At 33.3% G+C, this 144,179-nt stretch overlaps 4 protein-coding genes across 17 annotated transcripts; 2 read left to right on the top strand and 2 right to left on the bottom strand.

The window, feature by feature from the left end:
* Nucleotides 1-9,662: 9,662 nt before the first annotated feature.
* Nucleotides 9,663-19,549, top strand: LOC143246424 (endochitinase-like). 2 transcript variants are annotated; one of them, XM_076493108.1, is made up of 9 exons: nt 9,663-9,821; nt 12,743-12,840; nt 13,244-13,456; nt 13,751-14,013; nt 15,241-15,344; nt 15,573-15,696; nt 15,966-16,160; nt 18,001-18,123; nt 18,838-19,549. In XM_076493108.1, exons 2-9 carry the CDS (start codon nt 12,765-12,767, stop codon nt 19,423-19,425), a joined length of 1,686 nt encoding a protein of 561 aa, XP_076349223.1. In that variant the 5' UTR covers nt 9,663-9,821; nt 12,743-12,764; the 3' UTR covers nt 19,426-19,549. The 2 variants fall into 2 exon arrangements, with proteins under 2 accessions (XP_076349223.1, XP_076349224.1); XM_076493109.1 differs by having other exon boundaries at nt 9,708-9,821; nt 12,714-12,840.
* Nucleotides 19,550-23,131: 3,582 nt separating this feature from the next.
* Nucleotides 23,132-42,784, bottom strand: LOC143246425 (actin-binding Rho-activating protein-like). Of its 8 annotated transcripts, none has more exons than XM_076493115.1 (5): nt 42,700-42,771; nt 40,276-40,421; nt 38,232-38,465; nt 30,750-31,090; nt 23,132-24,780 (listed from the first exon to the last, which is right to left on the bottom strand). In XM_076493115.1, the coding sequence occupies exons 3-5, from the start codon at nt 38,455-38,457 to the stop codon at nt 24,610-24,612; spliced, it is 738 nt and encodes a 245-aa protein (XP_076349230.1). In that variant the 5' UTR covers nt 38,458-38,465; nt 40,276-40,421; nt 42,700-42,771; the 3' UTR covers nt 23,132-24,609. The 8 variants fall into 8 exon arrangements, with proteins under 8 accessions (XP_076349230.1, XP_076349231.1, XP_076349229.1 ...); XM_076493116.1 differs by lacking the exon at nt 42,700-42,771 and adding an exon at nt 42,405-42,498; XM_076493114.1 differs by lacking the exon at nt 42,700-42,771 and adding an exon at nt 42,345-42,492.
* A 4,001-nt stretch (nt 42,785-46,785) lies between these two features.
* LOC143246426 (tRNA endonuclease ANKZF1-like) lies at nt 46,786-95,249 on the bottom strand. 6 transcript variants are annotated; one of them, XM_076493121.1, is made up of 16 exons: nt 95,222-95,249; nt 93,245-93,620; nt 91,963-92,051; nt 85,985-86,081; nt 84,335-84,654; nt 83,924-84,054; nt 81,259-81,409; nt 79,118-79,340; nt 75,522-75,749; nt 71,570-71,770; nt 70,274-70,841; nt 69,071-69,182; nt 64,871-64,969; nt 54,961-55,041; nt 50,869-50,939; nt 48,866-49,124 (listed from the first exon to the last, which is right to left on the bottom strand). In XM_076493121.1, the coding sequence occupies exons 2-16, from the start codon at nt 93,606-93,608 to the stop codon at nt 49,010-49,012; spliced, it is 2,850 nt and encodes a 949-aa protein (XP_076349236.1). In that variant the 5' UTR covers nt 93,609-93,620; nt 95,222-95,249; the 3' UTR covers nt 48,866-49,009. The 6 variants fall into 6 exon arrangements, with proteins under 6 accessions (XP_076349239.1, XP_076349236.1, XP_076349235.1 ...); XM_076493120.1 differs by having other exon boundaries at nt 95,182-95,231; XM_076493124.1 differs by lacking the exon at nt 95,222-95,249 and having other exon boundaries at nt 46,786-49,124; nt 71,570-71,740; nt 83,924-84,039; nt 93,245-94,867.
* Nucleotides 95,250-101,114: 5,865 nt separating this feature from the next.
* Nucleotides 101,115-106,884, top strand: LOC143246428 (lysozyme-like). The gene is made up of 4 exons (XM_076493125.1): nt 101,115-101,236; nt 103,924-103,967; nt 104,603-104,738; nt 106,442-106,884. Exons 1-4 carry the CDS (start codon nt 101,182-101,184, stop codon nt 106,648-106,650), a joined length of 444 nt encoding a protein of 147 aa, XP_076349240.1. The 5' UTR covers nt 101,115-101,181; the 3' UTR covers nt 106,651-106,884.
* The last annotated feature ends 37,295 nt before the right edge of the window (nt 106,885-144,179 follow it).

Raw genomic sequence — 144,179 nt, forward strand, 5'->3', positions numbered from 1 at the left:
AGAATATTCCCTGAATAAATTAACATCACTTTTGAACAGTTTGTTCTTCTTACCCGAACTACTTCTGTTATCAACAGTATTAGTTTCGTGTAACCTCTTTTAAAATGTTTTCACGTGTTTTTTTTTACTAAAACAAAAACTTTGCCTCAATCTGTAGCATGTAACTGCCTTCTTCAGCCAAAACTTTTATTTTTACACGATTTTCATGTAGCATGTCTGTCCTGGGAGCCATGATTGCATTCAGTATAATATCACTGGGAAATAGTACGGGTGTCTTCTCTTCACTCTTATAAGTGTTATGCTGGAACGTCACTGTTTGATTAGCTGTATGATAACCATACGATGAAAGGTAGAAGCTAGCTTGAAATAGTAGTTATTCCTGCAGGCACAAAAACAGCAACAGAATATTTATGTGTTATCTTACTGACTTCCAAGTTGTATGTTTAAACACATATATACGGTATCGATGTGAACATGCAACTTATGTTGTTAGAAGTACAGTTTAAATACAATTATATTATTTAGTTACTTACTAACTTTATAACAGATGTGTAATGTTTATGATGTTAGCCTGGAATCAGTGGCATAAGTACGCTTTTAGAATCCCCCGCAATTGAGGGGGGGGGGCAGAGCAAAAGAGGAGGGGTCCAAACTGCTTGAAAAGTTAAAAATTGCCAACAAGGGAATAAATATAAGTGGTCCAATTACTTTTTCTTGCATGAGAGGGTGTCATAATTTTCAAGACAAAATCGATTAACATTGATTTAACATTTCAGGGTGAATAAATAAGATCAATAAAATTAGACCCGACATGGCCAGGTGGTTAGGGGGCGCTCGACTCGTAATCTGAGGATCGCGGGTTTGAATCCTTATCATATCAAACATACTTTTCGCCCTTTCAGCAGTGGGGGGCGTTATAATTTGACAGTCAATTCATTGATTCGTTGGTAAAAGAGTAGGCCAAGAGTTGGCGGTGAGTGGTGATGACTAGCTGCCTTTCCTCTAGTCTTACATTACCTAAATTAGGGACGACTAGCGCAAATAGTCCTGGTGTAGTTTTGAGTGAAATTCAAAATAAACAAACAAACAAACGTAATTTAGTTAATTAGTTGGTTTGTTTTGAATTTCAGTCACGAATGCCAAATCGATTACATAAATCTTTAACTCTGTGGACACTTCAACATAAATTACCTTAATGATTAGTTTATAGACAGAAATAAATCACTTGGAACATGAACGACTTTGATGATGAAGTTATAAATAAAAATTAATTTAGTTTGAATAATTAAACAGTGCACTTATTATGTTACAACACGTCAACAAATTGCACTATTCTTGGTTCAATTAAACTAGTTTTAGAACATGACATAATGTTTAAGCGTAGCGCAAATACTTTGTCTAGTGAATTAAATATGGTATTTAGACAAGAAATATATCTATGTTTATCTTTATATATCCACAGATATAAATCAAAAACCTTGATGATAAAAAAAATCAGATGGCTGTTTGGCACCAAGGTGAACCAGAAGGTTCTTGATTAGCACGTGAAGGGCACGAATACACGAAAACGACGCCAAACCACCTCGATCAACAAACATTATATAAAAAAACAACAACACAAAACCATGCTCCCAAATATTGCCACAGGTCAGTGTAAATAGAGTTTACAGTTGAATAAAAGGGCAATAATGTGGGGAAACAGTAGAAATCAAAGGAAGCAAAATATAAGACGAGTTTTTATTTTTAATTTTTCCGTTGTCAAATTAATTTTTAGCGTGGATTATGTTTCTTTGTTTTTGAGTTTCGCGTAAAGCTACAGGAGAGACATCTGTGTTAGCCGTCCATAATATAATAGCGTAAGACTAGAGGGAAGGCAACTAGTCATCACCACCCACCGCCAACTCTTGGCCTACTCTTTTTACCAGCAAATAGTAGGATTGGTCGTAACATTATAACGTCCCCACGACTGAAAGAGCGAGCATGTTCGGTGTGACGAGGATTCGAACCTGCGACCCTCGGTCGGGTTACGAGTCGAGTGCCTTAACCACCTAGCCTGCCTAATTTAACAGTGTAAGACTAGAGATGAAAGCAGCTAGTCATCACCACCCACAGCCAACTCTAGGACTACTCTTTTACCAACGAATGATGGGATTCACCCTCACTTATAACGACCTACGATTGAAAGGGCGATCATTTTTTGAGGGACATGATTCGAACTCCCGTTGCTCAGATTGCGAGTCGCGTGCCCTAATCATCTGACTATGCAGGTCCTTTAAAAAAGGTCGAAGATGAATAAATGAAAATTAAAGGATTTTAGACAAACTTTGATACGTTCTTCTGAATAATCTAAATATAATTTGGTCATGACGGTATTTAACAGGGACCATGTATAAAATTTTGTATTTTAATTTTAAAACAACAAATATTCTTAAAATGGCATTTACACGACTTTTAATATTGACTTTGCAATTTTTTATTATGATATACATGTACTTCAAGACTATAAAGAAAAATTGGGTACATATCATTTTTTAATTTGTTTGAATGAGAGATAAAACCTACCTTAATATGTTGTTCAACAGCAGAGATATACATGAATACACATATTAAATTAAAACTAAGAAGAATCTTTAACAGCTGAGCCATACATAGAAATATTAAGATCGTCTTATGACCTAAAAGTAATCATTTTCTAGTTTTTAGAACGTTCCTCAGGGTTCATTAGTTAAGAAAGTATTAAAAAAGTTCTAAACGTTCATTAGTTAAGAAAGTATTAACAATGTTTCTAACGGTTCATTAGTTAAGAAAATATTAACAATGTTTCTAATGGTTCATTAGTTAAGAAAGTATTAACAATGTTTCTAAAGGTTCATTAGTTAAGAAAGTATTAACAATGTTTTTAACGGTTCATTAGTTAAGAAAGTATTAACAATGTTTCTAACAGTTCATTAGTTAAGAAAGTATTAACAACGTTTCTAACGGTTCATTAGTTAATAAAATATTAAAGAGTTCCAAATGCTCATTAGTTAAGAAAGCATTAACAATGTTTCTAACGGTTCATTAGTTAAGAAAGTATTAACAATGTTTTTTAACGGTTCATTAGTTAAGAAAGTATTAACAACGTTTCTAACGATTCATTAGTTAAGAAAGTATTAACAATGTTTCTAATGGTTCATTAGTTAAGAAAGTATTAACAATATTTCTAACGGTTCATTAGTTAAGAAAGTATTAACAATGTTTCTAACGGTTCATTAGTTAAGAAAGTATTAACAACGTTTCTAACGGTTCATTAGTTAAGAAAGTATTAACAACGTTTCTAACGGTTCATTAGTTAAGAAAGTATTTAAAAAGTTCTTAACGTTCATTAGTTAAGAAAGTATTTAAAAAGTTCTAAACGCTTATTAGTTAAGAAAGTATTTAAAAAGTTCTAAACGTTTATTAGTTAAGAAAGTATTAATAACGTTTTTAAAGATTCATTAGTTAAGGAAGTGTTAACACCGTATCTTGAATCAAAGTAAGTTAACATGTAAATACATTATTCTAAGATAAAAAATTGTTTCTGACAAGTAACCTCTTGCAGTTGACACGGTGACACAATTCATGACACGGTGACACAATTCATGACACGGTGACACAATTCATATCCTTATTTTAGAATAGTTCACTCTCCTGCTATGTATGGAAAAGTGCACATTTATTAACCAGAATGGAAAGTTATGTAAATTGTATGGGAACAAAAGAATCAATTAAATTTAGATCATTTTATAATTAACGTAGCATGTTATGAACGTAATTTTTTGAAACAAAACCAATGGTTCTTCATAATGTTTACATTTACAATTAAGTCTACTTGTATAAGATGTATTTTTCATTAAAGTATCGATATTTGATATTTCATAATTCTGTCGTGGGGGTGAAACAGTTTTCTTAATGAAGGGCGGTCTCACGCTGCTAGAAACCTGATTTCGATACCAGTGGTGGGCAAATCACAGATGGCCCATTCTGTGACTTTGTGCTTAGTTCCAAACAAACAAACCAAACCTAATGAAGGGTGCATGTGAATTCGCACCTTTTGCTATCTCTCCTTTTTATAGCGGCCCCACATGGCCAGGTGGTTAAGGCACTCGACTCGTAATCCGAGGGTCACGGGTTCGAATTCCCGTAACACCAAACATGCTCGCCCTTTCAGCCGTGGAAGCATTATAATGTGACGGTCAATCCCACTATTCATTGGGAAAAGCGTAGCCCAAGAGATGGCGGGGGGTGGTGATGACTAGTTGCCTTCTCTCTTGTCTTACACTGCTAAATTAGGGACGGCTAGCGCAGATAGTCCTCGTGTAGCTTTGCGCAAAATTCAAAACGAACGAATGTATACAACTTAGCCAACATTGATTTTTTGGAATATTATAACGCTTCTCAGAATTGTAGAAACGCAAAATAATAGAAAATAGTTTAATGATTTCAGAATATAATACTCGTAACAATCTTGTACATAGGGCCCAAGCGCCATTTAAAACAATTATAAAATTTGCTTAAGCGGAGATTAATTAGGTTAATCCTCTGTAGAGTCAGATTTAGATTAGATCTGTTATATGTTGCATCTGGTATCATGTGGCATTAGCATGTCTGATACGGAGACAAATGTGGTGACGTCATGCATCACATGGCACTTTCATTTTAGATCTACCATTTTATGGTACCATCATGCAAAAAACAAAGTTGAGTTTTTTAGTCGTGGATTTAATCTATTTCGTGAACCAGTTACATTACAGTCTGTTGTGTGTTTTTACTATAAACATTAACAGGGGATAAAAGTAACGAAAGTGTTGCTTTTTTTTATATAGGAATTATAAAACTGAGTTAGTACATACTTATTTAAATAAATATTATTAACATATTTTATAATTCATTAACAATGTTTGTACTTCTACAGTTCTCGCAAATAGACGTGAATTTATTAACAGGGATGTTGATATAATATAAATAACATTTGAAGTTCTAAGCCAAGAAATAAATCATTCGTCACTCAGGGATTCTCATATTTTTTATGAGCCCCTCCAGGCCCATCATTAAGGCTGTCTTACGAACTATCGACTAAGATGATGGCTTTGTACGAATTGCCCTTGGAAATGCCTGTTGTCGGATTTTAGTTTTTTGTTGTTTTTTATGAATTTTGCGCAAAATTATTCAAGGGCAATCTGCGCTAGCCGTTCGTAACTTCGATTTGATAAAGGGAAAGTAGTTAGTCAAGACTCCTGCACTGTTAACTTGTGGGCTACTTATAAATTAGCAGGATTTGACCCTCACTCTTACAACGACCCTACTGGACTTTCGTTTTCTGACCAACTAAGAGCATGTATTTCTGTAAAAATGGTCGTTCTGACATTTAACTTTACTTTTGTTTTTTACTGAAGGTATTAATTTTTATATACTTTGAATGAATGATGTATGTTCTCACTTTTGTAATTAAGAAAAACAAAATAAATAGAGATTTATTTTACTGAACAGTAAAATTTGTCTTTTCACTCATGGCATAGCGACTCATAGAACGGCTTTGAGTTTTTCAACTACATACTCATAGATCGGTCATCTCTTGACTGATTTGAAATCCAATTACAATTTTGGACTCAGGATCTCATGCCCAAAGTTTCATAGATTAATTTACTCTAATCCTGTCTAAAACTAATTCAAGTGCCGCGGCTATTGAGCATTTCCTCTTGCTTCATATGATTTCACTTCAGAGAAGACATAATCATAGTTTCTGAGAAAGATTATCAGTGAAACGTTCCGACGTCATTACTCGTTTCTTCCGAATTTCAAGTTCGTTTTGCTTTCGGGTACGACCTGGTCATGTGGTAAAGTTGTGGATTTCAGAGCTTGTGAACCAGGTACGAATTATAGTTTCCCGAACTATAAACTGTGGGTGTGCTATAAGAATGACAGTCAGTCTATTAGCATGGATAGTGTGGTGCAGCTGGCTGTGTACTTTTTTTCTGGTCAGTAGTTCAGATTTAAGGACAGCAACAGATGTTCTCAGAAACTCTGATGGCTGGTCAGTGTTAAGCTTACACACTTACAACACTTAAAATCCAGAATTTAATTTCTCGCAGTGGACCTATCAAATGCAGCCCTTTATATAGCTTTGCATCAAAACATCAACATAAATACAAAATACTAGCATATTCATTCTTTTTCAAACTGAATAAGCCAGAAAGTTAACAACGAATTTCTAATGTAATGCACCACCAGTAATATATCATAAAAACTGTTATTATGACTTTAGATAAATAAAGTAGCGAAAAATTACTAAATGGTTTTCGTGAGGCAGTATGCAACAATTAAATATACAACTGTAGTTCACTGAGTTTGGCTTGAATTTCGCGCAAAACTACACGAGGGCTATCTGCGCTAGCCGTTCTTATCTTAGCAGCGTAATACCAGAGAGAAGGCATTTAGTCACCACCGCCGACCGCCAACTCTTGGACTACACTTTTCACCAACGAATAGTGGAACTTACCGTCACATTATAACTTTTTCACAGCTGAAAGGGGAAGCGTGTTCGGTGGAGCAAGGATTCAAACCCATGACCCTCAGATTTTGAGTAGATTTCCCTAACCACCTGACCATGCCAGGCCATAATATAATGCATGCTTATATGTACGATCTTGGTCAGTCTTAACTAACATTACAAATAATAGTGAATCGATATCTGCCAGTTTCAAGGGATGTCGATTGGAACTAAAAATCTGAAAGTTTATAATATATATATCAGCATTAAGTAAGATTTATTTCTTTTTCTTTGTAATATTTTATATTTTATTGTCATTTATTGTTTTGTTTTTTGAATTTCGTACAAAGCTACTCGAGGGCTTCTCTGCTAGCCGTTCCTAATTTTGCAGTGTAAGACTAGAGGGAAGGCAGCTAGTCATCACCACCAACCGCCAAAACTTGGGCTACTTTTTTACCAACGAATAGTGGGATTGACCGTACATTATAACGCCTCCACGGCTGAAAGGGCGAGCATGTTTGGCGCGACGGGGATTTGAACCCGCGACCCTCAGATTACGAGTCGCACGCCTTAACCCACCTGGCCATGCCGGGCCTAATAAAAAGGAAGCGATCATACATCGCCAGTTTGCATCCAATTATAATGCATATTGTTGGACACCATTGGCCCGGCATGGCCAAGCGCGTTAAGGCGTTCGACTTGTAATTCGAGAGTCGCAGGTTCGCATCCCCGTCGCGCCAAACATGCTCGTCCTTTCAGCCGTGGGAGCGTTATGAAGTTACGATCAATCCCACTATTCGTTGGTAAAAGAGTAGCCCAAATGTTGGCGGTGGGTGGTGATGACTAGTTGCCTTCCCTCTAGTCTTACACTGCTAAATTAGGAACGGCTAGCACAGATAGCCCTCTAGTAGCTTTGTGCTAAATTTCAAAACAAACAAACAAAATGGACACCATTTTAAATTAATTTGACAGAAGAGAAAAGGGATTTTAATTTTTAAATACATCACAACAGCGAATAACTTTATACCTGCAAAATATTTAGTGAAGAATGATACATTAACATCAAGCATTTTTATCGTTATGAAACGTATGTAACGTTTCTTATTAAGTACAATAAAACGAAAATGATCGATCATATAGTCAGAACACTTTAACTCAGTGCTAAAGCATAGGTGATCTTTTTCTTTACATATCTTATGGACACTAGAGCACAGAGTCAAGCAAACTATTCTAAATTTTCAACTTTAATAATTAATTTTAACAAAGAAGCCTAAATATACAACAAAAACCATGCAAATGAAGAGAACAAACAGCCAAGAAAATGAGTTATTTTAAATACACTGAAATCAATTAATATTCTGTGAACAGTAGTTGTCCTTGAGTGGGCATTCACTTCATTCTTGCTTTCAAGGGCAACAGAACACGCCTTGCGATCCAGTTGAGATCGAGATGATAAGTGTTCGAAAGGATTAGTGAGAATGAAAATTGCAGAATGTCGCAGCAAATATTGCTGTGTATATATATGTTCACAGATTTACAACGGTTCGAGGAATTTTCGTTTCCCTCCCATTGGTACCTTCTCTATCATTATTTTCACCATTTATTTTATATCACTCTCTAGGTTTGTTGGACTTTTAATCTACACTACTCACAAGTCGTTGAATGGGGTAAAAAAAATCTGTTCCTATTAAATTTTCAGCATTTGTTCCTCCCCGTTACGACAATGGTAAGTTTATGGAGTTAAAGCTCTAGAATCCGGGGTTAGATTCCCTGCAGTGGACATAACAGATAGCCTAATGTGGCTTTGCTTTAAAATAAACAAACAGACAACCGTCGTTAGCATTACATAATTGTAACTTGTTACCCAATGGCACAGCTGTGTGTCTGCGAACTTATAACCTTAGAAACCTGGTTTCGATAGCTGAGATGGGCAGAACACGAATAGCCCGCTTTGTGGTTAATTAAAAACAAACAAAAACACTGCAGTCAAGATATCAATAGAATTCTAGACATGATCCCAAATAATAAAACAAAAATAATAAAATTTTAGATTAAACATGGCGATACATCTTATTTTTAAACGTTTTGTGAAAAATTATTGATTCATTTGGTTTTAATTTTTAACTAATATAAATGTTTATACATGTTTATATGTTTTACTTGTTTTGTAAGGACTCGGTTCCCCAGTGGCATAATAATATGTTTGCCGACTTACACTGCTAGAAACCGGGTTTCGATACCCGTGGTGGGCAGAGCACAGGTAGCCTTTTGTGAAGCTTTGTACATAAAGACAAACAAACAAACAAGCAAATTGTTAGAGTTCTCAGCATATCGAAAGAGTGTAGAGATAAATACAACGCGCCATCTAATGGATATCAAGAGAAATATAACTATGCATATAATAATATAAAATAATACATATTCCCTGCCCATTCTAAAATGTATTTATGCTCATTGCAATTATTATGGCAGATATTTAGTATTTCATAAATGTTACTAAGTTTGATAATCACATTTGATATATTTCTCCGCAATTTAACGTTTTTAAATGTTTAAACCATAGTTTCTTTTTATAACAACTGCGTGTAAAACATGACGAAGTACAATAATTAAGTTCTTTACATCGATTGGAAGTACCTTGAAGGTTCTCTAGATTTTCAGTAAACAAGACTATAATTTTCAAAATATAAAATTTTGTCAAAATTTTGTGATTTTTGTCAAGTTTTAAAAATTTGTGGAACATTTCTGACATACAGATTCAGCACTCGTGAAGAAAGAATGAAATGAACAGTTTGTTTTCGAACTGTAACGTTCTCCATAAGAAGATAACCTTCAATCAGTTAGAGATAATAACCAGTTCATGAAAAGTAAATGATATGATAACTCTTAAAAACATTATGATAATACTCTAGTAAAATGTTAAAATACTTTCTGTGACTAAAGCATCGTAGAAGTTTTCAATGGCACATTGCTTGGATTGGTGTTTCGTTATCAAGATTATATGACCGGTCTCTGTCTCCAAGAATGAGTTCAAGGAAATCTCAAAGAACAATGACCCAAGAGTTAAGGATGGTACTAAAGGGCACCAAACCTGCTGCTTGCATAAAAAAGTGTATCTTCGGGGGATTTAATGATGTTCAAGGTCTCCAAATCCATCAAACAATGTTGCGTCAAGTAAAAGTAGCTTGAACTATAAATCGTGGTTCAAGGCACTAATTGAAGAATCAGCTCGTAATAGAAGAGGTAGAGTAAACCAGAAAACCAGTAGGTCAGAAGGTAAAGGAGAGATCGCAAGTGTTTTGTTGTTGGAGAGGTAAGTTGATTTTTCTGAACAACAATCATTGAACTCACTGTAGTGGTGTATCAAAGTTACTAATATCACCAATTCGTTAGAAAAGTAACCGAAATCAGATTTGCCAAAGTTGTCTTCTGACTCCCCACTGATGTAAGTCAGATATTTACTGATTTAATATTTTATCCAACTGCTTTAGATAGACAAAATGCTTATTTCGGTGAATTCTAGAGATGCTTGTTACCTGGCTAGTATTTAATGATTTTTTTTTATGAGTGATAGGATTTCATTTGTAGATTTATTTTACTTAACTTATTCTGAGTTCACTTTAGAAACTGTTAATATACGTTGATAAAAAATTGTAAAGGACATTTTATCCTTCTTAGGTGTCATCATCCTTTGTCAGAGTTGAACAAAATATAAATTTAATCGCTATCAAATATAGTGCTTGTAAGATTACTGGGTGCCATTTTCATAACTTCAGCGGCTATGAGATGTATATTTTGAACCGGACATTTCACAGGTGATATCCTCTGATAACGTAAATTAAATGTTTTGATAACTAATATTTACATATATTTACCAGAGCTGCAAGATTTGCAAAACCACTTCATACTTAAAAAAATATCCATTTCAAAGTGATTTTACTTGTATTCTTCTTTGATGCCTTTTGAAATTTTTGCACACTGATTATTCTTACGGCTAGATAAAGCTATAGAACAATAGTATTATTTGAATGAGGATAAGTTGGAGTGTCTGAGTAATACGATTGTGCGTTTGTTCAATTTCGCGCAAAGTGCTATCTTGTGTGTTTTCTTACAGCAAAGCCACATCGGGCTATCTGCTGAGCCCACCGAGGGGAATCGAACCCCTGATTTTAGCGTTGTAAATCCGAAGACATACCGCTGTACTAGCGGGGGCGAAGTGCTATCTACACTAGCCATCCTTAATTTTGGTGTAGTAAGTCCGCAGACATGGCGCTGTGCCACTGGTGGGGCGTTTCAAAAGATGTAGGTACAATATAATTTGCGAATGTAAGCAAAACATGTGCAAACTAAAAGAGACAAACCTAAATTATGTTGCTTACAAATTCACCGAGCCATTTGAAAAAAAAAAGTTCACTCGGTTTTGCAGTAAAAGAACCATTTGTAAGTTACAGAAGAAAGGTTACTTAATATTTAACGTGTAAAGTCCTATGATTTTGCACGATTGGTGCATAAGATATTAAACTCTTACGTATTTTCACCATTCTAACCGAAAACAACGTAGCCGTACCAACTGTAAATGTTTACCACATGTGACAAATGTTTGAAATTAAGAAAAAAACTTATAAATTAGTTGTACAAGGATTGTCGTCTTTAATTTAATAATTTAGGACATTTTTTGTGCATCCTTCAAATGCTAACATTTGTATGAAATGCCGAAGAATTTGGATTCTTGTTTGTTTTTCCACTACACACTTAACTCTATTTTTCAAAATGTTTGAAATTAGCTTTATAAGTTAAATAGTTTATTTGTTTCAGTAAAACTGTATTAAAATGTAAGTATTATTAATATGGTTAGAACCTTAAGGAATAAATAGTTTTCGAATAATATTGCAGAAGGTTGTCATGTATTAGTAGGATATATTCAAATTTCAGTGCACCAGTTTATTACAAATAATATTTTAACAAGTTTAATCAGTACAATTTGTGTCGCTGTTAGAAAAATAATTTCACTTTTGTCAAATAATCTATGATCTTATCAATTTAGTTCCACACTGTGATTGGCAAGCTTATCATATAAATAATTATAATTTGTATGTTAAAGAAAGTTTATTAGGTAAAACTGAGTTTTGTACTATACGAGTCGTAAGCATAAATAGATTTAAAATAGGTAAATTTTTGAACATGTAAAAAGACAAAACTAGATTTGTTAATTCATTCTATTTCTGCTTAGTATATACAGACATAAATAAATTTTGAATAAGTATTTATTTTAGAATATATTTAGTTATTGTTAACTACGGGGCCCGGCATGGCCAAGCGCGCGACTCGTAATCCGAGGGTCGCGGGTTCGCGCCCGCGTCGCGCTAAACATGTTCGCCCTCCCAGCCGTGGGGGCGTTATAATGTGACGGTCAATCCAACTTTTCGTTGGTAAAAGAGTAGCCCAAGAGTTGGCGGTGGGTGGTAATGACTAGCTGCCTTCCCTCTAGTCTTACACTGCTAAATTAGGGACGGCTAGCACAGACAGCCCTCGAGTAGCTTTGTGCGAAATTCCAAAACAAACAATCGTTAACTACGGCCTAAAGATCTAATTGAACTTGAAATGCAAAGCTGAAATAAAAGATGCCCGCAGTAACAAATTAAAAATTGTGTATTTTGTATTATACTTGTACGTTTCCAAATAAACATACTTCACTGTTTCATTAAGTTGAATAGTATTTTAAGGATTGTTAATGTATTTCGCTAACCCTTGCATAATTACCAACCAATTTTGCTAAGTAGTTCTGTATAGGTTTACTCATAATACTTTGGTTTCTTTGGAATTTAGCACAAAGCTACTCGAGGGCTATCTGTGCTAGCCGTCCCTAATTTAGCAGTGTAAGACTAGAGGGAAGGCAGCTAGTCATCACCACCCATCCCCAACTCTTAGGCTATTCTATTACGAACGAATAGTGGGATTGATCGTCACATTTTAACGCTCTCACGGCTGAAAGGACAAGCACTTTTGGTGGGACGGGGATTCGAACCCGCTACCTTCGGATTACGAGTCGCACGCCTTACGCGCTTGACCATGCCAGGTCCCACTAATAATACAATTTTAAGACTTTTTTTAATTTCTTTACTGAATACTACTTTGTACCTCTGTAATGAAACGGGTAACCTATATAATACTTATGAATGTGTTTTACTTTTTTTCTTCTTAAAAGGAATACAAATAAACACTTGTTTAATTTAGCTAGTGGTCTGGCCTTATCAAAATGTGGAAAATAACTTTATTTTTGTGGCTCTTCCCACTTGCCTGGGGAGCGGAACCAATAAACATTCGTCCACACGGTAAGAGTGCATTATAATCTCTATTTTTTATGAATTTTACTTAATTGTCGTATCTAGGAACTAAACTAACTTATAAAGAGGATAATTTATATAAGTTAAAATAAAGATATATATATTTTAATGTATTATACAAGACTGATGATAGAGAGCTGTTTATCGTTTTCAGTGAAATGATTAAACGCACATAAATTTTTATTTGTTCACTAAATATACGCTTAGCAACATTTACTGAATTAGATTGCTATTTAATTTTCATTGGTTTACTTTTTTTTTTACTCAATAACTCCAAATACGAGCAACGTCCGTATTATCGCATTACCATAACAAGGCATTTCGAAATGTTGACATGAAGGAAATATATAAAGTAGTAAAATAGGATTACTTTTACACATTGTTTTCATAGATGTAGCGCTTTACAGTGACAGACTCGGAAATGAGCCAGGAAAGATTGTGTGCTACTTCAGCGCATGGGCAAATTACAGACCGGAACCGATGTCTTACGACATCGAAGACATTCCTGGACACTTGTGTACGGACATCATTTACTCTTTTGTTGGTTTGAGCAACACTACTTGGGAGCTGATGAGTATCGATCCAGAATACGACATAGAAAAAGGTAAAAGTTACATCGACATCAGATGTTTTGTCTGCTTTTATTTTATTCTTCGTTTAAATTACCACTTTAATTTACTAGAAATTCTCAGTTCAATAACACTTCTTTAAACGTTTAAATTTCGATCACGTAAAACATTGTATATAGTGACCAATCCTGAACAGTTTAATAAGTTAAAACTAAGAAGTAATGCTGGTATTAACTATTGGATAAATTTGTGGTTAAAACTGGTAGATTTACAACTGCATTCTACTTTATCGGAAAATTAAGAAGGATTGCTGTTTTATTTTTCTAAAGGTGGTTACAGTCGATTCACTGGGTTACGAGTGAAATACCCAAACCTCCGACTCTTGTTAGCCGTGGGAGGCTGGGCAGAAGGGGGAAAGAAGTACTCCGAAATGGTGACCAATAAAGAAAGACGAGACGCATTCGTCAAAAGCGTAGTAGACTGGGTATTGAAGTTTGGATTCGATGGATTTGACTTGGATTGGGAGTATCCTGGAGCTTTTGATCGGGGAGGGAAATTTACAGACAAAGAAAATTTTTTAGACCTTGTAAAAGTAAGTATTTGTTTCTAAGTAAAAAAAGAAATATTTTCGGGTATTTTCTAACAGTAATAGAAAACGTTTACATGAGATGTACCAAACAGTTGGCCCAAAGTTTCACATGATTTACACGACGTGTTGTCCCCGGTATCTCATTATTCTATAGGACCAGACTTTTGGGACACTTTGTACAGTCAGTAGTTAAATAAAATTTGCCAAAAAATGGGAAAGTATGAACAGAAAACTGCTTAGAAAGTATTAAACATGAGAACTGTTCAAAACGTTTTAAGGAGATTAGAGCAACGGTTCTCACATTCCATCATGTCATGGATCCTTTCACGAACCACAGATAGTCTCACAGATCTCCATGCTCCAATAAGTTTATTCGCAGAAGCTAACCTTTTAATGTATAAATGCAGCAGGCATAACTAAGTATGTAAGTTAGAGAATATTTCAAATAAAACATTACTTTCATTTAATCCAGTGTGTTGTGTTTTTCCCTTTTTGTCGAACTATAATGAGGAAACTCAATCTTCTCCATAACAAGTCCCATCAGAATGGTCACTGACTCCTAGGTCAAGAACGATGGATTTAGACACATTCATGAAAAACTATACGGTATTTATTACACTGTTGAGGTCGTTTTCTTTATATTGATCTATTTTACAGAGTTCTCAAGTTAAATCTCAGCGTAAATGTCCGCATATTCATGTTAGTAAGTGGTCTAGTTTGTCCTTGATGAGGAAATGTTCACTATTCGAAAGTGATCGGGTTGTTTTGAAACTGGTATTTTAAGCCTATATATTTTCTTTACATGATGGATTAACAACCAATCCGTTAAGAGTTACTTATATGCTTGTATTTATCATAAAAACTAAAGAAACTCCTTACTTTCTACCACTGTATGAGGTCTACTTCATTTATTTTCTTCGCTCTTCTAAGCAGCACTCATGAGCTGTAAATTCAGCGAAGTTAGTCTCCTATGATTAGAGAATAAATTAGGTCTTAACGTCATTTTTTCTTTCACTGAAATTCACATTTTGGCGAAGAAAATAAATGAAAACTAAACCATCACTTCTACGGTTTCAAGTGCCATCTATTTGTCACTTCTAAAAGTAACTTAACTTATTTTTTTCTTCTTTCTCACAGTACAGTTATTATTACGATGTTAACCTATTATTCCTCGTTACTGGTCAAAGCGTCATACAAATTAGTAGTCTTCGTTCTGATTTCTCTGTACAGGAACTACGTCATGCTTTCGAGCCTCACAAACTTCTGCTGACGGCAGCGGTGCCAGTAGCTAAATTTCGTCTTCAAGAAGGCTATGAAGTTGCAGAATTAGGAAAGTATGTTAAAGCAGGTTTTTGGCAAGCTTCATTTTTTTTATACATAAATAACTGTTTTATTATTTTTTAACGAAATACATTTATAACAACTTACAAAAGCTAGACAATAATACGTAACGGGCCTACAAAATAAAGTTACATGAGCTGTTGTAGCTGTAGCACAAATCTTTCATATTTTTTTAAAGAAATGAGCTAACTTAATAAAAAATTGATCTTTTATCTTCGAAGATTGTTAGACTGGATCAATGTCATGACATATGACCTGAGAGGTAATTGGGCAGGTTTTGCTGATGTCCACAGTCCCCTTTTCAAAAGACATTTTGATCAATGGGCGTACGAAAAATTGAATGTGGTAAGCCTATAAAAAGTGTTTTTTTTTTCTTTTTGGAAAGAAAATATTAGACAAAATATGATTATTTGTCTATCTATTCGTATTGTTCCATTATTTGACATTACTAATCTATAAAATTCGACACTAGAGTATCTGTTTTACATTTCTCACGAAAACTACAAACTCATTAAACTACAAAATGTTCAGAAATTTATAATTCTAACAGTTTAGTTAAAGCACTAAAACAAGTATATCCCTGCAGTAACAAAGAGATTATGTTATCTTCATAGAATGACGGCTTGAATTTGTGGGTGGAACTAGGAGCCCCTAAACATAAACTAATAGTTGGTGTTCCCTTCTACGGCCGAACCTATACACTAGGCAGCAAGGATAACACAAAACTTCGAGCCCCTGTTAAGAAATGGGAAGGAGGCGGTTTACCTGGACCATACACAAATGCCAGCGGATTTCTAGCTTATTATGAGGTATAGTTTTGGATCTTTGTTATATAATTACAATGCAAGTAGGAAACTAAAACTGTTGAAAACTATTTTACATTAAAATAAAAACAAAAACTTAGTTTTATTTACATAAAAAAATATCATGATATATATTTAATTTTTATTTTTTTGAAAATGTATTTTCATCTTTAGGCCTTTCTTTATCTTAAACAAATAATACATTTTTTGGATTATGTTAATTTGTGTATGTTTTAACTTATAAATTTGATTACCTGAAACTTATGAAATCTTAGTTTATGATAATCTATTAAAATAAGTATATATATTAAACAATATAGTTATTAAATTTGTTTGTTTTTTGCAATTAAGCACAAATTTACACGATGGACTATTTGTTCTCTGTCCACCACGGGTATCAAAACCCAGATTTTAGTGTTGTAAATCCGCAGACACAACGCTGACTGCGGATTGAACAAGTTATTATTAAAATGGTTGCGTGATAGAATAGTAGAATTGAGAAGAAACAGAGAAACCATAATTTAAGTCAATTTTATTTTATTTGCTATCTGCAGGGTAGTGATGGCTAATTGACTTCCCTCTAGTCTTACACTGCAAAATTAGGGACGAGTAGCGCATATAGTCCTTGTGTAACTTTGCGTGAAATTCAAAAACAAACAAACCAAGTGGTTAGGATGCTCGATTCGTAATCTGAGGATCTCAATTTTGAATTCCAGTCACAACAAACATGCTCTCCCTTTCAACCATGGGGACATTATAAAGTGACAGTCATTCCCACTGTTCGTTGTTTAAAAAAGTACATCAAGACCGTCGGATTACGAGTCGAGTGCCTGAACCACCTGACCATGCCGGGCTTATTTTGATCGACTGAAATTAGTCTTATGTGTATGCATTTAGTAATTAACTCAAACTTATTGAGTTTGAGTACTTCAACTCTACCAAATAGTCACTGAAGATCGTGTACTTATGACTTTAAAGGTGACTCTCTACCATAACAAAACTCTCTAACGAATTATGACATTTTTCTCCAAATCATCACTTTGTTTACAAATGAAGAAAACTGTGCAAATAGCAAATTAATTACACGTTGCAAGAACAGTTTACACGTGCCAATAAAGTGACGATCTGTGACGCCACAAGCAACTGTTCCATACCTAGATATTTGGTTCAGAGTATAATGGCAAAGTAAATTATGATTATTATTGGCTGAATAAATATAGAAAGCTTTTCCAAAACGACACATTCATAAAGCGAGATTGTTAAACTGAGTAGAATCAAAGGACACGGCGTTTTCGTGAAGAAAGTCTTTAGAAATCGTACAAATGAAAGCTGAGGGCAGCGATGGGCCCTGAAACCACAAGATAATAAACAATAATTTAACACTCACATTCAAATGGCAGTGGAAAGTCTGTGTTATGATGGTAGTCAAAGATTGACCTTCGCAAAATTTGTCACCAAGGTAAATGTTGTGTTAGGCAATGGTATATAATAGTGGCCATCAAACTGAATATGGAAATAGTAGTTCTAAGGGCAGTACATGACTAGAACGTGTTGTTACAAAGTGCAATTAACTTTCTATTAGCATGACCTCGTACACTAATTATATAAAAAAAAAGGTCAAGTGAATAAGATCAAAGGCCGCACAATACGAATTTGCAATGTTATAATGGGACTAAGTGTCCGAAGCAAATGGTTTTCGAACTTAAGTTTTTAAATGCATATACCTTTCTTTATATAATACACACAGCCATCTTTAATATATAGGCTCTACTTTATATTCGTTGTACGTTTTGCTAGTAGGAGGAGAATTTCTTATTTTTGTGTTGTTATTGCTTCATTCTTATAGATTTGTGAACATATTCAAGATAAAGAATGGACTAAAGAATTCGATGATATTGGAAAGTGTCCATATGCGTATTATGACGATCAGTGGATTGGTTATGAAGATGAAGAAAGTATTGGAATCAAAGTTAGTTTTTGCCTACTTTTCTGAACTCGTATTTCAATCATTGTAGAAATTATGTAGGAAATCTAAAACTTGTCCATGATGCGAATACATATAAATAACTGGATTTTAAGATTTTATCCACTAAAATGTATTCCTCAGTTGATAGAACTGTGTATTTTATGCATATTTCTAGGTCAGATTTTCACAAATTTAGTTTCTAGTAAAATAATAAATTATATTGTAAACTCTTAAAGAATTGTTTAAACTTGTTTCTGTCTGCATAAGAAAAATAATCCATAGTTAGGTTGTGTGTTAATTCGTTTACATAAAGGTAAAATATTATCATTTTTTGTTGTTGTGTGACGTGTTTCAATGATAAAATGACAAGTAATGTGTTATTAATTTTCCCCAATCTAAATCGAAGAGTGTATAGATTCAGTTTGTTCATCAACTGAGTAATTAGCACAGGGTCATCTGTTGCACTTTACAAAAGTAAGTTCTAGCCACATTGTACAAACTTATAGTCCTTTACCTGTAGTCTTGTTCACTTCAAATGAACTTATACCGATAGACAAATTACATGTCGCTCAGTTGTTTCCCTCTAATTTTATCAAAAGTAAAACAAGTACGTATCCAACCGGATCATTTTTACAAGTTAACTGTAAAATATTCATATCTCTTTGAGAAATAACAGAAGTGTATGTATCTATTAATACTTTCTACGTTATTTTGTAGATGGATTATATTAGACAACAAGGATATGGAGGGGCAATGATTTGGGCTATCGACATGGATGACTTTAATGGAGCATGTGGAGAGAAACATGGACTTCTAAAAGTAATGAACAATAAAATGAAAGATTACATGGTTTCAACACCAGATCCTACCATAACTACCACACCTAAGCCCAAGTCAACCTGGTGGCCACAGTGGTCGCCATCAAGCTCTACTACAACTACCTCCACCACCACCACCACAACAACAACAACAACAACACCTTCAACTAGTTCTTCAACACAATCTACTTCAACAACTGGTTCGACGCAGTCTAGCACCATGACTCCTACGTCATCAGAATCACACAGAATCACAGGAAGACCCCAAGCTACAGGCAGACCCACAGCAGCGCCCGGCACCGTCAACTGTGACGGTCAGACCAATTTTTTCAAGCACGAGTCCGACTGCACGAAGTATTACTGGTGTGTTGCCATGACACCTTACGAACTCCAGTGCGAGACAGGTACAATCTTCAGTCCTCGTCGTAACTTATGCCTCTCCCCCGATGAGATTTATGACCGACCCGAATGCAAACGCTTTTATTAATATTATTTTTGAAAAACATAATTGTTTTGCTCAGAATGATCGCTCAAAGTCCAATGTGTGACGCTTCATGGGTTGCGGCGCCCTTTTAAGAACTGTTCTGTAAATAAATGTTGAAAATACATAACGTTTTGGGTAGTATTGTCTGTATTTCATTTTCTCGTAAAAATTTAATAAACGATTAATATAACATTAAGAAACAGATATTCTTACCAGTCTTTCTATTTCTCACGATCTTCATGGTTTAACGTAGCACTGACATAAAATGTTTACACTTGAGTTTCGACCAGAATTTCAAGAAATGTTAAGTTAGTGATTTAGTTTATAAAATAAGCGTCAACATTATGATGCTTAAAGCACAAAATCACTGTATGCTTCCTAACACAACATTTTGGCCGCTAAGTCCAGTATAATATTAACAAACACAATTAATCGTTTTCTTTTTTTTTAAATAACGTGTTTTTTTTGCCGTATTTCCAAACGCTAGGCTATTTTTTATTGTTTCTGTCACTGACCGTTAATAAAACTTGCAAGTTAGTGTCTTTCACAGTGCTTTTGTTTTTGGAATCCCTAATTTAACTGGTATTTTCTGTTTTATTAGGCCCGGCATGGCGAGGTGGGTTAAGGCTTTCGACTCGTAATCCGTGGGTTCGAATTCCCGTCGCACCAAACATGCTCGCCCTTTCAGCGGTGGGGGCGTTATAATGTTACGCTCAATCCCACTGTTCGTTGGTAAAGAAGTAGCCCAAGAGTTGGCGGTGGGTGGTGATGACTAGCTGCCTTCCCTCTAGTCTTACATTGCTAAATTAGGGGCGGCTAGCGCAGATAGTTCTTGAGTTGCCTTCCACAAAATTCAAAACAAACAAACTGTTTATTAATGTGACCATTGCCATATCAACACAGAATGGAGGTGCACATATGGCATTTTCATGGGTCTTTTGGGATATTTGGAATCTTTGGATATTACTGCTCTCGGTAACAATACTTTTATATCTTGACAACTATCTGAATGCACACAAAAGGATAAATATCAAGAAGAGATAAGTAATAAGGTGTTCGTACACAAACTATTCCTTGTAATTTCTATATTAAATATCCCTATAGTGTTCAACATACTGCCTGCACTGCGTTAGTCATTCAGTCGGCTTCTGTGGATTATTATTATTATTTTACACATTTACTTTGAAAATGCATTACCAGACGACACGACTCACTGATACAAGATTTGTAAAGCTACTGAAGCGATTTATCTGCCGTCGTCCCCCGTTTTGAACTGCTGACAAGGGATAAGGCATCTATCTAGTCAGCAACACTTTGCTACTCATGCTAAGGGAACGAATATTACTCTTATAAATATTCCACAGCTTAAAGTTTGGTTTGAATTTCACGAGGACTATTTGCGCTAACCGTCCCTAATTTGGCAGTGAAAGGTGGCTAGTCTTCATCACCTACTGCCAACTCTTGAGCTGCTCTTTTAACAAATCACATCTTAAAGTGTAGAAAATATTATATGATATTGCACAGATTCTAACCAGGTTTGCCAGCTCTGAAATTCAAAACTTAGTCATAGGGCCATCCAACACCTTCATTTGATGTCGATATCTATTATGACGTCTATCACAAATTATGTTAAAACATACCAATTTTAATTTGTCATAAATTCAGAGAGTGTCTTGGTCTTTCATAAACTGTAGCAATAGTTATTAGGTTGATATCATTCATGTCAAGTTAACTGATCTATCACCAAGTGTAGTTTTACTTTGTAGTTTGATATCCATCAAGTGTGTTGGTCTACCATGAAGTGTAGCTTGAGATCCACCACATGAAGAACCTTGATCTACCATGAAATGTAGTTTAATATCCACCACACGAAGAGTCTTGACCTACCATGAAGTGTTGCTTGAGGTCCACCATGTGAAGAGCCTTGATCTACCACTGTCATAAAAAGCAATCTGCAGTTTTTTATTGCACTATAAGAATGGTGGTCAAATCCCAGTATTTAGTCATACAAGAGCAGCTTAAGAGCTAGTGATAGACAGTCAGAACTAAACAGAAATCATTAAACTTTTATGTAAAATAGAAATATCCTCGGAACCAAGCCAATGTACTATATCAATTTATAAAAAAAAAAGCACACTGATTATACAGAATGACTAGTGATGAAAGTAAAACAAACCTTAAAACTAACAAATATTTTGTGATCCTTACAAAAAGATCAATAATTGTGTAGTCTAAAAACTGGATAACTAATCTCGGAACATGGGCCACAGTGAAGTTTCTTGGAGGGATTATAACAAATACACAGAACAATTACTCAGTATGTGTTGAATCATTGAATAGTTTGAAAACTACTGTCAGAATGTAGAAGGTTTGAGGACCTGTGCTGAGAAAGTATGGTAGCCCATAATTTAACATAAAAACATTTGAATTGTTGTTAGAATTTATTTTTTTTTACTTAGATGCACGTATAAATGTCTATAGCATATGCAATTCTAAAAGCTATTAATGTTGTATCAGTACATTGCCAATATGTATATTCTGAGAAATTCACATAGCTCATATAAGCATTTAATTGCCAGTCAAGGTGTTTTTTTTTTATGACATATATGTAGTAATTTTAATTAGTAAAATCACATCATACAATAGCATAATCTAAATACAAACATCAAGAAAATTTCAAATAGCACTGACATTACTTTTGTCCCAGTGGTGTGTGTGTTTAAATGTTATATAACATTTAATATCAAATTCCATAAACAGTTGGTGACAGTTGAGGCTACTGCCATATGATGAGCAAATACAATAAATGTTACACAATGTTGGTTTTGTATTATAACTTTCGTGCAATGCTACACAAAGAGAATCTCTGCACAGCTATCACTAATCTCGATCTAATAAAAGTAGAAGGAAGACAGCTAGATAATTGTTACCAAAGCCAATATTTGGGTTACTCTGTAAAATAGTGAGGTTTGAATGTCAATTTATTTTCTTTTAATAGATCCATAGCCACAAAGTGCAGAGTGCCCATTTTTGTTTTGTTTTCATTAATGAAACACGAGATATAAACTCGCAAATCTATAGTCCATTAGGCTAACAATGCCCCATCTTGTAGTTCTTTCATCAATAAGTGTATGCCTTCTCAAAAGGATCACAAAATTAAATGATAAACACAGTGATGAAGCAAACTAAACTAGACTACATGAGTTTGGTATGTTTTGAATTTTGCGAAAAGCTACATGAGAGCTATCTGCACCAACTGTCCCTAATTTAGCAGTGTAAAACTAGAGGGAAGGCAGCTAGTCATCACCACCCACCGCCAACTCTTGGGCTGCTTTTTTACCAATGAATAGTAGGACTAATCGTATATTATACTGCTCCCACTGCTGAAAGGGAGTGCATGTGTGGTATAAGGAAGATTCAAACCCGTGACCCTCAGATTACAAGTTGAGTGCTTTAACCAGCAGGTCATGCTGAGCAGCATTTCAACACACTAACAAAATTTTTACAAGTTTAGTTAGGGTTATAATCCACATTTTTTTTATCTGAAAATTCTTACAAAATTACAAGGAAAATGGTATCATAAAAATTAAATTTTTTTTATGAAAAATAACCACAAAAATAAAACTGCATTAAAATATTTAAAACATTTTTTTATATTTTGAAATGATCAACATGATTTGTGTCACACAAAACAGAACTCAAAATCAAGTTTTGAATGATAGGATCTTTTATTTTATTATGATCAATAATTCATCTTAAAAGCATTACAAATATTGTTTGTTCAAAGCATTAAGAAAATAAAAATAACCTTAGTAGGTAATAAATCATGGTCATAAAAATAACATTCCATTTACAGAATAGGATAATATGTTTTTATTTTACTCAATATTATTATCTCATTAAAATTAGCAACACTTTCAAGTACATATTGAAACTTATTAATTGATGACAGCATCAGAATTATTTCTGTAAGTTGTTAAATTAAACAACACACTATAAAAATCATATTAGCCTGACAGTTATTTTGTGTACTTGCTCTTGGGGATAAAGACATTTCTTTGTACAGCTTTTACGCTTAATAAGCCTAAATGTTTATTTTAATATTTTTTATGCCAACACACTGAATGAATAATGTTAGTTTTCAATGTTTATATTCTTAATAACAGCAGTCAGTTTCATGTTGAATGATGCTGTGCAGATTAAAATATATTTTACTATATTTAATTTGTACTTCAGATATCCTAGCTGACCTAATGATAAAACCTATCTGTCAAATTTTATATATATATACTACTATTCAGTTAATATAATCCATCAGGTCAATATGAAAGCAACATGCCGAGATTAATTCCACATTTCTAAAGGTATACTTTAAAATTAAAAGTACAATTCTGATACCCAGATACGTTTTTACACTGTAATTTGTACTTCCTAACTGCAAATGTTATAACTGTCTATATACGAATAATGTGTTCATCACACAATGTTTTAATATTACATTTTGATAAGAGTAACAATAAAACCATTATTTTTATATACATTCACTGTATGCATAACCTTTTATAAATGCAGATTATTGTACAAAAAAATTTTACTAGTTCAAATATGCATCATACATGAATAGTTTTGATATTAATATTTTAAAAAATAACTTTTTTTCTACTCAAATTTTTTTGAGCAGGATTGTTATAAACTTACAATAAATAGACTATTGTTCTGATAAAACACTACTTTTACAAATATCAAAACCCCATTCCACTTAACAATACAAAATACAAGAAAATTACAGAGATCTTGTCTTGACACTGGTCAAATATTAATTAGTTCTTACCAAAAAAAAGTTTCAAAATAAGTTAAATATTTGGCCTGAATTATTTTTGCATCTATAGAAAGTCAAATCCTTGTCAACTGTTAAAGTATAAAATAAAAACTTCAGAAAATTGTATGTTAGTGCATTTCTATAAGATTTTGCTAAAACTTATTTCTCATTTATATGTTACTAAAGCCAAAAAACCCATTTTAAAAAAGTAACTTGTTAAAACACAGGGTAGTTAATTATCAAAAAATTAATAACAAAACATTGTTAGAACAATCTAAAATTAAAATCCTAATTGCATTAACAGAGATCAGGCACTATCATAACATTCTGACACAGATGGCTAGTCATGGAAGAGAAAGGTATCAGCTTTAGGCCTCATGACTAAACAATGCATTAATCTCATCAATGGGTTTTAGCAGGCTAATCAGGACACCATCATCTCTTCGCTGAAAAAGCATCTCACCCTCAAAGTAGACAAGGCCATGCTTTCTAGCTCGCATCAGTACACCAACCAATTTATTAGATATCACCGTATAGATCTGAGAATGAAAAATGTGCTCATAAATTTAACGGTTCTCCAATATTAATTGTTGTTTAACAGACAAGCTTTTCATCTATAAGCTATACTCCTGCTACAAAAACAGTTTAATTTTCCATATTATTTCACTCATGAATTACAAACTTTTTCTGCCAAATACATTTACTATTGACAAAACCACAGTAACCCTTACTGTTTTGTAGCTACAAAATGTATCACAGAAATTGGTAAAGTCAGAAATAACATTTACTTATTACTCTTACCCCTTTGTTTCCTTTATTTAGTATTTTGCAGAAGTAATTCTAGTCCATCACTTTTGAATATCTCAAAATTACTAAATTTTGCTTTAAAATTACAAAAACTTCCACACTCCTCAGGACACCTCTTTTATACCCCATTCTAAGATCTTGGGCAAATTCTAATTTTCAAATTTCTGCACAAACTTCAATGTGCCCTTTATCTAGGTACTATATATAAGCACCCCATCCTGATAATGTAATCACTTTTTTGAGTAACTATTTTTGGAAATACATTTTCAGTTGAGGAAAATGTTAACTTCCAAAACATAATTACCACCCACTGATACTATAGCTTGAATCATACACTAAGAAAAGGAAGATGCCAGTGCAGGCATGATCCACACACAAAGCATCTGCACAGAACAGGAGTGTAACATAAGAATATATTGTACAAAAGTAGGGAAACTATACTACATCCAGAACAGGTATATTCTTCACCTGGAATTTTGTTCCCATATTGAAGAGAGAATAGAATATAAGTAATTATTGGTATAAGCCAGCCCAAACCAAATAGTCACAAACTCAGGGTTGAAGTTAACTGGTGGTAGTGCCTATTTTCTGCATTGGTGCCTGAGGTTATTGGACCACCATCTTCTCAAAAAACTCTGGAGGAAAAGCCTCTGTCTGCCACCCCAGCAACTGAAAACTGGGGGTGATAAGGACTCCCTAGCTCCACTAGTGGAATGTGTAGAGGTAAAATGTATTGGGAAATTCTGAGGAGCAGTGCTCCAGAAACAGTGTTATGTTTCTAAGTTCCCTACATTTTTAAACTAAAATTGATCCCAATTTATTCAACCTGAAGGTCAGCAGGAACAGACAAGATCCCCTTTAGCTTTACTCATGATCATCCATGAATGGTGGTCCATAGTAAGGTAATAACATCTGGTAGGTGCCTAGACAGTCTTATGGAACATCTCATTTCAAAAGAGCCTGTTGCATCCTGTATTATTACAGTGAAAGAGATTAATAGTGTTGAATTGAGCAGAAAAAGCATATCTGCCTGGACAACATTCACCACAGAGTGGGATACAGTGAAAAATAAAGGGACCTTGGAAATAAAAGAGCATTATGATTGAGGAAAGTACTCATCATTGGTTGAAGTTCAACAGATGTGGTCAAAATAGCAATAGGGATAGTCGAAAACCCTGAGAAGAGGACACTGTTAGATTATGCAAGTAATAAGAAAAAAAAAGAATTAAGAATTGTTCACATACCAACCCTCACAATATCTTCCAGAAGGCAATTCAACTGACTGACTAACAACACAGAGATATGATGAGTCTGATAAGATATGACAAGCAAAAAGATTCATCTTCTATAAAGGTAATCTGTTATAGGCCATGCAAAAAAATTTATGAAGCCACCTTATGAGGGTACTGGGATATCAGTCATGGTAAATAGAAAGAGATTCCTATAATGAAAATCTGTTCCTATTCCCTCAACATACATTAGTATGAGCCACATAACACTTGAGGGTCCTGATAGGACATAAAAAACAATTGGAAATGGAGAAGTCATAAAGTGAGAAACGGCTGACAAATGGATTGGTGAGACAGATCTTAACCCTTTCTTAGCTGCTAATCTTGGGCAGAAAAGACATATCGGGGTAAAACAGGGCAAATGTGGAATGATCAAAAGACCTATGCTCATGGATTGCAAACACCTCTGAGCAATGACGTACACAAGCCAAAAAAAATACATTTTACAAAAAAGGTGAAATAAAGAACACAAATCTAAGGGTTCAAAAGGAGGATGAGCCAATGCATATAAAACAATTGTAAAATCCCAATTTGGTAACTGAAGAAGTCATTTGGGCTGAAGAATAAGAAATAATTTTAGTAGACCTGAGAGAACTGGGGATTTAAAAACTTTCTAAAATTTAGAATACCTACAATATACAGTAGATAAGGATGCCTTATTTAAAGCCACTGTACAAAAAGCAAGCCCCTTTTCACATACTCAAGATAGAAAATGGGACATTATAGATAATTTTGGATGAAGAAAGTTTAACTCCCTTTGAATACACCACAGACAATAAATACTGCATTTCCATTGATAAACAATTGTGGTTTGCCTATAGAGAAATTTAGTTAAGTACAGAGAAACCTTAGAAGTTAAACCCTTGTTTCAGGCAAAGCTCAGCATAACGTCCAAGCATGAATATTAAGTTTCTGAGCATCTGGGTGGAAAATGATCGATTGAGGTTGTCTCAACAGAGACTTCCAATGTGGAAGAAGTAGAGGTGGAGATTCCTGCAGATAACTTAGAAGTGGGAACCATGCTTGAGCTAACCAATAAGGTGCAGCCAATAGAACTTGAGAGGAAGTAGAACAAACCATAGTCATAATTTGGGAAAGAGCAATAGCCAATTTGGGGACAAGGCATACAGATGTAAACTTGTCCAATCCTGACTGGACACTTGAGAATGAGGTTTTGGAGCCCAAAATAACTGCATCTGAGAATTCCAATGTATTGCAAAGGCACTGATCATTGGAAAACTAAACTGAGAGCAAATCCATTTAAAAAACCGTGATGTAGCATCTTTTATGTCAGAGTAATATGTCTGGGTTAAGACAAGTGAATTGCAATTAAATTTATCACTCCTGGAACATGATATTGAGATGACGGGAATGAGCTCAGTGTATAAGATCCAAGGTACATAAACAAGAGCCTAGAGAATGTATGCTTCCCAGATGAAAAATATGAAATACAACCTGAAGCTAGAATATGGAGTACCCATGAATCCCCAAGTGAAAGCACTCCAAATGTCCAGGGTATTGGTGTAACTGTGCTTCTACGCCTCCAGAATAGTCACCAATGCTGTTCTCATTGGTCTACCCAAGCCAAAGATCATCTAGAATACAGATAAATCCTATATTATGGAAACCAACAGACCTGTAAACCAAAGGAGGGGGATTAAGAAACACTGTGGAATACTATTCCTAAATTAGAGCCAGAAAGATGAGAAGCTAAGGACAATAAAAACAAATGTAATTATAGAAGGTATCAATTTGGAATTCTTTCCCTGGAACTCCAGCAAATAATATGGGATGGAGAAAAAAGCTTCCTGAGGACAGAAAATGATAAATGAACTCTTTCTAATAAAGTATTTCTACCCAATTTATTAAAGTCAAAAAATTACAAAATAAAAAAAAATAAAAAAACAGAAGAAGACAATCTGACTGAGGTAGGCATTAACAAAATCTACAACTTATCCCAATATTACTGAGGGGAACAATAAAGAGCTTCAAACAAAAGTCAGGCTGAAAATAAATTTCCAGGTGGGATGCTTTGTAAGGAAATGAAGTTTCAAGTATATTGTAAAGATAGTGCAAACGGTGAAGGTGTAGAGAAGGTCCATGAGATTCAATGTATATATACTTAAACTGAGAGGAAAATGGAAAGCCCCAGTGCAGAGTCAAGTCCTTGGTGATGAACGGGTCCAGCATCTTTAGTGCCGAGGGTCTGGCAGAGCCATAGACCACTGATCCATAATCGAGTTTCGATCTAATAAGAGCACCGATATACCTTTAACATTGAACAGCGATCTGCCCCCCAACTGGTAGAAGAGAGAACACGGAGGATGTTCAGTGCTCTTGTGCATTTGACCCGAAGCTGCTTTTAAGTGTGGTATAAAGGTCAGTTACGATCAAAGATAAGCCCCAAGAACTTGGTCTCCGGGACCACTGGCAGCAAAACTTCACCGATATGAAGTTCAGGATCAGGGTGAATACCCCATTGACTGCAAAAGTGCAGGCATACAGTTTTGGAGAGATATCTCAGAACAACCATGAAAGTAAAATGAATACAAAACTAATCTGTTTAAAGTGATCACAGGTTCCAACTTAGACCACCTTAGATCCCAAAAAGGGTCCATCCTATGAGAATCTAAATAGACCTCATCCTGGTGGTTGTCAGCCAAAGTATTCTGATCTGACAAACACAGAGGATAAGCCAAGCTATCCTGTCATGTAACTGAATAGCAAATATCCTAGAATGTAGAGCAATATCCAAGGAAAATCCAAGTAGTCACTTGCCATCCTTTCTGCTAATAAGGAAGAAGTAGAGTCAAATGCAAGAGGAAAGACTCCTAAAACATCACAATGTCTAGTAACCAAATTAAGAGAAATGGCTGCTCAAACTGATCCTCTGTTGAGAATGACCTAGTAAAAGAAGAAGCCAGAAAAGATGAGGCTAAATTCTCCCCAGTTGTCCCCAGGTAATTTAAAAAAGCTGCCTCAGAAATCACACAGTCTACATATACATCTCCATCTCACAACAGATCATATCAAGGACAGTTTTGACTGAGAGCAACTCTTCCTCTGGCTGCTGACAAACAGGTGGAAAAAAGGAGGACTGGTTAATCTCTGTAGTAGAAATATTAACTTGGAAATTCATACCTGTTAATAAGTTTTTTTGTTATTCGTGTTGTTGTTAAATAATTTATAAATGCAAAGATAACTACAGAGACACAGACCTCACACAACTGCACAACATAAATAGTAAATAATCACAACACTCCTGTTGATAGAAACCCTTGCTGAATGCTTTGTAGAGAAAAAAGTGATTACATTACTGGAATGAAGTACTCATATACAAGTACTTGGGCAGAGGGTGCACTGAGGTTGATAAAGAAATCTGTAGATTAGAATTTGCCTAAGGCATTTGAGTGGGATATGAGAGACTAGAGCAAGTGTTCTCAATGCTCAGATTGGAAAAGAGTGGAAGCCCTGAAGATCAAGAAATAGTTATAGTGTCAGCAGATGAGAAGTATGTTTTGGAATTACTGTTTCTCAAAATGAAAACTCAATTCAAGACATCTCTTGTCAGAGCTTTGAGCAATGGTTATCAATATAAGACTGACTCATAAAAATAATGTTGACTGCACAGCCTACACAATAGAATTATAAACAAAGCATGATGCACTGAAAAATTAAAAGCTGATTCTCATAGAGCAACTAAGACAACAGAAGACTTACTCTAATTGGACAAAACAAGATACAGAAGACTTACTCTAATTGGACAAAACAAGATATAAGATGGTTGAACCAAAGGGCAAATGGTCAACAAAAAAACTTACTCAAGCTGTACAACAGGACAATGTACCACAGTTACTGAAATATTTTCTCCTATCTAGCAGCATGAAAATATAAAATATATACCATAGAAGATGAAAACTGTATAAACTACTAAGCAGTTGAAAAAATACTTTATAGTCTATTAATAATGATCTATTGGGTAGCCTGATAAAATGAAACAGTAAAACTGTTCTAAACTTACTACTGATGGGTATTCTGAAAAATATGAAATAACTAAAATAAAAATTGTTTTGTTTATATACTTCGAAAGTATATGTCTTATTCCACAGACACCAGAGATCTGGTAGACACAATGCCCAAGTGAACTGGTTAACAGAAGCATATGCTGATGGGAAATGAACAATATCTGAGATAATCAAAGGCTAACTCTAGTTAGACAGCACATTACAACAAAATATAAGCATCAATGGAGAAACGATTTTTATGAAAAACAGCTTTAGAGTTTTCTTACTGGCTGCAAAACTGATTGTACAATATTTGGACATAGTAATTCTACTCTTACAGTAACATACTCAGCTGCTTAACTTTATAAATAAAAATACCATAAAATCTGAAAAAAACTAAACTCTCACCTGAAACAATTCTCCAAAAGTTATGTCAGCTGTTCCATCAAAATTCTGTTCTCCATTTTTCCAAATCATTTCGCACAAGAATTTTATCTCATTAGTGATCATTTCATTAGCCTTTATGCCTCGACCTTCTGTCTTGGATCCTTCTACTGGCTTTCCATACCTTGGATCATCTTTATCCAGTCGAGCTCTGTGAGATGCTCCTTCCCAGCCTGAGAATGGATTAATCATCTGTTTCTTTTTATGCTCTTCAGCTTTCTTCTGAAACATTGTAACTCTGCTAGCTAATCCAGTGTTACCATAAATCTTTACTGGTTGCTTTCGTAGCTGAGTTATTCCATGATCTAACAAACATCAAGAACATGCATTTATATAGTAACATTTTTAAGTACATAAACAAAACTTAACTATTAGATTTATTAAGCTTCACAATAACAAAATATGCATTAGAAATATGTTAAAGTACTGATAACAGTAAACCATTAGGTTAGCTGTATGTTTCATTGTATAAATGAAACATACAGCCAACAAACATAAAGCCAATTATGGTTTTACAAAACCATTAGTTTACCATTGAGTAACTACTTGTGAACCTTAATATTTTGTTGGTTTTTTTTTGCCAAGTACTTTATCTTCAAACTCCATTTCTTCCTTTGAAAGTGTTTCTACAAACTGACTACTTACTCATTTAGGGGAAAAACATTAGGAAGTTAATAATACCATCATCAATTTGTACCATAAAATTATTTATTTAGGCAAATATCTTCTTTACTGCATGCACAATCCAAGTTCACGAGCAACATTCGTGTAATTAATTTATCCCATAATACTCTGTTCAATGTCACTCCAGTAAATCAGAAGTTAAACTGAGTTTATGAAACATGAATAAAATGAAACAGTGAGTTATACTAAACTGCTTATTTTGTGTGTATGTTTATAAAATTTGTCAACTGCTGTTGGAGTTAAAGCAAAATATTTTTTGCTTAATTTTTGCTGAAACATTTTTGGATGAATTTCACATATTTTTGTGTTTCTAATACAAAGCAGCTTTGGTAGTTAATTTCCAGATTTGTATTTATTTGAACTTTAATTTCCACAGATTACAAACCTTAATGATAAAAAAAAACTGTGTTATTCTTACTTAAAATATTGATTACATTCTTTCTTATACATAAAATATCAAGATTTCTTAACATAATCAAACTAAGGAAGAATTACTTTCACTAGAAACAAAGTGCAATATCTGGATTTAGATACTGGCACCATCATCAAAGAATATAATTCAAAGTTTTGAATAAAATGTACATTTTCAAGTTTGACTCCTGAACTCTCCATCTATGAATAAGTTATGATGTTTACTATCAACAACTTATTAGGCACATCAAAATTTACTCAACCCTTAAAGACTTCTCAGAAAGAGCTTGAAAGCATGCTTTCCTTTTTCACAATCACTGTTGCTCTTATCACATTTTAAATTCAAAATTCCTTGAACTCTGTTACAAATTCAATAAGAATCTTATAACAGTTATTGGTTTAGAAGGTTTAAAGAATACCACCTCCTATAGAGCTGGGTGACTTGTGATATTTGCTAAGCAGTTAATCAGTGGCCCCATAATACTGCAAAAAAACAGAAAAGGTAGCAACAAGTACTATCATAGAGTTGCCTTCCACAGTCAGCAGTTCAACAACAAAAATGAAACAAAATAAATGAAAAACATAACTTTACTTACTTGATTCTTTTGTGAAATCAATTAATCATATCTTAGATTAACTTATTGTTGAAACTCTGAAAACAGTAATAATCTGACAAACTAATTTTGGTTACTTGGCAATTTTTGTGCCAATCAACAAAACCAAAATTGTTGTAATATGCAAAAACAGTAAAATAAAAAAAAAAAATACAAATTTTGATTAATCAATTAGTTTGCCTTCCATTCCCCCAGTGGTAATTCTGTAAGCCTATAATAACAACAAGTGGATTTCAAAACCTTTGGTGGGCAAAGCACATACAGACCATTCATTGGAGAGCTTTGTGCTAACAGCTAACAAACAAATAATTCCAACAGTACTGGAAGCTAACAGCTGGCATTATTTTTTGTTTTGAAGGGAAGGTATACTCAACTGTTCCTTTGTTTTTTTTTATTGTCACTTTCAGTACTACTATTTATATGGAGTTTTATAAATTTTAATTTTTTAAATATACTTTTATTATGGGGATCGTTTTACACTGTTAGCTTAGTATATGGGTTTAGGACTAACCTAAATCTCTAAACTGACCAAACTTTAAAAGCTATCGAGATTTTACTCCAAAATATTGTTATCAGTAAAGGTATCAAACTAATGAAAGAATGCAATCCAAACTTTACAATTAAGGGAACAGGAAAAGCATATTTAATTAGCTATGCTCATTACCAGGTTGAGTTTAAGTTTGACTCTAACTTGGTAGCTTCTCTGATTGTGAGCTAACATTATTCTACCTAAAACACTTACAACTGAGTCCTCAGTTTTAACTGGATATTTAAAGAGAGATAGCTTCTACAGGAAATTAACATGCAGGCCAAAATACTACTAGTATTATACAGATTAAGAAGTTGATTGGATGTGATTAGAGAGCATGTTACATACAACAATTACAACGTATGAAAAAGTGCTGGAAGTAGCAACTACATAGGATAACATTATTTTCTGTATAAAATAAACTTCGAATGAATGAGCCGAGGATATTTTTATCTTCAGTATTCGATATTTTTTCTCATTCATTGCTGATTTAGCAAGCTTTCATGAATAAATATTTATTTATCTATAGCTAAAAAGAAGCAAGTAAACAGACTGAATTCACTGCTTTATGCCACTTGAAATAGAATTTATATAAAATTTGAGAGATAAACTAAGGGTAAGACTAACCTGCTGATTTGCCACTTCTGAATGAAGAAGAAAGTTACTTAAATACAAAATAAATAACAGTCAGTAACTGATGTTAAGATAAATATATGTTAGCGTGTTGTTAATCGTTACTGTATTCTGATACACAAATGAGTTAAATAAAATTTATAAACTTCACAGTTCAGCAATGATATTTTGCAGTCCTTTCCTATGTCTAGAACTACATTTTCAAGATAAAGTAAAACATTTGCCATTTTTTAACCCTCTGCTGCATGCATTATAAAAATAGAAGAAAAAAACATGTTTTCTTTTAATGTTTAAAATGTTTAAGCAACATTTCTTGCTTAAATAGGTCTATACTGCCCCCAAAAATATATTTTGGTTAATTGTAAGTGGATATGTTACTTAGAAGTGACAATGTTTAATGTTTTCATGATAGGTTTGGTATAAAATACACAAGGTTGTATACACATTTGCAGGTGTTAGGTACTTAACTTTTGATGCAGTACGTACACCTTCACAAAATATGGTAGACTTTTAGTAAAGATAGCAAGTCTTCTGTACACGAAATATCAGGGTTTTTAATAAAGTATTTTTACTATAGATATATTTGTGAAAATAGAGTCTGTTTCTTTACTAGTCTGAATGTGAAGTGATTTCTGTGTAATGATTAAAAACTATTCTTTATACAAAACATCTTGTATATTATTTATGTGATCTCTAGATGGGTTCATCTAAACACATTTCAAACATTTGTTCTCAGTAAGATTTTATGTTTCATGTTACTTTTTATACTAACTATATGGGATCTGTCACTTGAACAATGTCATAACCATTATAAAAAATTAGGAAATAAAAATATATAGTTTTTTTTCAATCTGGAATATCTACAAATTGTAACACAAAAACACAAATGTTTACTCTAGATAACTTAAATCTCATAACATTACACACACACACACATATATATATTAATTTATTATTTTCATTATATTTACCTTCTAGTCATGCCTAAAGTACCAGAAATTAGAACAATTTGGTGCACACGCACTCATGTTACCATATCCAAGAATATAAAACTCGCCTTTACAAAGTGATTTGTCTGGCTGTGTTTTAGAGATCTAGTAGTTTGTAAAATAGTCATGTTAAGTTATAATACATTATCACTATTTACAAACATGTTCTTAAACTTAATTTTCCTAAAACACAGAACAGTAAATAACAAAAGCAAACAATTATCTCTTCTAGTTACAACCTTTGTAATCACTTACTGCTTAAAGTAGGTTGCTAAGCCTTCTAAAGTTTCTCACATGGAGGATATGAAATGAAATAATTTTATATACATACAGTTAAATACCTCAAAAAATCATAAATTACTATATATACACATACAAGTACCACAGAATTCCATTATAGTCTATTAAGTTTAGTAACTAGGCTGTATTCAGGTCTAAAAAAATATGAAATTTTGAGCAGACTAAAGACACAACCTACCTCCTTAAAATGGCTGAGAAAGCCACTAAGGGGACATTCTGATCCTTCAACTGATTATTCACGTCATACACATAAGTATATGTACATAAGGGGATGTTTCCAAAAATCAAAAGTGGTGAGAAGGGTCGACGTGTTTGGTTCAGTACTTAATCGATATCTCAGAAAATAGAAAAGTCTATAGGAGGTTCTTATTTTATATTCTACCTTGTTATTATCAATAATTTGATTCCCACAAAACTACGTACTTTGTATTTTAACACCACAAACACCTAGTTTGAACCAGTGCTTCATAGATGTCATGTGACCCAAAAATTGATGTTCAAGGTGTTATTTTTTTATATTTATTTTTAACTCATGAAACTGAAGTTAACATTTTCTTAAAATGAAAAGTTAATTCCAATAATACTTACCCCACTGACACTATAGCTATTTCTCAATCTCCAAGTTTCCTCTCTTTGCCCATCTAAGTATTGAGGACTCTAGCTCCAGCCTTTTATATTGCATTTGAATGCCTTAGGCAAATTCTGATTTGCAAATTTTATTTACCAGCTTCATTGCACCCTCTATCTAGGTACTGTATTAAGCACCCCTGATAATGTAATCACTTTTTTTGAGACAAACTGACATTTAATAAGGAGGTAGGACAATAGTGTCAGTAGAGGTAATTATTTTTTGGAAATAACATTTTCAGTTGGGGAAAATGTTAACTTCCAAAACATAATTACCACCCACTGACACTATAGCTTGAATCATACACTGAGAAGAAGAAGGTGCCAGTCCAGGCATGATCCATACACAAAGCATCTGCACAGAAGAGGAGTGTACCATAAGAATATATTATACAAAAGTAGGGAAACTATACTACACACAGAACAGGTACATTCTTCACCTGGAATTTTGTTCCCATATTGAAGTAATTAGGGAATAAGTAATTGTCAGTAAAGATTAGCCACAACAAAGTAGATGAGATTCCACAACTTAGAGTCGGTAGCCATTGTATCTATATCCCATGTTAATGACTAAGGCTATTGTAAAAATATACACTTTTATTAGATCCCAACCTGCTGACATACAGTGATGCATTTCACACCACCAGAATCACAATAAAGTATGTAACAACGAAGTGAACAACATTTATCCTCCAGCTGAAGAAGTTCAAAAGGCAAAACCTCAGGCTTGGAAAGATGGGATCATGCATGTTGTACTCAACCAAGGGAACAGAACTTATCTGATCTGGAATTATGAACATTCATCTTCACTCCCCAACCAAGTAAACAAGGAGTATTCTGCTTGCTCCTAGAATTATGGAAAGGACATAGAAAGTATGCTCATTCAAGTACCCATGATGGGACCACTTCATATTTGGAATCATGAGGAAAGAGTGAATCACCTTCACTGACCAATACACTAAACCAATACTGATAAAAGAGAATTACCATGCCCTCCACAACTTAACAGCCTCGTACCATATCTGAACCAGTGTTATGAGTTGGTTTCCTCAGAGGCTGATGCCACTCCTACTAACATCTGGAAAACACATCCAGGTACACTAGGATCCAGAATACAAGAGTGAAAGAACACACTCAAAAACTCTGGATATAAAGAAAATCTTTGTCTGCCACCCTAGACGCTGGAAACTGAGTGGTAAGGACTCCCGAGCTCCACTAACAGAGTGCATAGAGGGAAAACATGTTGGGGAGTTCGGAGGAACAAGGCTCTGGAAATTCTGCAATAGGTGAAACAAGTTCCCTACATTTTTAAAATCTAACTGATCCCCATTTATTTAACACGAATATCAGTAGGAACAGGCAGGATCCCCTTTAACTTTACTCATGATTGTCCATGAGTGACAGTCCACAGTAAGGCAATACCACCTGGTAGGTGCCTAAATGGTCTTATGGAACACCTTATTTTGACGTAGCCTATTGCAACCTGTGTTACTTATAGTGAAAGAAGTTATTAGTACAGAAGTGAGAAGAAAAAGCATATTTGCCTGGGCAACATTTGCCACGGAACTGAATTTAGTGAAAAAATAAAGGGACCCTGGAAATAAAGAACATATGATTGAGGAAAGTACTCATCTTTGGTTAAAGTCCAACATATGTGGTCAAAATATCTATAGGGGTAGTCAAAAACCCTTGAAAGAGGATACTGCCAGATAATGCAAGTAATGAGATAAAAAAGCATTAAAAGTAGTTCACATAACAACCAGCACAATGCCATCCATAGGGCAATTCAACTGACGAGCTAATTACATACAGATATGACAAATCTGATGAGATGTGACATGCAAAAGATTTATCTTCCGCAAAGAAAATCTGTTATAGGACATGCCACCTTAAGAAGGTAATGGAATACAAGTCATGGAAAACAGAAAGAGATTCCTATGAATGAAAATTCAGTTCCTAGTATCTGAAAATGAACTACTACGAGCCACAGAAACCTGGAGATCAAGAAATAGCTTCGGTATCATAGGATGGTATGTTTAGAAATAACATATAATACTAAAATTTGAATTATAATATACAGTTTGATACCAAACTTATTGACATAAAATAGTAGTTCAATAATTTTCGAATGCAAGTCAATAAACACAATGATGTGGCCTTTGACAATGACTCATAACAACAGGGTTAATAGTAACTGAAGAAGTAACAATAATAATTCTAGGGTATATTTAGTGTTACCTGGATGTAAGAACATTCAACTACAGAACTGAAGGATTTGCATGTGCATTAAACATCAAAGATATATTTGTTACCTTTACCTTACAATGTGTAATAGAGGGTTAACTATGAAGAGTAACAACCATACACATTTTACACGTAATGAATAAAGTATGTAAACAGAAATGTTTACAGTGATTTTGTTTCTTCTTTTTCAGTTCTATACTGAATATAAAACTACTTTTATTTCATATATATATATATATATGTATGTATGTATGCCAGGAAGAACTCTTAAGGCAGATGGATGGTTACCACTTCTAACAGATCAATGTGAAATTCTTGTATTACCTCAATAGTAGTCTACAACAGTTTCTTCATTATGGTGTTCTTATGCTCCTAAATCACCTTATACCATACTCTTATTTTATCATCATCTCACCAGCCTTACTGTCCTGATTCTCTGTCTTAGATTCTTCTGCTTGAATCCTACAACTTGAATCATTTTTGTCCAACTTTGTTCTATGAGGTACTTCTTCCCACTCTGAAAATGGATTAACATATTGTGCCTCTTTATGCCCTTCAACTTTCTTCTGAAATGAGGCAATTCGGCCTGCCAGGCCAACATTGCCATAGATCTTCACTGGCTGTTTTCGCTGCTGATCCATCCACAAACCTAGAAAGTGTTTAAAAAATTTGTAATGAAACTGTGTAAATTCATATTAAAGGCAAATCATAGACCAAATGATATATTTTCTGAAATCAGTGTGTATGCACTTAGTGATTAAGTTTTTTGTCAGAAGGTGCAACCTAACAAAACTTCCTAAAAAATATTAATTAATAACAATGTAAATTGTTTGCAATTAACTTGTTCAAAAGAAATCAGAATTCACTAATAGGCTTGGAATTTTTAACAGGTCCATAAGTGATATGGGTTACAAGATAGCTTATCACATGAATTATTGCAGATGGATATAGAAGAAGTTGGCTTCTTAGCTGGGTGGAAATACTAGCAAAAAAAGCAACACTGTTCCAGTATTGTACACTTTATTGTTGCTCTTGTCTTCACTGATGAAGGTTCAGATATTCAGAAAATATGGAAACAATAATTACCAACCAGGTAGGAACAAAACATAAGATAATAGGTCCTGCAAAGAGATACAAGATGAAATAACTTCCAGTTTAAGCACAAATATCTTGATCAATGATGACATAGCACTTACTTAGTAAATGACCCTCTAATGAAATCAGCTGGTATTGGTCAGATCAGATCCTTTATGTAAGATGAAGTAATTCATCTCTTTTGCAATATTAGAGGTAACAGCAAATGTTAACATTCTAGCCTATAAGATTTTAATGTGTTGCAAAAGGATCCATAGGGTGAAATCCACATATAAACATGATAAGAAAATATACAGCTTTGTGGCTTATAATGGGAATAGACTGTCACTGCAGAAAGTGGCTAATTGTTAAAATTGCATCTTAAGAAAAGCAACTTTCTTTATACACAATTATCAGAATGATGTACAATAAATAGATGTAACAGTCTTCACTAAAGTCTAAGAAGTTCAAAACAACTCATAACAACAGAATATACATGATTATTGTATAATTAAAGTTCTTAAACATGAGAGGATGCCAGAAACAAAGATGTTAAAAATACTTCAAATGTTGAAGCAAATAATTTATTTTGGAAATAAAATACTAGTACTACAGGCAAAAGAAAATCCTGTTCAAAAAATAAATTAAAGTTGAAACAAAAACAACATCCATCCTGTTTACACATGAAGTGAAAATGTCACTAAATGACAAGTTAGTAATGCTAGAGGTCATTGTCATACAACATTATGAGCAGCTCTCCTTTCAACAAACTAGAAATTTCACAAGATTAAAAAACTAACTGGTTTCAGCTGACAGTGATGAGCAAGATAAAGAAGTCAACAGTCAAATTCTGATAATTACAACACTTTCAAATAAAGGATAAACACCTCAACACTGTAGACATAATATATCAGTTTTGTTGCTCAAGATAATCAAATAATATAGAACTTTCAAAAGGTGATCATATATTTTCACTTACTGTCATTAGGTGATAGGGAAAGTTGCATGATAACATACTGAATATACTGAAGAAAAACCCTATAATCCAAGAGCTTTCAGAAAGCAGACCTTTCTTCTTCAGAGGCAACTTGAATATATAAATAGCCATAAATCTTTGCGTATGATCTAATTTACCACTACACGAGGCCTACTCTTATTTCACTATTTAAAATTCTTCAAGATTAATGATGATAGGTAACTATTGGAAAAGCTAGCCTAACACATGGAAAATCCAAGAAGATGCTGGGCCTCATGTTCTTATTTTCTATTTAACTTCATCATTTTCTTGCAGAAAGAAAAAAAAAACATGTAAAACATACTCATTTGCTTAAAATTATTAATAAATAGTTATGTTTAGACTGTTATTAAATTCATCCAACACTCACCCACATTTCCAGGCAACTATAACTGAATTTATGAGATGTCTACATGCAGTAGTTCTCAGCACGCAAAATACCAACACAATAAGATTAGCAGACATTCCTGAGAGTATCTCAGATCTTGATCCACTAGAATTAGTCCAATGATCCACCTGATTAAAATGCATATAATAATATTACACATGCAAAATCCCATGCATAAAGTTAAATTTTTCCTCTACCATTTACGTACATTTTATAAAATACCTTAAATACAGACTGATTTTTCAATACAGTTTACAAGTTCAAAGAAATAAAGCATTAGTTGACTTATAAGATTTCATGGTAATGCCATAGTTTGAACATTAATTTTACATCAGTAAACTCTGGTTCACAAGTAATGTGTTAGGTTCAATTCTTGAAATTAAGTACATTTGTTTTTATATTAATATCAACATTCTGAGTTCAAGGGTTTAACACATTTCTACATAGTTATGTTTCCATTCAAAGTAAAGAGTGTTGATACAGTTTATGAATGCAGCATAATACTTGTGTGAAAAATTTATGACAATACATGAGACTTAAAAAAATCATGAGGTCTATAGAAAAGTGCAGCTGTGCTAACTTTTAGCTACAGATATTTTTATTTTAATATTTAAAATATTATTCAAAAAATACTGTGAAAAACTATTAGAACTTGGAGTACAATGATGTATTATGGTCTCATTGTGATAAAAATACCAGTCATCTGGAAGAGATGCACAGAATTATTACAAAACTGATAGCCAGTTTAAAGTGCAAGACTCACAGGAACAGTTGGATACAGCTGTAAATGATTTTACTTCAACACAGAAAAATTATACTTTATTGGCCCCCAAATATTAGAAGTTTTTTGCTATCATATAGGTATTCTTACTTTACCAATGTTCTGACAGTGTTACCTCTGCTCTTTACAAAGATAAACTGTGGATCTTTGACTTATATTTTTAAGAGAACATGAAAATTTACAGGAAATACTGAATAAACCTAAGACAAAAAAAATTAGAACTAAAGATGATATTTTTACTTGTGAGAAAATGAATTAGGTTATCTTAAAACTATGCAAACAATACATAAAAATATTTTATTTTTCATTAATAATATTTTATCTGGAATTCAAGAAATATATTTGCTGCAATGTGCAAACTATGGTGAATTTATGTTGTGAAAAAACTTTGAAATTAATTTTAAAATTACATAAATTCATGTTAGACTTCCAGTTACATATATGACATAGTCAAATGAAATACAATGCAAGACATGCAATTTAAGTCACAAAAAACAAAAGAAGAAATGGCAATATCTTATTACTGTAATAAGGACATCTGAAACAAAGTACCTACTTGAAAGTGCCATATATTTTTTTAAATTTTATAAATTATCAATATTATGCATATATTTGCTGACAACACAAGAGGTCTTGTCAATAAAAAAGTATTCTGAAATGTCTCAGCAATAAATTACAACTTATCCTTACTGAAGCCTAAGTCACTTACTGGTATAAAGTCTGAATTAGACAGGTCTACATGATATTGATACACAATGGTTTGTTAAAACTAAGTCAATGTAAACTATTGACATTACAAAAAGTAATAAAATCTACGATCATACAGTAAAAAAAGGGAGGGATTAACCTGTTAGTTTTACCAAGACACAATGTTAATAGTAACATTTAATCTAGAACTTAAACTTTTAAAATCACAGTTAGCACCAGAACTACTTGTATTTACAAGTTACAGTGCAATTAAAAGCAACATACCAACATGTACAATGTAAATATAAAAACAATAAATATGAATAGGAAACTAAAAGTGAAGTAGTACTAGTGGTGCTGATAACAGGTAAGTAGACTGTTAGACACATTAATATAAACTATTTATATTTTACAACGGTATAATTTACATATGCAATATAACATTCACTGATTTTAGTGATTAGCACATTTCTCATTGTCGATGTCAGTGGCATTTTCGTTGATCTGCCATGCGTTCTTAAAAAGTTTTTCAAAATTAATAAATTTCAAACTTTCCTATTACTATTATTATTTTACTGCCTACCCAAGCCACCAATAAATAGAAGATTATGTCAAAAGATTGAAGAGATAATTCAAACTTTACTCTAAGCTCTGAAAATTATTTATTGCGACGTTTTCCTTCCCTTCAGATTACTCAACTGTGGAGCTACTTGTGCTATCTTTGCTAACGTGCAAATAAACTTTTTTTTATTTTTTAATCAGACCGCATATAAATAGTATTAACTTTTCACAACGTGTCAACAAACGTTACGAAAAAAGTACACAAAAACTAAGAGAGCTTATATATTTTTGTTAATAAAATTATGATATATATATATATATACACATAAGGCGAAAATTGGTATAATGCCGAAAATATATGTAATTTTTAAGTTTACCTGTTGTCACTAAAGTCCGCTTATGCAAGTATACCACCACTATACTCCATCTTTTATCTAGTAGCAGTACTACTACTTTTCAGCCATTCACAGTAACAATAAAATCCAGCACCAAATGTCACAGCTAATTTGACGATCACGGTAACTTTATCTGTATTTGAAAAATCGCTTGGCATGTTCAGATATAATTTACACAGATTTTCTAGCTAATAAGTTTTACTTTTATTTTTATACCTAAAACTGTTGTTGTTGATTTATCAATGATCGAATGCCCTGGTGCTATTTTATTATTAACGCAACAATAATTTCATTTGCACTGTAATTATTGTACGAGAAAGATGCGGCCTACTAGCCAGTATGTTCCGACATTGAATCTAAACATTTCTGATTCGAGTCTCGTTGCCTCAAAAATGAGCTTCGCGCTCTAGATCATAGTGAACTATAAGAATGACAGTCATAATACGCCATTCACTAATACAATACTTGACTTAATGTATGGCAGAGAGACTGTTGACAATGTGCCTTTCTTATAGTCTATAAATTTGAATACACACAGCTTGTCCCCCTCTAGCACAGCGGTAAGTCTATGGATTAACAACGATAAAATCAGGTATGCGATTTCTCTCGGTGGACTCAGCAAGTAGCCCGATGTGGCTTTGCTATAAGAAAACACACAGACACAGCTGTACGCAAATAGTCCTTATTTAGCTTTGAAGAAAAATTCTGAAACGAACAAACTAATAAGGCGTGTTCTTACATGTATATCAATAGAGTGACTAGGGACAAATTTCAATTAAAAAGAAAGTTTCTTTAACATTCTTTCAATACAGAAACTAGCCCAATCTGTTGTAACACAGCACACTATTTTCAAGTTTCAAAAAGCGTAATGTTTATTGAGAAATCTACTAAACTGGACATTAAAATTATAACAACAGCAACGTTTAATCATTACAATGTTTAGACTCATAGCATCGAGCCATCAACAGATAAAAGTTGTATTCGAAAGGGCAATTGAATTTTAGGAAACATTACAATGACCCGGCGGTTGTGGCAATCGACTTATAATCTGAGGGTTGCGGGTTCGAATCTCCGTCGTGCTAAACATGCTCGCCCTTTCAGCCGTGGGGGCGCTATAATGTGACAGCCAATTCCATTATTCGTTGGTAAAAAGAGTAGTCCAAGAGTTGGCGTGATGACTAGTTGCCTTCCCTCTAGTCTTACACTGCTAAATTAGGGACGGCTAGCACAGATAGCCCTCGAGTAGCTTTGTGCGAAATTCCAAAACAAACAAAACAGGAAGCTAGCCCTGTATTCTTCTTTCCTCGCCTTTCTCACGTCGTATTTTTCGCCATTGAAGTTATGTAATGTTTTCATGAAAATACTAATGTCCCATGCAAATACGTTGAAATTAAATGGTTTGTATTGCTCGAAATTTATTAACGTTTCTGGTCAAATGCCTAAGGTTCCCGATAACTAAGCACTAATCATTATAGCTTCCGAGGTTTATAGCACACTAACTGTAGTAGGCCAGTAACATGCATTGTCTCTTGACCTATTATGTTGGTTACATTTGTAGGCGCGAAGACTTTCTAATTTCAGTCTGCACAACAATATAGATAATAACGTTAACACACTTGTTGCTGATTCTTACACCCGAGAATTTTCAACAACTTTAGTAAATACGCGGAAACGTCGCAGAATAAATTTAATAGTATAAGTTATGTATATTTCTAACTATAAATTTAACTTAAACAAACATTGATATTAAAGTAAGTGTATAACAGTAAATCCATCGCACCACAAATCCTTTTAGAAGAAAAGAGTAGTTTTATCGTTTCTAAAGGAGTATCGGGAAAAAGATTGCACCCTAAAATTCTTGAAACTAAAGAAACTTTTACTTACAGCTAAGACAACAGCCATACACCTAAATTTCGACGGATACTAAACAAAGCTAAAAACAAGTTACTTAAATGCACCATCCATTAAAAATATTGACCTCAGACAGCGTAAAATCATAAACGCGCTGATCTAACATTATTTTTTCCAACACTGAATTTATTTGTTTGTTTAGAATTAAACATAACGCCACACAATGGGTTATCTGTATTCTGCCTATCACGGGCATCGAAACCCGGTTTCTTGTGGTGCGAGACCGTAGACATACCGTTGTGCCACTGGAGGGCTTAAGCAACGATTTTAAACATTACTGACAAATCATTAACAACGACGTTTGCAGATAAAAATTAAAATGCATACAAAACCAAACAAGAAATTAAAAAATTTACATCACATCATAACGCCCCCACGGTTGAAAGAGCGAGCATGTTTGGTGCGACAGGGATTCGTACCTGCGATCCTTAGAGTACGAATCGACTGCCTTACCAAAGTTAAAATAACTGAAGACAAAGAATCTTGGTTGATGGGTATAAACTTAACAATAAGTTAAATGATGTCTTGTTGGTACAAGGTTTTATTCTTTCATGCAATTTAATTTTAGTTGTAATAATGTATCTTAACTATTGTTTTGGGTAACTTTTGGGCCGAATTATTATTTTTCTATGTTTCTTAATAAAAAATAAATCTCTGCGAGAACATAATGCTCTAAATAATCACAAGTGAGACGTTAAACCATTTATGTTACATTCAGCATGTATTCAAGTACACAAAGTCCTTGTAATTGAATGTTATTCATAGCCTATCAAATTAATTAAACGATAAACTTGTAGAAATACTACATTTGGGATTTTGATGTATTATTTCTAAATAAAATTAAATAAATATCCAAGCAGGTAATATGCATATCTTCATAGAATATGCAAGTGAATCTTATTGACCACTGATACATGGGCTTTAAAGAGATAGCAGCTGCCACAGACAGTCATTTGAAATTATACTTGCATTAAGAGAAGTTTAATGTTACTGCACAAAGCACTAGTTGTATGATTGTTCAAGATATTTCAGATAAATAGTTAATAACTGCAGCCATAAATGGAAGGTTTTGGCTCTCACAAGCCATGAGAATGAAACGTGGGTTGAAGAAGTAATGGAAAGTCCTAACATGGAGCAGTGAGTTGCACTATTCACAGTATGCTACAGGTGGACAAGTCCAAGTTAGATGGCAACCTGGAGAAAGCTTTGGATACGACTATGGTAATGTCAGCTGTGAAGTGGGACAGGGTAGTATTATGATGTGACCTATGTAACTGATTTGAACATGGTAGTCTTTTGAAAACACTTAAGAAGTCATGAATGCCTTATTGTATAGTGGCATTTTACATTGATTTCCCAGTTAAGGGACTGACTTAAGATTTTGCTGTTCTTTTTAACTGTTTTGCAAGCAGTGTGAATATGTCACAAGATATGATAAAATCTAGTAACAGTCCATACCATGACAATAGCCACTCCCTATTATAATAATGGGATAGCAGTAAAATATAACACCTATACAATTTTGAATACTTTGAAATGAAGTAATACATTACTGTTACAGTTTAAAAACGTTAAGATTTTAATTGGATAACTTAGTGTATCCCCCCAAAAAAACAGTGTATAACTAAACTACAAAAATCTTAATATGTTATTTTAGGTTTAATGTGTATTATACACAGTGTTCGGAAAGTCACTGTCCAGTTTTGTAATCATATTTTATTCAGTCTATTTCAAGCCAGCAACTGATAGCAGTATTTAGAAACAAAATAAGAAGGATCCAGGCCTGTATTGATGCCAACAGGGGTCACTTTCAACCTTGTTTATAATTGTCATTCATATTTACCTCCTGTATTCTATATTGAAACATGTCTGTTAATAAATATATAAGTGCACAGTGACTTTCCAAACACCCTGTAGCACTGGCAAAGTTAGTATACAAAAGATAATATATTGCTAATCATTCACTGTTAACTACTAAAAACAAAATATCTGAGGTTCAAGCAACTGATCTGATCAGATGAGCTCCTGGTTTGCCAAAAGGTGGTGTTGTAACAGTAATATTGAATTATCTTGGTTAAGATGGAGTATCATTCTCCTGGCTGTTCCACCAATATTGGTCTTGATTGATAATATCCATTACTTGAAAACACTCAAAAATCTAGCTCAAACTTATTTTATTGTATCATGATTTTTTACAATACAGTAAAAGCCATACTAATAATATATTTTCCACATTTTAACTTTATAACCTATATTCAATAACTTCCACAAGAAGAGAAAGTTTTAAGTAACCACTGCAGATAAAGACAGTGAAAATTATGCATGATTGTGAATGACAACAATACACTACTTTGCAAACACATGTAATAAACACATCTTGTCAAGCACAGAAACAGGTTTTAGTATTGGTAATGAAAAATTTACTTTGCTGTTTATGATGATGGCAAATTACTTTGTATAAAACACGGAAATGATTTTCAAAGCAAGTACAAGTTCAATGTTAGTGTACAACATTCTTGAGCAATCAATATTCACAAACAGCATATGAAACAAAAGCCCAGAATTTTTTTTAAAAGTACAAACCTATTGCTAACAAATTTAATAATTTAAAAGCCACAACCTGAATTATGTCTTTGTTAAACAACCTTTTCCTTTTTGACCTGTTGAGTGTCAAAGGTTATTAAAATTCATTACATACCAATATAAAGGTGTTACTGTCATCTTAGAATAAAAATAAAATATACAGCAACTCATATATTACTTTCTTTTATACAAATAATTTACACACTTAAATCATAAAAAGCATACACCAGCATTTGATTTCTATTCACAAAATGTTACAAAATTTCTATACCTAGTTACAGAATAACATATTTTTCTTTACATGTGAAAGTAACCTGAGAAACAGTTTCAACATGGCAATTTTGGATGTAAAATAGGATCCACATACATATGTGTATGTACATTTAGATTTATTTTTTCTTAATTTTCTTTAATAGGAGATTTTGGAAATCTACTTTTTCAAAAGTTTTTATTTAGCCTTTTTTCACTTACGTATTTAAAAAAAATTGGAGAAATTTATTCGATGTCACTGTTCAAGAATTACCAAAGCACAACAATTTGTTAGTATTTTGGTTCATAAAATAGAAAATGGCATTATTTAAAGTGTTAGGAAATACAGTGTAATCCAATGAAAAATAAATGAAGGTTCATTAATAAAGAAAAATATTACTAACTGTGTTACCCTAAAAAGATACAAGTTACATTTGTGTGTTACCCTATGCAAATACAAGTTACATTTGTAAGCAAAGCAGAAATGAAGGTGTAGCTCCAGAACATGGAAGTTAATGCTCATTAACAAATGCATATTAATGTGAACAATTAAAAAATATTAACAATCAACTTCATACATGCTACACAATGTAAAAACTGTACTTTTAGCTAGATAAGAAAAGGCATTGTAGATTTTGTTATAATGGCAGGACTTCTCAAAAGTAACAGAAGTAAACTGTATAAAAATATATAATCAGGCCTTAAAGAATCATGTATAGCTTTCCTTGGCAACTGATGAAGAAAGTATGCAATTTTAATTATATGAAAACAGATTAAAAAAAAATAAACATTATCACGAGTTTCTTAGATCTATACTATTTGAAGTTACTCGGAAAGTTAATGTGAGATTAAAATCAATAACCTGAGAAAACTAGATCATAAGTACTACATTATAAACCACGCAGAAAAATTGTATATGTATTCATGTATGCAATTCAAGTCTGCAAGTTTACATAAATGTTACTGTTTGTTTTTAAAAGCCATAATTAACAGTTGAATATCATTCAAGTATTCAAATAGAGATGGTTAATGGAAAACCTGATTAATAAAATGATACATATTAAATCCTGGTACAATTATTCATGAAATGTAATGGAAGTTTGCATCAGTGTATTGCATGCTTAATGTTTCCACAATTTTGGTGTCTGAACTGTTCAATAAAACATCTTAGTTTTGACACCATTGCAGTGTAACTACTGTGTTTCTACAGATAATTTTTACTCAAAGATACATACTACAAACTTTTTTTGTTTCAGTTAAGTGTTGATTAATCATTTGTGGATCAAAAATATATCTTAAACAAAAATATTCTCTGATTAACCTAAGTTTTGTTTCATAAAAAACTTAAATATTCAGTAGGTATGTAAACACTGTAGTGAATAACACCCATGAAGTATTAAAAAAAAATGTGCTTAACTGCTTTAGAGTAAAATTCAAATTACCCCTTATGGGTGTAAAATAGTTTTTAAAATTATTACTCATTGTAACAAATAAGTTCAGAAGATGAAAGCTGAATTTTATATATTTGTCAATCCCTAGTAAGTTAGTGTTAGCTGGAACACTTCTTCCTCTGTGTTTTCACACAACTCGTTGAGCAGAACAGACAATTGTTGTATTCAAAAGGTATCTTTCCAGAAATGTCAACCCCACACTGGAAACACCGGCTATCATGCAAAAGTTTTTAAATATAAAACATTAGATTAGCAGCTATTTAAAGTATTTATGTGTTCATATCATATTCACAACATACATTAATAATGGTTGTAAAATAATCAAACCATGTGTGCTTCTAACTTTCTTGTAAAACAAAAACTTTCATTTATTACCTAGAAACTAAACAGTTACACCCTTGCTGCTTATGTAAAGTACTTTACAGGCACATGATGATATCTTATTTAAAATAATTTGTTACCAAATTAGGGTAAAATATTACAGATTAAAAACACTTGGTATATTTTATATATTGTTCTTATATTGTATTGCTTCCCTACATCAGAACATCTGAATTTTTCTTAATTTCAAAGAGTAAATTTATATTCTCTTTGAACATTCTAATACACAGTGCTCAAAACAAGTGCGACACAAATAATCAGTAACTGCAACTAGATGGTCAGATTACCATCAACTACAATACATTATTACAGAAAATATCAAAGAAAAGTGAATACATTGTAACACAATCCTAGTGATTTGTTAGATGATGAATCCCTGCCTAATGGAACTTTAATTCTGAGGAAAGAGAATAATAGTTTCTAAATGCTTTAGTATATAGTTTCTACTTGCTCTCTCTCTATTGTATTTTGTACAGGTAAAGTAGATTTTTTTTCCCATTTTGAAACTTTATGTGCCAGAGGTGTTTGGATTTGGGTCTTGCATGAGGGTTGTATTTTGACTACTTAAAATGTTTGTGGCTGTGACACCAGCTTTACTTCTTGAGTATCAGCTGTGATTTATTTCTTTATACCATTCCTTTGTCAGTTTCATCTTTAGTGTTTGCATTTGATGTGTACAATATATTTGGTTTTTATTTCTGGGGTCTAAATTTACAGTTGCTTTCTTTGTCATGCTTTCATGTTTCCCAAGGTTCCAACACGTGAAGGAATACAAAGAGTCAAGATTTCATTAGACTTATGGAATTTGTTGAAATTTCTTGTAATATTAACGAGAATTTCTAAATTCCTGGATTGTACCTTGTGAATCTGTAAATATTGTATATTTTATGGAATAAGTTTTGTCTAAGAAGACAAATAGCCTCATTAATAGCAATGGGTTTGATCTTGAAAATGAGAATGAAAATTGGATTGATTTGTGATATTTCTAATGATTATTCTAAAGATGTATAATAAATTCCACTTCCAGAACTCCCATCTTCCAGGAAGGAGCCATCTGTATAGATAATAATACTATTATTGCTTTTGATAAGTTCCAGACTCAGAACTCTTAGAAACTCTGGATGTTCATATGATTTTCCTGAAATAATCTCCAGGTTAGTGTTTATTATCAGGATATTGCTGTTCCTTTCTGGTGCAAATTTTAGTAATTCCAAAAAATATTTATATTTTTTATGGAACATTTTAAAACACACTCAATATAACTGCAAAACTAGTATACCTTATCTATCAATATTTATTCAAAATTTCACACTTGACTTCTTTGCAATCAACTTTTAGACAAGCAAGTTTTATTTAGTTACACTGTTGAAGGTTTCAACTAATTAATAAACATTTAGAGAATGTGAATGCTGATAATACTGAAAATCAATACACTTCTAAGGTTAGCAGAAGTACATGTGTAATGGGATTTTAGAATCTCATGTAACTACGTGTATATTAGTTGACAGCAATTACAATATTACCAGGTTTCACAATAAGTAACATAATAATGAAATTATTTGTCCAGTGTTCTAACCTGAAAACTGGTGGAGGTTGGCCAACACTGGCAAGATGCTCACTGATTCTCTTCTCTGCAGCAAAAGCTCGCTAAATAAGAGACAGTTTAATATGAAATATAAAGGACTTATATTTTGTATGAATAAAAAATTATGTCTTCAACATACAATATACTTCAACCTTTTGAAAGGCTTTTGTGAAATACCCAAGATATATATTCAAGCATCTACATATTATAATGATGAGACTAGGAAACATTCTTTATAAAGAATCTTCAGCTTTGCACATTTCATGAACCAATTTGTTTGAAATCATAAAAGTTTTTAAACCTCTATCATATGGACACTTTGGATGACAAAAAAAGTGGAAGTAGAGAGGGGAGGGTTGAAACTGTACCACAAACAACATACTGACTATACAATTTTAGAAACAATTAAAAAGAAACTGCTAAAATGTGGACTACATGTTTACAAAATATGATTTCTGAAAGTGAGAATCAAAGATTTGATCAGTTTATGGATTTTAAATATTTAAATAATCACACTTTTATGATTCAATATTCAATAGAACCATTGTTTCAAAGTTTATACCACCAGCAAACTTTCATAATATGTTCTATAGTGGTTAACTCAAGTTTAATCAAAATTACAAATACTTAAAACAACCAGTGAGTTATCAAACATTCAATGTCACACATCTGACTTCCTGTACTATTCTAATTGTATTTATATTCATTGTTCTGGTTAGCAGCTTATAAGATCAACCAAATCTATTTAATACTTAATTAATAATAATTATTATTATTTATGTTATTACTGCATAACAATTTGCTACATCTTATATTTCAGTTAGTAATCTGTGGCATTCAACAGGAAAGTCCTGAGAAGGACTGTTTATGAAATTAGGGTAGGATAGAATTTGATACCAAGTAATGGTGAGTTATCCACTTTGGTTTACCTCATTAGGACATGAATGAATTACATGAATGCTTTGTTGACTTCTATATTATTCAGACTGACTTATCGTTTCAGTGGTTGTATTAAGATTGTTTATTTTCTCATCTGTACTTCATATTCCATTATTTATTTATGTTATTCCATTTTATTGTACAATATTTTTTTTTGATGTATGGACTATACCATAGTCTTATATGTCAACTATGCTACTGAATTCTGACCTTTATCGCTGGTCTTTCTTCTTTCAGTGCACTGGAATCTTTATTCACAACTTTATTTTTTCTTTCCATTGATTCTTTAATTCGTTTAGTGTGTACTAACTGTTATCATATTACAATACCTTCTGAATATTGTGCTGAACTTATGTTGTTTGAATGTCCTCTGTATGTCTTTGGAGATCTTTGACATAGGGAATACTGTTGTGTGTTTAATTTTGTTTCTCGTTTATTTTCCTTCTTTATATTCTTTAGTGTTTAGGGTATTCATTTTCAAGTGATGTTGTATTTTTATGTTTTCTTTCCTTCTTCTGTATTATAAATTTGCCCATTTTCACGACTAGGCAGCCTGTGACATCCATCTTCCCACTTATTTCCAACATGAAAATTACTACCAACAACAAGGCTTAGTTATAATGCTACCTCTATCATCAGTACTCAATAACCTCTACGAGGAATACAATGAAGGAAATGCCCTCAAAACAGCCACTTTAAGACTAAAATCTGGCTCAGAGATGTTGACAATACATTTGTAACGTGTGGACGTTACGGACAACATTCTAGAGTTTCTGAACCCTCAGAACACACAACATATGGCAAAAACAATAAAATTAAGTAAAAAGATAAATTTTCAATTACTGAAAATAAAAAACAGTTACCAAGATATAACTCACATAGCACAAAGCTTTACAGGAAATCCACAGATATTGGTATAAACTCAACCATACAAAAAATCACTTTAACAGCATAAACACTTGATAGAGAAGAACATAAAGGAAACACCAATACTAATATTAGCAGTAAGAAAATAACAGACACATAATCATGTTTTCCTATATCAGATGCTTCTATGAAACCATACAGAAGATACATAAACATCATATTGTTGAAGCTGTCTTCAGAAAAAAACAACAAAATATGGTTATTACACAGTAAGCCACCTATAAAAAGACTTAACGGAGAGTAAAATCACCATTTACAATATTTTTTCATAAAAACGTACTGCAACATAAAAAAAACAAAAGAGAATTCAGGATAATAACAGAAAAATGATCTTATGCAATACTGGCATAACAGGAATAGCACTTCATGTCAGAGAAGATGGACATACAATAAAACAAGAAATTAGTAAAACAGAGTAAAAAAATAGATTAAAAGCTTTGTACCCCTACTAAACTGATAACACATTCAGTAAAATTAGCAAAGAGGCCACCACAACCTAGTAAGTTCTTCTGAAACCATTTAAATAGTTTATTCAAGCTCAAATTGAGGAGAGGTCACAACCAAAGGAATATCCCACTTGCCTTCTTTTCCAGCAAGAAGACCCAGGATTAAACTCTAAATGCTAACACCACAAATAAATCTTCTCATGACTGATCTGAATATGACAGCAGATTAGCAACTGAAGTTCTGAATATAAAATAGTTTTTTTTTTCTACTAATAATTAAAAATAAGAAACTAAATAAAAATAAAACTTAGATGACTGTAAAGGCTACTAACCATAATTAACATTTGATTGCTACTATCATAAATATTTAATTATGTTTAACTTGCAGTTTATTTAAATATTACTTTTGTGGATTACTGTCATGTGTGTGTGTGTGTGTGTGTGTGTGTGTGTGTGTGTGTGTGTGCATTTGTTTTTTATATATGCTCTTCCAGAGAAAACAACTTGTTACTTCATAAGTACTTTGATATTTAATTCCTGGTAAGTTTGGATATTAGTGGTTTTTCTACCATTGATGCATTAATGACTTTAAGCTTGTTCAGTTATACAACTATTTCAACTTCATGTTTTAGTCAGTGCATGTTCTACACAAAATAATATTTTCTTTTTAGTTATTTTCTTAAATTATGTTTTATACAGGTAAAGACTGATTAGATGACCATGTGTGATGGTGATATTACATCAAGAAACTAAAGAACTTTTTATATATGACCATTTGCCTTTTCTTTTAGAAACACATTTCAAAACATGAGATTGCATGTTAAATTTTTAACTACAAAGCTGCTCAATTCTCTTTCAAAATGCAATAGTCCATTCAGCCTCTTTTCTTTAGTGCTCTAATTTAGGAGTCTTAATGGAAGAATGCAAGCATGTGCTCATTGTTTAACTGTGTACATATCGGGGAAAAAAAGTGACAATAAGACCTCTATGCACATTGAAATGATAGTTCTGTAGAAAGTGATAATAAAACAAATAATATGAAGTGGTTATTAATTATTTAAATTGTTGGATCACCCCAGCTTCACTTCCTGGTTTAATTTGTAATCTAGCTGATATTTTAAGCCTTTTAGTTCTGTGCAATAGATTAATAAATGGTATTTTTTGACATTTCTGGTTATATCTAAATCTGGTAACATGAACATTCGTCTTTATATAACCAGGAATATTGAGATTACTCAAAGTTAGATTTACTGAATAAGTTCAACTTTAGCACTAATATCTTTTAAATATTTTCTTTCACAAGTTATAACTAGTGTTTACAAGGTAAAGAGCCAAAATAATTGGATTTTAATTTCCCAGAGCCATTAAAATACTTGTTCAAAAAAAGTTGGAACATTTCAATAGAACTTTACTAATAAATATACATTTCAGTGTATATAGTCATTCTTGATGTCCGATTTCAATCATTAACTTACTCTAATAATCACTAGTTTTATTTTGAGATCTTAGTTCACAGATACCTACTAGAAATTATGTTGTAAGACCAACATTTTATATCCAAGGGCATCTTACAAGACAATAATATTTTAATGTGTCACTGAAATGTTAATTTATACTATCATTATTATACAAACAATTACAAAATAAACACATACACATTTTCAAATGGCTTTACAATCTAACTGATAAAATATTTTTGGGCAGTTTATTAGTTGAAGCACTGTCACTCAGAAACACTATATAGAATGTTTACATGTAAATAATCACTTACTTTCTCCCTGTCACTTAGAGACAAAAATCTTTGCCTCTCTTCATCCTCAGCTTTCTGTCGATGTTCAGCAACCTTCTTTTCCTGGACATAAAAAAAATAAGTAAAATTATTTTTCATAGAATACTAAGACATAAAGTAAAACTGAACCATTTTATAAGAAAATACCAACTATAACAGTAGCACAGTAAGATGAACAAAAAACTTGAAAAATACTTATTTAATTACCAGGATCAATACAATGATCATAGTGTTACTAAAGTAATTTTGTTCTTTATTATTGACTATGAAGTCACACTAGAATGAATTCCTAATCAAGACCTATGCCACTAATATCAGTAATACACGTAAAAAGAATAGTAAGATATTTTTTGTTACATCCATTTTTAATTATCTGAAAAAAAAAAGCTTTAGTAACAAACTATTTCTTATGTGAGAAGGTACTTCAGATATGTACTTACTTCCCCACAGAAAGATTAGCTTGTGAAAAACGTTTTTTGCACTTGTGCCAAGCCATTGAGAGACCTCTCACACTAAAGTATGCCATTAACCAAAAGAAGGGAATTTCTACTAATTCTCATACCAGTAGGATTACGTCAGTTCGAAGGGAATTTTCTATATTAATCAACAACTTAGCAGTTTGGTACTGAGGAAGCAACGGTTTTCCCGATCCACTACAATAGATTTAGAAGGAAGAATTTGCAGAGGGAAGAACATCAGAGAGGTGTGTGGACCAAACATGAATAATTTTTTCTGCATGTTGTCACTATTAAGAAACTATTCAATGAAAACAGGACAAGTAGGAGCTGAATTACAGTGGCTGTTTAATTACTGTTCCTTGTTTTTGTGCGACTTGAAAACTAATAAAAAATATATATCTTGCAGAAGCAGTCTTGTAGAAAATCCTTCTTCAATGTTAAGCAATGCATAGTTATAGATTGGCTTAACACCTTCTATTAATCTCCTTCATAATGATTTTGGAATATTCCATGTGACACAATATTAGTCACTCAACATGTTTCTTCCTCTCCTCCTCTTAAGAGGTAAGAACTGAAGCTGTAATGAAAAGAAATTGTTAACAACTCACCTTTTTGGAGTCTTTGTGAAGACTGAAAAATGGATATTGGAAGATGTGAAAACTGCAATGTGATATAAAAAAATTTGACTTAAACATATCTATAGTAGTCCATATCCCCACTTGCAAGATTTCATCCAGAAGAATTTGATGACCAGGGACAAGAGAAGCTGTGAGATGATACATTTGATGGGAAATTACAAGTTGATTAACCCATCAGGTAGAAGTGTAAGGAGATAAATCTTGAGAAGACAATGAATCATCCAGCAAGAAAAAATAACTTTGACTGCCTATAATGAGTGTTATGTGAGAAAGATAATACCATATTGCTTGTAGAGGACAAAGGAGTCACTTGGGTCTGAATAATTATATAGATAGAAAATGAATTGTAGAAAATATTTGAATCTTTCTGGGCAACCTTGGTCTTGAGGAGTAAGAAGCAGTCTTGAAATTGGTTCAATTTGTCCCTGTGATAAAGAATATGGTAAGCATCTAAGGCAACAATATCTTAGTAGCATCTCCCATAAGTTTGAATAAGAAAATACATTTTACGGGAAAATGATAGAAGGAACAGATAAACAAAAGTTTAAACTGAGGACTTGAGAGCTATGTAAATTACAATAGATGTTCCAGTCTGGAAGAGGAAGCAGCCAAGGAAGGCAACAGATTAGAAAGGCTTTGAAGAATTTCATAAGAACCAGAGAAAGAAAAGAAGAACAGTGAGGAAAAAGATCATAAAGAAAGTTATCCCACACCTGTAACAAATTCAATGATCACCAGATGTAGGGCAGTATTTTGAAAGTAGCAGGACTAACAGAGCAACATGTTTTTTGTTGTTTTTTTAATCACTCTTGCCTGTAGTTTATAAGAACAAGTTGATGGATTATTGATGGTGGCCTATCTGTCACTTCCATCCTTTAGATCTTCCAATTTTTCCTCATCTCACTTCTCATTTTTACCTGGCTTTCAAGAGACTAGACAAGCATTGCCTGATGATCATAGAGGAAGAGGCTCCAGAATCAGCAACAGCTGAAGGAGCAGAAACCATAAGTGAGTTGGCCAATGGGCAGGTAATAAGAACAACAAGGCAATGGGTTCTATGAATTACAGACAGCACCTAAAGAAGTCGAAGAGGACAGCTACACAGAATGTGTATGGAAAAATCCTGACTTATAGTGTTTGTCACTACTGTTGTAAACTTTAAGACTTGTGACTAGAGATTTGAACTTTGGTGTTAAGGGAATGACCACTTTTATTTGAAGGGTCCAGTTTGGGTAATACAGCAGATCTGCTACAAAGTTCAAAGCTCCTGGGACATGGCATAAGTAGTTAAAAGTAATGGCTATAGTATTGATAAAGTCTCTCAATAATGTTGTGGTGACTCACAGAATGAGTACCCATTGTTGACTGATGTAAAAAAATGACAGTGTTTTAACTCTATTATGAACACACTTGTGTAGTTTACACAACCTTGTATCCATTGTGATATATTTGATATGACTCTGAAAATACTCACTATATCTTCACAAAATTTAACAAACTTTCAGTAGATATTAAAAAAGGTTTGTAGACAAAATTAATAATTTAAAAAAATTTGTTTTGAAATTATATGGTGTCAGAGAGTTAACTGCTTTGAGTACAAAATGATTTCCATGTTAATATGAAAACCACTTTTCTTGGTATAAAAATTTACAAATATCATTTGGATAATACAGTGGGCCCTTCTCCAACATAGGGTTATGTTTATCAAGCAAGCTGTGTTGGGCAAGTCCATGTTGAAGGAGTGTAACAGTATATAGGATTAATAGGGATATGGGAACACAGCCATGTTAAGTGTCCAATAAACACTTATATAGAGCATAATAATTTTTGACACATAAATAGAAAGCCTTATGTATACAGTATTGTACATGAATTAAAAATATAAAATCATGAGCATAATAACATTTGCATGTGATATCCTGCCCCTGTAAATAAAAATATGTTAAAGTAAATAATACAGTACTGTCTTTTACTGTAACATTCACCCATGAATGATGAAGACAAAGACCTTTAGTTGAGTAGAGAAAGACTTTCAATGATGATGGTAATAGATTTGGCAGTTGAGAGGTAAGTTTAAAGCTGATTGATCATTAGAAAATTCAATCTCAAACTCTAATGAAGCAGGAGTAAAAGTCATTGGTACGGAGTCATAATATGTTACATCAGTTGACTTGGGTTTCTTAATTCCAGTAATTCTCAACTATGTGGCTTTTATTTACAAGGTTTCTCTGAAGAGTGTTATAACATCATCAAACCTACTTTTAAATTTAACACTTCTCTCCATTACTGGATCCATGTCTACAGCCATTTACAAAATATCATTTGCCTTGCATAAAAAATCAGACAGCTTTCACTGTTAGGATGGGTTTAGCAGGTTATGTCTCTTGAGCATCTTCATTACTATCACTGGAGGCTATCAAAACATCAAGTTCTTCATTGCTGGCTTTTGGTAATAAAATTCCCACAATTCAACCACATCCTCATCCCTTATATTATCAATGCTCTCATCTCCAATTTCTTTAGTGAGTCTCATGATATCAGCAACTACATTCTCAACTGCTGGACAGCCCTTGAAATCATTCATGACTTCAGGCCAAAGATGATGCCAGCATGTATTTATGGCCCCTTTCACCCTATCCAAAAACATTTTGGTGATATTGATAGTCCCTAATTTTTTTTAAACTTTCCCAAACTTATATAAGTTTTCAAAAAAAAATCACAGTCTACAGTTTGGGTTGTACAACAGTAGATATTCCTTGTATAATAAGTAAACTTTGAATATCTCTATTACTCCTTGGTCCATCAGTAGCAGGATGGATATGGTATTGGGAGGTAAAAATATTATCTCCACATTAGGATGGCTGAATTGCAGTTACACATGGGTAAGGGTCATGGATAGGAGGATTATCCACAGTTGAAGAATCTTAAATTTGAGATTATTTTGCAACCAATTATTGAATAGCATCCTATTTACACAAGTAGTTTCCATCTGAACACAAAACAACAGGCAATTGTCAGTTATTTTTGCATTTTAATGCAATAGGGTTTACAGAGTGATACACTAAGATGAGCTTGCTTTTAAAGTCACCCAATGAGTTCCTATAAAAAAACAAAGTGAACCTATCCTTAAAGGCCTTAAACCCAGATGCTAACTCCCATTCCTTGGTGATTATGTTCTGTTGCCCATCTCATAAAAGAGACATGTTTCATCTGCATTAAACATCTGTTGAGGGACATATCCTTTTTCCTTGATGAATTCAAGGAATCACAGCTTGAATCATGCAATTGCATTTCTCTCGCCTGACCAAGCTCTACCTTGAAGCTTCATGTTATGCAGGTTGAAACATTGCTTAAATTTGGCAAACAAACCTTTATTTGCATGAAACCCATTGGCATCTGCAGCACTTCCACCCTCACTGTATACTACACATTCACACAAACTACAAGCTTCCAGAAATATAGCTATGCTATCAGTAAGTGCTTTTTTTTTCATTGATCTATGCATTCAACAATTTCTCCATTTTTTTTTTTTTTTCATGAACGGATTCCTCCTAAGCACTTTAGACATCTTAGCATTAATAGGGGCAGAAGTTTTAACATTTGCATGGATTTTATCTTCACTTCTCCTAATGCTATCTAAGGATAATTACAAAAATAATAAAAGATGGAAAAATAAACTAACTACACAGCACTGAACTTAGCCAAATAACTTAAACACACTGTGGGGGATGGAGTGAGGTTCATTTAGCTGGAGACTATTTATATCCTTACAGGTCTCCTTTATTGTGCACATCATAAGATTTTTGTGTCTTACATTCAACATCTTTAAACTATATTTTGTTTATGTTATACCACTTAGTACAGAATAAAATCTTAGTTAATAATCCAAATTTCAATAATATATATGTTTTACGTTCTCAATTCTATAAGACAATATTTCAAAATCCTGAATCCTCAGTGTTAAATATGTGACATGTTTTCTTCTCTTCTCTATTTTATCCATCTTCACACCAGTAACAATAAACTGAAATGTAAATTACTTGCTATAAAATTGTCATTGTCTACACAAACCATAATTTTTATAGCTTTCAGTTTTGTTTGGTTACAGAACTATTAAACAGAAAATGAGATCCTTCCTGCCACAACAATCTGTTACAATCAATCTTTCAGAAAGTCAATGCTTGCATCTATCAAATCACCTATTATATTTTGTTGTGTTCTGAATAGAGAAATGTCAGTTTCACAGTTTATTCCCATGGAAATGTTAATGACTAGCTTCGATGAACTTGCAACAGCTTTTGTCTGACAGTTAGAAAGTCAGGAAAATTTTGAGAGTTAGGGGAAATTGTCTACTTTTTACATGTTATTTATTAGTCTATGTTCTATAGTGCATTATTTAATTATAAAATGTAATTATAAATAGATGTATACTGTTATGACCTTAAAGCTACTTCTGAAGTCATCCTAGAAAGAAAAAAAGAAGAGATAATTAACATTCTTTTTTTTGGTTATGAGGTCAGTTAAATTGACTGATTGTATACAGAAACAGAATACAGAAAATAACAAACAAGATGTAAAGTTTTACAGAAAAACATTTGAAATGTATTTAGGTAGGTTTAAAGATTACACAAAAAAATTGTGCAATTTTTGAGACTTTTAACATATAAATTACTCTGCATGCTAACATTTCTTAACAAATACTCAATATATTCATGTACAAATCTGTTGTAATTTATTACAAAAAAAACTTTACTAAAAATGTATTTTTTGCATGTGAAAGATTTACAATATAAACTAAAAGACTGACAAATTTTATGAAGATATACACACTATACTGAAAGTTAGATGTATTAAATCTACAAAGACTTTAAATGAGTACAAAAAAGATGTGGTCAATCAAACTGACCAAGCCCATGTTGAGAGAGTTCTAATGATCTAGAGCACTTGTATTTCTGTGTTGGGCAAACCATGCATAATTGAATTTTCTGTGTTCATCAGATAATTGGTTGCTTTTATTTTTGCATACGTAAGCAAATTAGTGTTGGATGAACCCACAATGTAGGAATGTTTACTATATTTAAAACCTCCTAAACACTTTTTTTTTCAGAGAAGATATATATTTTATCTGTATTTCATATAACTCTATACAAGATTGGTCAATTTGGCCAGCCTCATAATTTTTCTAAAAATAAATTAAGAAATAATTTTAATTTAGCTCTTATCTTTCTGGGATGAATGCAAATTGCAGCAGAAAACCACATTTATTTATACTAAATAGCATAAAGACAGTAAAAGTATAATTCTAATTATACGTAATTTTACTGTCTTTTGAACTGTGTCTAACTAATAATCCTTCTACACAAGTTGCAAATCACTTGGCAAACATGTAGCTCATATTACTCTATCAAATTACACAATACAAGCTACTTGAGAGCATACCTCATGAATATCTTATTTATTTTTATTGTTCTTTATCTCATTTAAGCTAACCTAATACACTTCTAACTTTTACATTTATTACTTTTATAATAATAAATAGATAATATGCAGGAAAAACAAGAAATATATTTATGTAGCTTTTGTTTGCTGTTGCTTGTCAATGAGTGCCTTACTTTTTATAATAATGGTAATACCAAAGTGAATAATTTTTTTAATTTAATTAAATACTGTACATAAAAACACAGAATCATACGTAGGAAGCAGACAATTTCTATAACTACATAATTTTTCTGTTTTTTTTTAACTATGTAATAAGTAATATTAAAAATTCAGCTAGGCTCTTCAATGCATTTCCTGTGGGAGTTAATTTTGAACTGGAAGCAGAATAGATAATTCTCTGTATGGAAAACGTAATATAATAAATACTTCATTTGATAGCTTAAAATCTTGGCTTTCTATTGATTATAAATAACCAGCAGAAATGTTGTCCTATGGGCAGTTATTTGTGCTAATAATTACTAATTGTAGCATTCATACTTCATTGATTGAAAAAGTTCTAGAGAAAGTGAGCACTTTCTGAAAAATAATTTTTTTTCTGGGAAGTCCTGTATGTGAAAAATGTTTAGATTGTGTTCTTTAATGATACACAACTCTCTCCCAGCAAAATGATTCAATATATATAACTCAAATTTTCAGAAAGTTTACTAACATAAAATGTTTTTATATATTTAAAGTAGTAACATTTGTTGAAAAAAACAATAGGATGTTTTAAGAACTCCAGTTTCTCAGTACTACATTTACAAATTTCATCAATAAAGATACAATCAAACCCTCACGTACAGTCCCAGTGAATGATGTGTTCTTGTTGGGAGGAGAGTACTTTATATAAACTTGTATTATATTGTAAACAAATGGTGTTGCACATATAGCAGTAAGTTTTATAACCTGCTTGAATCTTGAATACCCCTTATGTAAGTTTTATGAATTTTTGTTTGTGGCAACATTCAACAGATGGCAAAGAAGTTCTGGTTACATGACATACACGTAATGTTCATTATTGTAAGATACAACATTAGACTTCAAAGAAAACTATTATCAATTTATGAAAGAGATGACATGACAAGTTGGTGTACTTTGCCTAAATAATAATTTTTTTTTTTAAAGTAACTTGAGATTTATTAGTATTATAATTTGATTTATGAGCTACATTTTTGTGCTAAAGTTACTGATATACATTGACAATAAAGAAGTTTAATTAAGTTCTAAATGTAACTTTGTAAAAGATTGTAATGTATATTTTGACTTACCTGATGTGGAATGGTTGATGGATGACAAACATGACAGATGATGATGGCAGGCCTATTGAACTCCAAACATCTTGAAAATATTAATATGCACAGACTACCTACCTCTCTGGAGATTAAACACCAGAAAAGGCTAAGCTGTACACTGGTGCATTGTACCTGAATAAAGGCATCCATGAACAGATGTAGATCTGAATGAAGTGGAGGTAAAAAGGATGCACAGGAATGATAGAGCCACAACAAGAAGAAGAGGTAAAGACATAAAGGTGAACAAGTGAAATAAGTCAGTGTATTACTGATCTGTCAGAATCAACTGAAAAAACACAAAAGGACAGAACCAGAGGCATAAAGGGCTTGAGAGTTTCTGGATTCACCAATAGAGACACCATCTCTCATACAGGAATAGGAGATACAAGAGCTTTGATAACCAGAAGCTCCATCTATTAGTGAAATAATGGAGGTTAATCCTGTTTATCAAATAACTGATAAAGATCTCAAATGAATCAGAAACTGAGTTTGAGTTAATACTGACTTCAAAAACTTGACCAGCCAATTCAGATAAGCAGACTCTTGAAGAAGGAAAATTGCAGCAGAGGATGTCTCCTAGAACAGGACCAAGAGGAATCAATTGTCAATACAGTAATCAAAATTCATATTTAATAAGAACAGTCTCAGTGCAAAGCTACTCAGAATGCAGTTGATAATATACAGAGTTGTAGCTAGCCCTAAGAGAAAGACTGAGAAATCCAACTTCCATAAACAAAACAAAGAATAATGAGTGTCTGGATGAAATATAATGTGGAGAAAAGCATTTGAAACATCATCAAAGGTAATTCACGATACAGGTTTAATGCTATTGCAATAAGTTTGTCCCTGAATCAGCAAAAACAACTAGAGTAAAAGAAAGTATGTTACACACTTTAGATATTATGAAGGACAAAGGTGGGGTTATCTGATCCTTGTCAGGGATAGAAAAACCAGGAGCAAAGGTCTCCTGTGGGAAAAGATGTTAAAAATCATCCAAAGATGTGGCAGGCTTAACAGAAGTCACAGAAGGAGGAGGCAGTTAGTTCTGGGCTTGAGACAAATAATGCAGGATAGAATCAGTCACTTGATATATGATAAATGTGACACTCAATATCAGAGTACCTCCAATTGCTATTGAGTAACAATAAGATGACTCCTACTGAGGAGTGTATGGACCTTGGGAAACTTCAGAATCATGGATATGAGAATCCATGGCCTGTTGGGTAAAAAAAATTGGTAAATATTTTTTTTGGTAAATTTCTATCTGTTAGAATAAATATAATTCATATCAGAAAAATAGATCTTGTGTGAGATAGTTTACTTTAAAATAAAGCCACAAAGCAAATGATACTTTGTTTATTCTTATGAAAAAATAACATTTAAATGGTATATTACTGGGAAAAGAATGAGCTCTTATTTTAATTTTACACTGTGTCCAAGAGGAGTATTGTACAAGGAGGCTGTGTTACCCTCCAAATTGTTGGAGAGATGCAAACTCTTTCAGCTGGGCACATGTGCAAAAGATTTTTCAGAATTAGTACTGAGGCATCTGATAATTGTTCTGTACCACTCATTAAAATTTTCTTTTTGATGCTAGGCCCGGCATGACCAGGTGGGTTAAGGCGTGCGACTCATAATCTGAGGGTCGCAGGTTTGCATCCCCGTCACACCAGACATGCTCGCCTATTCAGTCGTGGGGGTGTTATAATGTGACGGTCAATCCCACTATTCGTTGGTAAAAGAGTAGCCCAAGAGTTGGTGGTGGGTGGTGATGACTAGCTGCCTTCCCTCTAGTCTTACACTGCTAAATTAGGGATGGCTAGCGCAGATAGCCCTCGAGTAGCTTTGTGCAAATTTCAAAAACAAACAAAAACAATTTTTGATGCTTTTTTTTGTTACACAACATTACTAGTTTACTTTTGCAGTAATAACAGTTAAACTAGGCATTACAAAACACATAATAATCCTTGAAAAACGAAATTTGATTTTGCTTATGACATAACTTGTGTTGAAACTGCATTCTCACCTTGAGTCTTTCTTTCCTGGCTTTTCTCTTCTCTTTTTTCTTCTCAGTTAGCTTTACTAATTTTTCTCTTTCAATTTCTTCATATAAGGGACTAGGAATCTTTTGTATAAATGATTTAAAATGTTACACATTTTAAAATTGACTAGCCAATAAATAATTCAGCAGTACTTGTTCGTGTGCATGCACAATGTAAAGATAAGACAATGAAGAATTTATTTTATAAGAACTAATATATATATATCAAATCAAGAAAAATACTCTTCATTTCTCAGTGGAAAGGTTTGTAAAAATACTGGAAAATAAATCAGATTATCTGAATTAAAACATTTTTTTTTTCTTTGAAGAAATTATCTAGAGGTGAATTTTTCAATTTAATGTTTTTGCAGCTATCACAAGTATTGTCAGATGTATTAATGAAATAATTTAATTATACATAAAGTAAGCCTTTTGGTATTAAAAAGAAAAAAAGATCCCAGACTGGACAAACAAGGTCATGATGAAAAAGTTCTTCAAACACTAACAGAAAAGTATAACGAAAATCAATGATGAAGCTACATTAATCTAGTCAGTTACTGATAAATAGTCTGTCTATAGGTTAATTGGAACTGGGTTATGAGCACAGGAGGAGGAGGTGGAGGTCATGGATGGTATTTGCCCCAAAATTCTGGCTCCAATAGTTTTTTTGGTAAATATTTGAACAAAAGCTCCATACAAATCTATAAAACTTTTACATTTGCAAATTGATTATGCCTTTTCAGAAAATCTATTACCCACAAGCGACATTTTCACTTGCACCTTTTGAAATGAAGCTGCTATGCCTATAAGTACTAGTTAAATATTCTGTTATTATACCAAATGCAATATAGTTGAAAATTTTATAAAGACAAAGGAAAAGATCAAGTAGTAACCATAAAATAGTTAATTAAACTACCACCATTATATAAATGATAAGAAAATATTAGTATGATTAAAGCACCTATATTTGAAATTTCTTACAGATCCCTGAAATAACTACAAATCACTGTAAGATCTTTGGTCTAGAGATAGTAAAATTGTTCTTAAATTTGAGTAAGCTTAGTATAATATGAGTTCCATAATTTTTCTTTACAACCTTAAGCTTATTAAATGTTAAAACCATTTTCACATATTACATGTTAATTGAACCTTTGAAAAAATATAAAAACAAAACTTTCCCTACTACTTTGTATTTACTGGTTTTGAAAAATAAGAGCACAATCACCTTTGAATAATTCAAAATCAAATTATCTAAAACACATTTAACTGGAAATTGTGTTTATATTTTTGAGAAAATAGCGCAGTTAATGCAAAATGTTTTCAGAAGAAACATTTATCATTGGGATATCTTATAAGAAACATGTCTGAAATGTTACACAGAATACACATATATATGTAGATTTTAAAAATAAATATTCAAGTAGATATATTAATTAATATGCTACATCTAAATTCAAATGTAGTATAAATGTCTCTAACATGGTAATATCTTATCTGCTAGTTACAGCACCACAAAATGTTTAAATCTAAATGTAGTATAATTGTCTCTAACATGGTAATATCTTATCTGCTAGTTACAGCACCACAAAATGTTTAAATCTAAATGTAGTATAATTGTCTCTAACATGGTAATATCTTATCTGCTAGTTACAGCACCACAAAATGTTTAAATCTAAATGTAGTATAATTGTCTCTAACATGGTAATATCTTATCTGCTAGTTACAGCACCACAAAATGTTTAAATCTAAATGTAGTATAATTGTCTCTAACATGGTAATATCTTATCTGCTAGTTACAGCACCACAAAATGTTTAAATCTAAATGTAGTATAATTGTCTCTAACATGGTAATATCTTATCTGCTAGTTACAGCACCACAAAATGTTTAAATCTAAATGTAGTATAATTGTCTCTAACATGGTAATATCTTATCTGCTAGTTACAGCACCACAAAATGTTTAAATCTAAATGTAGTATAATTGTTTCTAACATGGTAATATCTTATCTGCTAGTTACAGCACCACAAAATGTTTAAATCTAAATGCAGTATAATTTGCCATAGGTGTTTATTTTAACCCTTTTGCTGTGGCTCAGCACAATATACACAAGTTCATCCACAGTATTCTACACATTTGCACACGTTAAGTATTTGAAATACAACTTTTGATGCAGTTTGTGTAGCTTCACAAAGTTTGGTAGATTTTGGTATAGATTACAAGTATTTTGAAGTTTAAAAAAACCAGATTTGTTAAAGAAATATTTTTACTAAAAATTTGTTTCTGAAAATAGAATCAATTTTGTAACTTGTCTGAGTGCAAAGTAATTTCAAGTTATGATTAAAAAAAACTATTTTTCATTCCAGAAATCTCAAATATTATTTGTTTAATCTCTAAAACCTCTTAAATACATTTCAAACATTAAGACTTTATATTTTATTGGGGCCTGGCATGGGCAGGTGGGTTAAGGCATTCGACTCGTAATCTGAGGGTCACGGGTTCAAATCCCCATCACACCAAACATACTCGCCCTTTCAGCTGTGGGGGTGTTATAATGTGACAGTCAATCCCACTATTTGTTAGTAAAAGAGTAGCCCAAGAGTTGGCAATGGGTGATGATGACTAGCTGCCTTCCCTCAGCACCACACTGCTTAATTCCCTCTTACACTGCTAAATTAGGGACGGCTAGTGCAGATAGCCCTTGTGTAGCTTTGCATGAAATTCAAAAACAAACAATTATATTTTATTTTCTATACTCTTAACTATGTGGGGTCTATCACTTGACCAACCTCACACTATCACTATCACTGTGACCATAACTATCACAAAAAATTAAGAAATAAAAATAAATCATGCATTTTTCACACTAGAATGATTATATAACATGATAATACAAATGTTTAACCTTATAACCTTTTATATTTACATATATATTTATTATCTTTTTTATTATATTAACCTCCCAGTCATGTATAGCTAACATTACGTAACTTGCATTAGTGCAGTGTGCATACAGTCATGTTAGATATCCAGTAATATAAAACTAAACTTTAGTCTTCCCTGTGTTTTAGTGGACTAGTATTTTATAATATATAGTCACATTTCAATTATTATACATTATGTATATACATACGTATGTAGATTATTGCTACTTAGAAATAAATTCTTAAACTTATTTTTCTTAAAATAAAGAACAATAAATCAAGAAGTAAAACAAACAATTATCTCTTCTCACTATGACCTTTGTACTCGGTTGTTGCTGAATATAGGTTGCTAAGCCTTTTAAAATTTCTCATGTGGAGGATATCAAACATTTTTTTTTTTTAGGTTTTATATATACAGTTGAATTATCAAAAAAAAACATACCACAGAATTCCACTATACTTTAGTAAGCTTAGTAACTAAGGTGTATTTAGATTTAAAAAATATGCAACTTTAAGCAGACTAAAGACAAAACCTACCTCCCTGAAATCTCAGAGAAAAAAATATGGTAGTCTTTCACAGATTAAAGATGGCTGAGAAAACCACTCTGGGGACATTCTAAACTGTTGGTTGGTTATTCAGATGTCATATATCAAACTAAGTGCATATAAGGGACTGTTTTAAAAATGGAAATAAGTGAAAAGGGCTACTGTCTTTGATTCAGTACACAAGTCATATCTCAGTGAACTAAAAAGATACAAGGTTCTTATTTTATATTTAAAGCTTGTCAATATTAGTAATTTGAGTTTCAAATTTGTATGAAACTACACACCTAGTATTTTGATATCAAAAAGATCTAATTTTAAACAGTGCTGCATTTAACATACCATGTGACTCACTAAAATCTGTTTTTAGATGTGTTCTTTTAATATTTACTTTTAAATTAAAAAATTAACTCATACATAATACTAAAGTTGGAATTATAATATACAATTTGTTTTCAATCCTATTGACATAAACTCAATATAATTTTAAGTGCAAGTCAACAAACGCGATAACAAGGCCTTTGACTTGACTCACGACCTGCCGTGAAACGGTTAAACAGTATGGATGAAACTATTTGAAACATGTTATACACTGCAACTTCTGGGAATGTCTTCACTGAGATGTTTCACAAATTAGATCAAATTGAGATGTATAATGATAGTGCCTAGCAAGTATGTACAGTATTATAACACAACATGCTTTGTCTGCTAAAAATACTCACCTGGGACTTGTCATAATTGTATTTGTCTGGAAAGTTGCCCATAAACCTTCGAAACTCATTTCTAGTTTCTTTATCTTTTGCCATTAAGTAAGGGGTTTTTCCAAATTTATCTCTTTAAAAAAAAGAAACAATAATACAATTAGTTTTGGCATATTTATGAGTGCTTACAGATTATAAATAACCACTCTTTGCAACAGTACATCATAGTTGTAACATAAAATTAATTTACAAACACTTATAATATTATATCTTTCTCATTTATTATTCATTGATTATAAATAAAACAGTGAAAATTCTTAGCATAGAAAACAAAAGTTCAAGAATAAAGGAATTATAAAAAGTTACAAACAACATAAAACAAGCTCATACTGTGAACTGACATAAGGGAATAGATTTAGACCTAATGTACATTAAAATCAATATCAGCTTGATAAACTGACTTTAATCAAAAGAACTACATACACAGTAAGCTAGTTGTCTGGCCTCTGCAAAGTATGCCTCTGACCAAAGCAGTACAAGAACACCACTACACAGACAATTACTTACAAACTAATGAAATAATAATAAGCTATAAAATTAAATAAAAAACATTAATAACTATAAAACTCTAAACAATAAGACCTTACTAAAACTAAGCCTAATTAGTGGAACACTTTCCTAGAGTTTAGGCATATTCACACTTTGAAAACAAGGCATAAAATAATAAACAACTGCACAAATAAGTATGGTAAGAGTCCTCCAACATTGAATTTTTGACTCTTTAAACTCAATGCCTTTCATGATAGTGTAACCTTCAAATAAGAATTTAAGTTTATGATATTTATGCAAAAACTAAAGAAATATAACCAAATATTTTTTAATATGTGCCACCAACTGTAGAAAACGTTAAAAGACAATTTTTATAGTGACACTGTAACTTAGTTTTAGAAAATATACATAATGGCATTTTTATCTTACAAAAAATCATTTTAAATTAAGTGATGTTTTCCACTGTTTGGAAGATAACACTTCAAGTCAAAATCTCACGCTCCAATTTTAACTAATTTTGCTTTGTTTGTAGTTTACTAGGTTCTAAATGGTTTAACTATTTGCTACACTTTTACTTAACAGAAGGTGTAAATTATTCAACTTAAATGATAAATTTATTTCAACTAACAATTAGAAGCAAACATGCTAACTGGCTCCTGATAATTTCTGTCTTACTTTGTATTTGGATCAGCACCATTTTCCATCAACAATCTAACTACTTCTCTCTGACCTTCCTTGGCAGCAACATGCAGTAAAGTTGACCCTGTGTCACTGATTGGTTCATTTAATATAGTAAGATTAACAGGAGGAGTAGGGTCACTTTCAGACCCAGAGAAAGACCGTGACTGACTTCTACGACGGTGGAAACGAGATTTTGGAGAAAGAGAAACTTCGCCATGTGATAAAGATGATTTCTTTACACAAACGTTTTCACAAAATACAGGAAAATAATTTATGTCTTTTGCTTTATTTCTCATATCTTCATCTGTAACTGATCCTCCACTGCTGTGTCGTGAGCGAGTGGACCCCTTGAGTGGACTACTGGCATGAAAAAGTTGAATTTGGCTTATCCTTTCTGGGTTTACTTGACTATCTACAAACTTTGTTACAGTTTCACTATGAGTAACGTTTTCCACTGTTTCAGTGTTTTTCTTTAAAACATGAAGAATAGATGTCAGTTCTGTGACATCACCAGTTTTACAAGCCAAATATAGGGTGTTCCTCATGCAGAACTTTTCCTCATCTGGTGGTTAATCACAGAAGTAAGAATTACAAAAGTAAATAGATATTTATGCAATTAAAAATTTTTATCAAAACTTTTATTACACAAATGTAGTATTTTTTTATAACAAAATAACAAGAGGATAATTTATCATCAACAGCTGCACACACATGTATACATTATTACAAATGTACAAAAACATGATTTTTTAAAAGTTCTAAGTGTAAAGATTATTGATACATACAAACATAAAATTATAAATTTTGCTTCAAAATATAACATAGTGATATTAAATGAGATGTAATATGTAAATGGAGTTAGTTTAAAAGTAGAAACATTTTGGGTGCAGTATATTCAGATTCAAAGCTACAAAACTAATATAAAAGAAGACCAAAAATTTCAAACACATTCTAAAATATTAGTGCAAAATAGCAAATACACGACTTTTACCTACTTTTCAACCCAGTTGTGTTAATACTTATGGTAGTGTAGTAGTATTGGTGGTGTGGACTTAAACTAATGATAACCACTGCATCACATTTTGTACAGTATTTTTTACATATATTGATAAAAAGAAATGTGTAACAAAGTTCAAACTTACACATATTGTTCCAGCAGTTCATATATTAAACACAGGTTAATAACACTTCAAAATAGTTTAGCATGGACAATACAGCTCAGCAGCTTAATATAACATCAAACCCTCATTCAATGTAAATGTATGCTAGAAGAGAATAAATATACCTTACCTAAAGCTTCACTGTGAGGATCTTGCTGCCTTTTAGAAAAACCATCGTCTTTCTTTTTTCCTTTCTTATGCCTATTTCTCTTAGGTTTGTATGTTCCATCAAATTCTTTCAAGTGTGTAGTATCACATATTTCTTCAGTTATTGTAATAACTGCATCTTCCAAGTCTAAAGCTAGGGTATTAGGGGGATCACTCCAAATTTCTGATAAAAATTAATTTGAATTTACATAATTAAAAGTTTTAATTAATATTTAAAATATATAAATGTTAGATTTTTAATCATATGAATTTTTTTATAATGTATCAGTTTTCAATTGGTAAAACCTATTTTTAAATAGTTTTTTTAACCTTAAAATATAAATACTGATTATGTGTCTGCTCCAAATATTTGCATAAAATTATAAAAGGGCAGTCTTAACTGACAGACTAGATGGAGAAAGTAGCAAGCTAACAGTGTTTACCATTAACTCTTCCAGTACTCAAAATTAAATACTGTGGCTTGACTTCCATTCTAAAATATGAAGCACAATTCATATTTGTAATAGATTGCAAAATACAAATTCTGGAATTCATTATCTGACATTCTAACCATTAGACCAATCCCAGCCACAAATAATAAATATATTATAAATATTCAAGCTGATTTTACAAGGGTATATGGGAGATCCTTGCCTATACTGTTATCTTCTTACAACATAGCACACTGCTGTAAGACTAATACCCAATTTGTAGTCTACATGGTAAGTGCAGTACTATATATGATCAAGAATATTTACCAAATTGGATGTTTTCAAAAGCTGCAATTCATGATTTGTATAAGCAAAAAATACCTTATACAAATAACACATTCAAATACCAAACAAAATATCAATAAAGATGATGCTAGATGTATTTAAATTAGTAAGATGCATTCTAAAATATTCACACAATACTAAAATACAATCAAACTTTGGGTGTAGTAGCAGCATTTTATGTGACTTGTACTAAACTGAAAGCATTAAACAGACACTTGTGACTTGTACTAAACTGAAAATATTAAACAGACACTCATTATTCATGATGATGAGAAATCCACTTAAAGTAAAAATATGTTTTACAGACAGCTGGTATGGGTATTAAAACGTTAATTAAAATAAAGTACAGAACAATTTAAGAGAAAGGTTAAACAAAAAACATGAAACTAAGGGGTCAAGAGGAGGATGATACAATGCACATAAACAAACTGTAAAATCCCACTTTGGTAATTGAAAAGGTCATTTCAGCCCAAAAATAAGAAAGGATTTCAGTAGACCTGAGAGAACTGGGGATAAAAAAAACTTATAATATTTAGATTACCTAAAAATAGTGGATAAGGATGCTTTATATAAAAGCCCTATAGATGAAGTAAGACCCTTCCCAAATACCAAGGTTAGAAAATGGCAAATCATAGATACTTTTAGATGAAGAAGGTTTAACTTATTTGAATACACCATTAATGATAAATATTCCATTTCTGTTGATAAACAATTGTGGTTGACCAAAGGAGAGATTTAGTTACGTACAGAGAAACCTCAGAAATTAAACCCTTAAGTTTGGAAAAGGTCCACATAACTTCCAAGAACGGAGATTGAGTTTCTGAACATCTGGTGGGAATGACTAATCGATGTTGGCTCAACAGAATTTTCCAATGTGAAACAGGCAGAGGTGGACATTCCTGCAGATGCAGAAGCAAAAACCAGCTTGAGCTGACCAATTAAGTACAACCAAGAGAACTTGACAGAGAGTAGAATGAAACATAGTCATAACACTGGGCAATAGCCAAATCAGGGAAAATGGCATACAAATGTAAATCTGTCCGATCCTGACTGAATGCATTTACTACACTTTTGAGAATGATGTACTGGAGATCAAAACAACTGCAGTTGAGAATTCTGATGAATTACAAAGGTACTGACCATTGAAGATTCAAACTGAGAGAAAATCCTCTAAAAAAACCTCACAATGCAGCATCTATTGGAAGAATCTAGTTAAGTGATCAGCAGTTAAATTCATCACTTCTGGAACATAACATGCTAAAATGTTGATACCATAGGAATGAGCCAAGTGGAGAAGTTCAAGTCTTGAAAACAAAGGTCTTGAAAATGTGTGCCCTCTTGAACAGACATCTGAGATACAACTTTGAAATTGTCAGGATGATAATTTTTCCTCTCAAAAGAGACAGACTCGAACCAATGCTATGTGTATTGTAAAACGTCCAAGAACATTGATATGGAGGGTAGACTAGTCTACCAACTACCATGGAACTCCTTAGCTTGAAGATAAGCTCCTTATCTGTAGAGACGTGTCTGCTCACAGATGGATCTCATGACAAGGTGATGGAATGAGTCTCCCAATAGTAGCGTAATCCAACCACCACTGCAATCTACAATGTTGGTCTTGAGTAATGAAACAGGATGATCCAAAGGATCTGAATGCATGATCAACTGGTTGCACAGTGACCACTGAATGGATCTCATATGTGCTCATCTCCAAGGAACAAGAATCTCAAGATATGCCCACATACCCAAAATATAGAGAACCGTCTGCTCAGTAGACTTAAATGAGTATTGGAAAACTCACCCAACTGTATGTGATAAAGCATTGGTGAAATAATAGTTTTCTCCAAGCTGATAAGGAAGCTTGCTTTTGTGGCATCTGAAAGGAGAATCTGAAAGTATTGTTCTGATAATTGACAAGATGCAGAAAGAAGGAGCCAGTCATCCACATAATGACGTGTGTACAGGCCCAAGGAATGCAGGTGATGAGAAAAAAACTTAAACAATTCTGCAAAAGACATAAGATGCTGATGCAAGACCAAAAGGAAATGCCTGGAACTGTAATACCTGACCCTTGTGTACAAACCTAAGAAACTTCTAAGAAGATTCTGCTAAGGGAAAGTGGAGATAAACATTGGTAACATTGAACAAGGTCATTCAGAGACAATAGCAAAGTGCTATTGTAGGTTGATAAAAAATTCTATTGTGAAATGAGTAGCAAATTTCCCAGCATGAACAGCAGTATCAGGAGGAGGAGGAAAAACCAAATAGTTACTTGCTATCCTTTCTGCTTACAAGTTGCATGCAATATGAGAGATCCCCAAACCTCACAAACCCAAGTAACCAAAGGGGCTGGAGGTGGTTGGTCAAAATGATCCTCTGTTGAGGCTAACCTAGTAGAAGATGAAGCCAGAAAGAGTGAGCCTAGATTCAATGAATCATGTCACAGACAGTCCTCCCTGGCAGTTGACAAACATCAGATAGAAGAGGTGGAAGACAAGAGATCTGGTTGACCCCTGTAACAGAAACTTTAACTTGGGAATTCATAACCATTACTAAGTTGTTGTTTTTTTCGGTTAAGTAGTGTACAAATATAAACAAAAAAGATAACCATAGAAACATCAACCTCATTCATAATCACAACACTTCTGCTGATAAAAACCCATGTTGTATGCTGTGTTGAGAAAAAAATTATTACATTCTTGGGATGAAGTGCTTATGTACAGTACCTAGGTGGAAGGCATTGAAGTTAGTGGAGAAATTTGCAAATTACAATTTTCTTGAGGCATATGAGTGGGGTATACAAGACTGGAGCAAGTGTTCTCAATGATTAGATGGGAAAAGAGCCCTGGAGATAGAGAAATAGCTATAGTGTCAACAGATGCATGGATTGTACATTTTAGAATGGTCATTTTTGTTCACATAAAAACAACAACAAACAAACCTGATTCATTCTTCTGTAACCACTGGGCTGAAATACAAACTACATATAACTACCATATCTTGAATCACATTTTTATCTGTTTTGTCTTACTTATTGGAATTACTTCATGTGGAACCAAGTAGTTAACTAGATTCTATTACATAATGAAGTAACATATTTTAACTCCACCTAAACAATATAAAAACAGTGTTAATACAAAGGAAAATACCGTGTACCATTTGGTATATAACTGGTGATTTTCTTAATTGCATGATCATCATCTTCTGTCTTGGACTGCATTTCCATAACAAAGCCAACATCACTGCTGTTATCAAAAGGTTTACACATTATGTTTGATGATGTTCCAGTGGAGGGTTGAGAAACTTTCTTAGGCTTGGAAGGACTAATATGAAATTTAGGTGACCTTGGTATTACTGATGTGTCTACAAAATCCTCTTCCATTCCTAAATTTATTAAGATATAGGTAAGTGTTAGAGATCACTACGTAACTGTAATCATGCTGGAAAAATCTGAAGGTTTTGTACTCAAAAGATGTCAAAAAATCATACAGCAGATAATTATTTTGAAAAAAATATTATGCTTATGTACGTAACATCCAACATTGTGTTAAGAAATTTCAATGTTCATAAAATAGTTCCTGCAGAAGAATTCCTACATCCCTAGAGTTGTTTGCTATTTTATACCAAATTAATTTTAGTGTCAGAAAAATGCACAATACTTCCCAGTAAATCAAAACAGAAAATTTTTCCATACTTGTCTAGTGATTGTAGAATTAAATTTAGTCTCTGTGTTTTCTTTACATTGTATCATATATAAAAAATGTAGCTTACTTAATACTAGTTCACACAGAGTTATAGTCAAGGCTTGTTTGTTTTGTTTTAAATTCTGTGCAAAGCTACATGAGGGCTAACTGCACCAGCTGTCCATTATTTAATAGTGTAAGACTAGAGGGAAAGTAGCTAGTCATTACCACCCACTGCTAACTTTTGAGCTACTCTTTTATCAATGAATAATGAGACTGACAAATATATTATAATGTCCTTGTGGCTGAAAGGGCAAGCATGTTTTGTGGGATGGGAAATTGAACCCATGACCCTCACCTTGCGAGTTGAGCACCCTAACCACCTGGTTATGCTGGTTATAATATGCTCAAATTGCAATTCCTTCCTAAGATGAGCAGAAGAAAATGAAATTATATTATTGAGTAAATTTGAGTCTTTTGAACAACTCAAAGTCACCAGAGGCTTATTTCACTGTCACTAAGTTGTTATTTTAGTATGAACTAAAATTAGATCTACATTAAAAAGTTACTTGCTCTACAGGCAATTAAACAAGATTATTTTACTATTATTTAAAGTTAAGTTATATTGCACCAAAAGAAATTAAAAAAAATTATTTTGGTCCATGAATAAATTCTTTTCAGCAAATTCATAAAAAAAAATGATACCTTCTGTTAGTTATACCTGTTATAATAAAAGTTGACATTTGAGATATTCCTGTATTATTTCACCACGTACCATACAGCTTCATAACTTTATTGCGAAATAGCTACCCTGTTCTTCTATTGTTAAACACAAAAATGCTCAATTAAAATATCCATGTTTTGTTCATCACTGGTATCAAAAACCCAATTTTTGGGAATATAAGCTACAAGCAAAAGTATTCATCTCCAGTGATGGATAAAGTTTAAGTTAATCTATCTATCAATTTAGATTATTTCATGACATTGAAAAAACGTTAATTGTGTTTCACTCTTGGTTTTACTCAGAGCCAAAGCTCCAAGCTACTTACACTGCACACCATGAAAAGTAATTGTTCAGCATTTATGTCAGGCTAAGGGCTGCACAACAATGATATACAGTAAATATATGTTTTTATTTTTTATGTCACATTTTGAAATGTGAATCATAATGTGATTAATTCATAACAATTTAGTGAAGAATATCTTGATTGTTTCATGCCTGTATTCCTGTTTATCCAAAAGTGAATTTTGAGCTTTGCTTGCATACACAACCTTTCAAATAGGAGACAGGCAAATTCTTGACCAGACACAATTGTTTGCAATATACATATATATATGATCAGACTTTCCACTGAGCCACTGGAAGGTATGAAATACGTAATTTACTATCTTTGGTTTCGTTTCAGGAACAATATTTTTACTGAATAAGATTTTTAAAGATGACATAAGAATTGATGTATGCAATTTTAATTGATGAAAACAGATTACTAAATATACTCAACAATGGGAAGTTGTTTCTTTTATTTAAACAATTTCTGTTTGCTAATGCAGAAATGTGTTCCTCAGATGCTAGACATGGTGCTATAGGCAACATGTTTAGAACCTAGATATTTAGTTAACAGCCAACTACCAACTACTTGACAGTGCCTTCTGTAAAGGACAGATTTAAAGGTGGAGAATTATATCACAGCACTTTCCAAAATAGATTTGTGAAGATGATTTATCATAAACATTTAAAAGAAAAGGATGCAATATTGCAGAGATTATAATGTTAAAAGTTATTCAAAAGTGTTTATTATAGTAATGAATTGCAAAACCACACCTGAAACCAATTCAAAGCAATAGCCTCATCTGTCAAATGAAGAAATGGTTAGAAAAGAGAGCCCCTCCAATTCAAAATTCATTGCAAATAAAACTGGGCATATCTCCTTTAACTGTTAGCAAGAAAATAAATATGGATAAGTAGTGGAAGAACTCAGATGCCAAAAGTTTAAGTTATAACTCAAAAACTAATTAACAGTTTTATAGAAAGAAGCTGAAATTTCTCAGAAATCCTATACAACCACATATCTCTCAAGTCTTCCATTGCAGCTCCAAATAAGATTTTGTGACTTTGACCAACTTAAATGTGGTCTTGGAAACCATGGATCACTTACAGTGTATAGACTGAGGAAAGTTTATAAGAGACATGTACTCTTAAAAAACGCTTATTACAAAGAAAAGTGTGGTTTCAGGAAACTGCGTGCGTCAATGACCATAAGAATAAGCATGGTCACTGGTGAAGGATGTAATTTCAAGCACAGCACAGAACCTTGGTCACTACTCTTGTAAAGTGCACTAACCTCAGTATTACTGTCCTAAAGTTGGTCATAATAAGTTGGTTGGACAGATTGTAAATAATCATTAAAACCTTAATATTTAATAAATAATTCAGTACCTAAAGTATTATTTAAGAGAAATATCAAATTACTTTTATACTCTCATATTAACATTATTTATTGTACAATTAGTTAATTCTAGAGTGATAAACATATATGATCTTGGGTTTACAATATGTAAAGATAGTGAAATTATTATGTGCATATTGATGTATACAAGACATATCAATACTTGTAATAAATAATGCACTAACATCAAATTTGTTATTTTTCTTTAGTTGAACACTTAGTGTTTCTCTTTACAAAGTTTGTTAAGGAACAATCCACTAAAGCACAGAACTGTGAACAGTACAAAGATTTGATTCATTTAAATAATAAATTGAAGCTATGTATTTTAAGTTACAGCATTTTGGAAGAATGCTCCTAACTAATTTATAAAATGAAATGTTGCATGATAAAGAATACTAATAAATCTGGTGTTATGAGGTCATTTATTACTGGTACTGAAATTATTGTCATTTGAAATGGGCCTTCAAAAACTACATGTACAGGATTCAGCCTCAAGTCTGCCAGACATTTATATGTGAAATGGAATTGTTCTTTTTCCTAGATGCTACTTTAAGAAAATCAGTAGGAATGAAAAGGTAAGTGTAAAGAAAAATTAAATATAATCTAATTTTTTAATCCTTACCAAAACATTCTAAAGTAGCTAGAATCCTGTGAATGCGTTGGACTTCACTGAATGTTGCTCGGCGAGTAGGAAAAGGGATGGTGCGAAGACGTGGATCACTTTTCTTAAAGGGTGGGTTTTTGCTTCCAAACAAAGTAACACGATTAAAGCTGGGAGCCCTATAAAATATTCTATCACAGGTTTGCACCTGATCTGACCAGGAATTCAGTAGTGCTTGGATATCCTGTAACAATTAAAATAATAAAAGGTGAATAATGCTTATCAAAAGTTTATAATCTTGAGCTTTTTTGTAAATGGTCAGTCCAGAAGTTCAATGGCTTTTGTATGTTTTGAAAGAGTGGACAAAATTGGATACAATTTAATTATAAAAATTATAAACTTAAGACAGCTGAAGTCCATCAGACCAAAGACTTATTAACAGAAATGTAACCCATAAAACTTACTATAAAAAATCACTATAATTAAAAAAATGAACAGTCTAAATAAATTCTGTTTTGAAATTTTAAAGTACATCAAATAAAATTTGGAAGTTTACACTTTTTTGCAATACCTTAAAAACTAAGAATAAATTTTGAGATTTAAACATTACAATTCATAATTTTCTATTTATACAAGTACTTTATTGCAAAGTTGAACAGAAATAATTACATTTAAATCAAAAGACTGACAAAGAATAGGCATTGTTACTAATTTCATTTTACAACAGGTCAATCAATGTATACACCTTTGTTTTTACTGTTAGTTTACATATTTTTACTTGTATATTTGTTACCAGTATTTCTTATGACATTTAATATATTTCATAAACCATTATTTTCAGTAATTCACATGTGTATGCACTGTTAGTTAACACCATTCATACTTCTAGTATAATTGTGTTCATACTTTAGGTTTTATGAGGTTCTCTAATCCTGAATGAACAGTGTTAGCAGACCAAAATTTTCATATTTTTGAAAAAAAAATCAAAAAAAATCAGATTTTTAAAAGGATTCAGTATTTGCTTTTCTTAAGTAAAGCTTGAATCTAGAGTACTGGATGAGTATTTCAGCCAGCTGTTAACATTTGTTTTATTAATTAACATTTGAAATCGTGAAGAACTAGGCCTGAATGTTGAACCTAACAAACTGACAACGATTATAGTTATAACTGAAAAAGCTTTAAACCTGTAGTAATTGTTATAACAGTTAATTCTGTATAAGCCACGAGGAAAATACACTATAAAACAATAGACACTAGGACCTCATATTTTTAAGTTTTAAACTTGCTTCCCTTAAAATGTTTTTTTTTTAAATTTATGAGTATAATTTGTTGAAACATGCCAAACAATTTGTCCTCTAAATTTCTTGTTTATAAAATCTTGTGAGCAAATTAAGACACAATGGACCATCAAACCAAGTGCCCACTTAATAATATATTTCATACAATTAAAAAGAATTTCTTTACAAAAGTCTGAATGGATACACAGTTTTATGAGCTAGGTATTTTCCAAACATAAAGATCTATTTTTTTTTTTTGGGGGGGGTTGTTTGTTTTTGTAATAAAATCAAGTATTATAACATATTTAGCTCAAATGATCCACTAAAATTATTTATAATAATCAAGTATTGTTTTCCTCACACATAAAAATGAGATTTATGAAACTTTTGCAATGTGATCGTGGCTATTATTTAACGTTAACAAATTAAAAACTATTAAAAAAAATGTTTTGTATGATAAAAATACCTGCACACTTTAATAATAGCTGGATATTTAAAAAAAAAAAAAAATACGGACACCAACATGTGAATTTCATTTTGTTACAAGTCTGATAATTTCAAAATTATATGTAACAACTATATGGGTCTTGTTTGATATGTATTTGGTGTTTTGAAACACAACATGTAAATGTAAAGGTTGCATTTTATAAAGTCAGATGAGCACTTAATTTGTTGCACACCTCATAACAATTATTGTACAATTAGCTGATAGTAATAAATACAGGAACAATTTTGAAACCAAGGATAATGAACATCACAGAACCTGAATGTTTCACATAATGTACGTATGTGCTCAAAATCTGAAGTTGCAATAGTGCTTTTTTTGGTTTTTTTTACAAACGTACTTCCTCACCTGTATATTTTTTTACAAACGTACTTGCTCACCTGTATAATAGCCATTTCATTGTGGCGACGTAAACTGGCTCCTGCAGATTTCGGTTGGATTCCTTGTCTTGAGTCCTTGGAACCCTGTGAGCCTCCTTGCTTGGCTCGTACTGTGTATCGATGAAAAGTCTTATGACAAACAACTTCTGTACTGTAAAAGACATCTTACAATTTTATTCTTCAACAATGGGTATGAATGATATCACTATTAAAAGCATAGTCATAATAATTTATTTCACTTTTAATCAAATTGTGTGTTTATGAATGGAAACACTGTATTTGGTAACTTGATGTAGTTCTAGGACCTTGAAATATACAGTGAGCCAGAATTTAACTACAGAGTGAAAATATATCACATAATGTACAATTGTAGGTGATAAGCTGAGCATCTTGAACATCTTTTGAAATGTATATAACAACAGATTTTTCTTAAATAATTCATAATTATCAGATATAAAAGTACATATACATGCATTAACAATTAATATAAAAAAAAATCATGTTTTGATTTCAATCACTTTAGATAACACTATTGTATGAACCATCTTTTCTTGAAGTTACTGTAAATATCTGTTTGGAATATACAAAACTTTATGAAATTTTCACCAGCTTACTGTACCAAAAACGTAGAATATTCTTATGAACCTCATTTTTGTGAAAGCGGCTTTTTAGTAACACAAGTTTTCTACAAGACTTCTTTTTTGTGCCAGTTTCTAATGGTTATAACCCTAATTTTCATAATGGGTTTTTAATGAAATGTGAATACATTCCTCAATACAGGAACTTCAGTAAATATAATTTATCTTCCATTTACCAAAAAAGATTCCTCCTTGAACAAATATTGATATATGTGATAGATAATAGTTTGAGAGGCTTCACCAAACTTCTCCATAATCATGTGCTTTATTTCATGAACAGATTTATGACATTCTCTTGTTTTACATTTGTGTTATTAGCTTATGCAATACAAAATCTCAAAGAAAAAAATCTGTAAACCAAATAAAAGAATGAAACATACTAAGATGTTTAGTTAAGCCTACTTCATACTTAAATAAAACAAAATGATCACATGATAAATCTATACCAATGACTTTTACAATATAGTTTCCTAATTCTTGATCAAGGTAAGTAACTAACACTGAAAAGTGAAGAATTACAACCGTAATAGATTTGATATCATTTTAATATTTTTGTTTGTTTTAATATATTTAGAAATGTATGTAACTTGTATTATTAAATGTTTATTGCATAAATACTTTCTGTTCTTCAAATCTGTAGAAGAATCTTAAGCATAAGAATCAACAATGTATGATTTTTGTAAAATGCTGGTGACTATCAGTATTGGTGGGCCAGGACTTTTGAAAATTTTGCCTAAACATTATAAATCAACATGCCAAAAGATGAAAGAATATTGTTAGGTTGCTACAGTCAGTATACTATAAACCTTGGAAGCTATAATTGAGATAAACACTTATTAATTAGAAAAGTACAGGCATTTGACCAGGAATGTTTGTAGATTTTAAACATTATGAACCATTCAACGACAGTAAATTAACTTCAGACGTTAGTATTTCTATGAAGATATTAAATATCTACGTCAGTAAAAAATTAGCTTCTAAGTGGTGTAAGGCCAGTCAATACTACACAGCTATCTAGCTTAATCAAAGTGTAACAGTATCAACTTAAAATTAATTCACTCGTCATGGACTTGAACCATCAATAAAATATTCAGTTCTAAACTAGAAAGAAGACTCAGTATAATCCGTAAGTTTGTAAAACTTTTGTATATAGATTATTTGTAATAACAACTATTATAATTTGTATTGTTGTTTGTATATTAATATATACTTGTGTTAAGAAAGAAAATTATATGTATCAATCTTGTTGGCAAATATCACAGATTTCATACATATTAACATTTAATTAATTTTTAATTAAAATTAAAATTTATGGCTACTTGAAATTGTAATACATAACATATATAATATAATAACTTGGAAATTTGTCTGAGATAAATTATAACACATAACACACTCGTGTACTCAAGTACTAACAAAACATTAGTTAGTTTTAAAACAAGAGAAAACTTGTATTCACTGAATCTCTATTTTTTACTATTGGGTTTTTCTGGTTACCTAATTAACCAGTCTCTCACCAAACATAAATAATTTCAAATAAATCTACAATTTACTCAAGCTTATGTCATCATCTTATTCAAATTAATTATATATGTTAAATGTAAAGTGATAGTAGAGATAATGTGTTAATAAACACATAAAACTAACAATAAGTTTAAGCATGAGATTAATAACAAAAAATATGTTATAAGAAGCCAAGTAATACCCCAGTACAAGATCTATTCTTGCCAGTGAAGAAGGTAATAATTCTGTCACCAGCCATTCAGAAGAAGGAATGTACTATAAAAACTAATCAAAAAGCCTCAGTACGTGAAATGTGAAAAGCACTTTCTGAGCAGACTTTAGTGGAACATCAAACAGGCACTTGTAATAAATAGTGACTGTTTTGTCAAATACAATTTTAACTGGTAAAAACTGTGTACACAAACTACTTTATCCTTAACTTAAGGAATGTTGAAATCAAAGAGCAAAATTATTTGTAAAATAAGATGCAGAAGAGAATGGCTAGTTACAAACAATACACTTACCCATTAAATACAGCTGCAGCAAAATGTCCTCCACCAACCAAAATTATTAACCATTTCATTTGACTTGGTAGCTGAGATGCTAAAGAAACCAGATCTTTTTGACAATGAGGAACAGCCTGTAAATAGATTTTCTGAATATTGTTGTAGATTAATCAAAAATCTGCCAACTAAAGCTGCTTACAAAATATAACTAATTTGTTTTTCATGATACAAAATAGAGGAAAACAAGTTGCAAAAACTAGATGTCACTGATAACGATATGAAAATTTACAATAATCATTGTGTAAAACAAATATACCCTTGTAAACAAACAAAGAACAATAATGATAAATTCAATGTTACATAATTAAGCATCATTGAATCATGTGTAAAAAAACAATTTTATGTGATAAAACTACAAAAATAACATACCAACTTTCCATGAAGCACTGACCGATAAAGGGCAATAACTTGATTTTCTTTGTTTTTTAAGTACACTTTAGGTTCAAATCTAGCTTTAGATGGGCTGTTCCTTTCACTTCCATCAGTGTCATCTCCTTCGGTGTCGGAAGATGTCACACTAGGAGCTTGACGATGTAATTTTTTAAAACGAATGCGTGGAGGAATGCCTGATGGCCGTGAACGTCTTATTGGACTACTTAGGGCCTCACTTCCACTTGTATCTGTGTAATCCCTCTCCAAGTCTTCATCATCTGAATCCAAGTCTGATGCAGACAAACTGGAGATGTCATCTAATGTAAAAACACCACATTTTTAATTATACCAAACTCATAAACTTTCAAAGTATTTTTTCTCAAGCTTTAAATTATTTCTTTATGTAAAGGTCAAAACTTTCTCTTACAGATAATTCTTCCAGTGGCATATCTAGGGGGGGGCAAGGGGGTAAATCTGTCTTCGGGCGCAGCATCGGGGGTGGGTGGGGCACCAACTTGATGTTACATAATTAGGAATTATGGCTTACATTTTGTCACAAGGGTGCATGAAAACTGACTTTGTCCCCAGGCACTGAAAACCCTAGCTGTGCTTCTGAATTCTTCTTAAAGAGATATCTCCAGTTTTCTGAACTAGGTTGATTACATGGGCATTTAAATATAATTCAACAATTAAAACACTGTATTAAGTTCAGGTTAAGCCTACAAAGTTTGAACTCTTTCTTGTGAGAGCAGCAATGTAATGTAACATGCAACCAAATAAACATTTATACCCACTGACTGTGAAACTTAGATTTATCAGAAAAAATAAGTTTCCCTCTACTTTCACGTGTACTTGAAACAATCACTAAACCGATATATGATCTGCCTTTTGTGTTCTACTTCATGAAAATTGTATGTTTATATGCCTCATTACAAAATTGTCAACTTTGCAGGAACACATATAGAATCTATGTAAAGACAAGATCTTTATATCTTGGATATTGTTATTTAAATAAGAAGATACTTTGCAATTAAGTTGGCCTCTTTTTTGACTTAGTTTTTTCTTCTAACTTTCCTCAATTTTTGCTTAAATCATTTTTCACAATACTATACCATTTTCAAGGAATATTACTGTCAGATATAGACACAACACAGCTTCTTTCAATATTTAAAAAGTAATACAAAGAGTGAAGTTCATACTTTTCATATTTTTGATGGATAATGGGTACTTTTTGGGAACCAGCCTGAAAATCAATTGTTCAGTGAAAGGATTAAATACTATTAAATTCAGGTTAGGTCTGAGAAATTTATACTATTTTTTTTTTAAGACAGCAACAATCTTATATAAGAAAAATAATTAAAATATTACAGAATAAATACTATCCAAGTAGAGAGATTTACATCTTTATAGATTACACTAATACTTAACAACTGTTAGGATCTTATATTTTCCACTGCTCCATGTACACTATTTTTGTTTCAGATAAAGATGCAATTAGAACTTTTAAGCACCTGAAAAAAAAGTTATACAAAATCTTTTGGTAATAAGTATGTTTACTGGTACAGAGTAACAAGGAAAACAATGAATAATACTTTCATACATATCACACAATGTATTAACAACAATGAAGAAAACACTGCAACCTACCAGCCACAGTATCAAAAGTATCTTCAGACACTGGTAGTTTTCCAGCTAGTTTCTGCTTCAGATTGAACCTGTGCCAGTCTAGTTTATAATGCTGAATCTGAAATAATTAGGTTGCCATGTCACCTAATTTTGAACTTTGCATTTTCAAATCTAATTACCAAGTTCACTTTTCTATTCCATGTAAATGTGTGTTAAGTTACAGCAAAGCCTCATTGGCAATCTGCTGTGTCCACCAGTGATTTTAACATTGTAAATACAAAACCTTAATATTTTAACATGAGAGGCCTTTCATGTAAGACCACACAAACAGAATTCTATGAAAATAATTATTTAACAAGAATCTTCTCAAACTTTAAAGATTTACTTTAACAATTATAAAATTAACAAAATGAATTTTCATTCTAGTGTTTACACATCACATGTAAAGATTTAAGCTACTTTTTAGGAAATTTAAATTGAGTTTTTCAATGCTCATAAGCTATGGATGTGAATGGTTAGAAGATACTTGCATGTACATATAGAAATGTGATTTTACATACATAAATGTTAGAGCCAATTTGAATGTAACTTTATTAGTGATAATATCTACAAGAAAATATATGCAAGAAAAATAAGATCACTCCACCTTTCAAAGACCCCTACACTTAGAAAAACTTACTAAACATAAAATAATTTAACAAATGTTTCAAAGAATCTAATCTCACCACACACACAATTCTCCTCCACAAGTGGTTCCTCAGATTGTACATTCTAAATCAAATAAACTTTTTACTCTGAGAGCAAATCTAGACTTGTAAAAATTAGCTTTAACATTCATAATATCATTTCAAAGTATTCTTCCTGTATTCCCACATTCTAAGAGAAAAAGGAAAAATAACAGTTCTTGATTTAAATATAAAAACCAACATCTCTGATGGTTCCCATCTATTTTAAGTATTCATTGTTTTTTCTTCTAAGAAGACCAAACATAAACACAATGTTATAAAAGAAAGTCTACAAGTACTACATAAATTAACATTTTCAAACACTGAAAATGATGGGTCAACTCCAATCTAAAACAAGGTGACACTGGGCATTATTTTTCTCATCCACAATAGAAAGAGAGTCCCTACCATTTTCATCTCGGTCACTGGAAGCAGAAAAGACAAAATCAACAACTCCAATCTGTGAAACATGGGAGTGCTCATTTGTACTGCTACCACACACATCCAACATCACACCACAAGGCAATGGTAGAATATGGAAAATTAGATGTGGCAAGTTAACTATAGTTCAACACCAGATAATGCCAGGTATTTTTTGTCTCATACACAGTAGGAGGAAGGTGCCAACCAACTACATCAATAAGGACTTATGATAGCTGTTAGAGAAATCAACCAATACTTGAAATAGCAATACCTTGATCCCTTAAAAATAACTAAAAGATGGGTTTAAAATCCTGAATATAATTGGTAAACCTGTTCAGTACAATCTTTAGCTATTAGGTCCAACAGTGCCACAGACAAATGTAGATAAGAAACAAGATGTCTTGGTGGAGGAGCAGTAAGAGGAACAGGAGAGTGTAAAAGAAGAGGAAAACACCAAGAGGTAAAACTGTTTGACAGAGCTCCCAGTATCTTACAATCAACAACAAATGGAAGACAAAGGTAAACAAACCAAACTAAACGGGACTCACAGAAGAATGGAAGTAAGGGCAATGAAAGAAGAGAAAATTAGGAGAATGGGAGACCAGAAAAGGTAAGGGACATGGGAGACATGGAAAACTAGTGTGAATAAAAAAAATAAATTGGCATGTAGCCTTAATATGTAGCCTTCAAAGAAAAAGAGTAGAGAGAGCACAGTGAAGGATGGAAAAATTACGAATGAGAAAGTCGAAAGACAGAGGATCTGACCCTCAAGTGCAAAGATAAAGATTGCAGAGTTTAAAAGTTTAAAAAAAGGGTAATACAGCGCAATGTGATGTCTAGGCATATCAGATAACAAAGGAAGAAGTAAAAGGTATTCATGCACAAAATTTAGGGTAAAGGTAATCGAGTAAAACCTCTGGAGAGTAATGTAAAAGGCAAATGAAATAGTGTGTGTTTTCTTATAGGAAAAACCACATTAGGCTATGTACTGTACCCACCAAAGAGAATCAAACCCATAATTTTAGTGTTGTAAATCCATAGACTTACTGCTGTCCCAGCAGGGGATGCAAATGGAAGAGGCACGGAACAAGTTATAAAGTGAAGAAGAGTAGAAAATACACAAAAAAAAGACATTGTTCTGAAATAAGAAAAAAGACTTAGGGAAAATTAAGACATCTTGGGTATAAGACACGATAAAGGTAGATGCTGGGGAAAAGAAAAACCTTGTCAAATTCCCTTCTTTGTCATGAATAGGAAACATAGACTAAAGTATTTCAGGTTCAAAGAAAGGTTCAATTACATGAAGGCTCTGTCACATGCTGTGCTACCATCACTTCCTCAAACAGACAAAGCCATTTTAGTCTAGCACAAACATCTTGCTGTCCAATGTCAAATAAAGTGAAAGTTAATGCTACTTGTGAAATAACAATGTGGAAATAAAAGGCCACATTTTCTGCAAGTGCAGAAAATTCTGGAAAATGAAAATCCAATAATAAACATTTCCACAACAAGTAACGTCTGTAGATACTTCCATAAGAAAAAAACATATATCTGAAATGTTCGTGAGTGAAGAACACATCTGCACACATGATTGTCAAATTGAGAAATGATGATTGAATAATCAGTATAAATGGAGAAAACTGTGCTAAGAGTGTGTGTCACACTCCTATTGGTGAAGGGTAGTCATTCTCATTTGTGTGCAACAGCACAACAGTATCACATGTAAATGTGCACCCTTAAGTGGAAGTTTCAAGGTTAATGGTGAGCAAAATTTGTGTGTATGTATATCTATATACAGGAAGTACTGAATCAGGAAAGCTGTAATGTGAGAAGCAACATACTGTATCAAAAGTAATACAAAGTCCCTCACACTTGAGGTCAGACTCTTAGTTATACACCTAAGTTTTTTTTCTCTCTTAACACTTTCAACCTCAGTAAAAGGCTTGAGTCTTTGTCACAATTAACCAAAGCAAAACTGTTTTCTTCTTCAGAACATTAAAGCATTCTAACACTGGTGTACATAATAATATATCCTATTTCAAAATGCTTGCCTGACTTTACAATTATTAAGGCAGCCTTCTCAATTTTGTGGATTCTAGCTTTGCACCTTAAACATGATTATAACTATAATAGAAAGATTTAAACATTTATTTCTTGCCTTAGTCTAGCACCCATTGTACAGCAGTATCCAACATAAACTTGAAAATATATCCTACAATATGAAAGACCATTTATAAGATGTACAGTTTCAACATATCTTAACATTATGCAGTGAACATAATTATCACTTTACAATAATTCAAAGAAGCATGATCCAATAGAGCTGAACTTTTAAGTTACCCTGTAATACAGAAAGCAATAAAGTTTTTTTTTTAAATTTCATTGATCAATCAATTATAAATTTGAATTATTTAAGCCATAAAAAACATACAATATTAGCAATCCCATCATGAGCCAGTGGGGGAAAATTTTTGTTGAAAGACGAAATTACCCAATCTGGTTTTTCTCAATTTGAACTGCAGTTTTTGTAAATTTTTATTAGTTAAAACGAAGGCTGTTGTTGTTGTTTTGGAATTTCGCACAAAGCTACTCGAGGGCTATCTGTGCTAGCCATCCCTAATGTTGCAGTGTAAGACTATAGGGAAGGCAGCTAGTCATCACCACCCACCGCCAACTCTTGGGCTACTCTTTTATCAACGAATAGTGGGATTGACCGTCACATTATACACCCCCCACGGCTGGGAGGGCGAGCATATTTAGCTCGAAGCGAGCGCAAACCCGCAACCCTCGGATTACGAGTCACACGCCTTATGCGCTTGGCCATGCCAGGCCTAAAACGAAGGCATTTCCCACACTCATTTAGTGTTGAGGCTGCATAAAACGATTTGAAATGATAAGGTGACTGAAACCCATCAGCACATTATGAGCTTAACAACCAAACACAAAAAGCATGGATGTCTCCAAATGACACGCCAAGGTATCCAAGAACCATTTGGAACCACCTTAGTAAATATCATGCAGAAAGCCGAGTACGATATTACGGCTTTAGTTGCTTGGCCTGCTGCTGACTTTTGTGATGCTTCAACCTTCCTTACCAAATTGCAGATAAAATCATTCACATCTCAGTTGAAAGCTAAACATGAAAAAGTGATACCAGAAGAATGATAGGTCAGCAATTGCTTAATTAATGATACTGAAAATGTAGCTTTATTGATATACACTGAATTTATTCCCAGTGAGTGGACCTTAGTGCCAGCTAGTGTGGACACACGACAATGCTGTATTTCACATAAATATTTATCAATTAACAAAAAAAAGTTGTTGTGACAGGATGTTTCCAAAACCATCCTTTTTGGGAGTTTCTGGGTTGAATTTATTTTTAAAACTCAACAAATTGTAACAGCACCCCCTTGGCTCCTGATAGACATATTAAAAATATGTAACATGCACACATTAAATTAGCCCAAGTCACACACCAAAATTCATAAATTATTTTAGAGTGTTTAACCACTTGCATCTTTTGCCAAAGTATGCACAGACATAAATTTCATGCCCAAATTTATTCTCCAAACTTCACAAAGGTAGTGCAAAGCTTTATCTACTATTTTTTGAATAAAAAGTTTTACAAAAAAACAGTTTAATTTTCTACATAAACATGTTACAAATTGCAAATTTTGATTTAGGAGTAATTTCAGCATGTTTCAAACCAAATAATTTTTCTCAGCATGATAAGACACACACACATAGCCCCTATAAGGAAGGTCATAACAGTTTTGAACAAAATATAATTTATTTGACTTTGTTACATAAATACAAGTGCAGTGGCCATTGTGTGATGTAACTGCATATATTTTGATTCAAAAAGTCATAGGCTAGTGGTCTCAACATTTAATGAAAATCCTTATTTTTTCAAATGTATCAGCCAATATGCTTCTATATCAGGGGAGATTTGCACAGAGATTGGGATAAAGTGATAAAAGCTTAGCTTAGTGATATTTTGTAATAAGATCCTTGTGAATAACTGCAACAATGTCAGCCCTGATGTTTATAAAGCCTGCTTTATTGTTTTATACTTTATTTGAAATATGATGTTGCAGTAAGGTACGTGGAAATGATTTTCATGAAAAAGATGAGATAGGCTTAGTTAAATCATTTCCTATTCAACTATACAAAATGTTATTTTGCAAATGAAGCTGCTGTATTATGCCTTGCTTAAAAGAGGCCTTATTGACCCAAATAACAACTTGAATTGAAAATCACCAATAAAGAAATGTAAAAATTGATATATAAATAAAAAAATAAAAAGATTTAAACCATTTAAATATATCTTTTATTAGTAATTGAAATAAAAAGGTAGCTTGCTTATGATTTTAGCACAGAGAAATTTTTTTTTTTATCATATGCCAATGACTGTTAACATCCTGAAACATGTGGTGTTTTGTAAATCAAAACAAAAATAAAATTTACAGTTTTAAAAAAATAACTTTATGTGAAAGGTTTAAAAGAGCACAAGAAAACATTAAGATCAATAACTAAGATCTACAACAGTTAAACATTTTCAACTGATTCTTAAAAAAAGCATACCTCAATGAAATATTTCAGAAACTTCAAAATTGTAAATACATATGAACATCACATACAAAATTAAGATATTTTATTGGTAGAAACTATGTGGTCTTTAGAAAGTTTTACTGAAGTTTCAACCTATTTAACTGAGTTGCTTTTTCACAATGCAATAAAACAACCAATCCGATATGTACATCATACCATCATAACTGGGTGTGATAGTTAAAATACAAACATAATAATTGCAAGTAAAAACAAATGGAAACTGATTCTTGCTCTTCTCACCTGCTCATTCCTTGTTGTAAAGACTGTGCTACAAACAGAGCAGGCCATCTTTGATGAAACTTTCAAAGCAGCAACAGTAACCACCGATTCTAATTTAAAACAATAATAAGTAAGGAATATTTATGACTATTCACATTAAGAACTATTTTTAATTCAAACACTATTATATAATATTAGGGCATGCAACTGAATTATATATATTAAATGTTTTTGATATGTCTACTGTTGTTACACTGTAAATTTTCATGTCATATTGAACCAGGCATACATGTATATAGTACATCCTTCACTTGTGTTTATTGCTTCATCATGTTCAGAAGAAAGACAAACATCTAGTAACTGTAGTGATGACAGAACAGCTAGATCATTTGTGAAATGGAACAGATACAGACTTGCACTTTGCATAACAAGTAGAAAATGTACATAATATGCTTTATCTATAGTTATTGGATCAAGCCTTTATTCAATATACATTAACCTCACCTGTATGCATTTCTTACAGATACTCATATTAAACAATAAACAATTTCTTTGTTATAAGTAAATATAAATATAAAATGAAAACTACTGTTTTTCTCATGATGCAAACTATACCATTCTCTGTGGCATTAATGTGTTGGAGTGATAAAAACAAAGTTACTCAAATAATATAAACTGTATTATAATTATGTAATAATATAACTGAATAATAAAATTAAATATGATCAGTATAATTTATAGTACTTCAAATTACACAAAAGAATTACAAGTACAATTACCGAACGCAATATCTAATAGGGACACACATACACACATAAAATTGCATAATTATTTACAATTGCCATTCTGTCAATAAATATTTTCAGGTAACATGAATTTTGAAACTTAGTCTTTTGATGAAAACAGCTTTTACTTGTTTAAAAAAAAAGTTTAAAACTCTGACTAATTTAACTTAGAAAAATTTTAGAAAAAAATCAATGTTTGATTGAGTATTTTTCAGCAATCATGTATGAAACAGCAAGTTGATTAACTAGGAATAAACAGTTTTTTAATCAATACAAAATATTACTATGCAAGTTTGTTATACAGATACATATTGCATTAATTATTTTAATAATTAGAAATGGGTTAACTTTACAATTTTATGCTTTGAGTTTTAAGTTAATTTTAATAATTTTCATATCGTGAAACTAGTATCTTTTTAAAACAAGAAAACCTAAGTATTGGCATAAAATCTATGAAATTATATGTTAGGCAAGTTGTATATATGTAAACTACAAAGTGATGAAACATTTCCACATACCATCTTGTATCTTCTTTTTAGGGATGATATTATACAATTCTCGATCTTGGGCTGGAGTGCATTCAGCTATAGTGAGACCAGTTAACATTTCTCTGGCCTTATCTGTGTGAAACAGAAAACATGTTGAATAGTTTTTTTGCATATTTTTATTAAGGGCAATGTTGTTGCCTATTTCTATCTTCCAGCTGTTTGAAACATCACTGTCATTCCATGGCTGAGCAATACTTGATGAAGAATCTACTTTTACACTGCGAGTACTTTGCTGATAAGGGGTTTTCTGAAATAAATTTTCATCTGTTAGGTCTTGGTCTGCTGCATTTTCAGAGTCAACAAAGTTGGAATCACTTGGTGCAAAATCTGACATATCCAACAGGTCCTTAAATACAATTTCAATGAAAAATGTGACAAAAGTTCTGTTAAATAAGTATTTTTAAATGTATAAACACAAATATAAAAAACACTTAAAAGTACAAGAGCCAAATTTTCATTAAAAGACTCTTAGCTCATAAGTCACTACATATGGGAGATCTGTTTAAGCAATGAAATGATGATGCTATAAGTCGTAACTTGAAACTCGTGTTTATAATATAAAAATATTGCTTAATTAAAAAAAACACAAAAGGGAGAGATGCTGAGTATAGCATATAATATAGGTTTCTGTTGCATGTATATACATCATAAACATACTGGAGGATAAAATGTTAAGAATTTTTGGTACTATTAAGTTTATTATGATTTAATGTTTAATCTGCCTCTTAAACATGGTCACCATGAGCTTTAAAATAAGAAAGCCCTAAACTTTAGTTAAATGCAAGAAGAGTTTACATCAAACTAGTTCAATAATTTTAATGTGTACAATTTGCAGCATTACTATAATAACACAAAATCAATATATTAAGCTAACAAGATTAGTACTTAACTAGATTCAAACATTTACAACATCATAAATTGTATTTATCCAAACTGCTTGGGCCAACCCCATACTATAAAAGATATGTTTATTATACTTTTAAATTTACATTTATCTACATGAAATATGTCAAACATTTAGTAAGTTGTAAACAAAAAATCAGCTGAAGTACAAAGTATTTGTACTCAAGATATGTTTGTAAGTACATGATGATGAGAATATTTACTTGAAGATGGCCTAAAAGAGTCAAAACGTTATTCTGTACTTTATTTTAATTAAAATGCTATTACCCATACCAACCATCTTAAGAATAGATGTTTGCAAGTTTACATCAGTTTGATAAATAAGGGTGCAAGGTAATGTTTATGTGAATAAATATACTTTTGTCTGTTGTACACTTTGAATAACTTCTAGAACTTCCAAAATGCACATTACAGTCTTTATCAGTATCATTTTATGTTATATCTGGTATTTAATTTCCCCCTTTACGTACTATCACTAAATCACCAATATACGATAAAATTAAAAACGAACAACTTTGATTTAAAATTGAAATATATATAACAATATGTTGGCTAAAAACTCACTTTAAACAAAAATGTATTCTCAAGACGACTGGTATGGGTATTAAAACTCACCCATACCAGCCCTCTTGAATATACACAATATCACGTTAAACCGTGCTCTGTTACAGTTAGTAGCATGTTCGCCCCAATCATGCACATATGCTTATAAGATATTTTGTACAAAAGAAAGAAATGTCTTTTCTAAGCTTTATTCTTTAAATCCACTCATCTAGTACTATTAGTAATACTATAATATATCAACAGCAATACTATTCCTGTATTACTATTAGCATTTGTAACACATTGATAGTAGTACCGGTAACTCACACAGTTCGTATCTAAATTTATTAATTTGGCTTTACATCTCTATACAATTTATAATAAGAAAAACATAAGTATAAAATTTGTTGTTTCAAATTACTAATATTTAAAGTGAATTAATTTATTAAAATTTCTCGTACCACCTGTTTACCACGTTTAATTACTTAAATTGCAGCTGACGTTACATCAGTTTACGTCAGCGCCATCTAACATAATTGCATAGTTATCTTTAATGGTGAAATTTTCTTTTTAATACAAAATAAGAAACAAAAATTTTACGGCCGTTTGTAAGCTATTATAAAGAGTAAATATCTTGAATGAATCAGTGAATCACTAATTCTGGCAACGTTATTAGTTAAATTTGGCCAAAGAGTCTATGTCACTAAGGCAGTCTGTCTCCCCCTATCTTTACAAAAAGTGATAAAATTTAAAAAATGCCAACTGCCGGTCAGTTTGAGATAATACCAAGGGTGAAATAATCTAGAACAAGTAGGTTTGATCAGTTAGAAGGGGAGTGCTACATGCTAACACAAATGTGCCAGTAAAATTAAATTACTTATAACGTACTATGTTTTTAAATCTAAATTTATTACGCATGCAATATTCTAACGTAATTTATTTTTATTAATTAAATATACTTGTGAATTTCTATATTTACTACAGTTTAAATATGTTGGCGTAATCATATTATATTACTAATTTAAAATTCTAAAATAGTAATATGTTTACCGACATTATATCAATAATGTCGTACTTTTTATGAAGCCTGCCGCTTGGAGCGCTACCATTAACCTGTTTAAACTTTTAGGTCTAAGGGGACGGTTGTTGTTGTTGTTTTGGAATTTCGCACAAAGCTACTCGAGGGCTATCTGTGCTAGCCGTCCCTAATTTAGCAGTGTAAGACTAGAGGGAAGGCAGCTAGTCATCACCACCCACCGCCAACTCTTGGGCTACTCTTTTACCAACGAATAGTGGGATTGACCGTCATATTATACACCCCCACGGCTAGGAGGGCGAGCATGTTTAGCGCGAACCCGCGACCCTCGGATTACGAGTCCCTCTAAGGGGACGGTCTTAGTCGTGAATGTACTAATGAAGCGCAATCTTGGTTCGGTCATTACTTGTAGTTAAGATTCAGTTGGGCCTGGCATGGCCAAGCGCGTAAGGCGTGCGACTCGTGGGGGTTGCGAGAACATATTTAATTTTTTAGGGGTGAGGAGCATAAAAAAGGTTGGGAACCACTGGTTTAGAGAATCCTGGTATTTTGCAAAAAATACTTTTACGTGAACTCCCCGAAAGTCGATCCAAAATTTGACATTGGTGTATATTAGAGTTTTTAAATAGTAGGCTTACTAATTAACTTTCGTAACTTAGTTAAATAAATTAAATTTCATTATAGCGGCCCTATGAACGAGTCATATGCACAGAGATTTGCTAGTTAGGATATAAAATATAAAACTAAACAAAAAAATACAGGAAAATGTTAAAAGGACACAGGTCATATAATATTATACTAGCAGATGTCAGTTGAAACAATTCAACGGTAAATTTACTAAACCAAATATTGATGAATAATACAAAATACGCAATGAAACCAATCCCTGGATTATAGCATATATGAAGTATGATTGTCTAGTGGGCTATATACAGGGTGGCCTGTAAGTTCCTACCAATTCATATGCTATTATTACGAATGTATTATAAATTTGTTTTTTTGTTCAGAGAAATATAGCCGATGTAAGCCCATGTTGAGAAAAATGTCTCACAGAACGTGGCGTCGCATAATATTATGCAGCGAGAATGAGGGACAGCACACAGATACACTGGATACATAAGATATATGGATGGGTAGAGACTTATGGGCCACCCTGTACAACGTGTTTTGTCATTTCATTTGTTATTTCAGTACGAAAACTGCATTGAATTTTGTTTTTAAGCAAGGGTTTTATCGCGATGGATGCTAAGTAGGTTCGCTAAGTAGCCGAAGGGATTTTTTTTTCCGCATATTTTTCATTTGTATAAGAAGTGTCAAAGATGAGATATTTAATTGAAATCAAGTAAATATTGTACAGTAAAGTTATACATGTTTCTAATACCAATATAAACTGAACAATACCAAATATAAACTCAAACACATTTTGCCCCGTGTGCGTTTTTTCCATCCAGGTCCCAGCCTTCGAAATATTTCTTTCAATCACCCAACGGAGGAAGTCGGGTTTTTTCCGTGAACCATACAACTTTTTTTTTCCCCCATTTTAGTAGGTGTTGATGCTAATTTGTTGAATAAAGCTTTAACTTTTTGCTCATCTCGGACACGACAAGATGATCATAGTTTAAAATGCAGTGACACAGCTAGTTGATTGTTTACCTTAGGTTGTAGGTAGCGAATTAGGAATGCTTTCTTCTTTCCTAGCATCTATTCACCTTTCGTTGAGTCTATTACACTGAAGTGTTCACCTTTTGGTATATCGCTACACTGTTTGCTTTGGTAGTTGTTGAAAGGGCTGTTATGCGCATACTTCTTGATTCTGATAGCTTAAGGTTCGAGTCGTTGACCCAGTACAGACTTGTCTACAACAGGGACATAAATATTTGTATATTACTAGCGATTTAATTGGAAGGAGGTTTTTCTTTTTTTGTTTTTGTCTTTTAAATAGGAAAAACGTTTAGTCGGTTTAAAAATTACTCATAGGTGATTTAAGGATAAAATGATTGTGGAGTGCTTTAGATTTTACTTTTTAGTTTGATGTCTTAGGAACCAGTAAAACACACACACACACAAATTTATACCTAAGATTTTTTTCTTTATTGACCATTGAGCACATACAAATACTGACAAATCGATGCTTAAACGAAATTTTAGGAACTACATAAAAAAATAAATTTATTATTATTATGCCACTCCATTCCATGAAGGAACATAGGGCAGCAATCGCTTGCGGATTAATTAACAGGCTGGTTTTTTTAAGTGAGCAGATTGTTAGCCTACCGCACAACCCCCAACCAGGAGGAGAAACCTGAGACGTCCCTAATTTTGCAGTGTAAGACTAGAGGGAAGGCAGCTAGTCGTCACCACCCACCGCCAACTCTTGTACCAACAAATAGTGGGATTGACCGTCAAATTATAACGCTCCCACGGCTGAAAGGGCAAGCATGTTTAGCGCGACTGGGATGCGAACCCGCGACCCTCGGATTACGAGTCGCACGCCTAACGCGCTCGGCCATGCCGGGCAAAACAAAACAAAAAAAAATTTCCTATAATATATGCTTGAAAAAAATCATGTTGATATATTGTTGTCCGCATTTAATCGTTCAGGAGATAGAGTGTGACGGAAAAAACATACATTTAGTTTACGTGTGTCTATTATAACAGAGTAATAACGAAGAAACGAGTACAAAAACAAGGGTCGCGGGTTCGAATCCCCGTCGCAAACATACTCGCCTTTTCAGCCGTGGGCGCGTTATAATGTGACGGTCAATCCCACCGTTCGTTAGTAAAAAGTAGCCCATGAGTTGGCGGTGGGTGGTGATGACTAGTTGTCTTCTCTCTAGTCTCACACTGCTGAATTAGGGACGGCTAGCGCAGATAGCCCTCGTGTAGCTTTGCGCGAAATTAAAAAAAACAAACAAAAATAAGAAGAAACTACTGAGAGATGATTGCCTTTAACATTGTTCTTTGTCAGCAAACAAACTTACATTCAAGCTTCAAAGCGTTAGCTTTTTAAACACTGTAACTCAAGTCTGGTACATGCACGAGACTGAAGCTACCGTGTTTCTCCGATAATAAGACCTACCCATAAAATAAGACCTAATGTGATTTTGGGGGATAGTTTTAATATAAGCCCTACCCTTAAAATAAGCCCTAGTTAAGAGTGGCAGGAAGAGGAAAAAAAAAATTAATTTATCAATTAGTTTAATAGTTAGTTAATTAGTTTGTTTAAGTATTGATCAAATTGAGTTTCTGAATGTTTTTCGTAATTTCTATTTATTTAGAGGTCTTATAATTTTTACTTTGTAACTTCATTTTTTTAATATATCAAAATAAGTCCTAGTGTCATATTTTGGAGTGAAAATTAATATAAGCCCTGTCTTATTTTCGGAGAAACACGGTATTCATAGCCAGTTTATTCAGTTTTCAATATTCATAACCACATATTTTGTACTTAGTACCCCGAAAATGTTTAATAGTTGTATTGTACTCTTTTTATTACTGAACAGTAAAATCTAATAAATTTTAGTTTCATAATACGCCTCGATTTTCTCACATCACAAATAAATTCACTCACACAAACACACATAAAATATATAAATTGATTTTATTTTCAAATGCTAAATTCAAGCTTGTTTACTGTGTGGGTGGTGCTCAAGAAAAATGTCGTAATATCTAATTCTAAAATTTTCAAAACTTAAAAAGTTGTATCCTGAATCCGATAGAAGTTTTAACTCTAAATGTATTCAATTTCATCAACCTTCTGCTATAATTCTCTATTTTCTAATCGCATTCAATTTATTCACTTAATTTGTTCATAAATTTATTTTGAGAAAACTCGCAAACGGAGATTGAGGTAAAGCGTGCTCAAATCAGGCACCGACAACAGTTAACTTTTCTTAAAATAAACTACAGTAACGTTAAAACAAAAGCCAGCCCTACACGGGGATTGTATATAAAAACAAACATCAAACTGTTGGTATACAGAATATATCATTTGATTTATCTTACCATATTAGGTGTAGTTTGATGTAATGTGTTTGTAGACGTTTTGTATTATTTCAAAATATACAAATACTTTAACTCTACATAGTTTCTTGTGCTCTTATACACGAAACTGGATCTTAATTATTCCTAATAAAACTATGAAAGTTGAAAACGTATGCTATTATTATTATTAACACCATCCTCACAATTTGTTGAGTTCCTCGTGAATAAAAACGTTGGTTGATAAAGTCAAGTTTAAATTAATGAGAACCGTAGTTCTGATCTTGTATGAAATGAAAGTTAAAATCTAGCAGGATTAGTGACAACATCGCTGTTAACCTAGCATACGCCATCTAAGAGTAGATATCTAACTTTTAACTGCCACATAACCAAGTATTAACAGCGATCACACGTCAGCAGAGGATTCTCACCGACTTTGGATTATTTTCCTACTTTCGAAATCACCCATAAAGATAGCAACCACGTCATGTGCAGATATAAGGAGCTATTTATGTTGTTTAAAAATCCTGTGATATCAGCCCCTTAGGGTGAAACATGCCAACTCCAAACATTCATCACAATCGCGTGAACGTCATTTGCACGTTTCACTGTTCTCTTAAAAGTTCTTCTGACGGCCTTAATAGAGGTTTGATGTGTGTGCAAGGCGTCAACTAGGCCTAATCGTAGTTTATGATACTGAGGCAACGTCAAAGATAATAAAGGAAAGGATTACAATTTGAAATAAAGAACGCATACAATTAATAAATTATAAGCTCTAGAATAAACTGTTTTACATTCAAACTATAATCTTTGAAAAAAAATATATTAACTACATTCATCATTAACTCAGTTTTTGTACGAAATGTACGCTGCATATAGAAAAGTATACACGCCATTATCATACGGCCTTTACAATTGTGTCACAATTTTCTACGTCTTAAATCATCCTTATGACAGTACATATAATATTACACTATTATTTTCTAAGCTTACGAAATTACTCTCGAGAATTTGGTATTCATGTCGATAAGGCCTTGGTTTAGCCATATCCTTGTTCTTACGCTCAGACCTTGATCTCATGGTGTCATAAAAAGGGCGATGAACTTTCTTTTTAGTTAATTTATAATGCCTCAGGTACCTAACAAAACCAGAGTAACTTAGCTCATCAATCACTCTTCCTTCATTACTATGAAACTCTAAAGAGATCTTTTGAACCCCTGTTCTCCCATTTTCTTCCTTTCACTAGACGTTATCTAAAACCGTCGACTGGTTATTTATAATGGGCGTAATTTGAAGTCACATGTACGAGGTTTAAGAAGGCGAATGGTTATAAACGTTACGTATATTTACTCCCATGATTCTCTATCACTGAGTGGAGTATAAATAAGGGCCACATGGTGATATTTATCATTTGCATTTATAGCAGTAAAAACAAATTATAAAAATGTCGAAACTTTTAATATTTTGGATAGTTTCTGTGACTGCAATATTTGATAATGGTAAGTACTAAATTTAAGTTAGTAAGTCCTACGTTGAGGTAAGGTTGTTTGTCAAATATAGTTTCATTCGCTGATAGTTCGTGAGAATGCTTTAATGCACAAATTTGTGGTTATTAACTTTTTCTTGCTGGTCTGTTGCCCTCGTATAATGATGAAAAAAAATGTTTGAAAAACTATCTACCTACCTGGTATGTACTGCTCATCAACAAGTCAAGTTTTCTGTGTTGGGTTTCAGGATTTAATTATGCATTTCGTAAGAAACCGAGCATTATATCTTCTTTCAGATGCAGGTGTTTGTTGGCACATAAATATTTTACACTCAATTTACACAACCGCCTTCAACCATGTGGTCATCTACCGGTCAGTAACCCTTTCTTTCTTTGTAAACCTGACGATGACCGAAGAAAGTCGAAACGTCGTTCGCTCCTCTATTAGTGCTTTTCTATTCATACCAGCCGTTATAAATATATACTTTTCTCTACAAGTGGGTTTTCTCGTTACCACCGATAATATGATGTACATATATAAATAACATTATAAATCACTTTTATATAATAATGATATCTTGTTAGGCTCAAACCATGAACATAGACAGCTATTTTATCCCAATGTCTGAACCTCTGTTAAAATTTGAAATTACGTATAACCTATTAATTAATTTTACATTGCACCCTATTATGTCTATCCTACAGGCATTCATAAGTTAAGATATCTGGTAAATCTTCACTCCATCTGCTGTCACAGTCCCAATTTTTATTTCCTTCATATTATCTTCTCTGAATCTAAACTCTCACGTAACTAAATAGTCGCATGATATTGTATTTTAATTTGGGAGAGGGGGGGGGAATACAATTTGTTATAGGGCTAGGCTAACCGTAACTATTGAACTTAAAACTGAAACGACGACTTTATCTGATAGTTATACGTAAGTCTCTACTCCCTATTCAAAGGGGTGTTCATTATCGGATAGAAATTGGAAAACGTTTTACAATCATTTTCTGTTCCAGCTGTGTGTGTGTCTGGGGTTCTTAAAGCAAAATCACATCGGGCTATTTGTTACGTCCACAGCTGAGGGGAGGAGAAATCCAATTCCTGGTTATAACACGCTACAAATCCGGAGACTTTCTACTGTTCCAACGGGGGGGGAAGGGACTTGTATTTGAACAGAGATAATAATTCTAATGATCCAGTATACTCGTTGGTCAACGTTTATAATTTTATTTGTTTGGTTGTAAACACAATATTTAACTTTTGTTTTTGAGTGTTTAATTTCTAACTGTGAAATAAATGTCAATAATTCAATAAAATTACAATCATTAAGAGCATTGACTTTCAAAGCGAGAGGAACGACCCCCTGCAGCAAATAATTCATCACAGAGGAACGTGAAAATAGTTTCAAATTTAAAAAAAAAACTCGCACAAAAAAGACACTGGCTTCTTTAGCTGTCTTCATAAAGTAAAGCAAGTGCCACTGCCGAGCTTCTTGATTTATCAAAACTTCTCTATAACACTGTGTGGCTTTATGGTATTTCTTTTGCTTATTATGCTATTTAATTTACTGGTGTTAGATTTCGTTTAACAAGCCGAGATAGAACAATGCTCCTCCCCCCATCTCTCCCACTAAACTGGCGTACGCTTCTCAGTAGCACAGGAAGAGAAGAGATAATAGGGAACTCTTCCCACCTTTTCGGTCTCTTCAAAGAAAAGGTATAAAAAATCATTCTTGGGAAGAATAACAGGATGTATAACATTTAAACTAACAACACTGATCTACCAGTGCCCTGAGGCGAGCCCTCGACCACGACCGTAATACGTGCCCCTGTGGTGTACTTTCCTTAGCTTCACTGTGTCTCAAGTTGTCCTCCCACTTTTAATTTGCATTTTACACTTCAGTTTCTCATTAATAGGTAAGTGGTATTTAGCGCAAGGTTTATATTATTGTATGTACGTGTGAGCCCGTGGTTTCTCATGTTGTACCACGGAGATGAGGGTCGAGGGTTCGAATTTACGTCACACCAGCCGTGGGGGCGTTATAATGTGACGGTCAATCCCACTATTCATTGGTAAAAGAATAGTCCAAGAATTAGCGGTGGGTGGTGATGACTAGTTGCCTTCCCTCCAGTGTTACACTCCTAAATTAGGGACGGCTAGCGCAGATAGTCCACGTGTAGTTTTGCGCAAAATTTAAACCAAACTCCCAGGGTTACAGCGCTGAAATCAGGAGTTTGATTTCCCTCGGTGGACTCAGCAGATAGCCTGACGTGACTTTGTTAGAAGAAAATGCACACCTACAATATTTAATATGGAGACTTACGGCATATTGGATTTTATTTTTTACGTTAACGCATGCGCGATTGTGTGAAGTGCAAGAGAAAATTGGCGCCATCTAAAAAGTAGGAAAACTACTGATTTATTAACGTTACAATAATTCATCTGCACGTTAAAACTACGCTAAAATATTTATCTGTTTTAAACTACACTGTTCCAAGCCGTTAATGTTTGACCTATCTCTTAAGATAAAAATGTTGGTATAAAAATAATTGTTCGTGTGTTGTCAAAAAACATTTTTGTTGTTGCTCAGCCATATGTACCATACCAAAAATAGCTGACATTTTTAAAAATAAAATATTCATTTTGTCAGATTTTTGAAGTTTCGGTTAAAATGAAAGCACTTTTTTTTTTTTTAGGTCAAAATCTAGTGAGCAGAGAGTGTTTGGATTGTTTGTGTGAGGTAAGTCTTGAAGAAGTGAAGTGTCCTGCGTTAATAGTTTTAGAGTACCAAACATCAAAATAGTTAAGTAAATAGAAGTATATAAAATAATAGTAATAATAATAAATAATGAACTCCATTCTCCATTGCAATAATTTCGGTTCATTACTTAACCATGTTTTTGGTTTTAGCTTAAATTAGTTATGTGGAAAAAGTACACATTCTCATTACAAGTCATTCAAAACCGAAAGTAATTCTTAGTTATTTACCCTTATTTTAAAATAATTTCTCATTATTATATTAGTACCTGCAACTTTCTAACTGATTTATTTTGTGCGCATTCTGGGGTGGCTAAAACAGTAAGTCGATTAACTTTTAAATATCTTCATAATTCATGACACTGTTTTGTGACACTTTCTGATTTAGTACCGCAAACCAAAGAAATATGAAATATGTGGTAGACGTAAACGTAATCTAGCAATTGTTAGCTTGTCTATGGCGTCAGTAAATATAAAAATGTTTGAGATACTGAGTAGCTTGCAGTTTTGCACAAAACATCAGTGATAATATAAACTTGTTCTTAGCTTATCGAATATTTAAAATCTTTTACGAAATTATATTCCGCAGAATCATAGAAATGAATTTGTTTATTTTAGGCAAGTAGTGGATGTAACCTGGAAACGGGTTGCCACAATTTAGGGGGCTCAAATTATTTCTGTGGACCATACGTTATTTCCTACTCTTACTGGGTGGATGCCGGCCGACCAGGGGAAATACCAGATAATCCACTTGGTGAGTGGTAAACATGTGTGTATGTATGAATAAACGCTTTCAAAAGGCATGAAAATACTTTAAATATAGTTTAGGGCGCGCGACTTGCAATCTGAGGGTCGTGGACTTAAATTCCCGTCACATTAAACATGCTCGCTCTTTTAGGCGTGGGGCCTTCATAATGTTATGATCAATTCCACTATTCATTGGTAAGAGTAACCCAAGAGTTGGCGTTGGGTGGTGATGACTAGCTCCCTTCCCTCTAGTCTTTCATTCATAAATTAGGGATAGCTAGTGCGGATGACTCTATTAGCTTTGAGCGAAATTCAAAACAATTGGACATATGTAGAAAATAAACGTGAATATACAATAGTTTATTGTTAGTCACGTGCTATCTGATGATAATACTGATAAAGATACTTAAATCACCAGATGTGTTTTTTAATATACATTTCATGATTAAGTATTTTCATTTTTTCTCTGGTATAGACATGTTTGTAAATGTTTCCAAATAATGTTTTTAACATGCCTATCTAGGGTCAGGTCGTCATATCTTATGTGGGTGTACATATGTAGAGACTTAACACTTTGTATTTACGGGTATGATGATTAGGACGATCGACTCTCTCTGTACGTATGGGAGCGTTATAATGGGATGATTCAACCATCATTCCCAAGAGGTGATGATCTTCAGTCTATCACTTCTAAATTAGTAACAGCCAACGTAGATAGCCCTCGAGTAGTGTTAAGCAAAATTTCATAAACATGTTATATAGATCTTAAAATAAGAAAAAATAGGCTTAATTCAAAAATGATTCAGAAAGACACAAAGTGAGGTTTAATAATAACCACTTTAATTTTGTTAAGAACACAATGATTTCTAGACCCAAACAAAGACTATTTACTGGGTCAAATAAACGTTTTAGCAACTAAAATGTAAGGTTTGGGTTTTCTGAAGTTCGCACAAAGTTACGCGAGGGCTATCTGTGCTAGCCGTCCCTAATTTAACAATCTCATGGGCTAGTCATCAACGCCAGTTCTTGGGCTCCTCTTTTACTAACGAATAGTGGGATTAATCGTTATTATAACACACACACCCCACGGCTGAAAGGGCGAGCATGTTTGGAGGGACGGGGATAATGTAAGAAAAAATACTTTTTACATTAAAAACAATATCGGTTTTACTAACTAAAGTGTAAATTTCGAAAATAAAGGATAGATTTAAAAGCAAAACATTCTGCTTCAGTGCTAATTTGTGCGAAAATACGTATTTTGTCGTATCTTCAGCACATTTCTCCTATCCTTGCCTGACTAATTTAAGAAAATACAAACGAAATGTATTGTACAAAACAGATGATAAAAACAAAACTAGAACAGCAATAAGTGAGGCAGTTTCAGTATTGATCAACTATCTGTGGAATACGATCGTTTCAGTTATCAAAAGGAACTGGGATTTTCGATTTAAATCGCACTTAAGTACTGTGACAGGTAGCAAAGCACGCATACTTACACATAACTTGTTAATAGTTAATTTAACACTGTCCAGAAACAACACGACTCTTTCTTTTAACTTTTAAAGTTTTTATTTGAAACTGTTTGTTTGTTTTATTAAACTTTTTCTTATTTATTTTTTCGCATATTATATGAAAATAAGTCAACGGGGAAAAGCTGTTCATCCTCCTGGCAATATGACCTCAATTTAATTGTAATTTTCTGTCCTTCAGACTTCGAATCCTGTCTTACAAACCTACAGTGTGCAGAAACAACTGTAGAGGGTTATATGAAGAAATGGACACGAGACTGCGATCGGAACGGTCAGATTTCCTGCAATGATTTCGCCCGGATTCATAAGGCTGGACCATTCGGATGTAACGGGACTTGGGTTTTGACTACCGATTTTTGGAGTATCTTCAAACAGTGCTATTTAGACTGAGGTCTTCTATAATTCAAACTGTATTTAAAATTTGAAAAAACATCATTCCGAAAGTGTCTTTTTTTAATTTTATGAAACTTCAAATGTGATTTTTCTTTGTTTGTTTGGTTCCGAAAGTTAGCATCGTAAAGCACCATATGATGCGACATTTACACAGGATTTTTATTCACCGGTTATATTTAGAGCACGCTCTGTAAATGTGGGAATTTTATTAAATAAAGTTTGAGAAATAAACATCACGCTTTATAGTTGAAATGGGCTGATGTACAGTACAAGTCAATACCTTAAATAGCACATTAATAACATTTTATAGACGGTTTACAGTTACTGTTGAGTAATAAACAAACTAAATGCAGAGTAACCAGCCACCATAGTACCTGAGAAAGTCGGGAGAGGAAAACAACTTTTGCAAAACCGCAAATTTGTCAACCTGGCTAAAGTTGTTGAAAAAGCAAAGCTCTACCCTCCATTTACCTTCTCCAAATCTAATTGCACATGACTGAATTACTCTACCTTGACTAAAAGTGTTTTGTTTCACTTAACCTTAGTAGCAACAATCAGTATTTTACAACACTACTAACAAGTTAACAATACACAAATAGCCATATTTTGTTTGTTTGTTTTTGAATTTTGCACAAAGCTACTCGAGAGCCATCTGTGCTAGCCGTCCCTAATTTAGCAGTGTAAGACTAGAGAGAAGGCAGCTAGTGGGTGGAGATGACTAGCTGCCTTCCCTTTAGTCTTAAACTGTTAAATTAGGGACGGCTAGCGCAGATAGTCCTCACGTAACTTTACGCGAAAAACAAACAAACAATCATATTTCTGAATTTGTAAATTCAGGGTGTTCGGAAAGTCACTGTGCACTTATGTATTTATTAACATACACGTTTCAATGTTTTGTTTTGGAATTTCGCACAAAGCTACTCGAGGGCTATCTGTGCATGTTTAGCGCGACGCAGGCGCGAACTCGCGACCCTCGGATTACGAGTCGCGCGCCTTACGCGCTTGGCCATGCCGGGCCTTTTGTTTCAATGTAAAATACAGGAGGTAAATATGAATGACAATTATAAACAATGTTGAAAGTGACCCACGTTGGCATCAATACATACTTGGATCCTTCTTATTTTGTTTCTAAACACCGCTATCAGTTGCTGGCTTAAAATAGACTGAATGAATGCTGGTATCGCTGCTTTCAAAACTGCACAGTGACTTTCCGAATACCCTGTAGTACTACAAATTAAATCTAATGACTGAGTCTACTTGTTTTTAGCGCGTGAACCACGCTTTCTAATCGTAAACTATCAGTACAATCTCTTTTTTTTTTCTAAGAGCCCGAAACGACTGAGCAAATGTATTACTATTAGATTTTGTAGTAAATTTGCAAACATTAAAATGAACGAGTGTTTAAATTTGGATTGATTTAATGTTACCATGTATACTCCACTCAAATCACTAGTAATTTGAAAATTATACGACAACATCCTTACTCATCCAATCAGATTTACTAGCTCGTCAATCATGCAACTCCTGACATTTACACATCTCTTTGCTCATCCTAATTCCCACTTCTCTCTTTAACTGTCACAAAATCCACTTCATTCTTGAGATTTGTTTTACATTAGTATTCACCTCTCGATGTTTCAACTGTTACAGATTGAATTGATACCACAAACGTGTTTTTAAAGCTCGCAAACATCCGTGTAAATCTCTCAACTTTCGATATAGAACTTTATGCTTATAAGCCGCTTATTTATTTGAGTAAAATATCCGATCATTAATTTATCAAAGCCAAATAAACTTATTTCACAATAAACAAATGTTTTCATCATAACCAAACACTGACCTATCATTTTTACATGTCTGAGAAGTTTGATACGCGAATGAACTTACTGAAAACCTACATATGTAAACAAACGTCACTGTGGTTTCCATTTGACGAGACATCTCGCAAACTATGCTACGGACTTCTTTCTTTGATCGCTTTCTAAAAAGTACATCAGTAGAGTCTAAGTTACTTCTCTTGGGTTCTCTAGCTGAATGTTGTATCATCTATTCTTAAAGGAATATGTGACTGACGCTGTGTCTTTTGTATATATATATATATACATTTCACTACATAAAGCTTCAAATTATAACAACGTTTTAGACCCAGATGCTTTCAAACAAAACGAAAAAACTATTTGTTCTCTTATAAATTATTCTTCCTCTTTGATTTTTATGATCGTTCTTTCAAAAACGATTCAAAATATTTCCTTTTTACTCTACACTCACAGGGTACTTTCGTTGAAACACAAGGCATAAAAGAATTTTATTTTAGACATAGAACACAGCTCTATAACAGCGCGAGCTGTCTTATCTTATAAACGCAAACATTGTATAGATATATTTCTCTTTTACGTTTCAGCAGATTTTTCAAGAATTCGCTAAAAACTTTTTTGAGTACAAATAATAACGAAAACAAACGTGCACACGCTGGAAACATAGAAGCTGGTGAAACATTTTTATCCTTTGTAACAAAACTTCATTGGTAGACTGAAAAATGTTACTTACTTCAGAGGTTCATAAAGGTTTTATACTGTGGACATTGTACTAAATTATATCTTGAATAAATAGTAGTTTTTGAAGTGTTATTAACTAGTATTGCTATTTCATATTAAGGTTTGTAAAGTTAGCACCAAGAATTAAGTTTATGTTACAATTTAAAGAAAATTTATTTTTTCTCAGTTATGACGTATTTTTTGGCTTCAAAGTTTCAAATTCTTCTTTTATTATTGACGTTCTACTTACGACTGATTTCAGCAATGTTGTTTTCTGGTTAAAATACACTGCTGGCCAAAATATTAAGGCCAATGAACATAAAGAAAAAATATGCATTTTGCGTTGTTAGACTCAACCACTTACTTGAGTAGAGCTTCGAAAATGAAAATAAGAAAAGGGAAAATAAAAATAAAAATCTTTTTTAGAATTTAATAAAGAAAATGTGAACTCTATGAAAGTAGCCTAAATACTAGCTGGTCAAAAGTTTAAGACCATACCAAGAAGAAAAATAAACAGGGTAGGAAATGCTCAATAAGAGGTCTCAGTAGTGAGTTACACGGCTGTCATTGAGAATAACTTCAAACATTTGCTTTGGCATGGTCGATATAAGCGTTTGCAGAAGGCTGGCTGAAATGTTATTCCAAGTGGTGAAGATGGCTTTACGAAAATCATGCACTGTTTGGAATTGACGTCCATTTCTATAGACTTCCTTTGCCATCCACCCCAAACATTTTCAATGGGGTCCAGTTCGGGCGAACACGATGGATGGTCCAAAAGAATTACGTTATTCGCTACGAAAAAGTCCTTTGTCCTACGGGCATTGTGGATTGCAGCGTTGTTCTGCTGAAAGATCTAGTCATTTCCACACAAGCGAGGGCCTTCAGTCAATAAGGATGCTCTCTCCAACATGTCAGTGTAGCCAGCTGCTGTTTGACGCCCCTGTATAACCTGAAGCTCTATTGTTCCATGGAAGGAAAAAGCACACCAGATCGTGATAGAACCTCCTCCACTGTGTCGTGTAGAATATGTTTCCGGTGGGATATCCTTATCGTGCCAGTAACGTTGGAAGCCATCTGGACCATCAAGGTTATTTTTTTTCTTATCAGAGAACAAAACCTTCGTCAACTTTTCTACGTCCCATGTTTGTGCTTCTCAGCAAAGTTTAACCGAGCTGTTTCGTGGTGTGGAAGGAGGCGTTTACGGTTTTTAAAGCCTTTCTCTCGTAGATGATGACTTATTGTTCTTAAGCTGCATTCTGCGTCCGTAAGGGCCTTAATCTGGTTCGACAATCGGCTGGTGTCTTGCCGGACAACCCGTCGAATCCTCCTGCTTAACGTCGGCGAAATTTTCTTGGGCCGACCACTTGAAATTCGCGTTCCATATCCTTCAGGGTCTTTTAAGAAATTTACAACAGCAGTTTTACTACGCCCAATCTCACCAGCGATGGCTCGTTGAGAGAGACCTTGTTGTTGCAGCTCAACAAACTAGTTCAAACTCTGTCAACTTTCTAGCCTTTGCCATGTTTTTACCCAATGGAACACAGGAAATGTCACTGAGAGATGTTGACAACTCTAATGCTTTAACAAAAATGACTAAATTTCGTTACGTGTTTACCGATTAACGCTTTGTTTCAGTATAGTCTTAAACTTTTGACCAGCTAGTATTTAGGCTAATTTCATAGTGTTCATATTTTCACCATTTAATTGTAAAAAGGTTTTTAATTTTTATTTTCTCTTTTCTTATTTTCATCTATCGAAGCTCTACTCAAATAATTGGTTGAGTCTAACAACGCAAAATGCATTTTTTTTTCGTTATGTTCATCGGTCTTAAGATTTTGGCCAGCAGTGCATGTAAAACCTGGCATTACTTATTTAGTACTGTACACTTATTTATTTTGTTTTTTGAACTAAGAGAGTTTGTTTGTTTGTTTTTGAATTTCTCGCAAAACTACTCTACGGCTATCTGCGCTAAATGCCCCTAATTTAGCGCTGTAAGACTAGAGGGAAGACAACTAGTCATCTCCACCCACCGCCAACTCTTGGGCTACTCTTTTACCAACGAATAGTGGGATTGAACGCACGTTATAACGCTCTCACGAGTCGAACGGTATAACTACCTGGCCATGCTGGGCCTGAGTGTAGTGTGAGATTCACATAGGAATTCAGTAGAGGTGAGCCAATTTCTCGCTCGTGATGTTCCATCTGAATACACTTGGTGTTGTCGTATGCTTAGGATATGCTATGACAGGAAAAAGCTTACATGTGAGGACTTTTGAAATAATTATCGATACTTAAAGTGGGATATATAAATGATTGCCCCTACCCCAGTGGCACGGCAAGATGTCTGCGCACGGACACCATTAAAAACCATTGTGTAGCTTAGTGTTTAATTCCAATCAATCAATAAATGATAGTGATAGATTTTCTGAAAGATCCGGTTCTTCAGCAGTTCCACACACCAAGTTGCCATTCATGAAACTACGTTTTAAGCCTATAAAATGTACCAGTTTTTAATTTTTAAAATAACTTGCTCATACAAAAATTATTCACCAAACATTACTTTAAGCGGCACAACTAAAAAGCATTTCACCTAAACTCCAACGCATTTTTATATGCAAAAACGGCTCGTTTGGGTTGAGAAAATATTTTACATAGAAGAGCGAACAACTTTTCGACCTTCTTCGGTCATCGTCACGTTCACAAAGAAAGAGGTAACGGACCGGGAGCTGACCACATGTTTGAAAGGGGTTGTGTAACTGAATGTCGGAATGTAGAGGGCGGTATTAGATGTTTGAATATATAATTTTATTTATTTTATTATATTAATATAGGTATAAAGGCGTTCCTTTATATTGGTTTATTTTGCGTTTAAGTTGTTGTATAAGTAAGGCTTCTTTAATTTTGCGTTTGTTTATGTTTGTTTCTTTATTTAGTATTTGAGTGTTTTCTATGGTTATGTTGTGTTTATTTGACTTGCAGTGTTCGAAAACTTGTGAAGGTGACTTTTTATGTTCTTTGAATCTGTTTTCCATTTTTCTACTTGTTTCTCCAATATAGAAGTCGTGGCAGTTATCACATTGTATTTTATAAATAATGTTGGTGTGGTGTTTGTCAGTATAGTTTTTACATAGTATAGACCTCAGTTTTGTGCCTGGTTTTTGAATAAATTTGGTATTAACTGGAATGTCATATTTTGTTACTAATTTTTGCCAAATGTTGGTTATTTGTTTGCTGGTGTCAGGAATATATGGTATACAGCAGTATATGGTTTCGTGATTTTTTGATTCGTGAGATATATTTACTTTTGTTGGTTGATTTTGCTTTCTGTCTAGGTGTGTGCGTATAATGTTTTCTACGGTTTATGGAGAAAACTTATTGATGTTGATGAAGTATTGTTTTATTTTGTCTAATTCATCGTAAATTTAACTGGTGAGCATAGTTTTATGGCTGTGTTTATTTGGTTTCATAGTATGTTGAGTTTTTGTTTTGTTTCATGTGCTGAGTCCCAAGGAATGTATAGTCCAGTATGGGTGATTTTTCGATGGATTTCTTTTAAATTGTGTATCGGTTGTTGTAATTTTGAGGTTAAGAAATTATATTTGATTGCTTTCTTCCTGTTCACATGTGAAATGATATTTGATTGTTTTCTTCCTGTTCACATGTGAAGTTAATGTTGGGATGTATAGAGTTAATGTGTTTGAAAAAATTAAGTATAGTGTAAAAAATTAAGTTAATAGTGGTGTACGGTATGCTAGTTCAGACATAATGGTAACAGGTAAGTACAAATACACTGAGAAAAAGACAAAAACTTACACTTCTCGTACAATCGCCATAACAGTACACGCTGATACGATCGTTAAGAAACTAAGAAATTTAAACCAAAGAATTATCAAAAGAAGAAATGACATCTATATCATTCAACAATGTAGAAAGGAAAAACTAACCCCTAATTTTGTAAAGGTAAAACTATCAAAAAATGTTAATACATACACAAACATTATCCAAAATGTACAGAAAAAACTACTTAAAGCCATGTTGAACACGAAATACAAAGAACTACATGACTTACAAAAACAAAAAATGAACCTAGACCATCAACTGGCATGCTGCATTAAACCAGAGATTTACGGACTTATACAACGAAACATAAACCAAATCAATACTAAGAACGACAGAGACAAAAAGATCTGCCACAACAAAAAACTAGAAAAACTAAGATGCAAACAACAGAAAAGACACCAAAACGACAAACCGTTGACTAACCTCATAATTAACAGATCCGACCGTCAATTAAACACAGACGAGAAACAACTACTTAACAAAGGACTCAACTTCGCAATAGCACCTAGGTACATTCCAACCATAGAAATCAAAATATGTTTAGAAGACCTAGCCAGGAGACTTGTGATACTTTCTACAGAGAAGAAAACAAAGAAACAACCAAACACAACCAACAGAAAGAAGACAACTTAGATAATTTTATTGACATCCAACAGCTAAACTTCCCAGGTAAAATTACAAATTTATATTTTCCAGAAACACCTAAAAACAACATCTTAAACGATTTTTTCAAAGAATTTTCTCACAAAACCATCAACATAATTTCACAAAACAGAAAACTAAAAAACAACCTTACAAAAAGAGACATTAATTCCATTAAAAACCTAAAACAAGACAAAAACATAAAAATTCTAAAAGCAGATAAAGGTAACGCTATAGTCATAATGAACACGAATGAATACATCCAAAAATGAATAACATCCTATCAGACACGAACAAATTTAAACAAATAAACACAAATCCAACAAAGACACACGAGACACAACTGAACAAATTACTACTACAAATGAAAAAAGCCAACACAATTTCACAAACACTTTATTCCTACCTACGTAAAACCGACTCACGCACACCGCAAATATACGGCATCCCCAAACCTCATAAACCAGATTGTCCATTACGACCAATAATGTCCACATATGAATCGTTTAATTACAATCTTGGTAAATACATAGCATGGGCATTCTTCAAATATGTAACATCAGCCAGCTCATTCATCAAAGACTCTTTTAATTTCAAGTCTAATCTAAATCAACTTAATCATAAAGCCTTAATGGCCAGTTTCGATGTTATATCCCTCTTTACAGAAATTCCAACCACTGAAGCCTGCAAGATAGCCTTAGAACTCTATATCCGAGACCCTAACCCAACTATAGAAATTCCCAGTAACCAGTTAGCAACCCTCATAGAATTCACCACGATAAAGACAAACTTCATGTTCAACAACCAAAACTATATACAAACAAATGGCCTAAGCATGGGCAACCCAGTATCACCAGTTCTAGCCAATATTTTTATGACACAAGTTGAAACACAAGCAATTAACACAGCATTACATCCACCACTATACTGGTACAGATATGTAGATGACACGGTTGCGGAATTCAAATCTACAGAACACATACTTAATTTTTTCAATCACATTAACTCTATACATCCCAACATTAACTTCACATGTGAACAGGAAGAAAACAATCAAATATCATTTCACATGTGAACAGGAAGAAAGCAATCAAACATAATTTCTTAACCTCAAAATTACAACAACCGATACACAATTTAAAAGAAATCCACCGAAAAATCACCCATACTGGAGTATACATTCCTTGGGACTCAGCACATGAAACAAAACAAAAACTCAACATACTATGAAACCAAATAAACACAGCCATAAAACTATGCTCACCAGATAAAATTAACGATGAATTAGACAAAATAAAACAATACTTCATCAACATCAATAAGTTTCCTCCATAAACCGTAGAAAGCATTATACGCACACACCTAGACAGAAAGCAAAATCAACCAACAAAAGTAAATATATCTCACAAATCAAAAAATCACGAAACCATATACTGCTGTATACCATATATTCCTGACATCAGCAAACAAATGACCAACATTTGGCAAAAATTAGTAACAAAATATGACAATCCAGTTAATACCAAATTTATTCAAAAACCAGGCACAAAACTGAGGTCTATACTATGTAAAAACTATACTGACAAACACCACACCAACATTATTTATAAGATACAATGTGATAACTGCCACGACTTCTATATTGGAGAAACAAGTAGAAAAATGGAAAACAGATTCAAAGAACATAAAAAGTCACCTTCACAAGTTTTCGAACACTGCAAGTCAAATAAACACAACATAACCATAGAAAACACTCAAATACTAAATAAAGAAACAAACATAAACAAACGCAAAATTAAAGAAGCCTTACTTATACAACAACTTAAACGCAAAATAAACCAATATAAAGGAACGCCTTTATACCTATATTAATATAATAAAATAAATAAAATTATATATTCAAACATCTAATACCGCCCTCTACATTCCGACACTCAGTTACACAACCCCTTTCAAACATGTGGTCGGGTCCCGGTCAGTTACCTCTTTCTTTGTGAACATGACGATGACCGAAGAAGGTCGAAACGTTGTTCGCTCTTCTATGTAAAATATTTTCTCAACCCAAACGAGCCGTTTTTTGCATATATATTTCTCAACAAGTGGGTTTCTCGACATCACTGAAACTCCAACATAGTTTATCTCGCATTCTTTCACCTACACCTGTTGCACACATATATTACTTTCAAATTTAGTTATATGTAATATTTTATTCTCTTGTTTTAACACAATATCGAACGTTTCGTTAATAATGAACTCTGTTTTTTATTCTAAATGTTTTTAATTTTTAGGAAGGTGCAAATAGACTCTTAACGTAGTAAACATGGCTTGTATGGTCTAGTACAGTGGTTCCTAACCAGAGGTGCTCATTTCCTTTGGGGCCCCCCGCCAGTACATCGGTATGACTTCGGATTTACAACGCTACAATCAGGGGTTCAATTCCCCTCGGTGGGCTGAGCAGATAGCCCCGATGTGGCTTTGCTATAAGAAAACATCCACACATTCTCCTTGGGGGTGCGAGATAGCGTTCCAGGGTATGCGAGATAACATTTGTTTTGGCCACCTTTACCTTTATTCTGAAATAAATAATTTCTGTGAGGAGTGCGAGAACATATTAAAATTTTTTCGTGGTGTGGAGCATAAAAAATGTTGGGAACCACTGATCTAGTAGTTTGCATGACGAATTACAAGTACGAGGATTCATGGCTCTCATTCCATTGTCGCAAGACCGTACACCGTGCTTTCGAGTAGATGATAAATAATAACACAGTCAATTACATCCCACTATTCGATCAGAGTAACCCAATAGTTGACGGTGGGTGCTATTGACTAGCTAGCTCTGCTTTATTGGTTTAAAATTAAGAGTAACCGAACCTGTACCTAAATATTTCTGACGTGGTCTCTCAATACACGTACACGTTAGAGAGCACGGTTCATGTTGAAAATTCCTGTTACTGGATAGTTTATGCTGAATAAACTTGACTGCCATCTATTGGTTAAAATGCTAATTATATGCGATAATAAACAGCTTACATCTCAAATTTTAGGTTTAATAGCTCAACAGGGAGAATTTTTTGAGTTGTTTGTTATTTTTCACTTATTTCAACTTTTCATTTATTGATTCAACCAGTAACTTAATAAATGGAATAAATTTTAGCTTTAAAATGTCATTATGCATTTAGTCCTATTCTCTGTCGTTTGTTTTGCGAGAAAAATCTAAGTTATTTTCACAAGCAAAAATTTTAAAAAAATTAAAGAGTCAAATATAAACTTGAAAGGAATTAATAAAAGCCAAAGCTAAAAAAGAAACTAGAATATTAGTCTGTGACATTAATTATATGTGTTTAAGGTTCTAGCAAAAGGTTCTATATTCATGACAAAAACCAAAACGTTTAATTTAGTCGCCTAGCAACACCAGTAAACAAAGTATCAGAATGGTTCAAAATTCACGGTAAAAAAAACCAAAACATTTAACCAGGTCGCCTAGCAACACCAGTAAACAAAGTGTCAGAATGGTTCTAAATTCACAGTAAAAACCAAAACATTTAACCAGGTCGCCTAGCAACACCAGTAAACAAAGTGTCAGAATGGTTTTATATTCACGATAAAACCAAAACGCTTAACTAGGTCGCCTAGCAACACCAGTGAACAAAGAGTCAGAATGGTTCTAAATTCACGATAAAATCAGAACGCTTAATAAAGTCGTCTAGTAGCGTCAAAAAACAATGTGTCAGAATGCAATGATGAAAAAATAAGTTAGCTTAAACATGACTCTTGGACATTAAAATTCATTTTATGTCATCAGAATTGATTTGAATTTCGCGCAAAGCTACACTTGGGCTACTTGTATTAGCCGTCCTTAATTTGGCAGTGTAAGACGAGAGGGAAGGCAGCTAGTCATCACCACCCACCGCCAACCCTTGGGCTACTCTTTTACCAACGAATAGTGGGATTGACAGGTTACATTATAGCATCCCTCAGGCTGAAAGGGCGAGCATGTTTGATGCGACGGGGATTCGAACTCGCGACCCTCAGATTACGATTCGAATGCCTTAACCACCTGGCCACGCAGGGCCTGTCAGAATGGGCGTTAATTTGTTAGTTTTGACAGATAAGATCCATGACTCATGTGTCTGGAAGACAACAGAAGCTTTACTGAATTATGTTCATACCTACAGTCAAAAGAATGGGAACAGTAAGTGATGAGTATTTTGTATAATATGAGAGAAATAATAATTTCTGTAGTTTTATCTATAAAAACCGCTCTAATGCAATCTACCACCAGGTGGCTAGATGGATTAATAAAATACTTTGGTATACTGTTGATAAATACCGGTGCTGCCAGACAAAGATTCTAAAGTAATTCTATATTTCCGAAGTAATTGCTATTCTTGACAAGTTTACCAAGCGACAGCATTACGGTGGAGTTGAGCTTTACTTACAACAGATCATTCGTTACTAACATACACTAAGAGAATGATATAAAATGTCTTAGAAAGTTTTTAGTGTGGCTTCTACGATTATCATGAGAACTAGCCAGGGTCGTTTTCATTTTAAGCAGCTTACTTAGAAACCTTTTATTTATTGTTTGAACCATTCGTTAAAATAATAAAACGAAAAAGACAGAGAGTGATGCTTTACGATCGTTACAATCTTTCAGCATTGTATCATTTTATTTGTGGTAGCTTAGAGCATGCTATAAAGTTAAAAAAAAATGTTAAAAGTGAAATATTACACAAATATGTTAAGGACTATAATTCAACTTGCAGACAAATGTATGTACTGAAAAAATTGAGAAAGTGGTGTCTTTTTCTTCACCTGATGTGTGCTACTTCATCATTCTATATTTGAAATATACACAGCGTAGGTTAAATCGAGGTACAAGTCCATAGTTTTTAAATTAAAATACACGAGCTGCTTACACTCCTGGAGTTGAGCGGCTAGCGTGTTCCCGAGTAAATCCAAAGTTCGCGACCTGTTGACGCAAATTCCGCTCTTTGAAACCTGGCTGTATTACAAGGGGGACGGCTAAATCCCATTATTAGATTGGATCAAAATAATCTAAGTGCTGTTTACCAGTCATTTTCCGTTATATGCCAGTATTTTAGAAATAGACAAAATTATACCAAACAGGGTTTTATAGTTTTCCTTGAAAATGAAAAAGACAAAGCAAACAGCAATAAATAATAACAAGCAAACTTTACACTTGATCCAGAGTGGAAAATCCACCAAATCGAAGGTGAAGGTGTTTAAATTTAGTTGAATCAAATATTGTATTAAGTTTTAACTTTATATAATTTTTCTGACAAAAGATGCCATAAAATATAATATTTCTCGTCAGCTGTCTCCCAGTGGCACAGTGGCATGTCTGCAAACTTACCCCGCTAAAAACCAAGTTTCGATATCTGTGGTGGGCAGAGTACAGATAGCCCATTACGAAGCTTTGTGCTTAATTCCAAACAGTCAGTGGCCCGGAATGGCCAGGTGGTTAAGGCACTCGACTCGTAATCTGAGGGTCGCGGGTTCGAATTTCCATCGCACCAAACATGCTTGCTCTTTCGGCCATGGGGGTGTTACAATGTGATGGTCAATCCCACAATTCGTTGCTAAAAGAGTAGCCCAAGAGTTGGCGGTAGGTGGTGATGACTGGCTGCCTTCCCTCTGGTCTTACACTGCTAAATTAGGGACGGCTAGCACAGATAGCCCTTGTGTAGCTTTTCACGAAATTCAAAACAAACCAAAACCAAACCAAGTAATCAGTCAATCAATTCTCGTCAGCCATAAAAATTCAAAGTGCGTAACACTCTGCAAGTAAACAGTTATTAAAAAGTGAGAAGTTGCCACATTTTATGATTAATGTTTTCTTACCAGCCAAGATTTTTGAGGGTTTAAAGTGTCATTTTTCTACCAAGCACATACTGAACGCTACATAAGGGCTATTTTTTCTTTTCTTTTTTGTTCAGCAACACGACATGAGTTTTACTGTAAAACTGTCCACTCACAGGAAAAGTAATAAATGTTGCAAAATAATTTTTAAGCTTAATTTTTTTGTTTTGAATTTCGCTCAAAGCTACACGAGGGCTATCAGCGCTAGCCGTCCCCAATTTAACAGTGTAAGACTAGAGGGAAGGCACCAGCCGCCAACTCTTTGTTTACTCTTTTATCAAATAATAGTGTGATTGACCGTCACATTATAACGCTCCCACGGCTGAAAGGGCGAACATGTTTGGTGCGACCGGAATTTAAACCCGCGACCCTCAAATTACGCGTCGAACGCCTTAACCCACCTGGCCATACTGGGCCTCAGCTAGTTTTGAATTAATTTTCTACTCTGCCGCAAGCATGTGTGGTGCGACGGGGATTCAAACCCGCGACTCTGAGATTACGAGTCGAGTGCTTTAACCATCTGGCCATGCCAGATTTTAAGCTTAGTACATTTTATTTTAAAATTTTGAGCAAGACAAGATATTTATTAAAACACATAGACGAATTTAAGGTTATCGTTAAAGTATTAAAAGGATATTTTAGCGTGTAAAAATTTCTCACTGAGAAAACTGTTTCATAACGCGAGAGCTCATTAACTTTGTATGGATTGTTTTTTTTTTTTTGTCAGTGTGAAGGATAAAACAATTTCGCTTAAGAAATTTCACTCTGAAGTGCAAACAAAAGAAAACACAACAGTACCTGCTAATTATACGAAAAGCACTTTTAACAAGTTGTTACTATAAGATTCAGTCGATCGACCAAAAGTTTTATAACGAAGCCTTATAAAAAAAGGTATCTTGTTACACCGTGTCTGAAAGCGATTTCTAGTTTCTTCAGAGAAGAATGAGGTGTTTTAGTTTTATCAGAAATATAACTCAAAACATTTTATTTCTCAGTCAGACTAACTGTATCATTTATTTGTAGTTTGTTTTTGTGTTTTGGTACAGTAATTAGATCGAGTTACTGTAAGAAGTTTTCCGAAGGAAGTAATTAAGGATATTTTTTTCCTAAAAATATTTGGTCACTATTAGCTGAGAACAACATGACATACTCTATACTTGGCCAGTGTTCCATAAGGAGCAAGCATGTGTGTAGCTTATTCACTAAGTAAAATCGACCAGATCTCTAACACGAGGGTGCGGCATGACCAGATGGTTAAGGCACTCGACTCGTAATCCAAGAGTTGCGGTTTCGAATCCCCGTCACACCATACCGTGAGGGCGTTATATGTGACGGTCAATTCCACTATTCGTTGGTAAAAGAGTAGCGCACAAGTTGGCGGTGGGTAGTGATGACTAGCTGCCCTCCCTCTAGTCTTACATTGCTAAATTAGGGACGGCTAGCGCAGATAGCCCTCGTGTAGCTTTGCGTAAAATCCAAACAAACAACAAAAACATTATTGAAAATCATTTGAATTTGTTCAGCTTCCCACGTGAACAAATTCCTAAGAAAAATTATGAATAATTTATTTATCCCGTTTGTTATACTTAACCTTATTCGATAATATTCTAAGTTAAAAGTATAACCAGAATTTGTATGTTTCTTGTTAAACAAAAAGATACACAAGAGTACATCTTTGCATTTCTCACTTTTTAGTGTTATAAGCATTTAGAATTACCGCTAAACCAGTGCTAAAACAATATATATTAATATACTGATAGGCCCAGCAAGGCCTGGTGGTCAGAGTGCTCGACTCGCCATCTGAGGGTCATGGGTTCGAATCCCCATCACACCAAACATGCTCGACCTGTCAGCTGTGATGGCGTTATAAAGTTACAGTGAATCCCAGTATTCGTTAATAAAAAGGTAACCCAAGAGTTGGCGGTGGGCAATGATGACAAGCTGTCTTCCATCTAGTCTTTCACTGCTAAATTAGGAACGGCTAGCAAGCCTTGCGTGAGTCCTTCCTCCTCCATTGGCACAACGATGTGTCTACGGACGTACAACGCTAGAAACCGGGTTTCGATACCAGTGGTGGGCAGAGCAGAAATAGCCCATTATAGCTTTGTGCTTAACAACCTAACGACTTTTTTAGAGCAAATTTGCACAAGTAAGTCACTGAATAGTCTTGTGTTTCAAAAATACTCATTAATTAGCAATGTAAGTTGCTTGTAAAATGTTTTATTCTGAAAAAAACAACAACACAAATAATATAATACAATAAAGTATACTCAGTTTTTTGAAGCGAAAAACTAAAGGGAAAGTAGTTAGTCAACACCACGCACCAATAAAAGAGAGTTAGTTTTGACCGCTACTCCTATAATGCATTTTCGGCCTCAAAGTGAGGCCCTTTGTTTCTTGTTGAAAAGGAGACGCAAACCACAAATCCACATCTATCTTCTTTAAACATACGTAAAGCAGAGTTATTGAGACTTTAAACCCTCCGACTGTCTTAATTATAAATCAAAGTAACAATTGGAGCTCTAATCACTTGTATGAAAACAATATTCAAAATCTATTTCACAATGGCTAAGACGAATACTTTCTTGATAAGGTCACCACTGACTGCCTTTAACTGACTATAATATATATATATATATATATATATATATATGTAAATAGCCAAATAATGATCAATCATTATTATTGCTAATAAGCAATTTAAATCAGTATTACTAACCAATAAATAATTTATAATCATTTAACGTATTTCCGTTTTTGGATAGTCATAACGAATTGCAGCTTGTGGTAACAGCACCCAAAAACGCTGAGAATATGCATCATGGAAAATCAAAACACGGGTGAACAGGTGAACTGCCTTTCGCTGTCTTTATTTGTGGAGGGGCAATAACCATTAAAGTTATTTAAATTTTAAATTTTTTAAAGTAGAAACAGAAACACGGAAGTTTTCCACATTATAGAACTCCCAATCACCACTCTAATACAATATCAGAAGAACGTTCTGGTATTGCAAGCAGTTGTCTAACACTATGAACTGTTGAATTTGTATTACAAAAAGTATTTACACAACTTTCTTGTAAACGATATTTTCAGTATTTGCACCTTGGGGTACGCAAGTTTTGACCCATCGAATAACTTTACACTGGATAGAGCTGACCGTGAGAGAAAATTGGGTCAGTTAAGTGCAATCTCGCTAAACAGACATAGTTTTCGTAAGATGTATTATAATAAGATATTGAAATTATTAAGTAAAATATATTTATTATTTACACCTAAATTGGCAACGGTGATTAATTAATTACCCGGCATGGCCAGGTGGTTAAGGAGCTCGATTCATAATCTGAGGGTTGCGGTTTCGAATCCCCGTCACACCAAACATGCCCACCATTTCAGCCGTGGGGGCGTTATATTGTAACGATCAATCCCAATGTTCGTTGGTAAAAGAGCACCTCAAGAGTTGTCGGTGGGTGGTGATGACTAAGTACCTTCCCTATAGTCTTACACTGCTAAATTAGGGACGACTAGCGCATATAGCCGTCGTGTAGCTTTGCACGAAATTAAAAAAAAAGAACCGAACAATTATTTTAAACGCAAGACTACACAACGAGCTGTGTTCATTCCATGAATCGAACTCAGAATATTTAGCCCTTATGCTTAGACCTGAGCTGCAATAAGGCTAATCACTTACTGCCAATAAGTAAAAAACTGAAAGTCTACCACCTATTGAAAATAACGACAAATTTTGTACTAATTAGAATTGAGTGATTTTAAGAAAGTTAAAAATATAAATGAGCTTTACATTAAACAAAACTTAGTTCTACTTACATTGCAATATATGTTATTACGGTTAAGTATATCGTACAGTAATAGATCTAATTTGAATATCTCTAAAATATCTATATATATAATTTTTTGAGCATTTTTATTATTCACGTGCTTACGTTCGCGATATTGTTATTAAACTTCAAATTTACGCTGACCGTGAACTTTCTTTTCTATGCTAGTTTGGTGCCTACGCCCAAAAGTTAGTTAACGTGTTTCAATAAATACATATTTCCACAATTATTTCAGCTTCAAAAGACGCAGTCGTTAAAAATATCGTGTGTAAGTTACCCTAAAACCTACTTGTTTCTGTATTAAAAAAATTAAAATGCTTTTACGATTGAAAGAACTTTCAATTATTTTCTCAAGATGGCTCCCTTTTGTGAAGCGCACTCTTTGTTCTAGCGTTTGTTGAATTAAGAGGAATAATCAATCATTTTCCAGACATCCAACAGAAAAGAAAAGAAAGATTGATTGATTTGAAAACAATCAGGATGGTACTAAAAATAGACGTTTCTTGAATAAAACGGTTTAGACTAAAGGATTGAGCTCAGCTCCGAACTTAGTGAAGAGGCCCTTGTCTTTAACAGCAACATAACTTGGAAACTTTGATTTCTATATTCACGTCAGAGAGAAACAACAACAATAAAACTAAATGTTTTTGTACAATGAAAGTCAATTCATGTTAGCGGGTTCCACCAACTATATCGTTACACTAATTAGAGACACGTTTCTGCTAATTACACCAGTAATGTGAAGGGCACATTACAAGAGTAGGGGCTCATTGACAGAAAAGGGGCACTTTGGCCCGGCATGGTCAAGTGTGTTAAGGCGTTCGACTCGTAATTCGAGGGTCGCGGGTTCGCATCCCCGTCGTACCAAACATGCTCGCCCTTTCAGCTGTGGGGGCGTTATAAAGTTACGTTCAATCCCACTTTTTGTTGGTAAAAGAGTAGCCCAAGAATTGCCTTCCCTTTAACCTTACACTGCTAAATTAGGTACGGCTAGCGCAGATAGCCCTCGAGTAGCTTTGTGCGAAATTCCAAATTCCAAAGGGACACTTCTCATTGAACCATCACAAGACAATTTATTTTGGAGGGGAAACAATGGATGCTGTGGGTTGTTTCTGGTATACATAACAAGAAGAAAACACATTATTTTTTTTTTTATTCAATCGGTATTATAAGCGCTTTTAAAATCTAAGGTCAAACGGTGAATCATTCCATATCACAGTTCCTATGTGTTATACACTTTAAAGAACAAATGTCTTTTTTTTTATGTCTTGTAAGAAGTAAGGTGTGGAATCGGGCGTGTCTTTTAGGAGTTGTAGACAATCTTCCATGATTGAAAAGGACCCGCGATCCTCAGATTACAAGTCAAGTGCCCTAACCACCTGTTCATGCAGGGTCGATTGAAAAAGAAAGCAAGGGCGTGAGTCTATAAAATTATTCTTCTGCACACGTCACTGAAATACACTTTCGAATCTCTCTAGTTTATCTGTCATGTCATTCAAACTTTCACCACGAAAAACTGATATTAAGAAACTTGCATCTTTCATTCGTATTGCGTGACTATCATGTGTAATTCACAAATAAAGGTATAGTTTTATGAATAGTAATAATATTTACACGGTATAATATTTAATATTATAAAATTAATAATATTTATTGGATATTTTTTGTTTAAAAGCACATAAATGTTTTCTGGGCGAAAATCAGTTTCTGTGCAGGCCCGACATGGCCATATGGTTCGGGCGCTCGATGCGTAATCTGAGGGTCGCGGGTTCATATTCCAGTCAAACAAAATACGCTTGCTCTTTCAGCCGTGCGGACATTATGATACGATCAATTCCACTATTCGTGGGTAAAAGAGTAGTCCAAAAGTTGGCGGTGGGTGGTGATGGCTATCGTGTAACTTTGCACGAACCTGTAAATAGACCAGTTATTGTGCAGATAGCCCTTGAATACTTTTGTGTGAAATTCCACAAAAAAACACTTGATAAAACAAAAGAGCAGCGAAACTACAATCTTCGACCTACCTAACGTAGTTTCGGGTTTCTTTTACGTTCCGTTATGAAAAGGAAAAAAATCATGTTTTACACTGAACTTGGGTCTTAATGAATTTACTTCAAGTTCCGATCCGTTGGTTCATCTGATCTCACAGAAATTTTAAAATAAAAAATACATTAATAATGATTTGTCTGAGATAAAAACTACAAAGCGAGGTAAAGACGAACATGTCATAGTGAGGTTTACAAGTTGAACAGATTACAAGTGAGGTTAGGGGTAGTTGAATGATTGTAATTAAGCACAAAGCTACACACTGAACTGTCTGTGCCCTGTTCACCACGGCTATCGAAACCCGATTTTAAGCTGTGTGAGTCCGCAAGCATACCGCCTTGCCACTATGGGGCTGTAGTTGAGTGACATAGGACTAGTGAAGAATCTTTATATTAAAAAATACAGAGAGATATTTGGAACCTGTAGAGCAAGGTTAGACTGTTGTAAAACTATAGATTATGCTCGAGGGAATTGCTGTAAATTTTGGAAGATAATAGGAATATCTAATGTTTAGTGTTTAAAGGAAGGAGGATATTACAAGGAATAGCGACAAACCTGAAGAAGTAGTGTGGAGATAAATTAATAAAGTGAGTGATGGATTCTAACGAGGACATTTTTTCTTGTCAGCGTAAGGCAATACTTAAATATTACCTTTGAAACATTAAAATACTGGGAGTTCGATTCCCCTCCGGCCCGGCATGGCGTGCGACTCGTAATCTGAGGGTCGTGGGTTCGCATCCCCGTCGCGCCAAACATGCTCGCCCTTTCAGCCGTGGGGGTGTTATAAAGTGACGGTCAATCCCACTATTCGTTGGTAAAAGAGTAGCCTAAGAGTTGGCGGTGGGTAATGATGACTAGCTGCCTTCCCTCTAGTCTTACACTGCTAAATTAGGTATGGCTGGCGCAGATAGTCCTCGAATTGCTTTGTGCGAAATTGAAAAAAACAAAACAATCGATTCCTCTCGGCGGGCTCAGCAGATAGCTCGATGTGGCTTTGCTATACGAAAACACACATTAAAATATTGGATGAATTATTTTAATTACACTAAACAATTTTTTGTACATCTGTGTTTCGTAAAATTATTAGTTTTTCGACTTCAATGGTTTCACACAAGCTTCTCTACCCTTGTGTGATAACGAATATCTTAAACACTAACTATAATGAAGGGTCCAGAATTTACATGGCAGAACAGAGAACATGAAACATTAAAACAGGGCAGGGAATGTGAAGTTTAATAGATGGGATGAAACAGCTGACCCGAAGTATATAAATCATGATTCAAACGTTAAACTTGTAGAATCAAACAGCAAATGTGAAATATATATATATATATATATATATTATGATAAGGATTTCGTAAGATAGTCTAAAGAAATCAACACTATGGTGAATGAGGAGATTCTAACACGAATCAAGAATCATGAGTACATAAGAAAAATGTGTTCTTTATAGAATTTTGAAATGTCTATCAAATATTGGTATCAAATTAGAGGATACGATAAATATCTAGGGCTTATATGTTGTGACATTTGAAGATTAATGAGTCTGCTATGTATCTCGATATCCTGCGGTGCCGAGTATGTCCCAGTCTTCAGTAAAAAAGCTAGTACTAAAATGGGGTTTTCAGATGAAGAACGTGGTTTATATTTTTAGAAACTTTAGGATTCATATCATAAAAAAAATTCAGCTAAATCAGATGCCAGTACCTTAAATAGGAGGCCTGGTATGTCCAGGTGGCTAAGGAGCTCTACTCTTAATCTGAGGGTCGTGGGTTTGAATCCCCGTCACACCAAATATGTTCGATTTTTGAGCCGTTATAGTGTAGCGGTAAGTCTCACTATTCGTTGGTACAAGAGTAGCCCAAAAGTTGGCGGTGGGTGGTGATGACTAGCTGCATTCCCTCTAGTCTTACACTGCTAAGTTAGGGACAACTTTCGCAGATAGTTCTCGTGTAGCTTTGCGCGAAAATTCAAAACTAATTGCACTAAAATAATATTTTAAAATAATAAATTATAATTTATTAGTATTCTTCTGCTTTGTTGTTTTATTTTTGAGATAAGAAAAATCTACAATTAGTTTCACATAGTTATGTAAATCTACTCTTATAATCAGGAGTGTATCGGATTTTTCACATCTCTTCCTACTTTTCCCCAACAATATTTACTGCATATTTAACTCTTTCTTGATAGTGAGTTGAAAACAGTGCAGGAAAAGTGAAGTTTAATGCTAATGTGCAGGTCTGTGGGTGAAAAGGTTCAAGGTGCCGTTCAACACGCTCTACACTTTCAGCTCTTGGCGCGTTATCAGAGTGTCAGTTATTCGCATTATTTGGTTTTCAAAGCTAGACGAAACCTGAGTGATGGTGGGTGCTGCTCATTGGTCAGCAGTTTAGAACTACGAATGGCAATACCCATAATCTAATGGTTTCTATTTCTGGCCTGGCTGTTTAGTCCATGTGCACGTGAATCGCTGAGGTGCTATTGAGGTTTGAAATGCGTGACGCTGAACATAGATAGTGATGTCGAAGCAGTTCCATTCAATTTATTGTTTGGCAGTAGGTGTTACTGGCTACGTTAAATTTATATCTTATGTACCAGCTTAAGGTTAAGAAAAGCTGTTTGCCAGTAAGCCCTTGCTTTGCACGATATTTTTGAAGAAAAGAACCACTTTATAAAAACCAAACCTGATTCTAAGACGAGACCCAAATACCGAACTGTGGTCAAGAACATCACAACAAATTAATCTTGTATTATTATTCAAGGTCGTTTTGTGTTGGAAAGTGATACATTCAACATTAAAAAGTAGTCGTCGTGTTATGTTAAAAAAACAAGTAGCTCAGGTATTTCTGAGCATTAGGGAAAGCTTCGTGGTCACTGCTGGTGAAAGATAAAATTCAGTTAAGTTAATGCATTAGTGCTAATACATTTTAAAAGTCATGATGAGTTAGGACAAATAGTTAGATTTTTAAACCTAACAAGATGTGGAAGATAAAATTCAGTTAAGTTAATGCGTTAGTTGTTTCCAACAATAAGTTATGGTAAGATAAACAACTAATTGTTTAAGTCTAAGAATGTGTAAAAGTCATGATGAAGCAAGACAAATAATTGATTGTCTAAGCCCAAATGTGAAAGTGGTAATACGAATAATTAATTGTCTTAACATGTAGAACAGTGAAACATGTGATGAAATATCTTGTGTTAACCTGACAGTCAGTGTGCTAGCAATACAAGGTATGACGTGGGAGTGTACATAAAATACTATTATAATTTACTAAATCGTAGGATACAATTTTTTCTAGATCAGTAAAGAGCGGTCCGGTAACGACCTTTATCTGAACTGGTTTGGGAGTCGGCGGTATTTGTTAAGCCAAAAATGTTTATATACAGGTGGCTGACTCAGACGGTAACCATATACGACGAGCATGTCGAATCGTGAGAATCAGAGTTCCCGACCCTGAGACTGGAAGTAGAGTGCGCTAACCACCAGACTACTTTGCACTAGCCACCAGGTCACTTTGCACTAGCCACCAGGTCACTTTGCACTAACCAACAGGTCACTTTGCACTATCCACCAGGTCACTTTGCACTCGCCACCAGGTCACTTTGCACTATCCACCAGGTCACTTTGTACTCGCCATCAGGTCACTTCATTAATACTTCTTATCCTTGTCATCACGTGCCTCACTATTTCAGTTTCTTGTATGTTGTTCCTGTTGTCTATTTAACTAGGCTCGTTATTGCCAGGTGGTTAGGGCGATCGCCTCGTAATCTGAGGGTCACGGATTCGAAACTCCGTAACACCACACACGCTCGCCCTTTCAGCCGTGGGAGCAGTATAATGTACGATCAATCCCACTGTTCGTTGGTAAAAGAGTAGTCCAAGAATTGACGGTGGATGGTCATGACTAGCTGCCTTCTCTCTGGTCTTACACTGCTAAATTAGGGACGGCTAGCGCAGACAGTCCTCGAGTAGCTTTGCGCGGAATTAAAAAACAACCAACAAATTATTTAACTAACCGTTATAATTAAGGGCGTTATCACTACAAAGGTACAAAAACTCGTTTTTTAAGAAAAAAATATAGAAACCTTAGTTTTTACCGTCTTAAAGTATTTTGGAAACTTAAACTTTTTTGAAAAAAACAAATAAAAAATTAACAAACAGAAACAACTATATTACCAAAGTAACGAAGAGACACACAGAAAGCGCACCCTTCATAAATGCTAAATATATTTAGGTACATGTGTATGTTAAACTCTACAGTGTAATAATAATTTAATAGCAACAAACAAGCACATCCACAGTCATACCATAGAGGGTACAGGAATCGCAATGGTTTCTTTTCGAAACAGCATTTTATATTGTACAACACAATACACTCGAGAGATCAATAAATACATCTAAAACATAATAATTCTGAAATTTATAAATAAAAGATCTACATAAATCCGAAATCCAATTTAATTTCATCACCAAAACACGTTTTAATTTGGTTTGTAGCACAAATAGAACGCAACGTTTTGAAGTCATGTCATGAGCGTGAGAGGTATGTAGTCAATTTCCCTGGTTACTCGACGCTCAAAGATAAGCGTAAGGACATTGCATTTCCGTCCGGCTCTTTATATTTCTGCCTGAAATTGTTGAACAGATTTATAAATTGCACGTAATATAATTTTATTTTTATTTGATGCTTTCTCATAAGTTGCTTATTTTGGCTGTAAACATACAATTCTTCTCTAACTCCGAACAATAATAGATAATTTCAAAACCTATTTCACATTTTGAAAAATGCAAATTTTATTTTGCTTATTAGCATTTAAAATGACCATTAATAGTCGATAAATTTGAATGACAGTAAATAAAAAATCACAAGTGTTAAAAATGATTATAAATGACTAAGGGTGCATTGAGTAAAAGCCCCCCAGCTGGTACAGCGGTATGTCCACGGATTTACAACGCTAAAATCAGGGATTCGATTCCCCTCGGTGGGCTCAACAGATAGCCCGATGTGGCTTTGCTATAAGAAAACACACATACACACGAGTTGAGTAAATAGTCCATGTTTCAGAAATAGGGGCTGGATGTGGTTAGTGATTAACAATGTGGAAGCGCAGATTCATGGTTCGCGCCCTGTTGCTGGTAAAAAAAAACAGCAACACTTATCCTCACTTTGACTTCGTTGGTGAGCTGTAAGAGTGACACCTAAATCCTAGTAGTTGGCCAAACGATACTAGCCCAACTGCGGCTGTTGTTTATCTGCTTCTTTCTCTAATCTAACAGTTAGATCGAAATTAGATACGTCAGTATATTCATATACCTTTGCGCGAAATTTTGAAATAATAGACCAAGCACACTTATTAGATATAGTCTTAACAAATGCAAAGTTAGTGGTGGCCCCCCAGTGGCTCAGCGGTATGTCTGTGGACTTACAACGCTAAAAACCGGGTTTCGATACCCGTGGTGGGCAGAGCACAGATAGTAGCGCAATGTGTATCTTTGTGCTTAATTCAAAACAACAATAACAACAACAAAGTTGGTGAAACTATATTTCCACATTCAATTGGTTATTAACAACCAATTAACGTACATCATATCATGTGTCAGTAATGTAATAACTTTTTTGTGCATGTTTGCTGAGTTCCATACATAAGCCAATTTTTCAAAAAAAATTAAATTTTCCTACTTTGAACGAGATAGTTATGAATGCTATTAACCAGGTAGCTTTAGTGTCGTGTTACAAACTATATTCCAATGCCACAGAAGATTGTAACTATTGCTGAACTGTCAGAGAACGTAGAAACTTTTATTTGATTTTCATCAAGCTAACTCTTTCACTGCCATGAACACATGTAATACCCTGGAAACTAAATGTTAAGCCTAATGTGCCATTCGATTTGCCGTTTGTCACTTGACAAGTGGTAAATCGAAAGATAGATGGACTCACGTTTATCTTGTTTTTGGTGTTTTAAACAGTTTGTCTGGCTGAACAATCCCTATGATGAATGGTTAGTAGCAACAGGCTGTATATTCTTGAAATTTCTATGTGAGTAAAAGGTATTTCAAAACCAATACACAACATCTCTCCCTTTAATTCGCTACCTTATGAGTCTGAAATTGTACCAGATAAAGAAAGAGAATTCCTCTTAAAACTACCCTATGTTTACAAATATTAAATGTCACATAAATAATAAAATATTAAAAGATAGGTTTTTGTTTGTTTTTACTGCACTAGCAGTTCATAATTTAACAGTGAAATACCAGAGGAAAGGCAGCTATTCATCATCACTCCACGCCAACTCTTGAGCTACTCTTTTACTGACTAATAGTTAGATTGACCGTCACTTCAATGACGACTCCACTACTGAAAGTGCGTCTCAGTTAAAATGATTGTTTGTTTCTGAATTTAGCGCAAAGCTACACGAAGGCTATCCGCGCTAGCCGTCAATAATTTAGCAGAATAAGGCTAGAAGAAAAGCAGCTAGTCATCACTACCCACCGTCAACTCTTAAGCTACTATTTTACCAACAAATAGTGGGATTGGCCGTACATTATAATGCCCCCACGAATTAAAAGGCGAGCGTGTTTAGTGTGATGAGGATCCGAACCTCAGATTACGATTCGAGCGCCTTAATCACCTGGCCATGCCGGGCTAGTTACAAGGATGAAGACAAAAAAAAAATAAATTTAAACCAAATTAAGTAGATATATACATATACATATATGTATTTGATCATATATATATATATATGTATATTCACATGAAGATTATATTTTAATTCCTACGGGTAGAGCCGTCCACTTCATTGTACTTATATAATCTTTATCATAAACGATACCTATTTACTGTCTGATTGTTTATCAGTTCTGGTTTAGGGAACAGAAAGTAAATATTAGCTCAATATTCATCGCTTTAAACAAACAGCTGATGTGAATTTATTGTCATTGGAACATAAGCACAATGTGTTGATTTATAGTAATACCAAATATTTAGTTGTGTGTTTATTTCTACGTCTGCTCTGTTTTATTTTTATCGTGACCAAGTTTTATTTCAAAGTTCAGTTATTTTATTCAAAGGACTTTACGCCACTGGACAGTCAGAGAGCAAATTAACGGCTGAAATCGTTAACCCTCTCTGCTCCAAGCTTGGTAATTGTTTTTATAAAATTACACTGTTAATTACGGAATTACTCGTTTAACTACCACGGTTATAAAGTAAGGTGTAAGAACTCAGATGAGGCACAAGTTGCAGAGCTCTGAATTTCGCAGCTAGCGATTTCGATAATAATTCATCCTACACAAGAAAATATTCCTCGCCTTTCAAAATGTGTGTGCGTTTAAAGAGTGATAGTCAATACCTTTCTACTGGTTATTAGTTAAATATTAGAGACGGCAGCAGATAGCCTTACTATTTTTGCAATAAATTCAAAAATATAAATAGAAGTGTAAAAAATAATAAAGTCAATAAATGTAAAAAATAATAATCCAGTTATATAAAGTCAATAAGTGTGAAAAATAATAATTCAGTTATATAAAGTCAATAAATGTAAAAAATAATAATCCAGTTATATAAAGTCAATAAGTTTGAAAAATAATAATTCAGTTGTAGAAAATCAATAAATGTAAAAAATAATAATGCAATTATATAAAGTCAATAAGTGTGAAAAATAATAATTCAGTTATATAAAATTAATAAATGTAAAAAATAATAATTCAGTTCTTTAAAGTCAATAAGTGTGAAAAATAATAATTCAGTTATGTAAAGTCAATAAGTGTGAAAAATAATAGTTCAGTTATATAAAGTCAATAAATGTAAAAAATAATAATCCAGTTATATAAAGTCAATAAGTTTGAAAAATAATAATTCAGTTGTAGAAAATCAATAAATGTAAAAAATAATAATGCAATTATATAAAGTCAATAAGTGTGAAAAATAATAATTCAGTTATATAAAATTAATAAATGCAATAATAATTCAGTTATATAAAAAATAATAATTCAGTTCTTTAAAGTCAATAAGTGTGAAAAATAATAATTCAGTTATGTAAAGTCAATAAGTGTGAAAAATAATAATTCAGTTATATAAAGTCAATAAGTGTGAAAAATAATAATTCAGTTATATAAAGTCAATAAGTGTGAAAAATAATAATTCAGTTATATAAAGTCAATAAGCATGAAAAATAATAATTCAGTTATATAAAATTAATAAATGCAAAAAATAATAATTCAGTTCTTTAAAGTCAATAAGTGTGAAAATAATAATTCAGTTATATAAAGTCAATAAGCATGAAAAATAATTGTTCAGTTATATAAAGTCAATAAGCATGAAAATTAATAATTCGGTTATATAAAGTCAATAAGTATGAAAAATAATAGTTCAGTTATATAAAGTCAATAAGTGTGAAAAATAATAATTCAGTTATATAAAGTCAATAAGTTTGAAAAATAATAATTCAGTTATATAAAGTCAATAAGTTTGAAAAATAATAATTCAGTTGTAGAAAATCAATAAATGTAAAAAATAGTAATGCAATTATATAAAGTCAATAAGTGTGAATAATAATAATTGAGTTATATAAAATTAATAAATGTAAAAAATAATAATTCAGTTCTTTAAAGTCAATAAGTGTGAAAAATAATAATTCAGTTATATAAAGTCAATAAGCATGAAAAATAATAGTTCAGTTATATAAAGTCAATAAGTGTGAAAAATAATAATTCAAGGTTCCAGATTTCGATATGTTGCTGAGAACGTTTTGAATTTCAGTTGTGCCCGCATTGTAAAAGTAGCAACCAATCCCACTATACTGCTACGAGTAGCCGTGTAGAAGGCCAATACAGATGACTTGCTTCCCGCTATGTTCTCAATAATGTTAAATTAGGGAAGGCCATGAGAAAACCTCGAGATTTCTTATCTGGTTGTTTAATCTATGTATTTTAATAAAGTCAATAAGTGTGAAAAATAATAATTCAGTTATATAAAGTCAATAAATGTTAAAAAATAATAATTCAGTTATATAAACTCAATAAGTGTGATAAATAATAATTCAGTTATATAGTTAGTTAGTTAGTTTAGTTACCACCATTAGATTCCATCTAGGAACATAGGGCCGCAATCGCTTGCGGATTCTTCAACAAGTATTTAAGTGAGTAGGTTGTTAGCCCATTGCACCGAGCCGTCCCTAATTTAGCAGTGTAAGACTAGAGGGAAGGCAGCTAGTCATCACCACTCACCGCCAACTCTTGGGCTACTCTTTTACCAACGAATAGTGGGATTGACCGTCACATTATAACCCCCCCCCCCTATGGCTGGGAGGGCGAGCATGTTTGGCGCGACGCGGGCGCGAACCCGCTATCCTCGGATTATGAGTCGCACACCTTACGTGCTTGGCCATGCCAGGCCAAATTCAGTTATATAAAATCAATAAATGTAAAAAATGATAATTCAGTTATATAAAATCAATAAATGTAAAAAATGATAATTCAGTTATATAAAATCAATAAATGTAAAAAATGATAATTCAGTTATATAAAGCCAACAAGTGTGAAAAATCATAGCGAAGATTTTAACTTACATTTGAAACTGCATTTCCACGAAACTTTTATTTACATTTTACTCTGAATGAATATACAATGTGCATATGGTGTATTTATAGTATAGCGAGATTGTCTTTAAAATGAAAATTATATGTACGGTCTTGCTGAGCTGAAGTTTTTGCATTCTGTTTGAATGAATTAGAGTTAATTTATTGCTTTAGGCCCTGAATTATGACCCGAGAGTGGCCTAGCAGTTATAGTCTAGCGATGGGGGTCCAAAGGTCCAAGGTTCGAGATTTCGATATGTTGCTGAGAACGTTTTGAATTTCAGTTGTGCCCGCATTGTAAAAGTAGCAACCAATCCCACTATACTGCTACGAGTAGCCGTGTAGAAGGCCAATACAGATGACTAGCTTCCCGCTATGTTCTCAATAATGTTAAATTAGGGAAGGCCATGAGAAAACCTCGAGATTGTTTAATCTATGTATTTTAATAAAGTTTGGCCCACTGCTGGCACAGCAACATGTCTGTAGACTTACAACGTTAGAAATTGGATTTCGATACCCCTGGTGGACAGATCACAGATAACTCATTATGTAGCTTTGTGCACAACAAACAAACAAAAAAACAACAACAAATTTTGGCTCAGGTCAAAAACGTCAGACCATTACCGTATTTGTTTGAACAATGTACGAGTATGCTCTATTTCTAATGTATCTGGTGGCTGGTTGCTGAGTTTAATGTATCTAGTTCTTTGGATGTATTAAATTAAAGCTACCTTTTAATACGTTACAGCCAACAATACTTCAAAGATTCTTTTTCAATCGTCCCTGTGTAAAGACATACGAAATAATTTAATGATGATTTTACTCTTTGCATACTATGTTTTCAGGCGTGATATTCGTGTAAAAGGTTTCACAGATGTGGGATGCTTCTCCTTCTCAGATCTTTTATTAATCATGTCGACTGATGAATTAAGTAATTTTAACAAATTTTTATCTTAACGTATAAATGACAAACTAAGTCATTGTTATACAAAAGCAAACAAACCTCTAAACAACAGATATATTTGTCTATTTGTTGCTAAGCTGAATTAAACTAAAAGTTGACAATGGGCAGTCTGCAGTACACCCAGTATAAATATTGAACTCTGAACTTAAGCCTCATACGTCTCAAATGTTCACTGCAGAACCATCGGAAAGTAAATAAAAAAATGTGGTAAATTATTTGTGAAAAAATACAATTTTATATTTATTTTACTTGGGTATTAGGTGAATTTTAAGCGTATGTAAAAAAAAAAACATATGCACTTCAGGGTTTTTGCTTGTAAAAATAAATAAATAAAGGAGCTAGGTGGCGCAGTGAGCAAGTTTCATTTGATTGTCTTTAAGCTCAAAGCTGCACAGTAGATTATCTGTGCTCTGCTAATTACGGGTATTATTGGAATCCACATTTACCACTGAGTCACGGTAGGTACCAAATTGTGACTCACTAATTGAAACAATGTATCTTCAAAAGTCAAGACGTCTCTATTGGATCTGCTGTTTCACTACTGCTATTCTCGCTCATGGTTTTATTATTTCGGACATGAGACAATAAAAAAACAAATAAACGCAAAACTTTTAACAATATTACGTCCATTTTGTCTTTCTGATAGCTAGTTTTTGAGCAAAAGGTTTTAAAACAACGTTTATGTTTTAGTTATGGTAGTAAATATAAATATAAAAATGCTAAGTAATTTTAAATCATTAGGTTGTGGAAAATGAACTACAATATTATAAACTTTGTAAAAATATATTTTATGCAATATGTTTTAACTCATAAGATTATGGAAAATCAAATACTTATGTTTATGTAATATGTTTTTTAGAAATAGAAATGCCACCTAGTGGCACAGTTGTGTGTCTGCGGAATCACACCGCTACAAACCAAGTTTCGTGATGGGCAGAGAAAAGACAGCCCATTGTGTATCTTTATTCTTAATTCCAAACAGCCAAAAAATCAGAAACTTATGGAGCTGAGAAAACAAGGGTTTATGAAATTTAACAAGTCTGAAAATGTAAATGCATATTGCAACACAATAAAATGATTATTATGTTAAACAAATAACACATAAATGTTGAACTGTAGTGTTCTGCAGAAACGCTAAATGTATTTACGCGGAAGAAAGACGTGTTAACGACTGCTTGTTTTTGTGAACTTGTAAATTCACATCATTAGGAAGTAACTGAATATTTATCTGAATGGAAATTTCCGCATGATTAGTTGTTGTGAAAAGTAATATGAGATCTTTATAGTAAGTGTTTTGCTGCTGAATGAATAAGAAATCTGAGAAGTGAAATGTAGTTGCGAGATATGAAAGAAATACGACCAACAGTATATTTTATATAATAAAAATAAATATGGTTAATTGAGCCTAAGCTGTAGTATATGACAAGGGATGCTGGCTCGAAATGCCAACGTCTACAAACCAAAAACAAATTTGCAACACATTATTTTATTTCTGTATCGTCGAGGTCTCTTCTGTTGACCACATTTAATTTTTTTTTCGTAATATTTCTGCTACGGCTTTATGGTCTGACGATTGACTCTGACTTAAAGCGTTATCTCATCGAAATAAAAATATATTTAAAATTTGTAAATTTTTGTAACCTATTCTTCGAAAATATATTCTAAACTTTTATTAATTTCGGTGATTAATGTTGTTTTTTCATTAGTACACTAAAGACTGCGGGTCTTGTTGGATACTGTTTCTTTGTTTGAGAGGACGCTACTATGGCTGCTAGATTATCTAGTTCCAAACCTTTATTTCTTGTTTCGGAACACAAATACCACAAATATCTCTCACATGTAATGTATTAATACAAATATAATAGCACTGTCTGTTGTATGTCTGAAGATAAAAGAAGAACGATTCGATTCTATATTATACAACAATAGAGGTTGTACTAGCTCTTGCACATGTATAAACTTTTGCTATAGGAATCAAACTAACACTGTATTTTCTCTTTCTATTTACGTGGGCATCTCATCACAGTCTGTGAATGTCATACGCTTAAAATAACCTTGGAAGTCGTTTGTTATCTTTATGTTTACTGAGAATTTCTTTAAGACCGATGTGTGTTTTATAAGGCTTCTAAAGTAATCGAATGGAAGCTAAAAATCTTCAGACGAGTTTGAGTGGTAGTGAAGACAGCCAAAAAAGACGTAAACTTGTCTCACTGAGGAATATATTCATGTCTGTTTATTCAGTGGATAGCTTCGTTATTGATAATAAAAACATCTGAAATACTTTGGAATAATCCGGGTTAATGTATAATACCTTTGTTATCAGCTTGTGTAGTATTTTTATTTGTTTTGTTGGAACTAAGCACCAAGCTACACAATGGACTATCTGTGTTCCGCCCACCAGGGGTATCGAAACCTGGTTTTAAGCGATGCGAGTTCGCAGATCTACAACTGCGCTACTGGAGGGCACAGCGTAGTAATCAATAATTGTTCTAACTTGTAGGTTTGGTTTGAATTTTGCGCAAAGTTACTCTAGGACTATCTGCGCTAGCCGTCCGTAATTTAGAAGTGCAAGACTAGAGGAAATGCAGATAGACATCACCACCCACCGCCAACTCTTAGGCTACTCTTTTACCAACGAGTAGGGAGGGGGATTGACCATGAGATTATAAAGCCCCCCCAGCTGAAAGGGCGAGCATGTTTGGTGTGGCAGAGGTTCCAGCTTCTGGGACAAAGCTATTTCAGTTTTCTAGTGACGAAAAGAAAAAGAAGACACAGATCTCATAGGTTTCAAAGTTTGATCTAAACAGTTCTGACCAATGTCATTTAGCAAGTACTAACTGGTATAGTTTATCAGTTTATTTTTATCAAATATACAATAAAAAAAGCAAAGCCATAAACAAGCTAGTTGAAAACAACGCCATTTTTTTGTTACTTAACTGAAACGGCTTCGATTACTTAATGTTTTTGTTTCAGTCTTATATAAATATTGTTTTAAGGTAAATGAGGCACAAAGTAACCATAGGATAGGAGCTCAGATGTTGTAAATGACGAAATAGGTTCGAATCACTGCGATGCGGCAGAGTATTTACCCCTCGTATTTATTTTGTGGCTGTGTTATACATAAGAATAAAAGTATTTCATTAGCGTGTGTGTGTTTTCTTATAGCAAAGCCACTTTGGGCTATCTGCTGAGTCCACCGAGGGGAGCCCAACCCCTGATTTTAGCGCTGTAAATTCGTAGACTTACCGCTGTAGCAGCGGGGGACATTTCATTAGCATGAACAGCAGCTGGCAGAATTCTACTAAATGGGTACCTAACTTCCATTCAGTAGTTCACATTAGGGACGGCTACAAACTGCCTTAGTAACTTTACCCTAAATTGAACAGAATTATAGAAAAACGAATTTTCATGAAATTAATCAGTTAAAGTCCTGAAATTTTCTCATATTTAAAGTTTTAAAGTTTCTTAGGTATAGCTACATAAATTGGCCAGATGGGTTAAAGCGTTCGACTCGTAATCTGAGGGTCGCAGGTTCGAATCCCCCTCGCACCAAACATGTTTACCCTTTCAGCCGAAGGGGCGTTATAATGTAACGGTTAATCCCAATATTCATTAGTAAAAGTAGTAAAAAATAGCCCAAGAGTTGGCGGTGGGTCGTGGTGACTAGCTGCCTTCCCTCTACTCTTACACTGCAAAATTAGGGACGGCTAGCACAGATAGACCTCGTGTAGCTTTGCGCGAAATTCTAAACAAACCAAACCCATCATTTTTTATTTCATTTCTTTAAGTCTCACACTCAGTCAGACTTTCGAAAAATGATGGCCGACTTGAACGTCTAGCTACGTAAAAATGGTGGTCAGTTGTTGGAAGTCTGTTTGCAAAAAAGAGCCTTTCGTCAGACTTTTGCAACACGAAGGCTGACTTCAACTTCTGATTATAACTAATTCGAAGTAACAGCAGGTTGTCTGTTTGCAGGAACCTAAAGTGGCCAAGTGCGTTGTGATAACTAAATCTATATATAATAGCAGTGAAAAAAATCTCTTAAGTAAAAGAAACTCCAGTTCTTGCTTGATTTATAAGTATATTTTTCTTACAGAGTGAACACTAAAGTGAAAGACTATTTAGATTGGTATGTTAGGCCTAACAATTAAGGTAAATCTACAGTTTTTTGAAATAGCTTGTGCTCTTATTCAGCGTTATTGAAGTACACTGTCTGTGAATCTAGAAGTTTGTCCCTTATCGTCTGTAGTGCACTGGGTTCGAGGCTAGGAAGGCTATAAGAACAAACCAAGTGAGATATGTTAATACGTACTATGTTCACCACTTATCAATTTCTCACTAACATCGTAATGAATAAAAGATAGATGGTGATGACTAGCTGCCTTCCCTCTACTCTTACACTGCAAAATTAGGGACGGCTAGCGCAGATAGTCCTCGTGTAGCTTTGCGCAAAATTCAAAAACAAACAAACAAATAAACAAACAAAACAAGCTACATAAATAGTAGGCAATATTTTATTCATACACAAATGTGTACTATCTAATCAGTCTAAACATTTAACAGATAATAACACTCATGAGTTCCATCTTACATGTCTTAAACTTGCTAATAAATACTAGCACGATAAATTTGATACACTGCAAATGTAGAGTTCTTGTGAATCGACTCGTACAGTTTTATACGTCAAGTTGTTTTATTCTTATAAGTTAGTTTAATGAAAAGTTTATTAACTTTTAAAGTGTGTTTTTTAATAACAAGCAAAATGTTTCAATTATTTGTACCATCCGCCTACCTCGTATCCCAAGAGAAGTTTAATTTCATTAAAGCTATCCGGTTTGAATCCGGCTTACACAGCAACACGGATGTCTAGGATGTATAAGAGCCCTTTTGTCTACCCAAAGGTTGCTTAATAAACTCCCTCGAGTCTCTTACACAGAGAATAAATAATATTAAAACCTTTAGCCTAAATTTAAAATGAAAATCCATAAATATTAAATATTTATTGTCAGAAATACCTGAGATGACGAAATATTATTAACTTTAAATAAGTCGGTGAAGCTGTCTGTTGTAAGGCGTGGCTGTACGGAATAAACTATCAAATATTCCTTCTTTTCGCATCAAAAGTACAAGTCGCTGGGAAATGAATTTTTTTATCACAGTTGGTTTTTTTTTTGTGGACTCGTGATTTCAAAATGCTATGCTCAGATACTATTTCACTTTTTAACAATAATTATCTCATAACGACAGATCTAGCTTTTAGTCTTTGTTTTGTTAAAATTTGGTGTTGTTCCTAATATACTCGTCTCTCTGTGATATTACATTAAATTTTATCCTCCTTTGATGGCGAGGGTATACTTTTATCTTCAGTATGTCTTTGTATGTGAACAGTATAATGGAAAAGTTTTCATCTCATTTTTAACAATTTTGTCACAAAGATTGAGTGGCTCCCCCGATATTAAATTTGATCAAAGTAGGTAAAATTATAATGTCACAGATTCGGCATGGCTAGATGGTTAAGGCCCTCGACTCATAATCTGAGGTTCGCGGGTTCGAATCCCCGTCACACCAAACATGTTCGCCCTTTCAGCCATCGGGGCGTTATAATATGATGGACAATCTCACTATTTGTTGGTAAAAAAACAGACCAAGAGTTGACGCTAGGTGGTGATGACTGGCTGCCTTTCCTCTAGTCTTACACTGCTAAATTAGGGACGGCTAGCGCAGATAGCCCTCGTGTAGATTTGCGCGAAATTAAACAAACAATAGTAAGGTCACTATGAACGTCAACCAATTTTGTTACAGTGGCAGCGAATATGGATTTTGAAAAAAAATGTAAAAAACTTGAAAGCGAAATGAGATAGAAAAATCGTGACACCGAAACCTAAATTTTAAAAGATGAAAACTGTCTTACGTATATTTTACCAATGTAAAATTCAGAGAATATATTTCTAATTTTCTTATCGATAGAACCCTCTTCAGTTAATTTTGAATATGCTTTATATGTACTGAATTTATTAGTTTACTTTGTCGTAAACTTTTCCGTCACGCAATAAAATCTCAAATCAAAACGTTTATTTTTGCACAAGTTGAATGAAGACCCTAACGATGTATCCACGTCTTTATGAGCTCGCGATCGATTTAGTCGAGGCCTTATTTAAATGTCTAATTTAATCACTTTCTTTCTCTCAGGAAACGCGTTTATAGCGTAGATCGTGATTTTTGAGTAAAATGTCTTCGTTTTATCTTTTTATTTCTTTGCAAATATCTTTGTCTTCGACCTTTGTGAGAGATTAGACTGAGTCACTAGTTTCTTGGTAGGGTTATTTAATTAGAAGTTCTGGGATTCTTGTACATATATAATATCTACAACGTTTGGTTTCCATGGGAACATGTTCATATCATTTTCCTTTATTTAATAATTTCCGAATATCTTTGGTTGCAATTCTAATGAATAGACTTTAAGAGTGAAAAAAGTCACACAATATCTTTAAGGTGATGACCAGTTATAATTAGAGAAAATGGTCACCTAAATCAGAACAGAAAAGTGTTACATTCACATTTCTATCAATGCAACAACATGTTTGTTATTTGTTTTGTTACAAACTTTATATAATAACACTAAAATACCTTTTGTTTTCCTTTACCATTGTAACCGAATGGAATACTTTCAGGTAGGAGGAGTTTTCAAATTTAATTTTTGTTTCACAGCCTATACTTAAAAGAGCTGAGAAAAACTAGGACCCCCCATTTGCAAAACAAAGCAACAGTTGGGGGTTGTGAGTAAAATGTTAAACTATGTTTTCTATTTAAAAAAGAAACGGATTAAATTAATAAAACTCTAATAGGACAGAAAATTATTTTAGCATTTTATTTGCCTTTTTTGGAGCAAAACTACACAATCAGATTTCTCTGCTTTGCTACAGGGAATGAAATTATGGATTTTAGTTGCAACGAAGTTCGCTCGATAAAAAAACTTTCCAAGAAACAAACACTATGTGCACAAAACTATTGGAAATGTTAAGAATAAATAAAAATAGCTTTCTGATCCCTTGCTCACAAAACCAGTAATATCCTACTAGATGTACTTCAGCCGTGCCCCCGAAAGTTTTCTGTTTCAAAAGTAAATAAAACAAAAATTAAGAATAACAAATATTTTTATTCATTCGTTTCGAAGTTTATATGGCATGCTGTTGTAGCCTACAGAGTGCATAATTCTTCTCGTGATTCCTAACATGCACACGTTTTACTGTAGAAACCGTCACGTTAAGCTTCCCTTATGTGACATCACTTTAGTGTCTACTGACTGACTGACAGACAATACAATACTGTAAGGTGGTGCGAGTGGTTAAAACAAATAATCTTAATCTTTCAGCTACAAGTTCTTAATATTTTATATAATCTACGTCATATAAATTGCTATAAGTGTAACGGTCCTGCCGTGGAGTGGTGAGCGTTACGGACTGTGAGTCCAAACTTGGCAGTTCATGTTCCGTTGCTACAACATAGCGCTATTCACTTTGAGCACATGAGTGCGTTATAAGGTTGACGGTTAACTCTCAGTATTTGATTAGAGTAGGCTAAGAGTTAGTGGTTAGTGTTTTTGTCAAGTTATGTTCCCCCTATACTACCAGTTCAAAATTAGAGACTGCTAGAGCAGATAATCCCTGTGTTTCTTTGTTGATGTTTTTAGCGCCAAGCTACACAAGGGGCTATCTTCACGCTATCTATCGCGGGAGTCGAACTCTGAATTTTGCGTTATAAATTCGTAAACTTACTGTTTACCCACTGGGGGACTAGTCCTTTTGCATCTTTGAGCAGATATTCGTAATAAAAAAACATGAATTTATCAACTGGATATTTTTATCTTGGCCTCTACATGTAGGCACATGGTACGCTATCTTGCTTTCAAAAGTGTTTAAGATAAAGGCTTAGTTCGCTCGTTTTTATTGTTGTGAGAATCACCAGTTAAAAATAGCAAACAAAGCTCAAGTAGCATCCGAAATAATCCAGTATTCTTACTCAAGACAGTGCTATTAGATGACGTTATCATATAGAAGGAAAACCTATAACCGTCAAAACGGTGTTGAATGACATTTTTATAACAGTGGAAAACACGAGTTTCGTTCGTGATGACAATGCAGTTAATTCACTATATATTACAGTTCAATTTCGAACTTATTTTTATATGAACGTAATTTGTGG

The sequence above is a fragment of the Tachypleus tridentatus genome, chromosome 3 (assembly GCF_004210375.1).
Source record: "Tachypleus tridentatus isolate NWPU-2018 chromosome 3, ASM421037v1, whole genome shotgun sequence".
NCBI classification, from domain to species: domain Eukaryota; kingdom Metazoa; phylum Arthropoda; class Merostomata; order Xiphosura; family Limulidae; genus Tachypleus; species Tachypleus tridentatus.

Excerpts from the sequence above, each read along its gene's own strand:
- LOC143246425 (XM_076493110.1), bottom strand. The coding sequence starts at position 39,897 with ATGCAACTTTCCCTATCACCTAATGACA. Across the intron at positions 31,091-38,231 it reads GAATCAGGACAGTAAGGCTG|ATCATGGAATAACTCAGCTA; the intron begins GTGAGATGATGA and ends GATGTTTGTTAG. Across the intron at positions 24,781-30,749 it reads CTTTTGGAGAATTGTTTCAG|ATCTATACGGTGATATCTAA; the intron begins GTGAGAGTTTAG and ends TTTCATTCTCAG.
- LOC143246424 (XM_076493108.1), top strand. The coding sequence starts at position 12,765 with ATGTGGAAAATAACTTTATTTTTGTGGCTCTTCCCACTTGCCTGGGGA. Across the intron at positions 14,014-15,240 it reads ATTTTTTAGACCTTGTAAAA|GAACTACGTCATGCTTTCGA; the intron begins GTAAGTATTTGT and ends TTCTCTGTACAG. Across the intron at positions 16,161-18,000 it reads GATTTCTAGCTTATTATGAG|ATTTGTGAACATATTCAAGA; the intron begins GTATAGTTTTGG and ends TCATTCTTATAG.
- LOC143246428 (XM_076493125.1), top strand. The coding sequence starts at position 101,182 with ATGTCGAAACTTTTAATATTTTGGATAGTTTCTGTGACTGCAATATTT. Across the intron at positions 101,237-103,923 it reads GACTGCAATATTTGATAATG|GTCAAAATCTAGTGAGCAGA; the intron begins GTAAGTACTAAA and ends TTTTTTTTTTAG. Across the intron at positions 104,739-106,441 it reads AATACCAGATAATCCACTTG|ACTTCGAATCCTGTCTTACA; the intron begins GTGAGTGGTAAA and ends TCTGTCCTTCAG.
- LOC143246426 (XM_076493121.1), bottom strand. The coding sequence starts at position 93,608 with ATGTCAGATTTTGCACCAAGTGATTCCAACTTTGTTGACTCTGAAAAT. Across the intron at positions 92,052-93,244 it reads TAAAAAGAAGATACAAGATG|AATCGGTGGTTACTGTTGCT; the intron begins GTATGTGGAAAT and ends GTTTTAAATTAG. Across the intron at positions 84,055-84,334 it reads CAGTGCTTCATGGAAAGTTG|AAAATCTATTTACAGGCTGT; the intron begins GTATGTTATTTT and ends AACAATATTCAG.